The sequence below is a fragment of the Juglans microcarpa x Juglans regia genome, chromosome 4D, assembly GCF_004785595.1.
Source record: "Juglans microcarpa x Juglans regia isolate MS1-56 chromosome 4D, Jm3101_v1.0, whole genome shotgun sequence".
Taxonomy (NCBI): Eukaryota; Viridiplantae; Streptophyta; class Magnoliopsida; order Fagales; family Juglandaceae; genus Juglans; species Juglans microcarpa x Juglans regia.
Window position 1 is genome coordinate 10326873 of NC_054600.1, and position 139865 is coordinate 10466737.

Here is a 139865-nt window from a genome sequence, read left to right on the forward strand (position 1 = left end):
TGGGCGCACGCACGGAGAAAAGTAAGGAAGCAATGGAACTTGGGCTTTAGGCTCGAAAGGAATAAGCTGGAAGCACTCTATGCGTTTTATGTGTTTACTTATGCGTTTTATATTCTGTTGTTGTCAAGGTCTTGCATGACCTATTAATTTAAATAGTCTATTTTACCCTTATTTTGGACTATAGCTAGAATGCCATCTATTGGCTCATTTTCTGCAGAAATCGTTAGAAGCATTTCCTTAAAGGCGTGGGTGCCGCTGTAAGAATCATTGAAGAATATTTCTGTTGAATACAATTCCAAATCTCCTCATCTCTCTCTCTCTCACTTTCTGGAGGCTACTCCTCTCTAAGGAGCAAACTACTCTAAACCCTAATTTCTACATATTTGTTACATATTCACTAGTGTCGAAAAAGTTTCTTGAATCCGATCACCGGATTTCGACATGATAGTTACAACTGGTGCATAATATGGAGGCAACAATTATGATATGAAAAATAATTTGTACAAGTTTCAAATAGATAAGTTTTTATAAAAAATAAATACCACCTTGAAAAAATATATAATTTTTTATTTTTATTTTAGTGAGATCTATTTTTTAACAAAGGTCAGACGCGGATGGTCCGACCTCCAGACATGTTGAGCGGCTCTTCTCTTAGGCCTGCCAGCAAATGGACTTATCTAGTAGGATATTAAAATTTGTAAGTTCATATCGAAGAGGAACCGAAGGAACAGAGGTCGTCAAACTGCTGGTGTTTTCAAGAAGGAAGGTGAAGCTCAGAATCTACAGCTACGAATGAAGATTCTTTTGCGTGTAAGTTGTCGAAGAAAAGAAGGATATAGTAGGTAGATGAAGAATAATCTTTTTCTCAGTTATCAATAAAGGTTAGTTTCCAACCCTGCTAACAATAATGAAAATCAATGATGAATAAATCTTAGATGGAATTCTTGAAGATGAATTTGGGTTACTATGAAATGATAGCGTTTGACATGACAATGATGTAGGAGTGGGGGTTGGGTATTTTGTGTGTGAGACTTGCAGAGGAAACCTTAGAGGATTTTTCTTTGCTTAGTGACCACCTAAATTTAGAAAATTCATAACTTTCATTTGATGTCGTTTTTTTCTTCTTTTTTTTTTTTTTTTTTTTTTTTATTTAAATCACATAAACATGGTATTCCATTCATCACCCAAAATAGGATTTTTCTAGTAGGACATACTTATCAATTACATATGGCCCTTCTTCCATCCATATACATTCAACATCATAAGCTAAAGCTAGCTTTGCTAAGTTATGTGCTACACAATTCACTTCTTTAAATGCAAATTGAACTTTCCATAGTGGTCTCTTGACTTGCATTCTTCTGGTGTCCTAAATGAGTTGGCCATACCACAACCAGTTTTCATCAACACTGTTTGTTGCTTGGATAACAGATTTTGCATCTCCCTCAAAAGTCACATTTGAGAAACCTAAGTCATCACAAAATTCCATTGCCCTTCGTAATGCATGAGCTTCAACTACACTAGGCTAAACTACACTGTAAAAGTTCTTACATAAAGTAGTCAATATATCACCTTCTGAGTCTCTAAGGATAACTCCAAGCCCCACCTTTTTTTCTTTTGCATCTATAGCAGCATCCCAATTGGCCTTAACCTCCAGTTGCCTCAATTTTTCCCACCTTGACATACATCTCCTAGTCCCTAATGTTATGTGAGTAAGATTTAGCACATTCTGAGCTTGCTTGAATTCCTCAAATTCAGCCACTGCTGCTGTTATTAACTTATCAGGTGGCTCAAATTGGTTTTCAAATATCATAGCATTTCTTCTTATCCAAATTCTTCACATAATCATAACCACATTTTGAAGATCGTCACATGATAACTTCTCTATTAAGTTCAACCATAAATCCATAAAAATTTCCTCTATCTTTGACCATTTTTGAATAGGACTACCAATATTAGACCACATATCATTGGTAGCAGTACAACACCACAACTGATTCCTCTTCATGCAGATAAATGGGACAATTAGGTGATTCCACAAAATGGTTATCATATAACTTTCTTCTAGTAGGCAATATCTCATGAAAATCTTTCCAAATAAAGTGTTTAGCATACCCTAGTACATTTAATCCCCATATATGCTGTCACCCAATACCTCTATCAATTTGATTAGATGATTCACTTTTTATGGCTTTTTTCCTAGCCAATTTCAAGATGGTATGAACTTTTGACTGAAAACTTCCCATTTTTTGTATGCCCCTAGATCATTTTATCTTCCACACCTTGCCTACTGATTGGGATACTTAGAATAATCTCTGCCTCTTGAGGACTAAAAATTGCATCTATCACTTCCTTCTTCCAACATCCAGTATCTGATTGGACAAGCTCAACAACCTTGGAATTGTATTCTATCAACTGAATAGGTGACTGCACTTTGTGTGTAGACGTTGTTGGTATCCAAGGATCCCCCCAAATACTGATTTCCTGACTATTACCTACCCTCTACATTAAGCCAGCCTTTATTAAGTCCAGATAATGCCACATGCTTCTCCATATGAGAGATGGTCCTTGTCCAAGAGTTGCATCCAGGAGTTGACTACTTTTATAATACTTTTCCCTCATAATCTGAGTAGTCATAGAGGTGGAATCAGTCAACATCCTCCAACATTGTTTTGTAAGCAGTCATGTGTTAAAACATTCAATATCCCTAAATCCCAAACGTCCACTCTTTTTAGGTTCTCCCATCTTTGTCTAGCTTCTTCATTGAATTCTCTTCTCATTTTGCTTGTGGCCCCACTAGAATTTTGACATCCTAGCACTAATCTCCTTACAAAACTTCCTTGACAGTTTGAAAACACTCATATGAAAAGTAGGTATTGCTTGAACTACTACCTTAATCAGTATTTCATTTCCTACTTGGGACAAAAAATTATTTTTCCAACTATTTAACTTATGCCACACCTTATCCTTTATAGTTCTGAAAGTATAATACTTTGATCTCCCCACCATAGCTGGCAAACCCAAATATCTTTCATAATTACTGATAGGAGAGACACCTGTTGCTTGAATAATCTGATTTTTTGTCCTCTCATCTATATTAGAGCTGAAAGAAATACTAATTTGTTTTGAGGAATGAAGAAAAGGAGAGAAATTTTAGTCACTATACAAAATATTAACTTTTATATAGTGACCAAAAGAGATAGTCATAAGAACTAAGATCGATTTTGATCTAAGTTTCAGGTAGCTAAAATTTGGTAAGAAATCATGAAAGAAATAATGTCTTGAGATGTCTACGTGGGTATGACCTTGCTTTAAAACACAAGTTGTAGCATGAGGTTTTTATAAGCAAAAAGGTTAAACTTTTGACCATGATGAGGATAAATAGTCTCGGTCTGTATGATTTCAAAACGTTTTAAGAGTATGTCTTGTGTTAAATAGCCATAGGTTTCGATTCCTTGAAGTTTGGCTTGAGATCTTTGCAAGAAAATATGTTTGGAATTTTTGTATGATTCGCCTTGCTTGAACTGAAAGGTATATTGATGGATTTGTAAACAAAACTTGATTTGTTTCAAATGGTGGTTTCAGTTCTTCATAAGTGATATGGAGTGTAAATGTTGATATATGTATGATGATTTAGCCAATTGGAGTTTCAAAACGTTTGGAGTGCTAAGTAGAATCGATCTCTTCAAGTGCATGAGTGCATTGATCTTGTTGAAGAGTCAAGAGCCTAGCTTTGGGACTTCAGTGTTTCGGGTCCTGTATTGTTTATGCACGTGTAGTATGAGTGAGATCATGTGAGCATATATGGGCCTTGTATGAAAATATAAGGTAGGCGAGCAATCAGTAGACATTTACTCTCAATAGCTTTAGAAATATAATCTAAGGATGGTGGTTTTAAATGAGTCAAATGAGATTTTAAGAGATGCTCAAAAGAGGTCTTGGGTTGTCAAGGAATGGAGGTAGTCCATATTGAATGGTACTCTGTGTAACGACTTGAAAGGAATTTAGTAGGTGAATTCTATTGAATTTCTTTTTCACCTATTAAATTTCTTTTGACCTTAGAAAACGTTATGAAATTTTCAAAAGATTTCACGAATCAAGCAATTGATTAGAATTTAGTTAGTTAGTGTAGTTAGATCTCGAACCACTATAGTGACGAAGTTGTCTTTTTATTTAATTAAGGTAGTCTTTCTTGGACAGGACAATAGGGGTGACTACCAACGCTTAGTAGTATAAGTTTACGAAACAAATTACACCATTATATTCGTTTGAATATTTAGAATTTTATGGTGTAATAATATGTTTCCGATTTTCTAGATGAATAGTAGTCGGGATACATTTTTATTTAATTAAGGCACTTACGAGTAGAATTTCGTGAAACAAATTATACCATTAGGCTCATAAGAATATTTATGATTTTATGGTACAATAAAAAGTTTTGAGATTTTTTGGGTGAATAGTAACACTCAAGAGAGCGCTACGTGGCTATCGATTCAAACAGTTGTCAAATCACTATGTAGGATGTCCAAATCTACTTAGAATCACTAGGATTACTTTTTGGTTGGGCACATGGCACAATCCTAGTCGTTCATATGAATAGTGTTAGGACACTTGTTAGATGAAGATTGAGGTGTGATTAGGGGTGTAATCGGTCTGGTTTGGTCCGCTTTTATAAATTTTTATAATCGAAGCATTATACACTGATTTTGCAAAATTTAAGAATTGATACCGGACTGATTCATTATTGAAACTGAAACTTCCGATTTTCCGATTTCGGTCCGGTTCGATTGTTCTTGTTTTACGAATTATCTATGTTAGTAATAATATGATATTTAATACTAAACTATTATTATATTCATATTATGGTATAAGTACAATATTTTATAACAATTAACACATACTAGTATAGTATTGAATTTAACCATAGTCTATATAAGTTCTAGACTTTTTATATAAGTATATATGGTCAATTGTATAAAAATGTATTTACAAAAAAGATATATATTATAATTTATTATGTTAAAAATGTATTTATCATTGATATATATGTCAAAAGTAAGTTTATATTAATAACTTAATATTAATGTATATGTTTAATATTAATTTTATATTATAAACTTCAAATTAATATGATATATCAAATGTTATATTAAAAATTATAAAGTTATTTTATGTTGTATCATATATTATATTAATTAACAATTTAGCATATAATATATATAATATAATATAAAAAATTATAAATATATCTATCGGCCCCGTTCGGTTTAAACTAGTTTCCAAAATATGAAACCGGTATCACACCGATTTAGGATCAATTTCGAATCTTAAGAATTGGTACCGCACCAGACTACTTACAAACCAGACCGAACTGGTCCGGTTCGACTAGTTGTTTTGTTTTTTTACACCCCTAGGTGTTTCATTCGAAATGGAGAAGGGTAAATTAAGTCATGTGAGCATTTCACCTATGCCAAACACTATTCCGACTAACCAAAACATTATTTGGTCAACAAAATGAGGGTTTCGACTCTAATGAAAGCCCAAATCTTTGAGAGTCAATCGAAACCCCATATGTGTTGGCCGAATCCTTAAACTTGGTTTTTAAACCCTAAACCATTCGATTTTGATTAAGTTTTTTCTCATTTAGATGAATCACTTCCACATGCTATTAACCACTAAAACACACACTATTACACCCTCATCTACTCTCTTACATCTTGGTAATTACATTTGACTAAGAAAGTCAAATTTAAATCAAACCCTAGCCGAAACCCCATCTAAACCCTATCTATACCCCCAATTTGAGCCCACTTGGTTAGACCCATCTTTGGCCCACGAAAACCACCACCAATTCGAAGCTTCTTCCTCCATTCAAGGCCACCCTATGGCTAACATGCCACCTTAGGGTAGCCTCCAATAGTGGCTTGATGGTAAGGGTCACTCAACAACGCACCATGTCAGCCCTCCCTTATACCCCCACACCCCTCACTTAAACATTTTTCAGCCACTTTCCTAGAGAGAAATCGAGAGAGAGCTTGGTAGAGTTTTCTGGTAGATTTTGCTTTAGCATTCCAGCCCTTTGTAAGTTGATTTCTAAGGCTCAATATTCTTGAATTTTGTTCTATTTTTAGTTTAATTTATGCTGATATGTGTTGGGGAACTTTTCTTGGAGTTTTGATTGGTGTAAGTTAAGTATGATGATGCAAAGGTCTCGGCGGTGACAATTTTGATGTATGTGTTAAACTTTGAAAGTTTTGTAAAGTTTTTGGTGAAATAATGGGTAGCTTTTGCCATTGTGAAATGTTAACATTTTTATATGCAAGTTAGAATTGGATTCAAAGAATGTTGTCTTTTATTTATAAAAGAGTTTGGCATGCTTTCAACGTGATAGAACTGTATGGCTAAAAACAGTTTCTGTTTTGGCTTAGGATGTGACATTGGTTCTAGAAACTAGATCCTATGGTTTTATTTTCATACATGATGTTCTTGAGGCGTTGATCTATGTGTTAAGAGTTTAAATTTGAAGAGTTATGGTTTATATCTTTGATAGTGTTGATAAACATGCAAGAGTTTGGTTTAGCGGATGCTTGGAGAAAGAGATTATATGAGAATTTTGTGAGATTTTGTGAATAATGGTGGGATAGTTTGTGAATAGTAGTGGGATAGTTTGAATTAAGTATTTATTTGGTTTTGGAAAAAAAGATAGAAAAAGTTCAATAAAAAATATTATAAAGTTAAAATATTTTTAGAATACAACTTTTTTAATATAATTTTTGTTTTAAGATTTGAAAAAGTTATTTTAATTTTTGTTTTGGGATTTGCAAAAGTTATTTTTTTTTTTGTTTGAAAGTTTGGAAAAATTATAATGACTAGTTTGAAAAAGTTACAATGATTAGTTTGAAAGTGTTTGTCTTTGAATAATTTTTGGGAAGGCAATGAGATGAGATGGGATTGGATGAGATGAAAATTGTTTCCAAACATCCCCTTAAACTCAATCTAGAAACTCTCGAGTTTGCCAATGTGTTTTGATGAAACTTTTACTATGACATGCTAGTTTTAGGCTATGTTTGGGTGGATTACTATTCAATATTATATCATTACTTTTCACTATTTTTTACTACTATTCAATATTTTATCATTATTTTTTTTTACCATTTTTTCACTACTATTCACAGATAATTTGAAATCACCTCACCACCCAAATGTAACCTTAATGCTTGGATCTACTAGAACTTGAATATAAGGTATATGGTTTTGTTATTTGAAAATTTATTGTATAAAAATCAAGGATCTAGTGACTTTGTTTCAAGTCCAAAGCATGTTATACACGGTTTTAAAGTTTTCATGCAAATCGATTGTGTAGGTTGTATTTTTGTATTTTGTCGTTTAATCAAGCATGCTATCACTTAGATTTGAATGATAAACATGTTTGGAGAGTGTTTATAGAATTTTGGAGTCCGTGGAATTGATTTGAAAAGTGTTAAACCAAGAACATCAAGAGTTGATTCATTTTGACCTAATCCTGATGTTTTGGCATTTTCCTTAATTTGATGAGTTTAAATTTTTATGAAATGTGTGTTTTTATATCTTAGCATGATTTTATAACTAAGGATGTAATTTTTTAGAGTTGATAAAATCGGTTTATGCATGTTAGTTTGTTAGGAGGTCAAATGACAACAAAAATCAAGTTTTTGGCCTATGAGTGTTCCAGCCTAAGCATGTTTGGGATAATTTTGTTTTGTTTTAAATTTTTATGAGTTGATATTTGGAATTTGGACAAAATTTACACGAGAAAATTTTGGTAATTTTTGGAGTTCATATGAAAAATCTTTATTTTATGGGCAAAATTATAATTTCCAACAAATAGATGGGTAACTTTGCAATTTTAGCCCTAAGTTAGCAACTTCTAGTTTTATAAGTATTTAGTGAGATATTCTGACTTAAAAAAATATCTCATTTTAGTTCATTCTTTTTTTATGCTTGCTTAACGTTACGTAACATTTTTGCTTTATGCAAAAAATTTGTAAGTTAACTTCTATCTTACTCTCGATATATTTATGTATGTATGGTGGTAAGGCTATTGTGATTTATATTCATGTCATTTATGCTAATTGTAATTTTTATAATATACCATGTCATGCCATCAATTATCTATTACGTGTTTACCTATTACACGAATGACATGCGATCTGTTACACGAATGCCATATCATCTGTTACATATTTATCTGTACATGAATGCCATGTCACTGTCACATGCCACAAATACCATGTCATCTGTCACATGTTTATCTATTGCATGCCACGAACGCCATGTCAAATGTCACACGATTATCTGTTACTTGCCATGTCATTAGCATTTAGTATGTCATGAAATATTTCTAAGTCATGTATGAGTCTTTTTTTTTTAAGAAATTTATGTGAGCCTTTCTCTGCTAGGGTTAGAGCCTTTCTCCCCGCCTAGGGTTTGCTTTCTGCTACGTGCATGGCTACCGTCGAGGGCACCCAACCCCCTCCAACGCTGCAGGCCAGGCTAAGGACGTTTGCTGATTCGTTGCTTCATACCCCTCAGGCTATTCCTGAGGTATCTATTCTGTTCCAGCAGCCCAAGTGTGTTGATAGAGAGTTTTTCGTGCACTTTACGAAGGAGGAACTAGATTGCTCTGCTGTCCCGTTTCGTGTCTCTATGGTTTTGATGTTTTTGAGGCAAGACCATCTTTGGATCATATTAGAGGCTTCATTCATAGCAGATGGACCTTTCTACGCAACCAGTTGTTTTTGCGATGCGCAAGCCACATAACGTATTTGTGAGATTCTCAAATGAAGAAGATTTTGTGAAGTCTCTTTCCCAGGAGAGTTGTGACATTGAAGGGGTTGCATACCCGCCCTTTCAATGGTCGACAAACTTTAAAGAAGATGAGGAACCGGCGCTGGTGTCGGTGTGGATCATGCTACTTGGCCTCCCTCCTAATCTCTATCAAGAATCATATTTACGTAATATTGTGGCGCCAATTGGTGTTTTTTTTGCGAAGGGATAATGCGACACGTTTTGCGATCAGAACAGATGGTGCGAGGGTCTGTGTTCTTATGAATATTGAACAAGATCCAATTTATTCTATTTGGATTGGGACGTCGAGGCACCCTACAAGTATATTCCAGAAGGTGATTTACAAAACTTTACCTGCATTTTGTTCCTGTTGCAAAGTGCAATGGCATAATTTGAAGACTTGTAAGGCTAAATTGAAGGAAGGAAAAGAGACCAAGAATTTGAAGGCTATTAAATCGAATAGAATTTGGGTCCCTAAGGAGAAAGAAGTTGAGGTGAAGGCAAATAACGAGCAATCTATAAATAATTTAGAACCTCCTCTAGTCTTGGTTCTGGAAAACTTAGAGGCCAATGATCCTATTTTAAATGACGGGAATGATGCAGGGATTTTTTCATTGGAGACTGAGGTTGGTATGGAGGATGTAGAGCCCCTAACGCATAAGAAAGATCTGCCGACGTGTGGAGAACCAAATGGGACCAAATCTGATGGCGAGTTTGTTTCGTTACTGGTTTTTGAGAAGACATCAAATGCTGAGATTATTCCTCCAATGGATGTTTTGAGAGATAATGTTGTGGTGCAACCTAGAGTTATACAGCCTGATGTATCGGAGGAACTGATTATGGTGATTTTTAACCAAGAATATGTTATTATGGAGTCAAAATCTGATGATGATGGCAGTATACCTCATCCTACGAAGGACAAGGATGGCTCCTCTGACTCTGATTTAATGATAAAAACTACACCAACCAAAAGAATTTTACAAAGTTCTTCAAGGGCTCCGACCAGGCCTTCCCACCAAAATCAATGATTAGTAAACTTATGTTTTGGAATATTCAAGGTCTTGGCATCTCAAAAAAAATGATTGCGGTCGTTGTTACCTATACATAAACCTTCTATTATTTTCCTAGCGGAACCTTTCAGGGATGATCATCAATTGAGTTGTTGGAAGAATTTTCTATCTTTTGACGAGTGTTTGTCAAATGGAGACCAAGCAGGCAAAATTTGGTGTTTTTGGAATGCTGGTTTACAGGTGGATGTCATGGGCGCTTCCAATCAGCATATTTCTTTACTTATTAATTCCAATTTTTTTATTTCAGCTATCTATGCAAAATGCCGGTACTTAGACAGGAGGTCTTTATGGGCCAATATGCTTGTTATCAACAATTTGAGGCCTTCTCCAAATGCATTTAGTATTTTAACCAAGTTACCTAACCCACCAAGGTGACAAGCCTCCAATATGCCACTTGTCATTCTTCCATTGGCCTTTTGGCACAATTTTCGTAAAATGACAATAGCACTAGAATTCTCTAAAATGCCAACTAAATCAATAGTGTAAGTGACGCAAGACCTCACAATACCATAAATAAATTAGAACTTGTACACTTCTGGCATCTCACAATATTTCTCCCATCTCAGGATGCAATATGCAAATTTTATTGAATAATCAAAAGTGTCTACAATTGTATATCTTAGATCCTTAAATAGACCAAACAATTGACTCAAACAATAACAGTAAATATACTAGGACTCCCAATGATAAGTACCACTAGACTATGAAAGCAAATAGACTCCTGAAGCAAAACATCAACTAGTAATAACACGGCATGGGTATTCATCCCCTTATTGATAACTACTAACATGGGAATTTACTCCCTTATTGACAACTATGACTCCTACATTATCCTCATAAGGTAGGAGACTCCTCTTTGCACTTGGACTCTGTCAATTCTCCCTTCCCCCAAAGGAGTCTGACTCCAATGGATGTTGTGCCTGGTAAAACTCACACAAGTCTAGATCCAAACATTGGACTTCTTCAGTCTTTAGCCAACAACAGTCCAACATTGGCCTATCTTTACACTTGACAAGAAACTTCTGGTATCCTCCTGTCGGGTGGACACTATTTGGTCATTGAGTATAGTTTCGATTGTTTCCCACGGTTTCCAACTTCTAGGCATCATGGCGGCTTGGTTGTCCTCTACTAGGGAAGCATCATCTCCTGGGTAAGCTGTCAAGTCTTTTATGTTGAAAATGGGGCTAAACTGAACATCTAAAGGCAACTCGAGTAGATAGGCATTCTAACCCAATCTACGTAGCACTTTGAAAGGCCCAGCCTTCTGTGAGTGGATTTTGGTCAATGCACCACCAGGAAACCTCTCAGGTCTGATATGTGTGAGTACTAAGTCCCCAGGTTGGAACTCTACGTGTCGACGGTGTGCATCGGCATATTGCTTGTATGCCACATTGCAGCGAGTTATGCCGTTTCGTACCTCTTTGTGGACTTCTTGTAAATGTCTATAGAAGTCATCACCTCCTTCACTAACTCTCGGTGGTAAGGGCAAAAGCATAAGGTCAAGTGGTGCTCTTGGTTTAGTCCCTGAAACTATTTCGAAAGGGGAGCGTCCTGTGCTACGATTAACTGAATTGTTGTAAGCAAACTCAGCATGAGGGAGGAGGAGATCCCAGGTTGTAGCATGCTCAACTACGAGATAGCACAATAAATTTTCCAAATTTCTATTGATTGATTCCATTTGTCTATCCGTTTGGGGATTGATTGCGCTTGAATATTGGAGCTTCGTTCCTGTCTTCAACCCTTTGCTTGAATATTGGAGCTTCATTCCAGTCTTCGCCCAAATGGTCTTCTAGAAATAGCTAACAAATTTAACGCCACAATTGAGAATGATGGTTTTAGGAATGCCATGCAATCGTACGACTTTGGCAAAAAATATTGTAGCAATTCAGGACGTATCATATGTTAGGTTGCATGGAAGGAAATGAGCCATTTTGGAGAATCGGTCTACCACCACGAAAATAGAATCATGTCCCCTTACAGTTTGAGGCAGACCAAGTACAAAGTCCATGCTAATGTCTTCCCATGGCTGAACCGGTATGGATAAGGGCATGTACAAGCCCCTGTTCTGATTCCATCCTTTGAAGACCTGGCACACTTGACAGCGCTGGACTACCTATTAGACATCTCGTTTATGGCTCGGCCACCAAAATTTATCTTCCACTAGCTGAATGTTTTATCGCATCCAAAGTGACCAGCAATGCTCCCAAATGTAGCTCTCGGATGACGAACGCTCGCATGCTTGTGTTGGAAAAACAGAGCCTATTATGGAAAAAGAGAAATCCATCTGCGAGGGTGAAATCCACACACTATGAAAAGGGTCCTCACTGCAACATTGTATACATAGGGCCAAGTTTGGCATCGACAGCGTATTCTACCTTAATGGATTCAAACCCTGTTGTCGACACCACCATAGTGGTAAGTAGTATCGCTTCGCAGCTGAGGGCATCAGCCACTCGGTTCTTAGAATTGGCTTTGTGATTGAGCACCAAGGAGAACTGTTGGAGAAAATCTACCCAGCGAGCATGTTTGGCATTGAAGTGCTTTTACAATTGAAGGTGGCGAAGGGCATCGTCCTCTGTGTATACGATCAATTCTCGATGGATGAGATAGTGCCGCCAGTGGCATAGAGACTGAATAAGAGCATAAAAGTCAAGGTTGTATGTGGAGTAACGTTGCCGAGTTTCGTTTAGTTTCTCACTAAAGTATGCAATGGGGTGGCCCTGCTAGCTAAGTACTCCTCCTATGCCCCTGTGAGATGCGTCGTAAGCTATTTCGAAGGGTTGTACGAAGTTGGGATGTAACACCCCGTATTTTAGTGTATTTTTATTGAATGATTATTTTTATTAATTCAAAAATTTATTCTCTTGTTTTAAAATTATCGGATATTTTTAAATGGTTTATTTTATGATCTTTAAATTGTGAAAATTAATTTGTTATATTTTCTTAATATTTATTATTGTGACACATTTAAATTGTTCTTTATTTTAAATTAATTGATTGTTGGATTTAATTATTTTATCTTCATTTTATCATTATATTTAAATTATTTTATTTAACTTACTGTTTTGAAATTATTTTCGTTGGATCATTTTTGTGACCCAAGATGTGAGGATTGGACCTCATTTCTTTCCCTGACTTTTTCTTTCCCTTTTTCTTTTTTCTTTTTTTCTTTTTCTTTCCTCTTTCTTTCATTTCTCCCCCTGCTTCCCGCGCGCACACGTCCCTCTCTCCACTTCCTCGTGCGTTCGCGTCTCCTCTCCCAGCCCACCGCTGTCGTGCTGCCGTGCACGACACCGCCCCTCCCTTCAACTCCCCCAGCGGCCGACGAAACAACCGCACCAGTCTCAGCCCCTAACTCGCCGCCGGTCTCCCCCACGCACCACACCAAGCCGCGGCTCTGTCTTCACTCCAGCGTCGCCGTCGCGCCACCTCCGGCCACCATTTCTTCACCACTTCATCCTTGACCTCAAAGCAACCCAACGCACCCATCCTTGGCTCCGATCTACCTCCGGTGAAGCACATCCATCCACAATTTCATTTTCGGCATTTTTTGCCTAAAACCGCCCTCTATGCCGCCACCCACTGCAAACCACCACCACCACTAGTTTCACCGACATCCCTAAGCCCTATCCTAACAATTTCGGGTCTTGGTTTGTCTCCGTTCAAAAGTGAGTTTTTGAGACCCACGGCTACAGTGTATTTTACCCTGTTACGTTGCTGAGCCACGACTTCTTGCACCTCCGGGATCCTTCAGAAATTATATTATAACACTTTAAGTATTTCTCTAAAGAACTATCGTTATTTAAATATATTTTTGCACTAACTCATATTATTGTCATCTAGTTGGACATTCCGGAATGAGTCTGAGGAGTTCGGGGGTCGGATGGATTGTGGACGAAGTTGTGTGTTTGGTTGGTATTTTCAAATGTTGGTTGTTGGTTTGGTGTTGTTCATGTACATGGCATATTGCACGCATGATCATGTTTGTAAAGGAAACTGGGTTTTCGTGTACATGCATTCATGTTCATGTGTTTCATGAAAACTGGGTTTTCATGTGTTAAAGGATTTTGGGTGCGTGTGTATCACGACCCCAAGCCGAGATGGGGCATTATCTCGGTGGAGCTCCTCTAGTCACTTGGGAGCGGAATATACTGAGTGACGTCTCCTAGGTTGTCATCGGGTGACAACGGGATCAGACGAGATGGTCTCGTGCCGACTCTGTGGCCCCTCTGCTGGCGAGGGCTAGAGGATGCATGGCCACGAACGCGCTGGGCGTAGAATTGGGAATTGCTCGTTGGGTAGTGGATGCTTGGCCATGAACGCACTGGGCGCAGAACTGGGCATCGCTACGAAGCTAGGACGTGCAGATGATCCCTAGGGGAGATCATGGTGCATTGGTTAATGGATTAATGGGCTGTTTTCTGGGAAAATAGCGTCTGTTGAATAAAAAGATTTTATGTGATTCATTTTCTGGGAAAACGAGGTTTTATTGATTTGGGTCATTTTCTGGAAAAATGACGAATTACTATTTTTGGGCCAAAATGGGATTTTGGCGTGTGTTGAAAAAATATCCATTTTCGGGAAAAAAATGATATTTTGGATTTGATGCATATTGCATCATATGCATGCATGCTGGTGGCATCAATATGTTTTTATCTCGTGGTTGTTTGGTTTAGACTTACCTGTGGTACCGTTCTTTGGTAACGCAAATTTTGATACAGATGAGGATGAGGGTGAGCCTGAGGATTTGGCTCCGCCCGAGGAGTGATCCGGGATCACTCGTTTTGGTTTGAGATTTGTATATATTTTATTTGGGATGACTGTATAACTTTTTAAAGATGCTTTGTTTTGAATATTTGTATTAAAATTCTGGGACTTAGTTGACTTGTTAAATTACCCGCTGCGTTGTTTATTGTACACTGTTGCATGTACACACACTTGGCACTATCGTTGGGATGCGTGGCCGTGTTTTCATCATCCTGATGTCACGATTCTCATGTTTTTTGTACGTAGGAGTCGAGGCGTCACAGGTGGTATCAGAGCAGTTTAACTCTGAGTAAACCCACATGTCCCTTAGGTGATGTACTAGAAATTTTATTTTAAAGTTGTAAGTTAAATTATTTAATTTAAAGTATATTATTTTATTTGCTTTATTTATTTTATTTTATTGTGTTACTTTGTTTGTTTATTTATTTTATTTTATGTTACTTTATTTTGTTTAACTATGTTATTTTATGGTAGGCTATTTTATTTGTCTCTATTATTTTATTGTGTATTGCTTCATTGTTTTCTTCATTTTGTCTTATGATATTTTATTGTTGGTTTTATTCTATTTTATTTTTGTTGTATTGTCGTATTTTAATTTATTTTGCTACAGTTGTATTTTAATTTGCTTGAGTTGAAAGTGAGGTTAAGGTTACGCTATGTCAGGAAGATGATGCTATCGAGAATGTTATTGTTAGGCTTGAACATTTAGTGTAGTTGGCCTGAACTCTTGGCGATTGGTTTGTTTTTAATATTGAGACTTGAAGGGAACGACATGGTCTGGATGATCTCTGGACAATAGGATAATTGAGGTTTTAGATTTTGTGGAAATGACAGGAGGCTTTAGAATAGGAGGTTGTAAGTTCAACAAACTTCAAGGTTAGATTTATGAGAAGTTCATCTGAGGTTTGTGACTATATAGTTTTCAGGAAATAAGTTTATTGTATTTAAGGTGGTAGGTTCAACAAGCATTTGAAGGATTACTTAGATTAGAAGTTTTCGATCTTATCGACTTTGATAAGTAGTTTGATAACATTTGGGACTTGAGGATTTTCAAGCTTTATAAGGTGAATGTTTTAGATTTAAGGTCATCGATCTTGAGGATTTCGGGGAATGATTCTTATCTGGTTTATGGTTTTAGAATTGCAGAGTTGAAGGGTTGAATTATAATAGGATTTGAGTTCTTAGTTTTGTAGACTTGGTACGCTAGCTTGGTCTATTCTAGCAATTGATTAGTTGGTAACCATTAAAATGGGATTGATCAGAGTTGAGTTACTGATATGAGAATTTTTCAGGAGATAACTTTTTTGGAGATGGAAGGTAATGATCTAGTTTGCATATTTTCTGAGGATTGAAGATGTTGATCTAGTTAAGAAAATGATTGTTTTTAGCTAGAGGTTAGTGAAAGGTTGAGGATTTAATCCATATCAATTTTAAGGATAATAAATGGTGCGAATTTAGGAAATGATTCTTGTTGATTTCGAGGATATAGGTCCAAATGATGGAAATGGTAATGATGGATCACTTGCACGTTTGGAGGATTATTGATTTTGGTTAAGGGTGCATGAGATCGATGCGTAATAGTAGTGAGTGTGTATGCATTTCGGAGAGTACAGGTCCTAGTCTCATTTTTTTTGGTTTGGAATAAGTGGTTTTGGTAGGTGTTGAAGAGGAGTAAATACAATAGTATTAGATTCAAGAGATTTTGACTTGGAATTTTTGTTGAGTCGATTGGAGTTTACAGTCAAAGTGGGTTACTTAATGGAATGATGGTTGGCAATAATTGTTGTGTTTATCTACAGGAATTAATTGTGACTTGAGGTTACCTAGGAATTTAAATTTTGAGGTTGTACTTTCCTTTGGAGATTGAGCGTCCAGTTGGTTGAATTAAGGACATTGTTATTTAACTTAAAGAGAGATTGATGGGTCGTCATGTAAGGTGTATGATAGGGTCTGGGAAGTTGAAGCTTATGCATCAACAGTGGATAACGTGGTTAAGTATGTGAGTTATTATATCATTAGGATCCATGGGTGCTTTGCAATGGCTTTTGGTGGATTGAAGATTTGAGCAGTATAGCTTGCCTTGAGGTTTAGTAGTAATGTGCTATTGAAAGAACTAATCGTACTAATACTAGCTTATAGGAGTAGAAGTAGGTGGGCGAGTTACCAAGAAGGTTTTGATAATGTTTTGGTGAAGTCAATGATGGTTTGTAGTGAGTTTAGTCACCGCTAGATTAGATGTTATTCAGAATGTAGGTGGCGAGCTTTTGGGTTTAGGTTGTCGGGTAGGAGTTTATAGGCGCTTTTATTGGTTGACCGAGTTAGAATCGAACTTTTTAGGGTATGTTCCTTATCGTAGATGAGACGGATGTATTTTGGGTTGAGGTTACCTATTTTCAATTTGAGATGTTGAGGTTGATTGATATTGATTTCCTGTCAATGATCATGGATGTATTTTGCGGAATATTGATTTTGATCAAGGCAACGGGAGTTAATTGAGGAATATGAGTGATAACTCCTGGTTTTGGGAAAGAGAATATTTTCTACTAAATTATGATAAGAGTTTTTCGTTAATAGGTATAGAGTCATCTTGTACTCGATGATGTTAGTTTTATGAGGACATAAATTTTGTGCATGTGGCGAACTATCAGAGTGCGCAGTAGAAGCGTGATATTTGTGGTTGTAGTTAGAAGTTCAGATTTTGTGCTGATGTTGAGGAATTAGTGGTGAGTTGAATTTTTTTTTTTTATGATGCTTGTAATTGGAGATTAATCATTTGGTTGTGCAAAATTGTTCTTGATGGTTAACTTTGAAAGTGTCCATTAGGTTACCAAATGTCGAATACAATGAAGGTTTAAAAGTTATAACATAGGAGTCTATTGAGGTTAGCACAGATTATTATATGAAGTTACTAATCATTGGAATTTACTGCACTTTGTATTAAGGTTCTTGTGGAAAATGAGATTTGGATAACATAGTCACCCTAGGAATATTGGGTGTGATGTGCCTTGGAAGTCTAATGTGAGTATGATGGAATTGCCCATGGGAGTAGACTTGAGAGAGCATTACTTGCGTTTTTGGGCGTTGGTGATGGTATGTTGTCTCAAGCGTGTTCTGATTGTATCCAGTATCCTGTTTTAGCGTGATGTATGGTCTTAAAAATTTTGAGGACGAAATTTTTTTTAAGGGGGGAGAATGTAACACCCCGTATTTTAGTGTATTTTTATTGAAGGATTATTTTTATTAATTCAAAAATTTATTCTCTTGTTTTAAAATTATGGATATTTTTAAATGGTTTATTTTATGATCTTTAAATTGTGAAAATTAATTTGTTATATTTTCTTAATATTTATTATTGTGATGCATTTAAATTGTTCTTTATTTTAAATTAACTGATTGTTGGATTTAATTATTTTATCTTTATTTTATCATTACGTTTAAATTATTTTATTTAACTACTGTTTTGAAATTATTTTCGTTGGATCATTTTTGTGACCCAAGATGTGAGGATTGGACCTCATTTCTTTCCCTCACTTTTTCTTTCCTTTTTTCTTTTTTCTTTTTCTTTCCCTTTTTCTTTTTTCTTTTTCTCTTTTTCTTTCCTCTTTCTTTCCTTTCTCCCCCTGCTTCCCGCGCAAACACGTCCCTCTCTCCCCTTCCCCATGCGTCCGCGTCGCCTCTCCCGCCGTGTGCTACACCGCCCCTCCCTTCAGCTCCCCCACCGGCCGGTAGCCCCCACGCACCACACCAAGCCGCGGCGTTCTCTTCACTCCAGCGCCGCCGTCGCGCCACCTCCGGCCACCATTTCTTCACCACTTCATCCTCGACCTCATAGCAACCCAACGCACCCATCCTTGGCTCCGATCTACCACTGGTGAAGCACATCCATCCACAATTTCATTTTCGGCATTTTTGGACTAAAACCGCCCACTACGCCGCCACCCACGGCAAACCACCACCACCACTAGCTTCACCGACATCCCTAAGCCCTATCCTAACAATTTCAAGTCTTGGTTTGTCTCCGTTCAAAAGTGGGTTTTTGAGACCCACGGCCACAGTGTATTTTACACTGTTATGCTGCAGAGCCACCACTTCTTGCACCTCTGGGATCCTTCGAAAATTATATTATAGCACTGTAAGTATTTTTCCAAAGAACTATCGTGATTTAAATATATTTTTGCACTAACTCATATTATTGTGATCTGGTTGGACATGCCGGACTGAGTCTAAGGAGTTCGGGGGTCGAAAGGATTGTGGATGGAGTTGTGTGTTTGGTTGGTATTGTGAAATGTTGGTTGTTGGTTTTAGTGTTGTTCATGTACATGGCATATTGCACGCATGATCATGTTTGTAAAGGAAACTGGGTTTTCGTGTACATGCATTCATGATCTTGTGTTTCATGAAAACTAGGTTTTCATGTGTTAAAGGATTTTGGGTGCGTGTGTATCATGACCCCAAGCTGAGATGGGGCATTATCTCGGTAGAACTCTTCGGGTCACTTGGGAGCGGAATATACTGAGTGACGTCCCCTAGGTTGTCGCGGGGCGACAACGGGATCGGACGAGATGGTCTCGTGCCGACTCCGTGGCCCTTCTGCTGGCGGGGGCTAGAGGATGCTTGGCCACGAACGCGCTGGGTGCAGAACTGGGCATCGCTCGTTGGGTAGTGGATGCTTGGCCACTAACACGCTAGGCGCGGAATTGAGCATTGCTACGAAGCCAGGATGTGCTGATGATCCCTAGGGGAGATCATGGTGCATTGGTTAATGGATTAATGGGCTGTTTTCTTGGAAAATAGCGTGTATTGAATAAACGGATTTTATGTGATTTATTTTCTGGAAAAATAAGGTTTTATTGATTTGGGTCATTTTCTGGGAAAATGACGGATTACTATTTTTGGGCCAAAATGGGATTTTGGCGTGTGTTGGAAAAATATCCATTTTCGGGAAAAATCATATTTTGGATTTGATGCATATTTCATCATATGCATACATGTTGGTGGCATCAATATGTTTTTATCTCGTGGTTGTTTGGTTTATACTTACCTGTGGTACCGTTCTTTGGTAACGCAGATTTTGATGCAAAGGAGGATGAGGGTGAGCCTGAGGATTCGGCTTCGCCTGATGAGTGATCCGGGATCACTCGTTTTGGTTTCAAACTTGTATATATTTTATTTGGGATGACTGTATAACTTTTTAAAGATGCTTTGTTTTGAATATTTGTATTAAAATTCTGGTACTTAGTTGACTTGTTAAATTATCCGCTGCGTTGTTTATTGTACATTGTTGCATGTACACACACTTGGCACTATCGTTGGGATGCGTGACCATGTTTTCATCATCCTAACGTCACGATTCCAGTGTTTTTTGTACGTGGGAGTCGAGGCGTCACATGGGAGGCTGAAGCACAGGGTCTTCTGTAAGGAGTTGCTTGATGTCCCATAATGCTCATTCAGCCGCTGGGGTCCACACGAAGGACCCACCTTTTATGCATTCGGTAATCGGGGTCATGATGCTGCTAAAACCCATGATGAAACGCTGGTAGAATGATGCTAGGCTGTGAAAGCTATGTGCCTCATGCAAGTTACTTAGGGTGGGCTAGTCCCGAATGGCTTGCACCTTGGCAGGGTTGGTGGAAATGCCCTGATCAGATATGATGAACCTGAGGAAGATCACTAAGTTCTGGCCAAAGGTGCACTTCTTCAAATGTATGGAGAAACTCTTAAAACGGAGGACTTGCAACACTTAGCGTAAATGGTATAGGTGGGAAGGGTAGTCCCGGCTGAACACCCGAATGTCATCAAAATACACACCGACAAACTTATTAATGAAGGGCCGTATGACTTGGGTCATTACCCTCATGAATGTGCTGGCAGCGTTCATATGCCCGAATGGCATCATGAGCCTTTTGAAAATGCCCTCCTTCATTTTAAAGGCAGTTTTCCATTCGTCTCCAAGATGTAGTCGAATCTGGTGGTAGCCACTCTGAAGGTCGATCTTCGAGAATATATGCGCACCATGTAACATGTCTAGCATGTCGTCTAACCAAGGAATGGGGAACTGATATTTACCATGATTTTATTGATGGTGCGGTTGTCCATCCACATTCTCCAGTTGCCATCCTTCTTGGGCATGAGTGGCTAGAGTATGGCACAGGAACTGAGGCTCTCAAGAATAGAACCCTTGTCAAGCAAGTCTTGCACTTGTCGTTGTAACTCCTTGTGCTCGGCAGGACTCATTGGATACACGAGCAAGTTGGGCAACGTTGCGCTGGGTACTAAGTCTATGGCATGCTAGATGTCCCTCATGGGAGGAAGGGATTGAGGCAACTCTTCTGGTGTGATATCAACGAATTCCTCCAAGAGTTCCTTTATTTTTGGCAGTGGCTCATTTGTTATGGGGGTTGTGGTGGAGGTCTTTGTGATTAGAGCAAAAATAACTCCACGGTCATGACTAGCCTGAGAGAACCGCTTCAATGTCAATGTTCGATCCTCACCCATTGGATGGTCGAAATCATGAATCTTCATGGGTTGTATGACCACTTTCGATTACCAAACAAAAATTAGTACGTATTCTTATGGCCATCATACCTAATTCGTCTCTCATATAGCCACAGGTGGCCCAATAATAGATGGCAAGCTTTCATAGGGATCACGTCACAATGTATGGTGTCAACATAGTGTTGCCCGAGGGAAAACATGATCAGGCACTGATGCTTCACAGGGACGTAGGTATCATCTACCCAACTCAGTCTATACGATTGAGTGTCTTTCCATTGGGAGTTTGCACAACTTCTTGGGATATCACGTTAATGCCACTTCCGTTATCAATGATCAAGTTCAGGGACCTCCCCTGGTGTTCCACTCTAGTATGGAAGATGTTGGTACGTAACCAGTCATCTTCGGCTGGCTCTTCTTTCTTTTGACCTATTAGTACTCGGTGGATCACACAAAGAGGTAGCTGGGACCCTTCTAATATTTCCACTGGAGTTGTGATTTCCCCGTCGTCTTCAATACCTGACATTATTTCCTCTTCTGTAGCTTTAGGTGTACTGTCGAATGCTAAGGTTATCCTCTGCTAGTTTGCAGGGCATACTACTGCAAAGTGGCCATGGCCACCACATTTGTAGTATTCCTTGGGTTTGCTTTTGTTGGTATCACGCTCTAGGGTTTTTTGTCCTATAGTCTTTGGTGTTTTTTGCCCAGTGCGCTTCGATGGAGAGGCTTGGATTTTCTGGTTTAGATTGCCATTCGGCACGGGGCTGTTCCAGTTATTGCTGACTCTTCGTGTTGTAAGATCCCCATGTTGCTACTTCCAGATGAAGTGCTAGCTAGAACGCCTCTTCGATGCTTATCAAACGAACAATGATCAACTCTTTACAGATGTCTTCGTGTAGGCCCACTTTGTAGTGAGCAATGGACTGGCGTTCTATTTCATATACGCGACTACGAATGTTAAGTTAGTGGAATTTGTTGGTGTAGTTATGTACGGACTTTTCCCCTTGCGTTAATAATAAGAGTTCCTCAAATAACATATCTTCAGCAAATACTTTTCTTGTAGCTTTAGTTTCATCTCTTCCCAGTTACTAATCAGTGGTTGATGGAGCCTATGTGATTGTTCTTCAACGCTTTGCCACCAGACCCTCGCATGCCCCTTCAATTTCATCCTCACAAATCGGACCTTACGATCAGCTATCATCCCAAACCAATCGATGTAATCTTCAAGGGTTGTAATCTTGGAAAGCATAAGGATCTAGCTTTCCATAAAAATCGGGTACTTCCACTTGGATTCGACATGTGGTCTCATCGAGATGATTCTCGGAAGACTCCACTTGGTTTATAAGCGAATCAATGTGGTGTGCAAAATCGCTTTTGCCGCTATGACCTTGTGGCATCCATCAGGATCCTTGGAACGAGGTGAAAGGTGGTAGGTGCAAGTGATCTTCTACACTGCCTCTTCCTTCCAGGTGTAGTTTGGACTCCCCACCTTTTGGCGTATCCTCCTACTTGTTAATGCCTGAGCCTTCCGGTTTATCGAACACGTGGTTCTAGACTACGTCTACTTTCTTATTGAGGGAACCCAATTGGTTAATCACTTCCAACAAGAGATCGTCAAGTTGTTGTGGTGTTAGGTGGTTGGTGGCAGCGTGTTTGCTGCTTCGTAGTACCTCACAATACCATAAACAAATTAGAACTTGGTAGGAACTTTGGCTCTTGATACCAAATTGATGTAGGACCTCACAATACCATAAACAAATTAGAACTTGTACACTTCTGGCGTCTCACCAGATTTCTCCCATCTCAGGATCTAATATGCGAATTTCATTGAATGATCAAAAGTGTATGCAATTGTACATCTTAGATCCTTAAATAGGCCAAACAATTGACTCAAACAATAACTGTAAATATACTAGAACTCCAAATGATAACTACCACTAAACTCTGAAAGCAAATAGACTCCCGAAGCGAAACATCAACTACTACTAGACTCCAAAAGCAAATAGACTCCTGAAGCAACTAGTAATAACACGACATGGGTATTCATCCCCTTATTGATAACTACGAACATGGGAATTTACTCCCTTATTGACAACTACAACTCCTACATTATCCTCATCCTCGTATGCTAGGAGACTCCTCTTTTCACTTGGACTCTGTCAGTAAGCTTCTTTGCCAACTCAAACACCAAAATTTTCTTTTTTCTCAAGGATTACAACTTTTATTTAGCTAGGGTCATAGTTACTAGGGCCAAGGCCTAAGGTGCATGAGTGTTTATGAAATATCACTTAGTTATTTTTTAGATTTTGTTTTGTTCTACATTCTGTAATTGGATCATATTTATATGCTAGTATAGATTCGTTGCTTATTGAGTCGGTGGACTCACCCCTTCATGTTCAGTATTGTTTTTTCGTATGGCTTTGATGGCTGTGACAACGGGAATAGATGACACCTGACAGGATTATAAGTAAAATGTGAGATAAGTGTTAAGTGGCATAGGTGGATTTGGCTAATTTGAAAAAATTTGTCAATGTTTAGTTTAGTTTATTTGAAAGAAATTTTTAGACATTTACATTATTATAGATTTCAGATTAAAGGGTTCACCCCCGACTACGAGGCATATATATATATTATATATATATATATATGATACAATATTGCATCAAAATGTTGCCCCAGTTCAAGTGACAATATATATTATAACAGTTATTCTACTTAGCAGCCCTACACCACACACCTGTTGAGGAAAAAAATAAAGAATAAAAGCAGGTGTATGGCGTAGAACTACTGAATATAATTTTATTTTGAAAGTGGGTGAGTACATGAAAAGAAGCTACGTAATTGGAAACTTGTCTTGCAATCTGGGAAATGAACCTTTACAATCTTCTTCCACAAGGTATAAGTTGCAGCTGGTTGGATGCAGCTAAAGAATTACTTTATCTCGAGTCCCTCTTCATGAATTGAATAGGGAAAGGAAAAGTGATAGAGTTACTATCCTATTACTATCCATCTACTATTCAAGTACATTTCAAATTTTTTTATTTTTTTATCATTTTCTCTTAAGTATTTTTTAACATCTTTAATCACTAAGAAAAAATTAAATAATATATATATAATTTTACTAATGCTCACTTCTTTAATCATAAAGTAAAATTAAAAATTAAAAAAAATTAAATACAAAAGAATAGTAGATGAATAATAATAAGGTAGCAACTCTATCATTACTAGTTTTTTGTAAAGTCATAATATACATGAAGTACGTACAATAATTAATAGAAAATGAAAATCTTTTAAAGCTGACTAGAAAATGATTCTCACACCACTTTTTTCAAACTTTTTCTGGTGAAAGCCGATCAATCCGAGCTAGCTCGTCTTTCAGGACGTACTAGAAGCTCTGTGGTATGCCAACTGCTTGCCTGAAACTGGAATGCACTTGATTAGCCAACCAATCGGCCATGACAAAGCTGCGAGTCCAATGCAAGCACCCCACTGCCCCCAATCCAGTCTCCAAGTACTGGCAAACCTCCTCAGAAACTCCACCATCACAAGTTGAAGAACTATTGTAATTCCAATGATTGCCAAGAACAATTTGTTTTTGAACAGACCCTGGAATATATTCTTCTTCTCTAGTTTCCTTGCATTGAATTTGTTGAAGACTTGGCAGAAGACAAAAGTTTTGAAAATGATTGTGCTCTTAACCTTTTCATCTACACCAAAAATGTGTTGAATCCATGCCCTGAGCAGTCATTTGACTGCTCAGCGCTCAACCCTCAACCTCCAACAAGTAACTGCAAATGCAGTTACGTATTGAATGCAATTAAATGTATTCATACTAATATTTGCCTATAAATTGAGGCTCCCAGCGAGAGCCTCCGATACACCCAAGAAGAAGAGAAAAGAAAGAGAGCCTGGAGAGCTCTAAGAGAAAAGAAGAGAGTTGAGTGGAGTGTGATCCTCCTTCTCTGTAATATTTTGTGTTTCACTATTTATTAGTGAAGCTCTTTTCAGTGAATGTAGGCAGTTACCGAACCACGTTAAATTCTTGATGTCACTGAGTGCGTAAAGTGTACTCTTTTATTACCGCTTTTATCTATTCCGCTGTGTTGATTTTCCCAACAAGATGGATCTTCCTTTGAATTGTAAAACCAGTAAGATGATTACCTGATACAAAGCTTGAGCAATGAGATTCCTCCACAAGATTAGGGTTATAAGTGATTCTGATCGGCCAACAGGTGGCTTTGCCATGAGATCGTTGGTAGGTTTATCAGTAGCCAAGGCTAAAGCTCCCAAGGTATCCATTATCAAGTTCACCCATAGTAGCTGCACTGCAGTCAATGGAACCTTCCCGGATGAAATAGCTGCAACAAAGTTGATGACAAGGGTGGTAGCGTTCACAGTGAGTTGAAACTGAAGGAACTTTTGAATGTTGTTGTATACACACCTTCCCCACCTCAACACTGTCACCACAGAGGTGAAGTTATCGTCCAGGATTACTATATCTAAGCTTTCTTTTGCAACCTCAGTTCCTTGGATTCCCATGGAAAGTCCAATGTCTGCTTCCTTTAAAGCTGGCGCATCATTTGTTCCATCACCAGTAACTGCAACCACATGGCCTTTTCGCTTTGAGCATTGTACCATCGAAAGCTTGTCGAAAGGGGATGACTTGGCCATTACATGGATCCTATTGATCTTTTCCATTTTCTCCTCGGGTGAGTAATTTTTAAATTGTAGTCCTTCAATTACAGCTTCATTGTCAAGATTCCCATCAGGATTAAGAATCCCACATTCAAGAGCTATAGCCCTTGCTGTGTGCACATTGTCACTGGTGATCATTTTGATATGAACTCCAGCGGCTTTGCAAGATTCCACAGCTGTTTTGACTCCTGGCCGACATGGATCCTTCAAGCCAACCAACCCTAAAAATGTGAGTCCATTTTCTTCAAGATTCTTAGGAACCTGTCCGCCTTCATCTACCCTTTCTTTGTGAGCAAAGGCAATGCATCGGAGGCTTTTGGCCGCCATGTTTTTAATAATAATCTCAAATTGTAGTCTTTCTTCCTCATCCAGGGCGTTCAGCATCCCGGCACTATAATAGAAGGTTGAACACAAGGCCAGTATCATCTCAGCAGCTCCCTTCCAGTGAGTATGAATAGTCTTATCGCTCTTCCTGTTCACCAAAACCCAGCTTCACTTTTTATCTGACTTAAATGCCTCAACACGGATTGTCTCATAGTTCTACTTAACTTCTTCCATATTCATTCCCAAATCTATCACTACCCATGAAAGTATTGCTTTCTCAGTTGGGCTACCAGAAATTTCAGGAACTAATGCAGAATGTGCTTTGTAAATTGCTCCAGTTGTGTTTAAAGCAACTGCTTGTTGGAGTAGTTTGTGAATGTTACTTGCCGTATCCAAAGATTTATCATCATTCACTTCTTTTCCAAGCCAAACCTCGGTTACTTTCATTTCGTTTAAAGTAAGGGTTCCCGTTTTGTCAGTGCAAATGATTGTGGCCGACCCCATTGCCTCACAAGCAGATAGTTTTTGGACCATGGCATGATCAGCCATCATGCGCTTCATTGAATAAGCCATCGTTAGAGTGACAGCCAAAGGCAAGCCTTCGGGAATAGCCACCACGATGATAGTGACAGTAGCAGCAACAATTCCCGCAACTAAATTCATAATGTCACCAGAGTCTATATGGCTGCCATTGAATTCCCTTTTTCCCATGTCATCTTTCGTATTTCCTGTAAAGTATTGAATTAATAGAACTAAAAAAAACAAGTACTGTAATGCCCTGCACTCGGAATGGTCGGAGAATTACTACCTGTCACTTACAAACTTGTCTCTCCAAGCATTTAAAACTCCAAGGACTTCATGATTAGCACACAAACTCTTATTTTCCGAATAACCATAATAAAAACTCCATAAGTCAACATTACAAAACCATAAACCAAAGGGAGTCCACAATCTCCCAATAACCTCAATAAAATTAAACAATACATCTTTAGGTCTCAGTAGGTCCAAACAACATAAAGTACTTCAAATACTCAAGTTAAATCCATCTACTAACAATGGTACTCTTAGGTACCCAACCTTCCATCCATATCTAGCCAGCTTCAATTCTATTCCTGACCCCCAGCTGGGTAATCAATGTCATCTGAAAATATATGAAGATAAGGGGGTGAGTTATCCACAACTCAGTAAGCAGAGAACATATACTAGTATGTAAACATGAGCCAATTTTAGAAAGTTTAGTATGCAAAAATAAATCATTTCATTTTCCTATACACATCTCAAAACGTATTATCAGGAAAAACCAGAGCGACTTTTAAAATCTTTTCATACTCATAAACCAAATTCATATTCAAAAACTGCTTTGGCATAACGTAACTACACATCTTCATCTTATTATATCATATCATGTCATACACCATGTATAACCTCCGTGGCAGGGTTGTGCTATCCCCGATGGTCAAACCAGGCAGTATCATGTTGTGAAACTTCCCCTTTTTCAATCTCAAAGTCCCGAGTGTGCACACAGGAAAGAACACGTAAAAGACCACTTTGTTTCCAAAGTGGGTGCACTCATATCATATCATATCATGTTGGTACCAACCATATCACCTGAACCCGTATCATCATATCAAAACCATATTCAGAATCATATTCAGAACAGATAAGTATGCCAAAGTTTTATCATATCCATATCATATCAAAACACATGCGAAACATATTCATATCATTTCCATTTGATCAAAAACAGGTCCAAATCATTTCATACCACATGTATAAAAATCTCAATGGTATCATATTTGCTCTTTTGCATATTTCAGAAGCATGTCAAGTATTGCTCATGTCTACACATTCCATGTCAAAAATATTTATTTTCTCTTTCATCTGTATCTTATGATTGAATGCAAAACATACACTGAGGTTGTTTTTCACTTTTTCATTTTAAAATAATATGCACATTTTTACAAACCAACCTCAGTTCATCTCTTTTTATGCAAATCTAGCATAGGGACCCCGCTTACCTGGACGTCTTTGCTTTTCAAAAAAATTTCTTCAACAATACCGAATAAAATTAATCGTCACCTATAAAATAATCACATAAATTTCCAATTTATCTCTCATTTCGATATTCAGGCCTAAACATCTAAAATAACCTATTTTAATTTCCTCAAAACCCAAAATTTTCATTCTTCTTAGAATACCAACATCATTGTTTAAATAATGATAAGACAAAACATTTATTTTTAATATTACTAATCAGTATCTACTTAGTAACCATTCTAATAAAAATATTAATCCTTTAAAAATACACATTTAACACAGTAAATCCACACATCAATGCCCAAATAAAAACATGCTTTGTAGCCCATGTAAAATACTCATGATTTCAAACCCAAATTACATAACATAAACTTTATTAAGCTAACACTCGAAATAATAATTTTGGAGGTGTACTATAAGAGAAAAAGGCAAGAATACTTTCTACTATTAAGTTAACGTAATTTACGTGTACACCCCATATATATATATATATATATATATATATATATATATATAACTCTTAAGTCAACAACATGAAGGTGCGACGGCTGGTTGGAGGAGCTACGGTGGCGCGATGGACTGCAACAGAGGCGTATGGTGGCGAGGTTACTTGCGCTGGGCAGTGAGAGCACGAGGGACACACGGTGAGAGGATGAGGGAGAAACCGAGAGAGAAGAGAAACCAACAGAAATGGCGTGCTCTTACCGGGGAACTCGAGGCGGCACGCGACGGACTAAGGTGATGGGATGTCCTCCCCGGCAGTTTCTGTGGGGACAAAACGCAAAGGAGCTCATGATGGAAGGCGGTTGCAGCAGCTTGAAGGTGGTTGAAATGCTTTGCTTTTGGGTAACAAAACAGAGGAAGACGATGCCTGAAAACAGATGCTTCAAGGGCGCTGGTGGCAGCTTCAAGCGGCGGGGCACGGTAGGGGTGATGAACTCAAAGTGGCTAAGATGTGAAAGAGAAGGTAGCGGCAATGAATTTAGGGTTGAGAAAAGCATAGTATATAAATAGGCTATAAATGGTAAACAGATAAAAACCTCAAAAGGATGAATGGATGGACGTGCATGAAAGAGGAAATATGGCGTGAACCCAAGCTACGTGAAATCTGGAGGCGTTTCCCACGGGCCTAGGCCTAGTAGCGGGCTGGGTCTCACAAGTGCAGCCACCGATAATCCAACCTTCCCAACATACGAAGACAGCTTGTTGAGGCGAGCTTGCAATGGCGTCTCCTCATTCAAGTCGCGGTTTATCGAACTCATCATCTGGCCCCATGCAGTATTCATGCCGACAGAAGTGACAAGCATGAAACCAAAGCAAAATCGCTTAAATTTTAGGACTCAAATTGGCAGCCACGTATGCACTTCAGGAGTTCAAATTTGGAAATCCTTATTAGAGACAACTTTGTATCCCTTTAAGATATATTTCCAAAGCATTAAGAATCGTTTCAATCCTATATTTGAGCTGAAAATTATGATTAAAATACTAAAGTGTGTCCATTCTATAAACTTGACTTTTTTCATGCTTTTCATTTCTTGACCTTTAGGCACTTTGACTTTTCTCAAACTTTTCATTTCTTAACCTATAAAAACAATAGAAATTAGAAATAAAATAAAAAAAAAAAAGAGAATAATAGAATCTCAAAAATATATTGTGCATGTGAATGAACATTATCCAATTAAATCACAAGTTATAAAATTAAGCATAAATCATGCTATTAACCAATTTAAATCACAACTTGGATTTATTCATCTTAACCATTTTTCCATCTAAAATCAATAATAATGCAATGAAATAAATAAAATATATTGGTTCTAAATGTATAAAATATGCAATAACTCAGCTCAATCATAACGCCCAGTTCCCGGAGATCCGGAGAGTTATCTCTTCTAACCTAAATCCAACTTCCGTAACATATTTAAAATACTCCAATATTCTCAAAAAGTACAAATCCATTTATTCAAACCAAAATATATGTTCCTCTACAAGGACACCAAAAAAATACCTCAATCAGATAATTTAAAAAAACTCCATAAATATTTAGAAATATCTAGGACTCCAAATATCAAATAACATAAAATCATAAACCTATTAAGTAAGACTCTCCAAAAAACTTATACCCTCTGGCACTTATTCATGTATGATCATCAAACCTTACTCTTGACTTCCAGCCGATGCATCAAAAATATCTTAAAAATATTGTGAAGATAAGGGGTGAGTTATCAACAACTCAGTAAGTAGAGAACATATACTAGTGTGTAAACATGAGCATTTACAGAGATCAGGATACAGAACAAAACATTTCCATTTTCAGAGTGCAGAAGCAGAACATGTTATCAAAATATCTGAGCGAAGATTCAAAAATAATTTCATTCAAAAATATCCTTTGGCATAGCATAAATGATCATCATCATCATCAGAACATCATATCAGAATAGAGACCATGTATAACCCCCTTGGTAGGGTTGTGCATCCGCGGATAGTTAAGCAAAACATAAATCACTCTGTCACCAAGGTGTGCACTCAAAATAGAGACCACTACTATAACTCGTAGCAGGGTCGTTTCCACTATTATAACCCGTGGTTGGGCCGTATCTACTATTATTACTCGTGGTTGGGCCGTATCCACTATTATAACCCGTGGTTGGGCCGTAACTGAACAAAGCGGAAACAGAATCAAATTTAGAATCAGAGGTCATTCCAAAGGTTTTCAGAAATCACATCTTATCCAAATAGAGTACTGAACAAAATCATATCATCTTCGTAATCAAAGCAGATCCAAAGCATATTTACATAATTATGCACAAATTTTCATATTCGCTCTTTTTGCTTAGGTTAGAAATAGAATGCCAAAAATAAGCTCATATCTACACTAGTCATGACGAAAAGGTTTTCTCTTTCATCAGAGTTCAATGAGTAATGAAGAATAAATAACTGAGGTTATTTTCCATTTTTCTTTTCAAAACATATGATGCACATTTTCGTAAATCAACCTCAGTTCATTTTTATTTTATGCAAAATCTAGCATTGGAACCCCGCTTACCTGAATTTTTTAGCTTTTCAGAATTTCTCCACTAGAATACTGAATGAAAATCAATCGTCGCCTATAAAATAGTCACATAATTCTCGTAAATTTCTAGGCAATCACGTATTTTAATATTTGAGCCTAAGCTTCAAAAATAACCTATTTTAATACCTCAAAAACCTAAAATTTCACTTAACCTAATTCCCACTTATTCACAAGTTTATTTAACAAAAATCAAAACCCAACCTATTTAAAAATTAAAAGTCGTTGAAATAAAAGATATTATCCGACTCAATAATTTAGAACCCAAACTCGCTAATTCTTACCAGACGGGTACGATGGGAATTTTTTCTTGAATAGCCCTACCCTTCTTAGAGGCCGAGCACTGTTAGCTTTTGCGGGCACGCTGCTTCTGGCAGCATCTCCTTATGATGGGCCCATCTTTTCATCACATCTTTTCAAACTTATTAATGAAGAGGTGTCAGTGGCTCTTCGTGTTGATGACGCTTCGTGAACTGCATTTTCAAAAACTGAAGCGGTACGTATCCTGGTCATGACAACTTATGGAAGCCTACTCCTTACCTTCTTTTATAAAATGTGGGAGTGGGCCTCGGCTTGCTTTCATTACTTTGCGATTGTCCAGCCATTCTTATCCTTTTGATTCTCCTTTTCTCCAGCTAGTTTCTCTGCTACTTCGTACTCAGACAGTGATGTCTTCCGAAATATCAGTTCAACCCTACGTTTCTGCCGACGTTGGTCCAGAGTTTTTGGGCAGTGGGTGGCGCTCGACTACCGGGTCCTAACAAGGGTGCCATTGACTCAAAGGGCCACTCCAACAAGGTAGTCCTATACCCTTCCATGTTTTTGTGTGGCTTGAGACTTCCATTTTCTCGCCCCATTAGCCACCTTCTGGACCACCTGCAACTGGCTCCTTCACAACTACATCCGAACACCTAGAGGTTATTGATCTGCTACAGCATTATTTGGTGGCGGGCTTTGTTGCAATCCTACCTAGAATATGCTTACCTTACTGGCCGCGAGTTTCTTCTTGCGCACAGGGTGCTTTGCTTAAAAGGAAAAGTGTGCAGCTTCAAGGCATCCCACACCTTAGTTACCTTGGAGCAGCGATATCTCAAGGTAAAAGATCGATCCCCTAAATTTTTCTTTGTCTCGGGCTGCGGTTGGGAGTTTCCGGTGGGCCACCGAGAGTTCCCCATATGGATAGATTGGGGAATGGTTCCAGAGGATAAGGTCGTGCATCCGATAGCCACCCCTTATGAATCAATGCGCCTTGCGATCGTGCGAGAGTGGGTGTAGAAACACCCTGACGGCATTCTTTCTGAGATTCTCCTTTCAGAAGAAAGTCTAGGAAGTTCTGTGCCTCCCTTGGGGCACCTTTCTTCTGGTGACAGGTCGCTTCTCTCTGGAAGCGTTCCTCAGACATTCTTATTCTAGATAAAGGGAAGAAATCTCATAGAGAAGAGGTTCCTGCCGAGGACATAACTCTTCCCGGGGTTCAGGACCCCTAGGTGAGGGAAGTGGCTACTTTGGAAGCTAGTCATCTAATTACCAAGGCGACCCCTACACTAGTCACAGCGAGTGGATAGACGGGTAGTCTCCCCACAGTGCCCCTTCCCGCGATGATTGGCGAGGTGCCCGGGGTCAAGGTTGACATGGGCAATCTCCTCGAGAGTATTTTTATGTCTTCTCCTCCCCTTAGGAGGCCGGAGGGGGGCAGCATTCTTCTTCTTGGATCTCTCCCCCTTGCTCATCTCATTTGGCTGCTAGGAGCCACTCTCATGAGGAGGCCAGAGAGGGAGGGGGAGCTTTCTCCGACCATCATGTGCATGCAGATGGTTGCATAGGAGGTCAGTCCTCCCCCATTGTTGAGATTCTCAAGAGCCTGACGTGTTCCGTTGTGATTTCTTCAGTTCAAGCTGACGATGGTCCGAGGATCCTGGTGTCGACCCGCTTACTCATACGGTGCCTCTCACAGGCGGTGATTCTTTTCCGGATGCTACCCTTGGCCCCCTCATAGGGTGCTTAAGTGAGGACCCAATAGCTCCTTCCGACTTTCTCGGGGAGCTCTCTGAATTTGTTGATATTATGGAGGCCCTTCCTTCCTTATCTCAACTGGCCATGGAAGGGGGCCGAGAGGATGTTGTTGGGTGGATTGTCGAGTGTCTATTGTCTTTCTTCTGTGAGGTTTGACTGCTCCTTTCCCGCCTTTCTTTTGTCTTCGTTCTTCCTCCTTTCTTAATATTGATTTTGCATCATCAAGGCACTTCTCAGCTTGCGAACTTTATTGTGGACGATCAAGAGGCGGCCGCTCTGGAGAGTTTGGACCGTGCTCCCAGCGACATGGAAGAGAACGAATGGTTGAAATCTGAACTTGAGGAGATGAGGCAAGACCTATCAAGTGCGCACAAGAAGCTGAAAAAGTCAAAGCGTCATCTTCAGAAGCACAAGCAAAAGTAGGAGGAGAGGAAGACCCGATCGGAGCAACTCAATCAGAGTCTCCAAGCTTACCTCTCCCTAGAACAGGGGGAGAAAAGGTAGTTGCAGAGAGAGGTTGGCTGGTTAGAGCAGCTGCGCACGAGTCTCCAAGGTGCCAACCTTTCCTTACACAAGCAACTAAGGTGGTTTCTGACTCTTTGTGATAAGGCTTAGGGACAAGGGATTAATGAGGGCCGCAAATCGATGCAGTCATTTCTTCTTCAAAGCTCGGAGTTGCATTCAAGATCTTTTGCCAAGTATCTTCAACAACTTACACTTGCCGATATCCCCACCAGCAAGGTATCCTTTAAATCCAACCGCGATCTAGGGAGAAATGAGATGCCGACGACTTTTGTATCCTTGCCAGTGTTAGAGGATCCAACCGACCTCGTTCTTGTGGCCGTTGAGTTAGGCTACCTCGCTTTCGCTGCTGTTAAGGTCAGGGCCTCTGGCGCTGAAACATAGGATTTTTATGCGCCTTGTTGTACCCCCCTTTTTTTTGTTTTTTGTTTTTTTTTCTTTTGTTTTTGAACATGTATCTGCATTTTGTTGTTTAGCAGCATGTACATATAGACATACTAGTTAATACACATATTTTTTCTTATTATGCCTTCGCCTTTGTTTCTTTTGCCTTCCATCCTTGTCATTGTGTGGTTAGCCTGGGGAACATAGATAAGGGGTCTGCAGTGCCCTCGACTACTCCGCTAGTCGGTCACGCTGAGCTTGTTTTTCCTTTGCGGATAGTGGCTCCTGGAACACGGCTATTTTTGTGGTTGTTATTCTGGTGGCCGTGCTGGCTGTGCCTTCGATTTCCTCCTGGCCTACCCCACTGACAACTTTTACTTTGCTAGGGTAGATTCTACTGGGGGAGGTTTCATTTTTCATGTGGCCAAGGGCCAGTCTACATCCTTCCGCAAGCGACACAAGGCAGCCTTCTAGGCTTGCCTTCCTTTTAGTTTTACAGGGCCCCCGCCGGGGGGGGGGGGGAAGTTGTTGATTGGGTTCCCACTCCACTGCTGACTTTATTGATTAGCACCAATTCATTTTCACACCAAAGAAAATAGTTGTGTTAATGAAATAGAATTCATACAAGTTTCAAGGGAACAAAATAGAGTATTTAACTGCTGCGGCTGGCATGAGTTGTTAGGTCGACTTCTGGATGGTCTGCCTTGTTGGTTATTCATCATTCCCAAGCCGGGTAGCACTTAGATAGGAGTAAGTCCTTTATATTGTAGTTAGCCCGCTAGTTTTATTTATTTTTTAATGTACATGGTGATACAGCGCCAGTTACGTTTCCTCATCCCTTCGATTTCTACATTATGGCTCAGTTCTTTATTGGCATTAACTCAACCTATCATATCAATAGATACTTGATGTGGCGGTTGTGATAATCGAGGGATTTTGGTTCTCTACGAAGGGGACATGTGGCGCCCGATGGTGACTTGCGGAGTTATGACGTTTAAGCAGGTCAAGCGTCTGCCCTGCTTATATAAGGACCTTTTCTCCAGTTAGAATTTTCACCCTACTTACGTCTGTGTTTATTCTCTTTTGAAGTTCTTTACATTGTTTTTCTATCCCCCATTGCCCTGATGTATTCTTCACATCCTAGTGGGCAGCATATTCCCCGGTGGCACTCAAGTTGTTGCCCATTGTGGTGGTCCTTGTGTCAGAAGGTGGTGCCACCTATCTTTTGTTGGTGGGGTCCCGAATCCTTTGTTCACGTTCCAGCCCTTTTACTTATTGCGCTTCCTCATTCTCGCCCTTTTGCTTACGAGGCTCCACTTCAAAAGCTTCTCTACAACCGAACTTTGTGCCTGGTTGTTTACAATGGAAAAGTGCTTTTTCAGCTCTCGACATCCATCTCCCTCTTTAATTTTGCTTTTGTGAATATCAAAATCCCTTCGATTCGGTCGAAGCCCTTTGTCGAAGCCAGCCCCGAGATGTTCCAGTTCTTGGCACTGTCTTCGCCGCCGTTCACAACACAGATAACTACAGTTTACTGTCTGGTTTCCTTGCTCCCGAGAGCGCCTTTCCACTAAAACACTTCTCCTCTTTGAAGCTTGTGCGACCATACGGCGTAATTTTCCTTTTGTGGTCCGCTAAGTTTCTTTGGTGTTATCGAGACATCGTAATGGTAGCAATCCTCGATCTATGTTGCACCCGTAAGGTCGACTCTATAGGTTATGCGGTTATGTAGTCGTAGCTCATGGCCGCTGAGTCGGTCTTGGTAGGGTCTGCAATCTCGAATCATTCCAAGGAATTTTCTCTTATACGTGTGTGCATGAAGTAAATGGCACTGCAGGAGGTTCATTGGAATGTACGAGCTTCCTAGTGTGAATTATTCTTTGTAGTTTAGCGGTTTCATGTGGCCTTATGATATAACCTTTACCTTGTAATTTGACTTCATGATGTAATTTGCCTTTTGTATTGAGATAAAGTTAATAAAATGCATTTGTGTACCCAACTGTGTACTTCCCGCATATTGTTTCCAGCTTTCCCTGCAGTGTTGCTTCTACGCCTTGCTTACTGTACCATTTCCATCTTTTCCTTTTTGTGTTGTATTTCTTCTCACATTTCTCGCCACTCTCTTCTTTTTTTTTTTTTTTTTTGTAACCCTGCATTAAGTAATAAAGTAAGTTTGCGTATTTGGCTATACAGTCTCTGTATTTTCCTTGCTTGTTAACGCTTTGTGCGACTTCTTTTCTCAACACTTTGCTTCTTTTCCGTAGAGCTTTCTTTCTACGAGTAGTCGTAAAACTCAAACCCGCACTCCATTGGGGAGGGGTTGGGTTACGTCAAGCTAGCCTGCCCCTTTTTTATTCCCCAAGGATGTAACTTCTTCGGGCTACCAGTGGAGCAGTTCGCTCCTTCACTGTGATAGAAGTCGGGGTAAGTTTTTCGGTCATCTTGTGGGTGGAGCCGCTCTCATTTGTGGGACTGATAAGGCCATCCTTGGGGTGGCCTTCCCCTTCTTGGTCTTGTAGGGAGGTAGGTTGTTTGGACAATTTGTTACTAGATCTGCTCTCGCTCGTTGACATCATAGGGAAAAGTAATACTTTGAGCCAGGCTGGCCCTAGACTCACTCTTCACTCGCAGTGGAGCTCAGGGTAAGTATTCGGGAGGGTCATGTGCCAGTCCCGCTCTTCTCCACGGGAGGGATAAAGCCACCTTTGGGCCAACCTTTCCCTATAGTGTCTCACTGGGAGGTAAGTTTTCAAGCAGTCTGTTTCTGAACCCGCTCCCACTCGTTGATATCACAAGGAAGGTAGGTATTGGGTCAGGATGGTGTTGATCCCACTGTCTTTTGCGATGAAGGTCGGGGTAATGTATTCGGGAGGGTTGTATGCCGATCTTGCTCTCCTCTTTGGGAGGGATAAGGCCACCCTTAGGCCAACCTTTCCCTATAGTATCCTGCGAAGAGGTAAGTTTTCGGGCAGTTTGTTACTAAACCCGCACCCGCCTGTTGACATTTGCAAAGAAGGTAAATTTTATTTTCAAGCTGTCATTGGCTGACCCACTCTCCCTCTCGAGAGGGATAAGGCAGCACTCAGGCCTACCTTTCCTTATGGTGACTCGTGGTGAGGTAAACTGTTGATGACCTCGTCGCCATGTGTCTTGTTGGCCGCGTTTTGTTTTTATTTGTTGATACCGTACTTGTAAGGCGAGAGCATAGAGCTGATGTTCCGAATTGCTTTGAAAAGTTGTATTATTAAGTAAAAAGAAATATACAAGTTCAATGCAGAGTCATTACAAAATTTAAAAGGCTCGGGTTCTCGCTCTAGAGAAGCAGTTGTCCGCCTTTTTCTTCACAGCCTCGCCCCATCCCTTCCCCCCTAGAAACTAGGAAAGACGGATCACACATAAGAGTCTATCATTGTTTTTCCAATGGTGCCTAGCCTATTTTGTCCCCTTGGTGTAGTCCAAGGTGGGCTCCTCATCTTTCTGCTTCAGCTCCTACACGTAGCACTCCCTTGCCGACACTTGCTCCCCCTAGATTTCTCCCACCCCCTAAGAGTTAGGAATTGAGGTGGTAAGTCGACATGACAGGCCTTAGGCAGTTGAGGGTGGGTCTTCCTATGATGGCATTGTAGGCGGACAGAGTTTTTACCACCAGGAACTCAACCATGATAGGAGCCATGCACGGGCTACATCCTAACAGGACAGACAAGGTGAAGGTCCCCACTAGTCGGATGATGCCCCACGGAGAAGCCTTTCATGGGTATGGGGGCCACTAGCAGCCGGGAGGTTTCAATACTCATTTTGAAGAAAGCTTCCTAGAACTGTATGTTCATGGAGCTTCCACTGTCAATGAGGATTCTACGGGTGGTGAAGTTGGCGATAAGCATGGTGACCACCTGGGCGTCATCATGGGGGGGGGGGGGGGTCCTTCTTCTTCAGCCTCAGTGAACGAGATCACAGGAGTGGTGTTACCACTTCGTTGCTTGGCAGGGTGATACTCAGTCGAGTACAAGTCATGGTATCGGGATAACCTGACATGTGCATTCCATCCCGATGAGTTGACTCCTCCACTCGCGAACCCTCATGTTATGGTTTGAATCTCTCCAAGAGGGGGTTGCTACCTTGGTGGCGATCAGGGGGATCTGGAGGTGCTCCCCCTATTGCCAGCCTTTGAGGGTTGTTTTCTTGTTGGCGCCGTCATCCCGATCTTAGCTCCTTTCCCTCGATCTTCTTATCGGCTCTTGCACTCGTCTCTTGTCAGGAGAATGGTGGCACCTTAGTTGCTCCAAATATTTCTTCCTTCCTCCTGGGGAGCAGCAGTACTTGGTGTTGTGTGAGGTGGACCGATGGTACATGTAGTATTGGTGCATTGCTCCCCGATTGTCCTCCCATGAATGATGAATGTGGGTTGGTTGTATCTCGGCCCAGGTCCCTTCATCATTATTTTCCATCGTTGCTTCTCCTAGGAGTCCCTTTCCCATTTCTCAAGGGGCTTGGCCTGGGCTACGGCTTTTCCCTTTCTTTCCGCGCCCTCTATTTCCTTCCTTCGTTGTTTGGTTAACGCTCGGAAAGTGTCTTCTACATTAATGAAGCTATCTTCCTAGTCCATGAATTCCTACAGCGTCGCAGGGGTCCGTTTGGCCAATTCCACCATAAACTGGGAGCGCGACCAGACACCTCCTAAGAATGCCGCCAAGGTGATCTTCTCGTCTTGGTCGTCGACGGTCATGCACTCCTTATTGCACCTAGACAGGTAAGATTTTAGGCTCTCGTCCTCTGTTTGTTTAATAGTGAGGAGGTATGCGGCCGAGCGTCGCCTGCTCCGACTGGACAGGAATTGGGTTAGGAACAACCTAGCTAGCTCGCTGAAACTATCCACCGACTTAGGTGCCAGTGACCCAAACCATGCACGCGTGGTCCCCTTCAGGGTTAGTTGGAATGCCCTACAAGCGATTTCCCCAGGGAAGCCATGCAGCGTCATGTGAGTCCTAAAGGTTTCCAAGTGCTAGAGAGGGTCCCTGTTCCCATCATACGTCTCCATGAAGAGGATTCTAAACTTCGGTGGCAAATGGAATGCCAAGTGCTTGTGAGCAGTGTTGGTCCACCGTTGACGACATACCCACCTTCCGTGCTATCTCCTCATACTTCCCCTTGTGGCTTCAGAGCTCATCCTGCATGTATTTCTACTCCTCTTCCTTCTTGGGCCCCGCTTGCATATTTCAGGACCCCACTTGCTCAGTGTCAATGTTCTTCCTACCTTCTTGATCATTTCGGGGATTCTTAAGTTCCGCATTCTCCTTGCTGAGTGTTTCCACCTGACCAATCAGTTTTGTCACCCACTCTTCCATGGCTTTTAGCCTTGCTTCCATGGCATCCCCCACATTTCTTCTGAGTTGTTCAAAACGGGTTGTTGCAGGCATGAGAAGGACACGCAAAATCTATTACAATCCCACAGATGATGCCACTGTTGATGTCATGTTTTGCACACCCTTGGGCTAGACTCCAATAACTCAGGTCTTCACAATAGGCCCTGCAAAGAGAAGAATGTATGAGGCTTTAAGAGGGGGACCTAAGGGCCGAGAGAACCTTCGATGCCAAAGTCAGAGAGAGCTTCCTCGTAACTAGGATCAACTATTTATACTAGAACTTTGGTGAGCAGATCAAGTCTGTCGCTGTGAGATCTAGAGTCCTCGTACTGTTCATTTTGTCAGAATCTTTAAATACGGTGTGGTCCTGCGACAATTCCATTAATGTGGCGTACCGCCTAGGCGGCAGGACCATTAAATGCTGCGTGGGTCTCCAGCCTTCCCCCCTTGGTCTGCTTTTCCCTTTGTCAGTTCATGCTTTCTTTGTCAGCAGATCGACGATCCTCCGCACGTCGCGCCTGCTATGTGGGCAAGCACTTGATGACTAGACATTATCCGAGGAACCTTAGACCTACAAGCCCCGACGAGTCCCATCCTCTGTTGCACCATTCGTTCCACATGTTATGTACAGGGGATCCTTTTGGTGGGCCGGATCTGTGTCCATTCGTCCTAGGCTGGGCTTCCTGGGTCTCGGGTAGGGGGAAAATCCCCCCACAGTGAGGAAATTCATAGATGTTAACATTTTCAAGTAAGCGATGATCCTATGTTAGATTTTGCCAAAAACTGACTGAGGTTGGTTTTGTGAAAAACATGCATTTTTTTGTTATGAAAACTACCTCGGTCATTTTCTGCACTATTCATTGTATCTGAACAAGAGAATGAGATATTTTTCTATCATGACTGTTGTAGATATGAACATTTTTGGTACTCTGTTCTCAGCTATATTAAAAGAGCAAATATGAAATATGAAATTTATATATGATTGATTAAATGATATTTATCTACTTAGTATTGTATTCTTATATGATATTGCATCTTATAACCCTCTGCCATGAGATTATGTTTCTACTTCTAATTTGACCCTACTACGGGTGTAAAACTATGGCATCAGTTATTATGTTGGTACCAATATCTATGTTTATGAGTGCACCCATTTTGTAGACAACTTGGTTTTCTATGTGATATTTCTTTTTATATATATATATATAGGAAAACATCAACAACATTGAAATAAAAAGTATTACAAACTGTTTTTATCAAGCCATATAGCCTGAGATACATACATGGGACATAGTCCCATCACATCTCAATATTCTCCACATTCCATGCATATCTAGCCAATCGATGTGCAGCCTCATTACACATTCTGTGAACATGTACCACTTTGCAGTCTTGAAAGTTTTTCATCAATCTCTGTATTTCTTTTAGTAAATTTCCAAGAGTAGATAAATTCTCTCCAGAGACTTGTAGTTTGTTAACAAGTAATAAGCAATCACTTTCCAATATTACTTTCAGGATACCCCATTGAATACAAAACTACAATCCTCTCAACACAGCTAGTGCCTCAATAGATTCTAGATTTGTCACCTCATGTTCAACTTTACTACACCCCTTTCATTTCTAAGTACAACACCCACTCCCGCTTTCCTTTGATAAAAAAAAAAAAAAAAAAAAAAAAAAAAACATAGCACCATCCATATTCAACTTCAAATATCCAGGTGGATGGGATTTCCAGTAGCACAACAACTTTGAGTCTTTATTCATAGAGGGTTGCACCTCCTTGGGAGCTTTATGCAAAGATATAGCAAACTCAATTACATGTATTGGTTCATGATACACATTTTCATAAATAAGTTTGTTCCTTATGAACCAAAATCCCCATGCAATTGCAAAGAAAGATGATAGATCCTCATGATTGCCTTCTTCCTTAACTAAATATGCCAAGTCCCAAAAAGACATCAACTGATCAACTTTTTGTACATCTGGAATATAACGATTCCAATACTATCATATTTCTTTATAGAAAGATATTGCATGTGAAAAGTCCTCCAATTGTTGTTGACAGAAAGTACTTTGTCTTCCATAGCTACATGTCTCTTGTTCAGATTGTGAAAGGTTGGTAATCCATCATGATAGGCCTTCCAAGAAAAAATCTTTATTTTGTTTGGGATTTTCATCTACCATAATCTCTTCCAAAAAGAACCTTTTTCTGGATTCCAATGAACTTTCTCCCATATACTGTTGTGATCTGTTATAAAACAACTTATAAGCACTTCTTACAGAATAAATCCCATTCTTTTCTTGATTCCAAAACCACTTGTCTTCATTGGCACTGGGATAGATGATGATCTTTAAGATTTCTACTGCAATATTTAGATTGGAAAGAGCTCTAGTTTTTTCAACTTTCCACCACTAAGTATTTTCATCAATGAGAGAATCAATAGTTGATTCTCACCTCTTGTATTTACAATTTGTGCCTCCATAACTCATTCCACCTTCTTTCTCTTCCATTTTCGGCCTTTTGCAGTTGGGCTGGTGATGAACACCGATAGTTGGCTCTCATCCAAGGGTAATTTTACTTGTTTTGAGTGTGTCTCTGAATGGCCTAGGCCCATAGACTCCTTCTAACATTTATGGGCATAATCTAATCTTCCAGATTCTACATTTGAGTCTTCCCCTATTTATAGGATTCCACTTGTAGTTCGGTTACTCTTGATTTCAACCTTCCATGAACAACGACTATCTTTTCAATAGTGGATATCTCGATAGCATTTGTAATTGAAGGATTACAAGTTTTAAGCACAATCCCAAGATCACCTCCTTCCAAAATCTCCTCCGTATTTGAACAATATGAAATTTTTGCCCCTCCTATTTCATGACATTTACTGCTCGTCGGAGTAGTCATCGGAGTGTAGTCTGATCCATTTTCTTGTGATGTTGTCGTTTCTCCCATCTCTAATCACTATAACTTCCAGCTCGTAGCCATTGCCCATAAGGAAAACCTTCCGTATCAAAAGCTTCACTTTTTACCTTCCACTTCACACACTCCCGATGGTTGTGCCCTAGTTTCCATCAATAGTGGCAGAAATCTGGTAATCTCTCATATGTGAATCGGACCCAACAAAGATTGTTTGTTCCAATATTTATTTTCTTTCACCGCTGGAGAAGTTTCATTATGTCTAAGCAGATTTTAACTCGCATAAATTCACCCCATTCCAACTCCCCTTTCTCCAAATCTACTTCCATAACTTTGCCCAAAAGAACTCCCAATGAGATGGCCAATATGCTCATTGCGTGCCATTAGGGGCAGATCATGAATATGAACCCAGAATAATGACTCTATTATTCGAATTTGGTGCACCTGCTAAGTGCCATCAAATTCCTTAATCAGAACTAGATTTTTATCAAACGTCCATGGCCCCTCACATTGCACCCTTTCCTTGTCTCTAACATCCTCAAATTCAACCAGTAAAAACACCGACCCTAGGTCTCGAAACCTGATAAGCTTCAGAAGTCTCCATATCTTCCTCATTGTTTGCTTAGAAGCCTCTCTATTGTAATGTTTCATTGTGAGAAGTTTAATGATCAAACAATTTTTGCCTCTTGTTATTGCATCTTCCAAAAGACTTGTCACTACTTGAATCTCTTCCTGCTCTTGTTCCGTAAAGGACATCTTTGCATACAATTGTTGCAAGTCATCCTACATATCAAACACTATCGAAAAAGTTAGAAGACCTATACACGGACAGGATGAAGACCTCTACTCAGGAAAGAGCCATAGAGGATTGGTGATTCATAACACCTCAACCATTGAATGAGTCTCTGTATGATATTTCTTGTGTGCACACTTGACGTGTAAAACCCAGCTCATTGCCAAACCCACGTACGTGGATAACGTCTCTAGGTTCCGTCACACGAGTTCACGCCATCTTTCCCTTCCCATGCACGTTTCCCTTCCCTTTGTTTTAGGTTTGTTCTGTTTTCTATTTATAGCCTATATATATTTTTTCTCAACCCTAATTTCATTTCCTCTGTTATCTTCACGCCTCAGCCACCCCAAGCCGTTCGGTCATCACTCTCCACCGTGAAACTCCGTCCAAACCTCACCACCGTGCTCAGCCATACGAAGTCGCCGCCCAACTTCCCTGTGGCCAAGCTTTGCCTTCCTCTGTTTTGGTAGCCGAAAACAGAGCAGTTCAGCCCCTTAAGCCGCTACTATCATCCTCCATCGAGAGCTCATCCTTGCGGTGACCCCACAGAAACTGTCAGCGAGGACTCCCCATCACCCCGGTCCGCCGCACGCCGCCTCAGTCCCTGGTAAGCTCACACCATTTCTAGTTGGTTGATTCTCTCTCGGTCTCTCCCTTATTCTCTAACTGTGTGCCTCTCTTGCTCGTCACTCTCTCTTTCTCTCGCAGCTAGTGACCAAGCGCACCCCCATCCGCCGTAGCCAACCTCCAGCTCCACACCGTCGTGCCCCCATCTCCGTAAGTGCTACCATTGCCTTGGTTTTCCATGGGTTAGTCCCTGCTGTCGCTCACATATTGGCCTCCATTGGTTTTTATTTTTGTTGTGTTGGTAGTTGCTTAAAAGGGGAAACTATGTGTCTTGGGTGTTTTGGTGGATGAAGGGTGTTATTACTCTTTTGCCCTCTTTTTGTTTGAATACATCAACTGATGGTGTATTTTGTGTTTGAATTGAAGGCCGCATGTGATTTTTGTTTATTTAGACTTAGGCACATGTGGGTTTATTTTGTTAAGTTGGTATTTTTAAGATATTGATATTTTTCTAGGAATGGTTGTTAAGTAAATACTGATAAATTTTTGGAATGCTCAGTAAGTGCAAAATATTATTTTTGAATCCTTTTAAAAGAATTTTTTTTTTATTATTTAAACAAAAGTATGAGTTTCTACTTCTAATGATTTTGATATAGTTATATTATTTAGTATTATAAATTATAGTAAGATCTCAATTGTAAGTAAGTTAGAATTAAATGTTTTAGTCGAAGTTATTAAGTTGGATATTGATGAGTTTAGAAAGTGATGTTGGTATTTTAGGAATAATGAGAATTTTGGATTTGAGAGAAATAAAAATGGATTATTTTGGAAGTTTTAGGCTTGAATATCGAAATACGAGATTGATTGGAAATTTATAAAAATTTATGTGATTATCTTATAGGTGACGATTAATTTTTGTTCGGCATTGTTAAGGAAATTTTAGAAAAGCTAAGAAGTCCAGGTATGCAGGGTTCCTATGTTAGATTTGTATAAAAAGAAATTAACTGAAGTTGGTTTGTAAAATTGTGCATGTTATTTTAAAAAGAGAATGTGAAAAACAACCTCAATATATGTTTTGCATTCAATCATGAAATATATATGAAAGATTTAAGAAATGTTTTTGACATGAAAAGTATAGACATGAGCAATATTTGGCTGTTTCTGAAATGTGCAAAAGAGCGAATATGAAAAATTGAGATTTGTATACATGTGATATGAAATATTTTGGAACTGTTACGAATGTGTTCAGCACGTGGTCTGATATGATATGGATATGAAAACCTTTGGCATACTTATCTGTTTTGATTCTGATTCTAAATATGGTTTTGATATGATGATATTGGTTCACGTGATATGATTGGTACCAACATGATATAATATGATATGAGTGCACCCACTTTGGAAACAAAGTGGTCTTTTATGTGTTCTTTCCTGTGTGCACACTCGGGGCTCCGATATTGAAACAGGGGAAGTTTCACCATATGATACTACCTGGTTTGGCCACCGAGGATAGCACAACCCTACCAGGGAGTTAAACATGATATATGACATGATACGATATGATATAATAAGATAAAGATGTGTAGTTATGGTATGCCAAAGTGGTTTTTTTTTTTTTTTAATTTGAAAATGGCTTATGAGTACGAAAAGATTTAATAGTCGCTCTGATTTTTCTGATAACACATTTTGAGACATACATATGAAAAATGAGATGTTTTATTTCCTCATACCAAACTTTCTAAAAATGGCTCATGTTTACATACTCGTATATGTTCTCTATTTACTAAGTTGTGGATAACTCACCCCCTTATTTTCTTATATTTTCAGATGACATTGATTGGGTCAGGATTAGAAATTGAAGCTCGTCTAGATATGGATAGAAGGTCGATTTCCGTTGTTAGTAGAAGGGTATAACTTGAGTAATTGAAGTACTTAGAGTTATTTGGACCTATTGAGATTTAAAGATATATCGTTCTATTTCGTTGAGATTATTGGAGAATTGCGGACCCTTTGGTTTATGTTATTTTGTAATGATGACTTATGGAGTTTGTATTTTGATTATTTGGATAATATGATATTGTGTGCTATTTATGAAATCCTTGGGGTTTTAGGTGCTTGGAGAGACAGGTTGGTAAGTGACAGGTAGTAATTCTCCTATCCTTCTGGGTACGGCGCGTTACATGACGTGTAAGAGTGTTCATCTGGGTTCCAGACCAGGTATCCAGGCATACTCAGCCCATGTATACCCGAGTTATAACCCGAGCTCGGTTTCAAGATGAATTTGGGTTTTTACAACTTGAAAATCCGGGTTCCAGTCTTCAACCCGGGTTTTTTTTTTCAATAAAAGCCTATAGTATTAAATTTTTTTCAAGAAAAAAAATAGTACTGAAATTATTTTTTTTAATCTAAAAACCTATATTCTATTACAATTTTTGTAAGAAAAAATGTTGAAAAGCATATTTTTATATTTAAAACAATTATTGCCTTTTTAACTAAATGCATCTTAAAAATAATTCAATATTTATCATGTAAAATGCATGCAATAGTGCAATTCACTACATATTAAATTACATTACATTACATTACAAAACACAAAATTATAATATATGAAAATTACAAAATGCTTCAATTGAAAGTTTGAAACTGCCATCTATTCAGCTGCCGTTGTGCCCTTTAAGTGTTTAATAATTGCAATTGCACATCATGAGAAATTGGGGAACCTGAAAGAATAAAATGATTTCTAAGAAATGTCGTACTCTTAAAACCAACAAAATAAGCTCATTAGTTTCTACATTCAATCTCTTCAAATCTCTTGGTTTTCCACTACCTTGTTCCCTTCATGAATAATGGTGACCTCACAAAACTCTGGTGCATTCTTATTTACAAATTCTCCTTTTCCCATTTTTTTCACCAATCTCCTAAAAAGAATGAAATTTAATTAACTAGTCAAATGCCAAAGCTATTGATATGTAGTTCCTCCTAATTAGGTTCATCTAAAAGCTCCAGAGACATGCAAGAGAACAGTTATGCACCTTGGCATCATTACACTAAATTAAGAAATTCCTACTCTAGATCCCGTCCTCATCCAAATCAGAATAATGTACCTAAAAGCTAGGGGTGTACAAATAAACTGGGAAACCAAAAAACTAGTCCGAATAGGCCCAGACTGGTTCCCTTTTTTTCAAAACCAGCTGGTACCGGTCTGGTTCAAGTTCTACACTTTTTAGAACCGGACCGGACCGGTTCAATATATTATATATTTTAAATTAATTTTTTTAATATTATATATAATAATATAAATTATAATTATATATTATAGAATTTATAACATAAAATTTTACTCTTAAATATGAACATTTATTTGATTATATGCTTTAAATATAATATATATATATATATTAATAACATTTGACGAACTAATAAATTCTCAATATATTCCTTTTGATAAGTACATTAGTAAATTAATAATACTAATATACATTAGTATATAATGTATATTAATTACAATTTACATTTTATGGCCTAATACTAATAGTCTAATACTATGTTACTATTAGTAATATACTTTAAGTCTATATATAAATTAATATATAAAATACTAAATAATAATATATGAAATAATGATATACTAAATCTAATACTATTATAAATATTAGTATTAGTATACTAATACTATCACTATCAATGATATGGTATACTATTAGTATTTTTTTTATAGCAGATTTTTCTTTTCAGTTTTTATAGCATTTATAGTAGATTTCTTTTTATTTCATTTTCTATAAAGTAGATTTTTTCTATTTCATTTTCAAAGCAGATTTTTTATAGCATTTACATAACAGAGTTTTCTATAAGGCAGATTTTTATAAACAATTTTTTTATAGCAAATTTTTAGTAAAGTAGATTTTTTTTTTTTTTCTAGAAACAGATTTTTTATGACAAATTGCCTCTTTATTAAAATTGAAAAATTAGACCGGAACTGGTAAAATCAAAAGTACCAGTTTAAGAGGGTAAGCGGTGCATAATTGGTTTTCAAAAATACAAAACCGGTGCATATCGGTTTGGTCCTAAATTTTATCCAAAACCGGACCAAACTAGACTGGTTACGCCCCTACTATAAGCAAAGAGAAATAACAAGAAAAAATTGTTAGCTACACAATACATGTTACTAAGTTTTTCATCAGCCCATAAAAGAATGCTAACTATTCATCAATTGCACATATTATCATTCAAGTTTGTTATGCTTGCCATTATTTCATGGTTAACTTCAAACATACACAATAAAAGAATTATCAACAAGCAGCAATGCAAAGTAGAAATACTATCAAGTATTTTTTACAGTTCACACTTTTATAATGCAGCGATTTTTGTAAGTCTGTCAAAACAAATTAGTTACCCAAAATGAACATACCCAATTCCATATTTCATATTATTCATACCTTCTTAAACAATGATGAACTAGGTATATACAAGATTTGTATGACCTGAACAAAAAAATAAACATTAAAATAGATAGCAACCCACTATATATCTTTTAATGCACACACATATATGTTGATCATACAAATAAAAGAGCTGGCTAATTATGTAAGAAGAAAGTACTTACTCTAGATTTTTTTCAGCATGAATGGGAAGAGAGACTCACAACAGCCTCTGTTGAAGATGAAGCTAGATGATCAGCTAAAAAAGATATTAAAAATTGAGTTAAATAAATAATAAACTGAGTTATATATATATTAAAAAAATATTTCAAGTTTCAAACTGACCTTCAAGGTCCATTGAATGTACGTATTCTTCCAACTCCCGGATGTCGACAGGTTTAGTCCTTAACCAATTTTGGGTGCAAATGAGGGTTTCGACAGTTTCTAGAGACAATAAACTCCTAAAAGGATCCAATATGCGTCATCCAGTACTGAATGCAGACTCTGAGGAAACAATGAAAATTGGGGTGGCTAACGTATCACGTGCTACCTCAGCAAAGACGGAATAATTGGCGGCATTAACTTTCCACCAATCTAAGATATCAAAACCGAGCGAATTATTTACACATGCCTCAGACAAATATCTCTCTAGCTCCAATCTAAACTCCATAACACCCCACTCCTCAAAGTATTTTTTGAACATGATCCAAAATTTAGTTGGAGGCCGTGTCGGCTCATTAGAACTCTCCCCAATAGTAGTGTTTGGCCTCCCTTGAGCCACATTAGAACTCCCTCCACTAGCCACACGAAATGTGTTATACTGCTCGATCAAGGTGGGATGAAACTAGTAGGTTATTGTGTATATGTGAATGAAAGGGTTGGAAGACTCCCATGCTCCTCCATATCCACTGGAATAGACAAGGAGTGATAAAGACCAACCCCCTGGGTTGTACAAACATTATAACTTATAGAATCTTCTTCTATCTGTTATTAAGTAATAAACACCACCAAACATAATATAATAAATAATCAAATACTAATAATCAAATATAACAAAATAAATAATCAACCTAAATTTAATTGAAATACATTTAGCAAGAGCTATCTATATCATTCAGAAATTCAAATTCTTAGCAACTTTTGATGAACAATAATTTTTGCCAGGCAATAATGACCACTGAGAAATATGTTTTTATAGGGCTAATAATTAAGACTCTTATAAGTTAATAAAAAAAGGAAATGAGCAAACCCCCAATGTGATTTTACATGTTTTCAGGAATCACCACATGAAGAGTTTTGCTCGAACTAAGTTAGATTCCAAGTACTCATGCTGTGGGAGAGGCATGTCAGCTCAAGTGCTTCGTTATCCACAAGAGAAATGACCGTAATTGGCCATATAATATGAAATTGCTAAATGAAGCCCATTTTCAAACAGTTCAACAACACAAAATGGAGAAGAGAAAGTGGAAAATAATTGGATGCTCGACCCAAATGATTAGATCCAGCCAAATAATAATTAGATTATCAAAGCTTAATGCAAAACTACTCTCTTCTCTTATGCTATAGTTTGGACAGAGATGTAACCTAACACTGTGTAATAACCTAACAATCTGGGCCATGCAACCATCTCTCCATATAATAAAATAAATCAGATATCTTCCAAACCATGCCACCATCATGATACCAAATCTTAACTTTAAAGAAAGGTCACAACAAGAGTTATCAATAAAGAAAAAACAAAGAAAAAGGTCACGACCCGAAGTGGAGAGGAAATTACACAGCATCTTTAGAAGGTGCAATATATTTTGCTTCCCATGAAATGCAGAGGAAATTTTTTAATTTTGAGTCTTGAAATTTTTGAGTCTTGGCAAGTGTTTAAAAAGTTCTTTCACTGGAGAACCACTGCCAACAAGATGTAATGCGGTACTTGGGCTATGCCTACCTCTCTCATCAATAAAATTCTTCTTTATTGTTGGAGTATGGATTTTGGAGACTCCCACCATAAATAAATGAAACTGAAGATCTAATCATTTAATGCTATAGGAAGACTGCTGTGGGGGATAATACCAAAATAATATTGAATAGAAACAAAAATTAAAGCTAGGTACGGTGCTGTATTTTAAATTGCCAAAGATTGTACGTGTTGTTGATTTCCCAAATCCCCTTATATTCAACTGTTTTGCTAGTAAGTGGATTAATGAGACGAAGACATCATGAGGTGATAGTGAATTAACATATATTGACACTCAAGATATCATTAATTGTAAATTGGACAGCGAAAGCAAAAGGTTCTTTGAATGGGGGAGAAAGGTCCTGCAAATGGAAGTTTCATCTGCAATAATTTAAACTTGTGACAACTACCAGTAATTTAATTATACAGATATATCATGTATTCTTTTGGAGCCAGTCCCTGCACGGGTATTGTTTTTAAGCAGTCTTAACATTGGATACCTTTATCTTGTGTTGTATCAGTTTTATATCAAAACATAATACAATTAACCTTCTCTGTTTTTTGCTTCTTTTCCTAAGCATTGAGCCCATCAAGGAATGACATTGTGGCAAAAATTATAGTTCATTTATAAATCTAAAGTCGTCTAAGAATGTAGACTATGTTTTCTATTGGAAAATCCATTTGGTCACTTGCCTATTGCATGCATCAAAGGCCACCTTTTTTATTTATAGCAATCGAAATGGACAAGCATTATAAGCAGCAGCAGAATCCAATTGAGACTGACACAAAACTAACCCAACACAGAACTAAAACCTATGCAAACTAAGAAACTAACCCTGCGAGCCACTTTGGAATGAGAGAGATGATGGGGTCACGAGAAAATGCCACAAGCATTTACAAACTCAATCATGAAATTTGAGCATAAAACAGACCCAAATCGGAATAAAATGAAGAGAACAAACTTTGGGGTCACGAGGATGACAACGATGAAGATGATGGGGTCACAAGGATGACGGGATTTCTTCAATCGACAGTTCGGCACTGAGGGAGGGAGGCTAGGGTTTCTTCAGAACAAAAGAGAGAGAGAGGGGGGGGGGGATACGCAAATGGGCAGGGTTTTTAACCCTTGTGTCAAAACATTGTGGTTTTGGTTCTTAGGTTTGGTTTAAAAAACAACCTGTGTACCAGGTTTAAAATCCGGGTCTTTGCCCAGGTTCGGTCCAGGCCGAAACCCAGAACTAGAATCTGGTTTCCCGAGTTCCGGATCAGGCCAGGAAAAAATCCAGCCTAGAAGAACAACGCTATTGACGTGCCGAATTTAAAAGGGGAGGATTTCACTTCTGTTTCTGCTCGGATTAACCATCGGAAATAGCATAACCCTTCCATGAGGGTTAAATATAGTTTCTATTATGTTATGATGTTGTTTCATTTATGCTTATTCCAAAAGTCTTTTGCCTATATTATTATTGTAAATAAGTGTTTATGAAATATCACTATGTCATATTTTTAGATTCTGTTTTGTTTTGGATTCTGTAACTAGCTCATGCTTATACACTAGTATTGGTTTGTTACTTGCTAAGTCATTGGATTCACCCTTTCATTTCCACTACTTTTTTTTTTTTTTTTTTCAGATGGCTTTGATGGCAGTGACAATTGGAATAGATGGCAAGTGACAGAATTATAAGCAAAATGTGAGATAAGTCCCAGGATACGAGGCATACAATATAGAAAAATTTTATTCATCATCCTCACACACCGCATTTTTTTTTAAGTTTATTTATTTATTTATTTTAAATTAATTGAATTTTTATATTCATCATCCATATTTGGTAAGAGAAAAAATAAAAATTATGTTTGTTGTGTAGTGTGAGGATGATGAATAGAATTTTTCATATTATATATGTATATATATGATACAATATTGCATCAAAATTAGGCCTGCAACCTGAGCTCAAACTATCGGATTTGTGCCCGATCCGACTCGAATATCACTATTTAAGGCGCCAACCTGATCCGAACCAGTCCTTCAAAATTGGATCGGGTCGAATCCGTATGACCAGCCCGACTGATCTTAAGAAAAATACATAAATTTAAAAAAAAAAAGGCCTTTTTGCCGGAAAACATCCACTTTTAGTGGAGCAGGAAGGAAGATGACTCCAATTAAATAATGCGAATACAGAACATGGACGGCGAAGCATGGCGTAAATGGCTGAACAAACTGGGCAAGAACACCAGAAAAAGCAGCACCAAAAGCCCAGCTAGTGCTCCTCCTCCTCCTTTACGAGGCCGGTTTGAAACCTCACCATCCCCAATCGATTTATAAGATCAGATCAGAAACTGAATTTTCTTTGCTTCACTATTAAAACCCTAAAGCCCGCTCCACAAAAATGAATGGAGGAAGTGAACGGATAAGAGCTGTTTAATGAGTTACGTACAACGATTAATGCCAATAATACAACTCAAGTCACAGTTAGTACTCGACTGACACAGGTAGAGACACAATTAGCTGCAGTCGAGGATGTGTGTAGAGACCTCGCATCATAATAGTTTTTATCTTTTATTTATATTTTCTTTTGTTGTAATTATGAACAATATATATGGCATTTTGATAATTTGCTTTATTTGGTTGATTAATATATATGTGGTTGATAATATTTATTTAACTAAAAATCTTATTTAACGTAAAAGAAATTATTAAAATATTTTAAAATTAATTACATGAAATTAATTAATGAATTTGTATATATGATATATATTTTTTATATTTTGAGTTTCGTACCGAGATTAATATTATACCTTCGAATGTATAAATGTGGTGCTTGAATATGTTCTAACTAAATATATTCCGTTCGAATGGTTTAGAAACCTTCCCGCCAGGATTTGCCACCAAATATTTTCCGTTCGAACACAACAAATTCTTGTTCGAACATTTTTGAACTTTCCCCGCCATAATAAAGTAATTATCCGCCAAATTTTACTGTTCGAACGTATTTTTTCACTTTCGAACGGGAAAAATTTTTTGAGACGATTTAATTCGTCACAGAACATACTGTTCGAACGGTTATTTTGACGTTCAAACGATTTTCTAAATTCATCGATTTTTTGGGACAAAATTTAAATTTCGTCTCAAAAAATGACTTTTATGGATGAAAAAAATTTCGTCCCTAAATAATTTCATCCCAAAATCTCAAATTTGTTGTAGTGACTGAGAAATATGTTTTTATAGGGCTAATAATTAAGACTCTTATAAGTTAATAAAAAAAGGAAATGAGCAAACCCCCAATGTGATTTTACATGTTTTCAGGAATCACCACATGAAGAGTTTTGCTCGAACTAAGTTAGATTCCAAGTACTCATGCTGTGGGAGAGGCATGTCAGCTCAAGTGCTTCGTTATCCACAAGAGAAATGACCGTAATTGGCCATATAATATGAAATTGCTAAATGAAGCCCATTTTCAAACATTTACAAACTAACCCAACACAGAACTAAAACCTATGCAAACTAAGAACCTAACCCTGCGAGCCACTTTGGAACGAGAGAGATGATGGGGTCACGAGAAAATGCCACAAGCATTTACAAACTCAATCATGAAATTTGAGAATAAAACAGACCCAAATCGGAATAAAATGAAGAGAAAAAACTTTGGGGTCACGAGGATGACAACGATGACGATGATGGGGTCACAAGAATGACGGGGTTTCTTCAATCCGTAGTTCGGCACTGAGGGAGGGAGGCTGGGGTTCCTTCAGAACAAGAGAGAGGGGGGGGGGGATACGCAAATGGGCAGGGTTTTTAAACCTTGTGTCAAAACAATGCCGTTTTGGTTCTTAGGTTTGGTTTAAAAAACAACCTGGGTGCCAGGTTTAAAATCTGGGTCTTAGCCCGGGTTTGGTCCAGGCCGGAACCCAGAACTAGAATCTGGTTTCCCGGGTTCCAGATCGGGCCAGGAAAAAATCCGGCCTAGATGAACAACGCTATTGACGTGAAGAATTTAAAAGGAGAAGATTTCACTTCTGTTTCTGCTCGGATTGGCCATCAGAAATAGCATAACCCTTCCATGAGGGTTAAATATAGTTTTAGTTATGTTATGATATTGTTTCAGTTATGCTTATTCCAAAAGTCTTTTGCCTATATTATTATTGTAAATAAGTGTTTATGAAATATCACTATGTTATTTTTTAGATTCTGTTTTGTTTTGGATTTTGTAACTAGCTCATGCTTATACACTAGTATTGGTTTGTTACTTGCTAAGTCATTGGACTCACCCTTTCATCTCCACTACTTTTTTTTTTTTTTTCAAATGGCTTTGATGGCAGTGACAATTGGAATAGATGGCAAGTGATAGAATTATAAGCAAAATGTGAGATAAGTACCAGGATATGAGGCATACAATATAGAAAAATTTTATTCATCATCCTCACACACCGCACTTTTTTTTAAGTTTATTTATTTATTTTTTTTAAATTAATTGAATTTTTATATTCATCATCCATACACCCCACATTTGATAAGAGAAAAAATAAAAATTATGTTTTTTGTATAGTGTGAGGATGATGAATAGAATTTTTCATATTATATATGTATATATATGATACAATATTGCATCAAAATTAGGCCTGCAACCTGAGCTCAAACTATCGGATTTGTGCACCCGAATATCACTATTTAAGGCGCCAACCTGATCCGAACCAGTCCTTCAAAATTGGATCGGGTCGAATCCGTATGACCAGCCCGACTGATCTTAAGAAAAATAAATAAATTTTAAAAAAAAAAGGCCTTTTTGCCGAGAAACATCCACTTTTAGTGGAGCAGTGGAGCAGGAAGGAAGATGACTCCAATTAAATAATGCGAATAGAGAACATGGACGGCGAAGCATGGCGTAAATGGCTGAACAAATTGGGCAAGAACACCAGAAAAAGCAGCACCAAAAGCCCAGCCAGTGCTCCTCCTCCTCCTTTACAAGGCCTGTTTGGAGCCTCACCATCCCCAATCGATTTATAAGATCAGATCAGTGTTGAGTATTTGGAGTCTGGTTCACGCCGCTCGAGCGAAGCGTCTAGCCGCTCGAGCGAATACAAGTCAGAGAGCTTCGCTCGAAGAGAGCTCGACAGACTGCTCGAGCAAAAGCAAGTCCGAGAGGTTCACTCGATGACCGCTCGACTCACAGCTCGAGCGAAGGGAAGTCAGAGAGCTTCGCTTAAGGAGCCGCTCGACTCACGGCTCGAGCGATTGCGGGAAACAGGTTCGCTCAACGTGGGCTCGACACGCCGCTCGAGCGAACATCATTAATTCTGCTGAATTTAGGGTTTCCGCCGTACAACATATATATTGAGTTGTTGTTTGACTTGTACTGTATTACAGTGAACAGTAGCCGTTCTACACTATTGTATTGTTATTTCTCAAGAAATAAAAATTCTCTGCAACTCCTGTGGACGTAGGCAATTTGCCGAACCACGTAAATACTGTGTCGTGTGTGATTGCTTGTTTTTCTTGCGTCTATATTCACTTTATTGTCATCGCATTACACAACAATTGGTATCAAGAGCTAAGGTTCGGGTCTGAGAAATACGATGGCTGGAGAAGAAGTGAAAGTATCGGGGATCGAGAAGTTTGATGGCACGGATTATGGGTATTGGAGGATGCAGATAGAGGATTACCTCTATGGGAAGAAACTCCATCTTCCATTGTTGGGGAAGAAGCCGGACAGCATGTCAGTTGCTGATTGGACTCTGTTGGATCGACAGGTCCTGGGGGTTATTCGTCTAACCCTGTCGAGATCCGTTGCACACAACGTCATCAAGGAGAAGACGACTGCGGATCTCATAGAGGCTTTATCAGGTATGTATGAAAAGCCGTCAACAAATAATAAGGTACATCTGATGAAGAAGTTATTTAACTTAAAGATGTCGGATGGTACGTCTATTGCACAACATCTGAATGATTTCAATACTATCACAAATCAATTGTCGTCCGTTGAAATTGAATTTCATGATGAGATACGTGCACTGATACTATTGGCATCACTGCCAAACAATTGGGAAGCCATGAGGATGGCTGTTAGCAATTCTGCTGGTAAGTCAAAATTGAAATATGATGACATCCGTGATTTGATTTTGGTTGAGGAGGTGCGTAGGAGAGATTCAGGCGAGACCTCAGGTTCGAGTTCAGCTCTGAATGTCGACTCTCGGGGGAGAGCACAAGACAGGAACTCAAATAGAGGCAAATCAAAATCAAAGAATAGGGGCAAGAGCAAGTCAAGAACTGGTCAGCAGGCAATTTGTTAGAATTGTGGCAAAGCTGACCACATAAAGAAGAATTGCAGAAATTCCAAGAAGACAGAGAATGATAGTGCTAATGTGGTAACTGAAGAATTACAGGATGCACTATTGCTTGCAGTTCATAGTCCAGTTGATGACTGGATACTTGATTCAGGGACATCCTTCCATACATCTTCCCATCGGGAGATAATGCAAAACTATGTTGCAGGTGACTTTGGAAAGGTGTATTTGGCTGATGGAGAAGCTTTGAACGTAATTGGAATGGGAGACATCGACATTGTACTCCCTAACAAGAACAAATGGACCTTGCAAAAGGTCAGACACATTCCTGAGTTAAAGAAGAACCTCATCTCTGTTGGGCAACTTGATGATTATGGTCACTCAGTGGTGTTCTCAGATAGCACCTGGAAGGTCACCAAAGGGGCATTGGTACTGGCTCGGGGTAAGAAAACTAGTACACTCTATATGACTACTAGTTTAAATAACACTATTGCCACTACCGTTGCAGAGAGCACAGCAGACTTATGGCATTGCAGGCTTGGCCATATGAGTCAGAAGGGCATGAAAGAACTTCTGTCTAGAGGCAAGGTACCAGAACTGAAGTCAGTTGATCTCAGTATGTGTGAGAGCTGTATTATGGGGAAACAGAAGAAGGTCAGTTTTTTGAGGAGTGGTAGAACACTGAAGTCAGAGAGACTGGATCTTGTGCACACTGATGTGTGGGGACCTTCCCCAGTGGCATCCCTTGGAGGTTCTCGCTACTATATTACATTTGTTGATGATCACAGCAGGAAGGTATGGGTCTATTTTTTGAAACATAAATCTGATGTATTTAATGTGTTCAAAAATTGGAAAGCCATGGTTGAGACTGAAACAGATTTGAAGTTGAAATGCTTGAGGTCTGATAATGGTGGTGAGTATATTGATGGTGGGTTCAAGGAGTACTGTGCAACTCAGGGTATCAGAATGGAGAAGATCATTCCTGGGACACCACAGCAAAATGGAGTTGCTGAACGTATGAAGAGAACCATAAATGAGCGTGCTAGAAGCATGAGGCTGCACGCTGGGCTACCACCTACTTTCTGGGCAGATGCAGTTAGCACTGCAGTATACTTGATAAACAGAGGGCCATCAGTTCCTTTGGATTGTGGATTGCCTGAGGAGACTTGGAGCGGGAAAGAGGTCAAATTTTCTCATCTTAAAATATTTGGCTGTCTTTCTTATGTTCTTATTGATTCTGATGCTCGTAATAAGCTTGAGGCCAAGTCAAGGAAATGTTATTTCATTGGCTATGGAGACGAGGCATTTGGCTATCGTTTCTGGGATGATCAGGGTCGGAAGATTATAAGAAGCAGAAATGTGATCTTCAATGAGAAGATTGTGTACAAAGACAAGTCTAGTACAGTTGCTGAAGCAGCTCCTCAGGAGTTTGAGTTTGTGAGTTTGGATGATCTACCAGAGGTCACAGTGCAGTGCAGAGATGTGAGTGACGGGGAGAGTGGGTCCAGCACACCCATTCCCATTATTCCGCAGTCAGATTCAGAGCCGTCCACTCCAATAGCTGCAGTTCGCAAGTCAGGTAGGACTATTCGTCCTCCACAGCGTTTTTCACCTTATTTGAATTACATTTTGTTGACAGATGGTGGAGAACCATAGAGTTATCAAGAAACCTTGCAAGATGAAAATTCTAGCAAGTGGGAGTTGGCCATGAAGGATGAGATGGATTCCTTGTTAGGGAATCAGACATGGGAGTTGACAAAACTTCCATCAGGGAAGAAGGCATTATACAACAAGTGGGTGTACCGGGTGAAAACTGAGCATGATGGCAGTAAGAGGTACAAGGCTAGACTTGTTGTAAAAGGCTTTCAACAGAAACAGGGCATTGACTATTCTGAGATCTTTTCTCCTGTGGTAAAAATCACAACCATCAGACTAGTTTTGGCTATGGTTGCTGCTGAAGATCTATTTCTTGAGCAGTTAGATGTGAAGACAGCTTTTCTTCATGGAGATCTTGAAGAAGACATCTACATGCACCAACCTGAGGGGTTTGTGGTACAGGGAAAGGAAGGTTCAGTTTGCAGATTAAAGAAAAGCTTGTATGGCCTGAAACAAGCTCCCAGACAGTGGTACAAGAAATTTGATGGTTTCATGTGTAGTGTAGGGTACAGCAGATGTCAGGCAGATCATTGTTGCTATGTCAGACAGTTTGACAATTCTTACATTATTTTGCTGCTATATGTGGATGACATGCTCATTGCAGGGGCTAGTATTGATGAGATCAACAGTCTGAAGAAGCAGATGTCAGAGCATTTTGCAATGAAAGATTTGGGAGCTGCAAAGCAAATCCTTGGCATGAGAATTGTTAGAGACAGAGTCAGAGGCACTTTGAGACTCTCACAGGCTGAGTATGTGAAAAAGGTACTCAACCGGTTCAGTATGGACAAGGCCAAGTCAGTTGGCACACCCTTAGGAAGTCATTTCAGACTCAGCAAGGATCAGGCACCAAAGTCAGAAGAGGAACAAGACTATATGAGTAAGGTTCCTTATGCCTCAGCTATTGGGTCACTTATGTATGCTATGGTTTGCACTAGACCAGATATTGCCCATGCAGTGGGAGTTGTGAGTAGATACATGAGTAATCCTGGAAAACAACATTGGGAAGCAATGAAGTGGATTTTAAGGTACTTAAAAGGCTCCTCAGAAACGTGCTTGTGTTTCTCCGGAGAAGGCTTAGAGGTGCAAGGCTATGTTGATGCTGATTTAGCTGGAGACATTGATAGCAGAAAAAGTACCACAGGGTTTGTTTATACTCTGGGTGGTACTGCAGTTTCATGGGGTTCTAATCTACAGAAGACAGTTTCTTTGTCTACTACAGAAGCTGAATATATTGCAGTTTCAGAAGCTGCAAAAGAGATGGTTTGGATACAGGGCTTCTTGGAGGAATTGGGTAAAAAGAATCAGAATAGCACTCTCTACAGTGACAGTCAGAGTGCCATATTCCTTGCCAAGAACCAGCATTTCATTCCAGGACTAAACACATTCAGATCAGGTATCACTTTATACGATCATTGTTGGATGATGGACAGTTGCTACTTGAGAAAATTTGTGAAAGTAAGAACCCTGCTGATATGTTGACAAAGGGTGTTACACTTGAGAAACTGAAGTTGTGCGCAACTTCAGTTGGTCTTCTAGCATGAAGACAGGAGCTGTGAGTTGCAGAGGTGGAGGATATCATGTTTGAGGCAGGGGGCGAAAATGTGAGTGTACCAGTCTCCAAGTGGGAGAATTGTTGAGTATTTGGAGTCTGGTTCACGCCGCTCGAGCAAAGCGTCTAGCCGCTCGAGCGAATACAAGTCAGAGAGCTTCGCTCGAAGAGAGCTCGACAGACTGCTCGAGCAAAAGCAAGTCCGAGAGGTTCGCTCGATGATCGCTCGACTCACGGCTCGAGGGAGGGAAGTCAGAGAGCTTCGCTTAAGGAGCCGCTCGATTCACGGCTCAAGCGATTGCGGGAAACAGGTTCGCTCGACGCGGGCTCGACACGCCGCTCGAGCGAACATCATTAATTCTGCTGAATTCAGGGTTTCCGCCGTACAACATATATATTGAGTTGTTGTTTGACTTGTACTGTATTACAGTGAACAGTAGCCGTTCTACACTATTGTATTGTGATTCCTCAAGAAATAAAAATCCTCTGCAGCTCCCGTAGACGTAGGCAATTTGCCGAACCACGTAAATACTGTGTCGTGTGTGATTGCTTGTTTTTCTTGCGTCTATATTCACTTTATTGTCATCGCATTACACAACAATCAGAAACTGAATTTTCTTTGCTTCACTATTAAAACCCTAAAGGCCGCTCCACAAAAATGAATGGAGGAAGTGAACGGATAAGAGCTGTTTACAACGTATTTGGTAAGAGGAGGGGAGAGAGATAAGAGAGAGTAAAGCTTCACAGACACGCGGCCTCTTCCACCAAATGCATTATGGAATAAAGGAAGTGATTGATGGAGGGAGAATTTATGCTGCTTTTTTAGTAAATAAAAAAAAAAAAAATAGTAGCGAATCTTGGGTTTCTTCGGTTTCCACCTACAAAATATTATAAGAGTTCTATTCAGTAACTTTACACTACATACTTACTTATTGAGGGATAATAAATAAAAGCAAATGTAAGGTATAGGGTTCTGAATAAATTTTTCATATTATAATTCTGGAACTGGGTACATGGAAAGAATTAGCTAGGTAATTGAAAACTTTTCTTGCAATCTTCTTCCGTAAGGTATAAGTTGCAGCTGGTTGGATGCCTCATCATGAATTGAGAATAGGAAAAGGAAAATGATTGTGAAACATAATTAATAGAAAATGAAAATCCTTTAAAGCTGACTAGATCATGACTCTTACACCACTTTTTTCAACTTTTTCCCTGGTGAAAGCCGGTCAATCCGAGCTAGCTAGCCTTTCAGGAAGTAGAATCCCTGTGGTAAGCCAACAGCTTGCCTGAAACTGGAATGCACTTGATTAGCCAACCAATCGGCCATGACAAAGCTGCGAGTCCAATGCAAGCACCCCACTGCCCCCAATCCAGTCTCTCAGTACTGGCAAACCTCCTCAGAAACTCCACCATCACAAGTTGAAGAACTATTGTAATTCCAATGATTGCCAAGAACAATTTGTTATTGAATAGACCCATGAATATATTCTTCTTCTCTAGTTTCCTTGCATTGAACTCGTTGAAGACTTGGCAGAGGACAAAAGTATTGAAAATGATGGTGCTCTTAACCTTTTCATCTACACCAAAGATGGATCTCCCTTTGAATTGTAAAACCAGTAAGATAATTACCTGATACAAAGCTTGAGCAATGAGATTCCTCCACATGATTAGGGTTATAAGTGGTTCTGATCGGCCAACAGGTGGCTTTGCCATGAGATCGTTGGTGGGTTTATCAGTAGCCAAGGCTAAAGCTCCCAATGTATCCATTATCAGGTTCACCCATAGTAGCTGCACTGCAGTCAATGGAACCTTCCCGGATGAAACAGCTGCAACAAAGTTGATGACAAGGGCGGCAGCGTTCACCGTGAGTTGAAACTGAAGGAACTTTTGAATGTTGTTGTATACACACCTTCCCCACCTCAACACTGTCACCACAGAGGTGAAGTTATCGTCCAGGATTACTATATCTGAGCTTTCTTTTGCAACCTCAGTTCCTTGGATTCCCATGGAAAGTCCAATGTCTGCTTCCTTTAAAGCTGGCGCATCATTTGTTCCATCACCTGTAACTGCAACCACATGGCCTTTTCGCTTTAAGCATTGTACCATCAAAAGCTTGTCGAAAGGGGATGACCTGGCCATTACATGGATTCTATTGATCATTTCCATTCTCTCCTCGGGTGAGTAATTTCTAAATTGTACTCCTTCAATTACAGCTTCATTGTCTAGATTCCCATCAGGATTAAGAATCCCACATTCAAGAGCTATAGCCCTTGCTGTGTGCACATTGTCACCGGTGATCATTTTGATATGAACTCCAGCGGCTTTGCAAGATTCCACAGCTGTTTTGACTCCTGGCCGACATGGATCCTTCAAGCCAACCAACCCTAAAAATGTGAGTCCATTTTCTTCAAGATTCTTAGGAACCTGTCCACCTTCATCTACACTTTCTTTGTGAGCAAAGGCAATGCATCGGAGGCTTTTGGCTGCCATGTTTTTAATAATAATCTCAAATTGTAGTCTTTCTTCCTCATCCAGGGCTTTCAGCATCCCGGCACTGTCATAGAAAGTTGAACACAAGGCCAGTATCATCTCAGCAGCTCCCTTCCAGTGAGTATGAATAGTCTTATCGCTCTTCCTCTTCACCAAAACCCCGCTTCTCTTTTTCTCTGAATTAAATGCCTCAACACGGATTGTCTCATAGCTCTGCTTAACTTCTTCCATATTCATTCCCAAGTCTATCACTGCCCATGAAAGAATTGCTTTCTCAGTTGGGCTACCACAAATTTCAGGAACTGACGCAGAATGTGCTTTGTAAATTGCTCCAGTTGTGTTTAAAGCAACTGCTTGTTGGAGTAGTTTGTGAATGTTGCTTGCCATATCCAAAGATGTATCATCATTCACTTCTTTTCCAAGCCATACCTCGGTTACTTTCATTTCGTTTAAAGTAAGGGTTCCCGTTTTGTCGGTGCAAATGATTGTGGCCGACCCCATTGTCTCACAAGCAGATAGTTTCCGGACCATGGCATGATCAGCCATCATGCGCTTCATTGAATAAGCCAGCGTTAGAGTGACAGCCAAAGGCAAGCCTTCGGGAATAGCCACCACGATGATAGTGACAGCAGCAGCAACAATTCCCACAACTGAATTCATAATGTCACCAGAGTCTGTATGGCTGCCATTGAATTCCCTTTTTCCCATGTCATCTTTCGTGTTTCCTGTAAAGTATCGAATTAGTAGAACCAAAAGAACAAGCGCAGCCACCGATAATCCAACCTTCCCAATATACGAAGACAGCTTGTTGAGGCGAGCCTGCAATGGCGTCTCCTCATTTAAGTCGCGGTTTATCGAACTCATCATCTGGCCCCATGCAGTATTCATGCCGACAGAAGTGACCAGCATGAAACCAAAGCCATCAGTGACCTTCGTGCCTGACAACATAAAAGGAGTCCTTTCATTGATCTCAATGTGGTCGCTTTCACCTGTCATGCTTGACTCGTCCACCTTCAAGGAATGCCCTTCCAAGAACAACCCATCCGCGGAAATCTGATCACCAATCTTCAAATACACAATATCACCCACAACAACTTCAAAGATCGATATTGGTCGGCGCCTCCCATCTCGCACAACTTCCACTCTTATATCGCTACTCTTTTCTGAAAGCTTCTCAAATTGCCTTGATTGTCGAAAATTGCTCACCGCTGACACAATGACAACCAAAAAGACAGCAACAATAATACTTCCACCATCGTACCACCCATCTTTCCAGCCATGTTGTTTGATACCAAAAGCAAGCGAGAGTACAGCACACCCGACAAGTATAAGAATTATTTTATCTTTCAATGCCTCTAACAAGAAGCTAAGAAATCTTTTTGCTGGTGGCTTTAGGAATTTATTAACACCAAAAACATTCTTTCTTTGATTAAGATCAGCCTCGCAACCATTAACACCATCTTTTATATCAGTTCGAAGAATTAAGGCAATTTCTTTAACCCCTCCAAACTGACTCAAAGATTCATAGTTTTTGTCCCTTACCATCTCAGCAAACGTATTTGGATCAACGTCGAGAAATTTAGCGGTCTGGTCGGCCGAGGAAATATCCTCGTCGATGGGCGGTTGCACCTCGATAGCAACGTAAGAGGGGGAGCGCAAAACAGGGCACTTCTTGTCAAGAACCAATTTCTTGGGAATAGAAGTAAGAGCCCTTGTAAAGTAGATGACCGTGAAAGCCAACCGCCACCTTCGTTTGTGGGTCTTGGAGACAGACCGATAGGCTTCTTGATCACAGATAGCTATCTCCGCTGGTTTTCGCAACCTCATGGCTGGAATGAAAATGGAGGATCGATAAGAGTGAAAGAGAGAGGGTTTTGGGGAAATTGGAAACTAGCAATATTAGTAATAGCCAGTAGAGAAGTTATATACTACCTATCACAATTTCTTCAGAATATATAGCGCCCGATATCGGTTACAAAGCGCAAACTCAAGATCACAAAGTTTCATCAGAAGTTTCAAGGCAGTTTCATTTTTTTTTTTTTTTTTTTTTAAAAAAAAAAAAGAAGAATTATTCTTTACAATCAATAAATTATTTTCTCAAAAAATTCATAGGTTATCTCGGAATATTAATGGCGTGATTATATTCTTATCGATCCTAACGTAACATGTAATATGAGTGTGTCTATATAAATATATATATATATATATATATATATATATATTTCTCGGAATTAGCATCTCAGTATATATAACCCTTTATTGGGAAGTTAAAGACGTTGCTGGAAGAATCGACTAATTAAGTTATGAAAATTATATAATTTTCTATCGATCTTGATTCTAGACCAACGAGTAAATCATATAAAAAGGCATGAGGTTGAACAATGTGAACAACCAACTCGCATACCAGTAGAACATATATATAAGGTATATAAATAAATAGAAGAGATTTAGGTGTCGTTTAGATAGTGAACTGAGATAAAATGAGTTGAGATGAAAGATTAAAATTGAATAAAATATTATTAGAATATTATTTTTTGATATTATTATTATTTTAGAATTTTGAAAAAGTTGAATTGTTTATTATATATTTTGTGTATAAATTTAGAAAAGTTGTAATGATCAGATGATATGAAATATAACACTTTCACTCTCCATACGGGGCCTTAGGTTGCGTTTGGATAATGAGGTGATCTCAGATATTCTGTAAATAGTAGTGAAAAAGTAATAAAAAAAAGTAATGATAGAATATTGAATATATAGTAGTGAAAAGTATGTGAAAATTAATAATAAAATAACGAATTGAAGACCACCCAAACTAGTCTGTAGACTTTATTTCGCAGCACAAGCTATCTCATCTCAACCCAAAATTTCTTTATCAAATATTATTCAAATGCAAACATTTTTCTATGTCAAATATTTAACTTTTTCATCTAATTATTATAACTTCATCATTATAACTTTTTCAAACTTCTAGAAAGAAAACAAAAAATAATTCAACTGTTTCAAACACTAAAACAAAAGTTAGATTAAAAAATTATATTCCAATAATATTTTAACTCTATAATATTTTATTCAATTTTTTCTTCTTATTTTCCAAAATTCAATAAAATAATATTTCGTTATTATTTATATATTTATCGTCTCATCTCATCTCATTTCTAAATGACTTCGCAATTTCTCCAAGTTCGTTGAAGGAAGCCTATGAAAGCAAAGATTGCATGTCTGCTAACACGCGTAAGGCATTTGTTCTTACGTGTTCTTTTCAGCTTTCGAGTCACAGTTCACACCCTTCTACGCGTCCGCCTTCTCCATTATTTTGCTTCATCATAAAGAGATCGTGGAAATCCACCTCATTTCAGCAGAAACCCACCGGATCATTTCAGCTTTCGAGTCACAATTTCTACCCCACCCAGCTACATTTGATGAAAGGCATGCCAATCTAAAAATTATGAAGAAAATATTACCCTTTCTAATAACAGAAACACAATGTAATGACTCTGCTTCTTGTTTGTAAATGGCTGGGCGAGATTGTAAATGGATGTAAGTCTGTAATGAATTGCAAGATGCGCACAAATTGTTTGTGAAAATGGCAGAGCCAATTTGATTGAAATAAAAGATAAAAGGGTTCTTTCGAGGGATCCCTTGAGCTCCAACATTCCAGTACAATTTCAGTGTCTATGTTCAGATGATTTCCTTTCCTTCCATTCCACTACATATCCATGCAGGGATGAAAACTAATGAAAAAAAAAGGATGACACGTGTTCCTTAAAATAACAGACTCAGACATAAAATAACAAACTCAGAAATGAAATATTCTAGAATAAAGTAGTTGCTCGAAACGGTGTGTTGCGGTTAACTCCAATTGATGAAATGATGTGCTTCATCCTCAGCAAAACGGTGTGTCTTCAATCAGTCTTCCATCCTCTTCAAACGGTGCGTTCCTTCATGACTCCACACTAAACGGTGCGTTCCCAGTTGAGATAAACACTTAAGTTGCTTCTGTTGGCTTCGACTTCATCACTTCATCTCTCAGCCACAAACCCTAGCCTCCATGTCGTGCTTATCTCCTTTTCCTACAGTGAGGCCATGACACAACTCCCACAGAATTTTTCTACCGAATTATGGTTTTTTTATTTTTCACTTAATGGTTAATGAAATATTTTTTTTAATAAGTTTATAAATTTTATTTTTTAAAAAAAATATTTGAAGAAAAAAGAAAAAATTACACTATTCAATACTTATTCGGTACTGAATTTTCGGTAAGAGTAGCACTGCTCTTTTAAATATGACAATCTTCTATTACATATATATATATATATATACATATATATGTATATTAAAGCCGCATATGGATATTTTAAAGTAGATTATCAAATTTTGATAAAAGATCTAACCATCAAAATATAGTTTCGATTACTCTATTTCTCATTGATCTATAGTTAGATCTTAACCAAAGTTTCTGTCAAATTTTGGAAATTAGGATCATGTTAATAGTCTAATAATCTTAGTAATTGGTTTTACGCATAAAAAAAATCATATTTTGAGGTGGAAAATTTAATTTCCTGGAAAAGCATTTTCTATTTTGATTTTCGAGCACCATATTATATAATAATTAACGAAGTTGGTCTTGGTCCACTTGACCTGCAAGGAAGTTTTTTTATTTATGGGAAATTTTAATGAAATTTCTGAGAAATTAATAATCTATTTTAGAAAAACGTCATCCTGAAGAATATTGTTTTTGCTCTTTTAATTCAAACTCAGGGCCGTGGACGTAATCTTTTAAGAATTATAAAAGATTTCGGTTTAGATCGATATAAGTGGAGGAAGTATATATGGATATATATCCTCAATTAATGGAATATTCCTTTTAAAAGAAAATAGTCACAAATATCTTTTCTAATTTTTTTAATTATATATATAATTTTATTTATATAATTTATTTTTATTATAAAGACGAATTCAATAAAATCACGTCAATTTATAAATTTACATTTATATAATCTATTTATATCTATAACAGTTGTCAATAGCGTGTTGAATTCTAAAAGTATAACTGGAGCAAAGAATAGAACTGATTCGATTGTAACGAAAGCAATAAAGGGGCATGCAGTACATGCACAAGAATAAAATCAAAGCCATTGATTCCTTAGTACTGTTGTTGTATCTTTGAGAGAAAAACTCTTCAATTGCTTCCAAGAATAATAACCATTATGTTTTTTTTTTTTTTTTTCGGTTCTCAAGACTTCTCAGAAATGGAATTAATTAAGTCATGACTTGCGCCAATCAAGGGGGCAAAGACTATATATGGTAAGTCTAGGAGCCTACACTACTCCTCTAGCATTCTTGCAATGGAATTTCCGTTTTATCTTTCCGAGGGCTGTTTAAATAATATTTTTTAAGAATCATGCTTTTATCACCGTATTGTACGAAAAATTATTTATTATTTTCAGTTAATATCACATCAAAGAATGATCTTGCATGGTTAAAAGACTTTCAAATATTATTTTCTAATTTCTTTTTTCTCTTCCTCGTGAGAAGTATCTGTTGATTTAGCTACCAACCCAGAAAAGCTGCAATGCTCCATACAAAATCAATTAATTAAGCCTTGTTTGGCAACGAGAACTAGTAACTTGTTTTATCATTATAATCTAATGCAATCAACTTTTGTCAAGTCTATATATGAGTGCCCTTCACTCTTGGAATGGAATCTTTTTCCTTTTGTTAAGTTGGAATGAAATTTCAGAAGTGCATTTTTTTCATTATTTTTTTTGTCCTTTGGAAAGGTTGTATAGGATGCAACAAATTTATGGTCAAGTCTATGAGTGTATATCTAATCTGTTAGAATGGGTTTTTCTTTTCAAAAAGTTATAACAAAGTTTCACTAATGCATCTTGAATTTGAACCTGTTAGAATTCTTATCCGAACTCTAGAACCTAGAGTGAGAGAGGCAGACAAATAAAATGCGAGTCTCACAAAATTTATAGTTGTCCAAGTGAATTTCTTTGACAATATTAAATACTCAATAAATGGTGTGGAACTAATTTTCTGTGTCTATCTCTGTTTCACTCTAAGTTCTAGAGTTTGAATACGAATTCTAGAGGATCAAAATCTATGCATCTTCCTAATCCACAATGAAACCACCCACTTCTTTTCCCAAAACCAATTTGCACCTAGATCTTTGAATGCGATAGTATTTCTCAATAATGAAAAGCTACGTACATACCTAATCTTTAGATGCACCTTTTTTTGTTGCAAGTATATGTATTAATCAAAGCCCTATTCTACAAATCATCATCTGAATCCGGTTTTGTTCAATTCTCACCTTTGAAAAATCTTTTATGATAAAGAATATTAATTTGAGGTTTCACATTGAAAAGGCATAACTTCCTTCTTTTTATATAGCATACCTTTCAAAAAGAAGATACGCATGCTACTTTAATATATATGAATACTGTGTTACGCATGTATGTATATATGTGTGTGCACGCGGGTGCGCACATATACTAAATTTTCTTCTGTTTCAATAAATTATAAGAAGTTTTAAATGTACGCGCGATCGATACCCTCTTCACTAATGTCTTTATCGCTCCTCAATTCTTGTTTAGAATCTACGACTTATAATTTGATAAAAAAAAAAAAAAATTAACAAGAATTGAACCCTAGAAACACTAAATTTAGTAACATGAAAGATGATTAATCATTGACGGCCTTGCATTATTGGAGAACTAGCGCTAGTATATACTACTGGATTTTAGGGTTTGTTCCTAGTGCATGGCAAAAGGCATTAATATTGCTCCACCGTGTTGCCAACTTTATCAACTCGAAGAAATGCCCAAATAATTCATGCGAAACCCCATTCTTCCCTTTATCCTGAAGTAATTTCTTTTTTTAATTTTCACTTTTTCGCTTTTAACCAAAAAGCAGATTAAAGAGAATGAAAACACTTTCTACAATACCAAACCCTTAAGTCATCCAATTGTTCCGGAAACGTTGATGGAAAATCTCTCATGTAATAAATTGATTCAATACTTAGAATTTTTAATTTAAGAAAAAAGATATTTGTGTAGTCATAGAATGCGTAAGTATCGTACATTCTTTTTGAAAAATATGGGTAAACATGTATGAGACTCATATGAAAAAAATTAATTTATTAATGAACCACTCTTTTTCAAATAGAGTACTATATGACCCTTATACAACTCATGACTGAATTTAACACTTATTTTTCAAATACCGAGAAAATAAATAAATGTTTTCAAAAAATGTTTTCTCAAAACTATAATATCAGTTGTCATTTTTTAATCTTAAGTCTATCTTTAATTTTTTGTTGTCCTGTAAGTTTCCATCCTATCTTAAATTTTGTCCATCCTATTGCCTCCAACCAATCTTCAATTTTATGACATAATGTATTTTTCCGTCCTACATCTAATGGTCAATGGAATTTTTTTTTGCACCCTACTTCTTTCCTTATGTTTTCTCGCCCCATCCTATTGCATATTTTTAGCCTACTTTTTTCCGTCCTCGAGTTGCCCACTCAGGTTCGAGCACTTTGCTTCTATTGTACTTTTGCTAATCCCTGAGTGATGAGCATTTGAATTTTCTAATGCTCACCTACCACTTGAGCTTCGTCCCCTTGTATTCCTCATCGAGATAACGAGCACTATCTTTCCTTAAGGCCTCGTTTGTTTCGGAGAAGAGATGGGATAAGATGAGTTAAGATTAAAGTTAAAAGGTTGAATAAAATATTATTAGAATATATTTTTTAATATTAATTTTATTTTGAGATTTGAAAAAGTTAAATTGTTGATTTTATTTTGTGAGGAAATTTTGGAGAGTTGTAATGATGAGATAGGATTAGATTAGAGGTTTTTAAAGTTTTAGATTTTGTTCCTGAAAGCAAACGTGGCCTACTTGCCGAGATGGTAAGTATTATTGTTCTTTGCATTGCGTTGCTCACCAAGGGGCGAGCAACTAACCTTGTAATGCTTTGAGACGGGCGCATTACCTAGGGTAAAGCTCGCCTACCATGCACTCCCTATAACTAGCTGAGATGACGAGCACTATCAATCGCTACATTGCTCGTGGTGTGTTAAGCAACTAGGTGATCTCGTAATGCTTGCCGAACATATGAGCAACATCCTTCCTTATACTACTATTCCTATATAATTCTATCTAAAAAATGATGAAAGGAATTTGTGAGTTTAACAACTCAATAAGTGAGGTCAGTGCCGGCAGTATGAACATATAAGCCAAATTTTCACGAACAAATTATAATGTCCAATTATTGAACAACAATGGACATATAGGTATAATTTAATTCAAACGAAGTATTACCTTAGATGGCAGCAATTATTCACCCAAGATGGAAAATAATTGAGCCATATTATGAAAAGGAGACATCAAATAATCTAGCATTTGTCAGCAGGCTCACTTTTTTATCTTTATTTTGTCTTGTCTCAAACTCACATATTAATGGATGTTCACTATTCAAGGTATCATGTAACATGCACTCATGGTTTTACCCCCCAAATGGGTTGTGCACCCTTTACTCCCCTTCACATAGGTTTTTCCTCTCATGAGACTCAGTGACCTCTTGCCACGAGTTCTACATCCTCCAAGGACTACATCCACACCATTGGATGTATTGCTACCCATAATCAAATCTTGTACCAATTTCAAGACTGGAACATCTCTGGTTGAGTCCTTTAACTATAATAATTTGGTCAATCTTGTGATCTTTATAACTTCATCAGCATGATATAGGGACTTGCTCATAGCAATGTCTTTTGCACTAGCATATAACTTGTTATAGAGACATGCTTGAAATAGTATTTTTTGTAGGCACAAGTTAATTTGAGATGGAAAAAAGGACAAGTTTGCCAATCTTTACCACTTTTAATTATTCAAAGATTCAGCAGGCAAATGCTATAATGAAAATTACTCAACATCACATAAGCAATTAATATCTTTCATCCATAAACCTTGAATCCAAAACAAAATCAATAGTACTTGGCTAGTCAAATTCATAAAAATAATAGATAATAAATCCAAAACAAGATCAATAGTAAATGGTTACTCATATCCATAAAAACATAGTAGATAATGAATAAATAAGTCACAAGCTTGTTCAGAGGACTAGTATAGTTCCCACTTACATCGATCAGTAGGAGTGAGTTTCTTTCTCTTTTTCTTTTCTTTTTCTTTTCCTCTCTCATGGTCTCTATTCACCAGGATCTCGCTCAATCTTGCCTACATTCACATATGCCCAACCTGGCACTCTTACTCTCTGCTTGCACGCCCGTTCCTTACCTTCCAGTCTTACTCGCTTTCTTTCCTTGTTGCTACTTTCATTTTTCGATTACTCCTTTTCACGCCAGTTCAATCTCTTAATTTTCATTGAAAGTTACTACTGGTCCCCCTCCCTCCTATTTATAGTAACGGGATCCTTAAAGCTAAAGTAAAATTAATGTCGATTAAGGGTTAAAACCCATGTTACCTCTACTCTGACACCCTTTGGTCTAGGCTAGGTGTTGCAATTTGAGTTAGACTTCATGTACTTCCTTATCAACGGCCAAAACCCTTGCTGATAACTAACTTCACTTTCCAAGCAAGTTGCTCAGCGCTTCCAAGCAAGTATGCCGAGCAATATACTCAGCCATCTCGAGCTAAGATATCGATAGAGCAAGTATGATCGGTCATTTCAAGCAAGCATACCGAGTAAGCATAACGAGCAAGCATACCGAGCAAGTGTACTGAGCAATAAGCTCAGTCATTCCAAGCAATTAATCCACATTGTATACTCGGTCATTCCGAGCAAGTGTGCTGATTAACATGCTCAGATCTTCCTTGAGTCTTAATGCTTGGTTTTTCTCTGAGCCATTGTGCTCAAAAACTTTTGAGCCTGTTCCGAGTCTATGTTTCGACTTCTGACGTTGCATGTTATACATGTAAAATAAAGATACTAATTTTCAAAAATTAAAATTTATGGAGTAATTATTATATATCTTAATTTCAAGACTAGATTTTAATTTAGTATTTAATCTACGGGGTATTATAGGTAAAGGGTTTATTTAACGTTGAAAGTAGAACAACTACTTTAATATTGTGTTAAATTACGAATTGTCCCGAACTCTTAAACTGATGACAAGTTAAACATAAACATTTGACCAAGGAATATTAAGAAACCTATAAGTCATTTTCCTTCCCTGTATATAAAAGCTTTGAAGTGTCCTCTTCCAATTCAATTACTAACAGTTCATCATTAGAGTCACTACAACACAATTTGTCTTTTATGACAGAGGAAACCGTCACAACAAATAACCAAAATGTCACTAAAGACATTAGGTGACGGTTTGAAACCGTCACCTAATGTATGTCATAGAAAACAATTGGTGACAGTTTACTGTTGAACCGTCACTAAACATATTTTTAGTGACAGTTGGAGGTGTTCCGTTTGGTATAACGTTAGAACATTCCTCTTTTTATTTACGGTTGAGATCTGTCACAGAAAGTAACGTTCGGACGTCAATTCGAATGCTCGAACGTCAACCCGACCAATTGAAATTCGAATGACAGAAGTTGACGTTCGTTGATTATAGTTCGAACGTATCATATTTACATTCAAACGTTGATACATCCGAACATTAACTGCAATAAACGTTTGAATTTTCATTCGAACGTTAACGAACCAATGTTAGAACGTAACGGGTATAATGTTCAGACGTTAGTTTTAATGTTAATGAAGAATCATTCGAACGCAAGTGGTACTTTCAAAGGTTTGTTCGAACGTTAATCGTTTAACTATTCGAATGTTTTGTTTGTTTAGGGTGAGTACATTCGAACGTTGAGTTGTATGTTCAAACGTTATATTATAATTTTGTGTAATTACGTTCAAAGGTTGGTTCGAATGTGAACTATTGTTCGAACGTTTTTTATTTACATTCGAACGTACAGATAAGAAATACTAATTTCAACAAATTAAAAAGCATACCAATTGTATCATATTACACACCATCATTTAACAACTAACAATGTCTTATAAAGTTTTAAAATTAGATATTAAAAGTTATATACACTAATAAAATTGATAAAATTCATTTGTTCTTCTTTTCTCGCCCATCGCGATTTTGTTGCAATGACATTACACACTCCATTTGCATCATCATCTCCCACTGCACTTGCTCTTGGACTTCACTATGTATTCTTTCCACCTGGTCTATCTGTTGGTCCTGCAAACGTGTCTCTAAATGAGACTGTCACTCTAAGAGAGACTCTAACTCTTGTTGTCTCGACCTCATATACTCATTCTCACACCGTGCAGCTTCTAAATCTTGGATAAGATTATTAATTTGTGAAATCGATGAGGTTGAGGAGGATGGACCAGAATGCTTGAAAAATCGTCCCAAACCTCTTGCCATACTAGACTTGAGCCCGAGCACTTGCTTGAATATGTCTATGTTATTAGCAGAGGATTTTCCAGAAGCTGACTGCATCTCCATCATTTTTTCCTACAATTTGAAAGAAAACACACAATAAATAACGTATTAAAAGAAATATAAATAAAAAATAAATTATTCACAAGTTATATAATTTATTTAATAAAATTAATACCGCTTATATAATTATCTGCAATGGCAAGATCTATCCACTCACTACGCTCATTAGTGTGAGCAGCAAGTTGAACTAGTAACTTGTTTTATCATTATAATCTACTGGAATCAACTTTTGCCAAGTCTATATATGAGTGCCCATCACTCTTGGAATGAAATCTTTTTTCTTTGGTTAACTTGGATTGAAATTTCTTAGGTGCATTTTTTTCATTATTTTTTTATGTCCTTAGGAAAGCTTGTATAGGATGGAACAAATTTATAGTCAAGTCTATAAGTGTATATCTGATCCGTTAGAATATATTTTTCTTTTCAAAAAGTTATAACGAAATTTTAGTAATGCATCTTGAATTTGAACCCGCTAGAATTCTTATCCGAACTCTAGAACCTAGAGTGAGAGAGGCAGACAAATAAGTTGTGAGTCTCACAACATTTATAGTTGCCCAAGTGAATTTCTTGGACAATATTGAATACTCAATAAATGGTGTGGGACTAACTTTCTATGTCTATCTCTGTTTCACTCTAAGTTCTAGAATTTGAATACGAATTCTAGAGGATCAAAATCCATGCATCTTCCTAAGCCACAATGAAACCACCTACTTCTTTTGTCAGCACCAATATGCCAGCTAGATCCATGAATGAGATAGTATTTCTCAATAATAAAAAGGTACGTACGTACCTAATCTTTTTATACAACTTTTTTTGTTGCAAGTATATGTATTAATCAAAGCCCTATTCTACAAATCATCATCTGAATCCGGTTTTGTTCAATCCTCACCTTTGGTAAATCTTTTATGATAAAGAATATTAATTTGAGGTTTCACATTGAAAAGGCACAACCTCCTTCCTTTTATATATCATACGTTTCAAAAAGAAGATATGCACGCTACTTTATTATGAATGTTGTGTTACATATGTATGTATATGTGTGTACTGTGCACACGGGCGCACACATATACTATATTTTCTTTTATTTCAATAAATTATAAGAAATTTTAAATATATGCGCGATCGGTACCCTCTTCCCTAATGCCTTTATTGCTCCTCAATCCCTAATTAGAATCTACGACTAATTTGATAAAAAAACATTAACAAGAATTGAACCCTAGAAAAACTAAATTTAGTATCATGGCAGATAAATCATTGACGGCCTTGCATTACTAGAGCACCAACGCTAGTATATATTACTACTGGAACTTAGGGTTTGTTCCTAGTGGGAAAAGGCATACCGTGTTGCCAACTTTATCAACTCGTTGCCAACCTTATCAACTCGAATAAATGCCCAAATAATTCTTGCGAAACCCAAAGAGGGAATCCATTCTTCCCTTTATCCTGAAGTAATTTCTATTGTAAAATTTCACTTTTTCTCTTTTAACCAAAAAGCAGATTAAAGAGAATCAAAACACTTTCTACAATACCAAACCCTTAAGTCATCCAATTGTTCCGAAAACGTTAATGATGGAAAATCTCTCGTGTAATAAATCGATTGAATACTTAGAATTTTTAAAATAAGAAAAAAAATATTTGTAGTCATAGAATGCGTAAGTGTTTTGTACTCTTTTTGAAAAATGTGAGTAAATATGAATGAAATGTGACTAACCCCGATCGAACGAAATGTTTTTTGGAGATGAAATGGTTTATTCCCAAAATACTAATGGGTATGTGTTCAGATGAATTGGTAATTTAATTCGAATGACACGAATTTGTTTACTCCTATGTGAATGCTTTCTTGTCCTTTGAACACATCGATTTGTGTTTAATATAAAAAATCCGATTGAATGTTTGTTACAAACATTCGAATGAAAATTTGTGTTCAAACGTTTTGTCCAACAAACTTTGTTTGAATGCTTTTTTTTCCATTTGAATGTTGATGGACTTGTTCAAACACAATAGTATGTCGTTTGAATATCACACATGCAGTCATGTTCATCTCAAATATTTACTATCAGGGCCGAAATTTAAATTTCTTCCCTGGAAATCTAATTTCTTGTAATAATTGATATTAATTCACTCTTATATATGAACATTAATATTAAGTTATTAACTTTCTTTTGCATATATAATATTTTAGTATATTATAACTAACAAAGTTAAATATCATCATTGCATATATGGTATTTGTCCTAGAAATAATTACACATTGAGATTACAAAACCAACGAGCCCAATATATATGAAGGTCCAAACTAAATACTCTATAAATCGAACAGAACAAAAAATAAACCAAAAAATCAATCAACTCGATTTTCTTGATAAATCAATCGATTTCGGTTTTGACTATTACAAGAGCGACAAGCTAGTACGATTTCATCCGCTCGTAAGCTTAAAACCAAACCAGCTCAACAAACTAACATGACTGGTGCAGGATAATATATATATATATATAGACCCCGTTACCTAGTAGAGAACAAAGAAGTTGCTTTGTAAATAGAAAACAAAAATAAACTTGCAAAAGAAGCAATTACATTATGGTCCCAAGGGGAAGGTGCCACCAACGCTCTTAACAGATAATAAGAGACCAATTATCTATGATATCCAAATATTGCAAAACTGCAAATATAAAATACGAAATGATCTTAAAGTTTACATCATTTTTATAATCTATGTTGATGTTAATTTTGGTATGCCTGTTATCTCCACACTATCTGCAAACAAAGTAACTTCTAGTGTCCCAAAGGAGGAAAACCTCCAATGCCTAAGTCAATTGATATCCTTCAGGGTGTAGATGTGTGTGCGCGCTTAAAGGGATAGAAGAAGGATCATACCCTTAGGCTTACTTTTTCTTCCCTATATATCACTTGGGGTATTGTTGTGGTCCTTCCTTTTAGTGGTCTGGCATTAGCACTTATACCGAGGAGGCCCAGTACCGTATTTAATTCGGGGATCTCTTATGGGTCTCTGGCCCTCATAGCCTGACACGAGCATGTCTCTTGAGAGGGCACTTCAGTGCACTTAATACGGTTACTCTTCCTGGGTAAGGGCAAGGGGTGACAGTTCCGACCTATCTTACCAATAGAGTCAACAGGGAAGCACTAGCTCATCTCATTGGTGCAGGTTCCCTTAGACCATACTCTGCTAGGGTAGGGACGGGTTGCCTCATCGGCTAGTAGGATTTTCCCTAATGGGCCACTGATACTCTTTGAATGGTCCTGTAACGCCCTAATCCCGGAGGTCCGGAAAGTTAGCTCCTAATACTCAATATTCTCTCCAATAGCACAATTATATAACAAATATCCATGAACCCTAAAGAAAATCCACAATAAAATAAATTAAAAACTCACCAAAGACTCAAAAATATCCATAACTTAACACATCTAAATAATTGAAAATAATCAATTTTCCAACTATGACTCTCAAATAAGTACTTGTACCCTTGGGCACTTATTCTTGTACAATCATCACATGCACTTTGCTAAAACTTCCTACTCTTGTTCTCCAGCTGAACCATCAAAATTATCTAAAAAATATCATAGAGATAAATAGTGAGTTATCAACAATTTCATAAGCATAAAACATATACTAGTATGCAAATATGAATATTTACAGAGTTCAAAATGCAAAAAAAAAAAAAAATACTTTTTCTTTTCAGAATGCTAAGTTAGAACATGTTATCAAAAGTATCAGAGCGAAAGTTCAAAAATATTCATAATAAAAATCTCTTTGGCATAGCATAACTAAACATCTTCATTTTATCTTATCATATCTTATCATATCAAAACGAAAACCATGTTTAACCCCTATGATAGAGTTGTGCAAACCCCGGAGGCCAACCGAGCAAAAACAGAATGTGAATCTTCAAAAGTAATTTGGCATAACATATCTAATTCTCATCATCATCATCATATCAGAACAAAGCTCATGTTTAACCCCAGTGGTAGGGTTATGCAATAGCAGATAACCAAGCAGATGCATATCATAACTGAAACAGAGTACTACTATTCTTTCCCGTGGCAAGACCATATCATATCAGAACAAAAACCATATAAAACCCCCATGGTATGGTCTCTAAATGAACAGAGCAGAAACAGAGTCAGATACAGAACCAAATAGTCATGCCAATGGTTTTTCAAATGCCATATCTTATTAAAACAGAGTACTGAACAGAATCAGAACATAACAGAATCAGATCACAAATATAAGTTATGCAAAAATTTTCATATTCTTCATATTTGCTCTTTTTGGAAAGTTAGGAAACAGAACGTCAAAAATAAGCTCATGTCTACATTAGTCATGATAGAAAATATTTTCTTCTTATACATAATTTTATGAGTAATGTAGAACAAATAACTGAGATCGTTTCAAATATTCTTTTCATAACAAAAAATACATATTTTCTAAAATTAACCTCAGTCTATTTTATTTTTATACAAAGTCTAGCATAGAGACCCCCCTTATCTGGACTTTTTAACTTTTCATAATTTTGTCACAACAGCGCCAAACTAAAATCAATCGTCACTGATAAAATAGTCACGTAACTTCCATAAATTTTCAATCAAACACGTACTTTGACATTCAAACTTGGAATACTAAATCAAACTATTGTAATTCCTTAAAATCTAAAATTCTCATAACCCTAAAATACCATCACTTCTTAAATTCATCAATATTCACTTAATTTCTTCGACTAATACATTAATTCTAAACTATTCATGCGTAATAAAATTTTATATGATAACAAGTGGGACTAGGCCCACCTAAAAATATTATACTCATTTCTACGACCCTTCTGAGGCCCATCATAATTTCACGTACAACATAAAAAATATTAGAGGTTCAAACTTTGGCTTCTAAACTCAAAGGGCATAATTGTACTTTCATCAAAGATTTTATGTTCTAACCTTACGAGCAGGCTAACCCTTCCTATATTGAAACCGAAACCGAACTTAACAAAAGGGTGGCATGGCTGCTCCAAGGAGGAAGGGAGACGTGAGGCGATGCAATGGGCTGGACGGAGGTTGACAGTGGTGAGCTCGGCGGCTAGGCACTGGGAGAGAGAGAGAGAGAGAGAGAGAGAGAGAGAGATAGATGAGAGAGTAATGAGAGGGAGTTTACGCATCATGCGGCGTGCATGGTGGCTTCGGACGGTGGTGCTGGACATCACTGGACGGTGGTGGTTTGATCTCCGGCGTCATCTGTTGCTGCTGACAGTGGCGTCGCTGCCCAACTGTGGCAAGGCATGGCTCTCGGTTGTGATGGTTGCAATGGCTTCGCAATGGATAGGTAGATGCTCTGTTTTGGGAGCAAAAACAGAGGTCCCTTTTTCGGTGAGGGCCAGCAGTGGCTCCACGCGGTGAGGTTTGGGCGATGGCTTACGTGGGGTGGACAAACTGGGCGGCAACTATGTGGAGGTGTAGTGGGTGCTGTGCGTCGTTGCTGATGGCTGAGGTTTCACGGGAAGATGGAGGTTGGGGGCTTGCGATGCTGCAGCAGGAGGAGGCCGTGGGCTGAGGAAAAACTATGAGGGTGCAACATCGGGGATGGCTGGCTACGGTTTCGCGTGGCTAGACAATGGCTATCATAAGGTGGTGCGGCAGCAGTGGGAAACCGAGAGAATAAGGAAGAACTTGAAGCGACAACCCTAGTTTTTGGTTGAGGATAATGAATGTGGGGTTGAGGAGCAAAGATGGCTTCTGCGGCGCTGGTTCAGGGGCAACTCCTTATGCAACAGTACATCTTTGCATGAGTAAATATATGGTACCCAAGGGTAGAGAAAGAAAACCACTGTGTGATCTTGTGTTTGAGAGGCAAGAAAAGTGTTGATGAACGTGTAAATATATAGAGGAAACAGATCGTTTTCTCTATAAATATATATATGGTACCCAAGTTATTCAAACTTGTGATTGGATATGTAACAAAAGAAAATCGTGAAAAAGATCGTTTTCTCTCTCGCTCCCTAAAACAAATCGCCACCTCCAGAGTTTGATCCGTTTACTAGGGGGAGGGCGGTTGAAGCTTTGGCTTCACCCACCTCCCTCCCTCGCCAACCCCAACCTTAGTCTCTATTTAGGTTTTTATTTCCCTAGCTTTTTTGTTAGTTTTTCACCGGTAGCACCGAAACTAGTCTATCTGCTACTTTCTAGCTAGCAAAGTCCAACACATGCCCCGCCATTAGCCTCCCCAAGCGTCGATATTCAAGACGGCAAAAGAAATCTTCTCATTCGAGTGGCATGTAAACCTCATGCACGGTCTATGTCGTGTGCAAGTTTCATGCACCGCCATGCCTACGGAGGCTTCCTGCCGTCACGACGGCACCGTTGGGATCAACGACGTCGGATCTTCATGTTCCGTCCTTTCAACCCTTTCCAGGTGTGGTGCATGTACTGCACCTGCCGCCACAGCCAGTGGTGGCCCCTCACCTATGATTTGTCTCAGTTTTTTGTTGCTACACTATATTCCCTCTTTTCCTAACCGAAGATCGAGTGAAAGTGGATGTGATAGGTCCTTCCAGCCAGTCTAGACTAACACGTTGCAGTACACCCCTTTGTACTGTGGCTTCTAGCTGCAATTTAAAAACTATCACCAAGCGGTCTCCCCTTGTATTTTTACTTTTGTATTGTAATGTATGTTGACTTTGAAAAAACTGTAGGGGACTCCCACCCATTGAACTTGTGTCTTGTATCCGTTAGTTTATCTATAAATGCTTACTTGCTGAGAAAAAAAAATATATATATATATAGGAAACAGATAAAACCCTAGAGAAAGCAGGACAGAGAGACGTGCACGAAGAGGGAAACGACGTGCATGACGTGGGGTCAGAAAGAAAATATCATGGACTTGGCCATTTTGGTCAGTTTCAAAATTTGGGCCCTTGACTAGTAGTGAATAAAAATAAATAAATGGGCTCTTCCCTAAGTTTTGTGCCTCAAACCAAACTCTGCAATATTTCAACTTGTCTCCAAAAAAAAATTATCGACCCAAAAAATATTCGACAAATCAACTGGCTTTCCATACGTATAAATCCAAAAAAAAATTAGAAAGCAACCTGGTGATGGTGTTGGTCCCGGGTGTTACATCCTCCCCCCTTAAAAAAATTTCATCCTCGAGATTTGCTACACCTAAAGCAAAGTCCAAATATTTATCTGCCACAACAAATCCATGCCTATGCCAATCTTCGATCATACTACCGAATCTAATATTCCAAAATCCTAACTCTCCAATATTGTAATAACCTCATACAAATAGAAAAATGAACTCTCAAACCATCATATTACTAAAAACCACGCTTTCGTTGCACACTCTTATAAGTTGTAGTCCTAAACACATTGTAACTCACTCTTGTACATCTAAAATTAACTAAACCCCACATTTAACCAATCCATACATTTTTAACTTGCCAGAGTCAAATTCACAAATTAAAACAAGATGATTGTAGCCTCTAAAACATCAATATCACAAGTCTAAGCCTCAAGTTCCTAATGAAAACTCTTTCCAAGAAATCAACCTAAAATATAAACCTTAAATCCTGTCAGAATCATTTCCTACAATTCATGGCATTACGCCTACTGGAACTAAAATCTCAAATGTCTTAAAAATCATTTTCCTAAAATATGCAAAATCTAAAATCTCAGATTTCATAGGACATATTACATAGGTTCACAAGTGCAAAAACCCTACATATCATCAAAAATCATATCTTGGAGCCCGCAGAATTCTAGGACCTTAAGTCTCATCAATAAATCACTTTTAAAAAGTACATCATCTCTAAACTTCAGATTTCCAAAAAATCAATCCATAAAATCTGTAAAATCTCAAACCTTAATTATCAACAAGAATATCTCTTAAACTCCGCCAAATAGTAAACATCAAATCTCAAAAATAATTCCTAAAGTCTCCAATAACCCAAAACCACATATACTAAAGTCTATAAAACCTCAAATCTGAAATATCCCCATGATCATCTCATAGTCCACAAATTTCTATACCTCAAGCATGAAATTACTTTCTAAACTCACAGATATCCAAAACCTCATATGTTATAGTCTGTAGAACCTCTAAACTTGACTTTTAGTCAAACTTATGTCAATTTCGAAATCTTGGAGACAAAGAGCAAAGAGGAACTGATACCAACATGGCGAAAGAAACACTAGATCATTTTTCCATGCATGTGCAACTCAAAGGCATAAGAAAAATCAGATTATGGAGATTAGGGACTCACAGTCAATGACTTGATCAGTTTAGGGGGATATTCAAAAAGCCTTCCAAGATCATTTTTATGAGATTTATAACTATAATCCCTACACAAGAAGCTATAGATAGATGTTTATTAAATCTAGAAAGTAGAGTAACAAGAGAGATGAACTAGGGTTTACAGTAGGCATTTACTAGGCTGGAGGTGGAGGAATCTCTTAAGTAGATGGCCCCTTTAAAATCTCCAAGTCTTGATGGGTTTGGGGCATGCTTTTATCAAGAATATTGGAGCTTAATAGGTGATGATGTGAGGATGCTGTTAACAGGGCTATAAGATGGCAAAAACCAGGTAATAGTATTTATAAAGCTAATTGAGATGATGCTATTGATGAGGAAAATTTGAAAATGGGGGCTGGTGCTGTAATTGGGGATGCTGATGGTGAATTAATAGCTTCATTGTGTATGCCACAACATTTTGTCAAAAATGCTATACTTGCTGAAATTCATGCTTTATGGAGGTCTTTTGTTTTTTGTTCTGAGATAGGGTTAGAAGATGTTATTTTTAAAGGTGATGCTTTGTCAGTTATCCAAAATGTGCAGAAGCATGGAGAGAATTGGTCATGGTATGGACAGATGATTGAAGACATAAAGTTAGTACTACAAGGCAGACCAAGATGGAAGATTCAGTATGTTTCCCGAGAAGGAAACCTGGCAGCGCACAGATTAGCTAAACATGCTAGCTCTTGCTTGTGATGAGGAGCTAGTGTGGTTAGAAGATGGTCCGATCGATTGGATCAAAAAATGTATTGGCCGGTTGATTATCTTTGATGAATTTAGGTTTTTAAAAAAAAAAAAAAAAAAACCAGCTAAAACCCAAAACGCAGCGGCGCCTGATCCTCGTTTTTGCTTATTTAAAATCATTACAGTACCTTCATATTTCATTCTGGTAGACAGATCAGTACATAATTCTGGGTCATACTATCACAAATATATAGAGATTTAATTAGCTAGCTAACATCATTCTCACGAATTCCTCGAAATTGATTAAACCATCGCCGTCCAAATCAGCATCTCTGATCATTTGATCCACCTCTTCATCTGTCAGCCTCTCTTCAAGATTTATCATTACATGCCTTAACTGCATGAATAATTGCATGCGGAAAATTAGGAAATTATCAATAGGAGCACAACAAGATCTACAAGATAATATTTCATCTACAATATTATAATATTATGTCCATCAAATCATAAATTAATTTATTTTAATTCCACATATTATGATTGGCTTTCTATTTTGCAAGTTAATTCGGTGCTTGACCGTGTCAAATTAATATTTTGATTGCAATACTTCAAATTATTCTTGTTGACATCATTAATATATATTTTGAATGCTGATTTGACAGAGAAAACGTCTTTAATAATCAAATGGAAATTTAACTTAGGTCTTGACTAAGCAAGTAATTCTATTTGCAAGTCGGTGGAGAGGACACATTCTCTAGAGAGCCGACACGATAAATTAATTTAATTATACCAGATATATTAGGAGTATAAAAAACTTTTGAATATATACCAACTTAAAAGTAAGATTTTTCTATTTATTAGATTCATTAATTAGTAAGTTGAAAATAGTTGAATAAGCAAGCTAGCTGGTGTATGCCAGATCTCAATTAATTAGTGACATCTTGTAAATTTGACCTTTTCTTTTGTTGACAAGAAAATTCATGGCCATGGTAATTAAAGAGATCAGAGAATTAGGGGATAAAGTATATATATTCAACCTCATTTGGTGATATGTAACCATCTTGGTCCTGGTCAAACACTTTAAAAGCTTCTTTTAATTCCCCCTCAGCTTCATTTTCCTGCATGCACAGTAAACGTGGAGACAATTAAAACAAGGAAAAGAAATTATTTTGGGAATAATTTTAAGGATATATCGTTCTTTGGTACTACTAGTACTTCACCTTCATTTTCCTTGCCATTAGATTCAAGAACTCCCCAAATTCAATGGTTCCGTTTCCATCAACGTCCACTTCGTTGATCATGGTCTGCAATTCCTCCTGAGTAGGATTTTGATCCAATGATCTGATTGCATTGGCTAATTCTTCGATGGTGATGCTGCCTGCATGCAGCAGCCATTTTGTCAATGAAGTATGAGTTATAGTATTGGGAAAACACACACACATACATACATACATATATATATATATATATATATATATATATATATTCTTAGCTCAATTATGTTGACCATTAAAATGGGAAAAGTAGCACATTAATTCCAACTATTAGACCTTAATTAATTTCCACTTTGCCCCCTAAATTTATAAAACAAAGATATTACACGTTAAACTATAAAAAAAAAAGTAGCACTTTTTACCTTCATTTCGCACCGACCTTTATGATGGAATAAAAATAAGTAATATGGCATAATCTTGATAGTTAGATCGGTCCCAATGAATAATACAAATTAGTATCAATTTTTTTTTTTTTTTAGTTTCACAAGATATTATATATATATATATATATATATATAATGTGTAGAAGTAATAATAATGCCTGTCAACATTAATAGGCAACATTAGGTCTCGTTTGTTTTCCCAGATGAGATGAGATAGATTGAGATAAAAGTTAAAAATTGAATAAAATATTATTAAAATATATTTTTTTAATATTACTATTGTTTTCAGATTTGAAAAAATTGAATTGTTAATTTTATTTTGTATGAGAGTTTGATAAAATTATAATAATTAGATAAGATGAGTCGATGAGATGAAAGATGTTGTGAAATACAAACGCGGCCTAACGTTCGTATGGGACTAATTAATATTAACTATCTTAAGGATATATAAAAGTCTACCTAACGTCCTTTTTGAACTGGTTTAATTTAGAGTTCTATCAATTATGACCATGAAATTAAGGAGTATATATATTGCCATTAACTAGTTTGATAATCAGATTAACATTTTAGTTAGCTAGAAAATAATGTTTTTGGATGACTTATCTAATGAGAAAGAACCTTTATATATACAATAAAAAAGGGCATGCATGCCAAACCATCATCGTTTGGTTACACAGATGAGATGAGATGAGATAAAAATTAAAAATTAAATAAAATATCGTTATAATATATTTTCTTAATATAATTTTTATTTTAACATTTAAAAATATTAAATTATTTATTATATTATGTGTGAGAGTTTAAAAAAATTATAATAATTATATTAGATTAGATAAAATAAGATGGTTTGATTTGTATTTAACCAAATAAAGTAGAATATATATATATATATATACACACATATTGTCTAAATGCCCGTGTATGTAACCAGACAAACAGGAAATCACTGAATAATTATTTGAAAGATCTTTTTCAAATCTAGACTTGTTCAATGGGAAAGATCATTGAGTATATCAAACAAAGGGATACCAACAATTTATTCAGGCAAGTTATTAGCCAACAAGAAGGCATCGTGCATATAGAAAACCTAGGCAGATCCAACCAATTAATGCTTCTTAAGATGTACGTAACCCAAAGGACAGAACGAGAATTGTATTTTTTTTGTGGGGCCAACCGACGTAAATAATGCTGCACAGGTGCATGTAAATTCATGTGCGCTCCTTTTTATACGAGTATACACCCATTACTAAAAATATATTCAAAAGTCTTAAGTAAAATATTATTATTAAACTCTTTACGGGATAGTGAAAAAATTGGAGAAATTAATGATATTGTGAATTTACGGGATAGTTTTTTTTCCTTGAAATTAATGTATCAACTTGCATAGGCACCAAAGAAAAAGAATTAAGAAATGAGAAATGAGTTTTACATGTTTTAAATAGATAAATTTTATATAACTTTTTGTAAAAAAAAAAAATGGACATCACCTTTAAAAAAATAGTGTAAAAAATTATTATTTATTAGTGTGATCTATTTTTTTACAAAGAACTTGTACGAGGCTTATTTATTTGAAACTTGTATCTAGTATTACTCATTTAAAATTTTATTATTAAAAAAAGAAATATGTGGAAGTATGCAAAAATTGTTGAAAAAATAAAAGAAATCTTAAAGATTTAAAAGAATAAAAGACACAAAAAAATAAAAGCGTAAGAAACTCATCAACAAATAATATTACAAGAAAATTATTTATATGTAACTAGTTATTTCTTATTAAAATGATTATTTCTTATCAAATTAAATTTATTTTCGTTATAAATAATTATTCACATCGTAAATAAATTGTCACAAATACTATTTTTTTGTAGTAGTAGAAAAATATTTTGAAATGATATTAATGTGCTAAAAGTTATAGCTTGGGGACAAATAATCTTATTTTGTGGCACCTTAAAAAAATTAGATACACGGTAAGGTTTAAAAGAAAAATAAAAAATTAGCCGGGGGCCACCCCTAAACCAAATATGTGGTTCCCACCTGCGTACCCTGCAAGTCATGATATCATCATACCCGCAAACCCAAAAGAGATGTAGATACAGACGTAGAGATCAGAGACAAAACAAAATATTAGTTTATGAATGGCAGAAACAACATACCATCTCCATCCTTGTCAAAGAGACAAAAAGCTTCTTGAAACTCTGCAATCTGTTCTTCAGACAGGACCTCTCCCATACTTGGTTTTTCGCCGATGGATGCAAATAAACTTATAATTCAGCTCTGCACTTAAGTACGCACCCAAGACAACCCGGAAAACACTCAAGAAATGCTTAGCGCTAGCTAGCACACAAACACGCAGAGAGAGAGAGAGAGAGAGAGAGAGAGTACTTGTGGATGTTAATGGTAGAACCATGCATGAACTTTATTTATAAAGCTAGGTATGAAGAGCTAGTGGTAATTGATGTTGATGATCAAGAGGGCTAGTAAAAGTTGTCCAGTCTTTACGTCAGAATATGACAAAGACATGATGAAGAGTCAAGGCTGTCTCGTTTCCCTTAATAGTCGAAGTCCTTAATTGAAAATTTGCAAGTGGAGTACTTTCTCCGTTTCTCGAAGTTGGGGTTGAAATTTTACCCGATCCAGCTACTGCTAGTGCTACGGAGAAGCATTCAAGCATGCATGTGAAGATATCGCATGTGTGTGTGTGTATATATATATATATATATATATATGTCACCCATTCATTTTTTTCTCTTTTGTGGAATTTGTCTCTCGATCGACAACTTGTTAATCTTGACTCTTGTCCGTTATTCCATCGATTTTCTGATTTGCAGACTTTATGAATACGCGGAAACAAACTGCAGTCAACAAGATCAACTGCACATTCAATATGTGTTGGGTGTCACGTACGGAAATAGATCATAGGGGACCCGTCTCACGGACGTTTTCAACCCACATGCATGGCAGTTGTCAAGTTGAGCCTTTTCAAATATCTCTTAGATGTTGCACATTCTCGGGCGTTCATGCACTCTGCTCGTACGTACCAACTCCTCCTAGCAATTTGATTTTATTTTCTCGCAAACGATGTCCGATGATAAATTAGGGATGCCCACTCTTAATTTTAAACTCATATATCATTGTTGAGGTCTGTAATGGCGGTTTTAGCGGTAGGCATAGATAGGGACCACCTAATTTCACCTTCACCGCCACCTCCCGGAAATATATATATATATATATATATAGAAAAATCTACTTCGGCACAAAATTTATCGTTCTATGAAAAAAATTAATAATAATATTTTTTTTACTTAATCATTAAAAAAGTAATTTTTAGTATATCAATGTATTTTTTATATTTTTTTAAAATAATAAAAAAATATAAATAAAAAAATTAGATAAAAAAAAAACACTAACTTTACACTAGCGGTCACTTGCAGCAGTAATTTGCAAGCGGTAGTACAGTATTTATGATCACTTCTAATGTTGCGGATTTGACTACGTGAAATGAATATTTTTTATTTGAATTAATGTTGGTTTTAAAAATATAATGTTCTGGATTCAATCAAGTCGCGAATTCAAAAAATGATTGAGAATTAGACTACATTTGGTTTGTTGAATGGGGTGTTGGAAACTCATTCTATAGAAATGGCTATTTTTTATTTGGTTGTCATTTTAGGATAAAGAATAGTCATTTCTTTAATATTAGAAATAGCTATTACTTAAAAAAAAAAATTAGAAAGAATGACTATTCCAAATACACATGTGGAAAACTTTTTAAAGTATAATTTTTTCTTTTAAATTACATTAACCGACTAGCCACCACTTTTGATGCTCATCGGACCATCAAAACGGATCATGCGATGGCCCAACTAACCACAGAATGTCATTCTGACCACCCTTAGAGCCATCAAGGCCGTAGAGGTGGACAGCAAGCCACCGCATCATCTCCTGCTTGGGGCGACCAAGGGCACCGGCCAGCACACGACCGGCACGTGGGTAGACCCCAGACAGCTTTGGGTGTCAGGGGACGGGGCTCAGGCCGGGCTTTCCTTCATTCGGCCCAACATATATATATATATATATATTTAAAAAACAATTATTTTAAGAAAAAAAAGGTATCACAAAATATATTTTGTAACGGCTTACTGTAAAGTTTTTTTTTTTTTTTTGTTTTTTGTGATAGTGGGAAGTCTGCCGTGAGTTGCAACGTTCGAATGTGAAGAGATTTTGTGATAATCGAATTCTATCGTAGAAAGTACGTCCGAACGTCAATAATAACATTCAAACATTCACCCGACCGAGTAGCATTCGAACGATAAATATCTAACGTTCGATATTTTTCATTCGCACGTTAGATTTTTAAGTTCAAAAGTAGACACGTTCGAACGTTTGTGATGTGACGTTTGAATTTTACATTTGCATGTAATTGGGCAATTGTTCAAACGTCAAAAATTAAACGTTCGAATGGTCAATAAAGACCTTCAAACGCATCTTCTTTAATCATTTGAGCATTAAGAAATATTCGTTCACTGAGCTTCAAGTCTCTTTTCCATCCCAAACGAAGTTTGGAGATATCACATTGATGAACCCAAATCACTAAGTTTGCAATCTTGTAACACCTTTCTAAATAATTCCATTTGTTTTTTATCCGTTCTAGCCCCTCCATATTTATCACTGTGAAATAAGATCTCATTAAAATATCATATGCGAAGCCATATTTTGGGATTTTAAAGCTTAAGGTGTCTCAATATGCTCCATCCTTCATGTCTTTTCTCTATTTCAAGATTACCATAAAAGCATGTTAGCATCCAAAATAAGTTTGTCTGTTCAACCCATTAATTAATGTGTCTTTGAGAATAAGTGTTGATGCTAAGCCTCACAGAATCTTTCCATAGCAAAGTCATTCCTCCACTTTTTCCTACACCTTCAACAGTAAATAGACAGTTGAATCCTATACTTTCTTTTATTATTTCTAACTCACTATTATGCTTTTTAAGTTCCATAAGAAACAAAATGCTAGGCTTTTTTACCTTAACCATAAGGCTAAGATCTCGAGCTGTTCGAGAGTTGCCAAACCCTCAGCAGTTCCAATTTAAAATCTTCATTTTTCCCAGCAGGGCTAATTATCAGCCTCCGTCGATATATTCATTTCAGACTCCAATGATGGTTTTTTCTCCTAGCACCTGGATTGTTCTCAAAAATAGAGAGATTGTTTTCTTCATTTGTCTTCCTTTTTCTGGTGGAAAAATGATTAGTTGGTAGCATCTCAACATTACTATTATGTCCCCTCGCCCTCCTCTTCCATTTAGTTACACTTGTACTAGGAGCTCTCTGAGAGATTATATTATTGTGCTAATCATCATCCAAATATGTCCTTTCCATGGTATAATCCAATGGTTTCAAGATCCACTTATGTTAGAACTCTTAGAAATTGCCTCCCAACATATATCATTATAATCAGCATCAACCTGTATAATGATTCTAATAGTGGAGCCTATCCTTGTTCCAACTTCCTTCTCCATGCATCCAAATGGTAAGTTGTGTAACTGAACCCACAAGTTATTATGAATGAATGATAATTCTTTCGGTGGAGTAAAACCATCAAACATTTTTAAACACAACAGGTTCATAGCAAACATCCAAGGTTGACCCTCCCATACCCTACTCAAATCTTCCTCAGATTGAAATTCAAAGGTATAAAGGTTCATTGCCTTTTTTTTTTTTTTTTTTTTTTTATCAGCAATAACTTTCCCTACTAGGCATGGTTTTCCTTTTTCCATGGTATATCTTGTATATCCTTCCCCGTAATCACAAGCTCATACCTTTCTTCATCTGTAAGGGAAAGTTTATTCCATAATTCTGATAAGTCTTCTTCCATAAACAAGAACAGAACGTAAGAAATTAACTGACCAAAACTTGCCCTAGGCAAATAAGCCTTACACCTAAATTGAAGGAAAGACTTGCTCCTCGCTAGAAAGAGCTAGAAACGAGAGGGAACGTTACTGGAACGATAATCGAATTATTATATTAGGGAAAAGAGTATCAAAACCCATTAGGGCCGTAAGCCCAGTTTTGGCAGTATTTGATCTCTTCGCTTCAAGTCCTGAATATAGTCATTGGCTAGGACACCTAAAAGTCGTATCATTTGTCTCATCAATGTCATGACACCACATGCACAGGACATGCACCTTTTTCGAAAATAAATTAAGTTGGTTCATGGAGGACGTACATGTTGGAAGGAAACTTCAACAGATTTGGCCATTAAATAAAAAAATGTACAAATCCTCAATTTCAGCACTATAGTATCCAAGATGGCGAGCTTTTGGCTAGCGGTGTGAAGCACATGGCAGCAAGAATTGCATTAACTTGCAAGGCTCAGCTGGAATGAGGCATATCAATTTGGCTTGGCAGCAATGCGAGTGAACTCCCAAATAACAAAGTAAATGAAGTTCCCAAAAGAAATGATTGTTATAACTTACAAGATACACTCTCCCAGTCAATCAATCACTAGTCGTCGTCACTCTCATAGTTTTGGCAGAGCGATTGTAGTCCAGCACTTGTATCAGCAATTTTATGCTCTTGGCTATTATCTCCGTGCCTGGCCGGATTGTTATCACCTGTGGTCACAGCCTGAAGTGCACTTGTATTGGTTCTAGCCCCGTGTTTGTTCCCTTCCATTTTCACTAAATTACTATCATTGGAAGCTGGTTTCCTAACCGAAATCCTCACGGCTGAAGACTTGAATATTAACTTGGAATTGCCAGCAGCCCCTGAACCACCTGGATTTTCTTCTGTCAACAATTAAACAGGAATATAAATTTGTATGTCTTTAAAGGAAAATACTGCAACTGAGCCAATATCAATGACCCCTTCTTAAATGAAAAGAAAAATGTATGGCATATTTTAAAACATAATTTAGTTTTTCTTTAAATAGAAATAATTTTCATGCAACATTTTTTTAGTTTTTTAGATGCAAAGTGTGCAGTTTCGACACGTGCCCAAATATAATTTGTCGTGACGTGACAAACAGGTGTCACATCAATATTTTCTGTCATTAATCTAATATTAAATGAATAAAGGGATCAATTTGTTATGCAAAGCATACCCAATATATTATATATTTTTCTAAATTTTTTTACAACAGCAACTAATTTGTAATTAGTGCAAACCCAGGTTCCAATAGAGCTATTTACATCAGTTAAATAGCATCACTTAAACTAAAATATTACTTGAACAAACCCAGAGGGCCAGAGAAACTGAAAATTTGTAAAAAGAATAACGGTGGTAGTGCGCTCCAATTTCTATACTAGGAAGGGGGAAAGTGTCTAATACCTTTGCTGGTGGAGCCGTCAACAGAAGTGGCTTTTGTCAAAGAATCTGTTGGGTTTCCAAGAGGCTCTTCAGAAACCTTTCTCCTCTGCATGGAAATCATGTGCAAACACAAGTTCAAATCTTTTCAGCATAATCCTATTTTCAAACAACTATTAGTTTCCAAGTTTTAGCCTTCCAAAAGATATTGGCTTACAAACCCTATAACTTTTTCTTCACCATCATATAATCTAAAATTATAGTCCACCAATTAATATTAAACAATTTAGATGTATATCAAATCTTTACAGTATCAAGTGACTCCTACTTGAAAAACTATAAGAACCCATTATAAAATTCTTTTTGAACGATATCATGAAGAATTGCACAAGAGTAAACGTTTTTTCACCCTCAAAATGATAGATTTAATCCGTACTTACAAAAAAACCTTAGGAAATACAAATCATCATTACAGCATCACCATACCTTCAGATTATCACCAGATATTTCCCCATTGCCACTTGAAAGCTGAATCATATCTCCATCATCGTCAAGATCTTCATCATGAATTCTTCGAACATAATCTATTGGCTTCTGCAAAATATTTTCAACATAGTTAAGAGGCAAACATCTCGCATATAAAAGAAAGGAGGGGGAGGGGGAAGGGGGAGGCTGACATTGGAAGCAAACTAATAGAAGTACAATTTATGTACTAACATGAAATATTGATTTTATAAGTGCTTCATCCTCTTCTTCCAGCCTTTTCTCCTGCCAGCATAAAAATCAATTAATACAGTCAGAACCTAGAAATATAAACTACAATATGACCATATATTTATGCAAAGAGACACTTCTAGAAAGAGTAATGATACACATACAACCCTTTTTACAACCCTTTATACAACGATGTTTTAAATTGAGGGTATTACTGTAAAATGATGTTACTTTTATAAGTCTGCAGAAATTTTCTTCAAGTAAAAGGACAAACTGTAGAATTAGTTTATGAGAATCAGAAGTTAAGCCATTACAGTAAAATAGTCTTATATACTGTTTGAACAAGTGGATTTGACTAATTTGCATGCCTGTTCCTTGTGGACATATAGAATGGATTGAAGGGAATGGTTATGGATGGACGTGAACAAATTTCCCCAAGAAGTTTACAGTGTCAATACAATTTTCACAGTTAACTAAAGAACCTCTCATAGACAGGAATACTGATGCAGTCCAGGCAGCTAAAAGCCAGTGACCCACAACTGAAGCAACATGGAAAAGATTGATCTGGTGGAAAAAAGATTAGTAAAGACAGCGAAATCAATCCATTTGTTTGTTATACTTGACCATGGATAAGTACTCGCCCACAAAATACATGAGAATAGTGTTGAACATGCAAGTGTTCACCCTAAAACTGAGCCCAAACAACACAATGAAAGTGTGACTGTGCAGCCCAGTGTGATTTAGTAATGAGAGTGATCTGATATACTTTTGCACTCAAGAAGCAAAACTGAACTTTCTTTTTTTTATATAAATAAACGATATTATTGATAAGAATAGGCAAAGCGCAAGTACACAAGATGTTATACAAGAGGCAAAGACCTATCTAGGTCGCAGAAGTGAGAACAAGAAAATCATGTAAATTAAGGCCATTAAAATCTATAGCTACGGCCCATAGAAATAAAGTATGGAAAAATAAAGATTGAAGCTCCTCTAGAGTCCGCTCCTTATCTTCAAATGTCCGATCGTTACGCTCTCGCCATATGCACCACATAATGCAAACAGGGACCATCTTCCACATGGCTTTGATTTGTGTAGCACCTCCTAGAAATGTCCAGCTGGCCAATAACTCAACCACTGTGGCAGGCATTACCCAATTTAATTCTACTCGGCTGAACACTTTGATCCACAAGACTCTAGCTATCTCACAATGTAGCAAGAGATGATTCACTGACTCACCAGCTTTCTTGCATATACAACACCAATCAAAGATAACAACCCGGCACTTCCTCAGATTATCGGTTGTCAGAATCTTGCCTAGAGTAGCTATTCAAGTGAAGAAAAGTGCTTTTTGTGTGTGTGTTGGGGGGGGGGGGGGGGGGGGGGGGGGGCCTTATTCCTCCATGGGAAAAGAGCATTCGGTAAATAAGTAAAGGATTTATAATAGGATCGAACCGAGAAAACTCCATTACCTGCAGGTGTCCACCACAGCTTATCTTCTCGTATTCCATTCAACTTCACAGAATACAATAGGCTGCAAAAAGCCTCAAAGCTATCTACTTCCCAATCTTGGGCTGCTCTATTGAAGTTGACGTTCCATTTGACTTGGTCCCCCAATTGATCCATGAGCCTCCTCCCCCTCAACCACCAATTTCCATAGGGCTTCTGGTTCCATACTATATCTCCATAGACACTTCCTGAGTAGGACCTTATTGAAAATTTTCATATTTTTAATCCCCAATCCACCAGAAGAAATTGGTTTGCACACCCTATCCCAACTAACTAAATGAAACTTGAAATCGTCCCCCATACCGCTCCATAAGAAATCACAATGGAGTTTTTCAATCTTTTTTGCCACACAAGCTGGAATTGGGAATAGAGAGAGAAAATAAGTTGGTAAGTTAGAAATAGTACTCTTGATTAGAGTCACTCGGTCTCCGTTCGACAAGTAACATCTCTTCCACCCTACCAATCTTCGTTCTATCTTCTCAATAACTGAATCCCAAATAGAAAGAGCCCGTGAGGCTACCCCCAACAGCAATCCCAAGTATTTCATAGGAAGAGAGGCGACCTTACACCCCAGTGTACTGGCCAAATGTCGAGTGTTGCTGACATTCCTGATCAGCACTAGCTCTGATTTATCAAAGTTTACTCTCAAGCCTAACGCTGCTTCGAAGCATAATAAGAGTCTTCAGTGCCCTAAGTTGATCTTGATCTACCTCGTAAAGAATTAACGTGTCATCTACAAATAAAAGATGAGAAATAGATAGACAACCCCTATTGGGGTCACCTACTGAAAATCTAGCCACAAAACCATTTCTAACCATGGCCAATAACATCCGACTAAGGGCCTCCATAATAACAACAAAGAGAAGTGGGGACAGCAGAACTCCTTGTCTCAGGCCACGCGAACTGCTGAAGAAATCAGCTAAGTTGCCATTAATCAAAACTGAGACCTTTGCCGTAGAGATGCACCATCTAATCAACGTACACCATCTCTCCCCAAAATCACATCTCTCCAACAAAAAGAAAATGAAGCCCCAATTTACATGATCGTATGTCTTTTCTATGTCTAGCTTACAAATAATCCCTACAATCCCAGACTTTAATCTGCTATCCAGAAATTCATTGGCTATAAGGACTGAATCAAGAATTTGACGACCCCTTACAAATGCATTTTGCGGTTTCATGATTTTCTTGCCTAAAACCTCCCCTAACCAATTTGCAAGCACCTTCGAAATAATTTTTTATACCCCATTTATGAGGCTAATGGACCTATAATCTTTCACCTCCGAAGTTCTGCTCTTCTTTGGGATCAAAGCAATTAAAGTAGTATTTAGGCTTTTCTCAAACTTCCCAACTGAAAACAATTCCGGAAACACATTCATTATAACCTCCTTCACTACTTCCCAACATGCTTGGAAGAAACCCATCAAGAAACCGTCTGGACCTGATGCTTTGTCACTAACCATTCCTCTTACTACATCAAAGACTTCCCCCTCCTCAAAAGATCTCTCCAACTAAGACATTGTCTGTGGTTCAATAGAGTCAAAAGCAAGTCCATCAGGTTTTGGCCTCCACCCCTCTCGTTCTGTAAACAACTGTTCATAGAAATCCACCACGTGATCTCGGATCACAAGAGCCTCCGTGCAGTCTATATCATTAATATTCAGCATCTCAATGGTATTATATCTCCTATGAGAATTGGCCACCCTGTGGAAAAATTTTGTACATCGGTCCCCTTCATTCAACCATAATCCTCTTGACTTCTGACACCAAGAGATCTCCTCTAGCGAAAGAACTTTCTCCAACTCTGATGCCAACTCTGTCTTTCGCAATATTTCTTCAGGGGCGAGGGTTCTATCCTGAAGTATTCTCTCAAAACCTTGTAGTTCCTCCACTAATGTTTTCTTGTGCTACCTTATGTCACCAAATGATTAGAAATTTCAAAACTTTAAATCATTCTTGAAAGCTTTTAGTTTACCTGCAAGTATATAGGAAGGAGTACCATGAAACTGATAAGATGACTACCAATTTCTTACCTTATCCACAAAGCCTTCACTCTTAACCCACATATTTTCAAACTTAAAATATCGATGTCCGCCTTGGATAACACCACCATCTAACATGATGGGAAAGTGATCCGAGCAAAGGTAAGGCAACCTCTTTTGACACACCTCTGAGTAATGGATTTCCCAATCCAGCGAGATTAGGAATTTGTGCAGCCAAAACCACGTCTGATTATTGGACCAAGTGAATGAGCCCCCCATGAGGGGAAGATCCACCAGGTTCAAGTCAAAAAATACATGCTGAAAAATCTGTCATCACTGAGCGCAACCGATTGTCTCTGGATCTTTCACTAGGGAACCTTATGACGTTAAAATCTCCTCCTATGCACCAGGGGAGGTCCCACAAACTATGTAATGCACCAACTTCTTCTCATAATAATCTTCTGATACTATCAACATTCGGCCCGTCAATACCTGCAAAAGCCTACACAAAATTATCTTCCACGACTTTAAAAGAACAGGCCACTGTGTACTCCCCAACAAAATCCTCCATTTTCTCCACCACCCTTCTATCCCACATCACTAAGATGCCACCCGAAGCCCTGTTCGAAGGCAAATAAACCCAATCTGCATAAGGACAGCTCCGAACACTTCGCACTACACTTCTAGACACCAATTTCAACTTTGTTTCTTGTAAATAAACAATGTCCGTGCGTCATTCAACCCAGGAACGTTCCAAGACACGATTTTCGGCTTCATAGAGGATATATAATTCCCTTCCCTTTGGATCTATCGCCGCTTGAGATGCCCTCATAGTTCAAGGACCATTTGAGTCTATTAAGCTCTCATTGTTTCTTAGTCTCAAACTTTATAGACTGAGAGTGACTCACCTCAATGGGCAGTGAAAAGAGCCATAAATTGTTCCTCAAACCCCACACACTCCATTCCCACATAGTGTTGAATATCCTTTACCTTTCGAAGCACCCAGTCAGACATATTGAACTCGTATGGTAACTCACAATTCAGAGGAAAAGGCTCCCCATCTCCTGATGCCCACTGTGCATTCGAAGACATCCCCTTCTCCTCCCCCCGAAACAAATTGTTGCCCTCCCATTCGACCACAATACCCTCATTGATCTCCACATCATTACCAAAGAAAGGAGTTGTTAATGGTGTATCAAGAACCATCACCACCTCATTTCCACCATGGTAAAGCATCTGAGATAGCCCCACGCCACTTTCCATAGTGAGCTCCATGCTCGACTCACCTTCTCCTTCCGATAGCATCTCTAGATGCTCCTCAGGATGAAATAAGGCCTCCGTTGGAGGAGGTAGAGGTTCCAGTGTTCCTATCGGCAGTTTCTGGCCACGCTGGATCGGAGATGTGGCTTTCGACGGCTAGATCTCCTCTGTATCCTCATTTAACAGCGACGCTGGCGTTTTCTAGGTCATCGTCGATGGTCCCACCTAAGGCCGCCGTGCTTCTGCAGGTTTCTCTAGCAAAGGTTCGATATTGCCGTTGTTGGTGGGTCAGTGGGTTCCTTCATTGCGTATCCTCCATACAGGCTGAGACTTGGGCTTGGGACCAGTTGTGTGAGGCCTAGCCTCACAGCTGTCACTGAAGCCCGCATGATGCTGGATTTAAGCGGGCTCAATCTTTGTTGATAGGGGCCTTGCGTTGCCCAAGTGGTTGGAGCCCTGATGTCATGGGCCAAAGCCCTTGTTAAGTGGGACAGCTCCAACAGACAGGCCCTTGCTAGGTCCATCTCTTGCCGGGCCCATCTCCACTCTTATAAGCCAATCCACTTTGGATTGTAGTAAAATTAGTTGGGACTTTACGTCCAGCAGAGAGGTGATAACCTCCCCTCCTGCCACAACGCCTAAAGGTCTGCCACCACCACCCTACCATTGTACTGGGTGAATCTCTCTGTCAAAACCGCATACCCTACTTTGCAGCGGTACCACTCTGCCCTACCATGTCGTCGACCCCTATACGTAGATCACGGGGTTGCTCCACCATCAGTGCCTCTCTATAGGAGCAAAGCTGCGACTGAGCCTTCAACTCCTTTGATCTCTTCAGAGTTCGTTCCTTGTGAGTGGTCTTCTTGTCGTGAACAAATTCCCACAGAGCCTCCCCCTCCTCTTCCACCCTCAGCCCTCCTCCGCAGGAACTAAAATAAAGTTCCTCCTACTACCACCACTGTATTCTCGCGATGTAGCGACCTCGAATATTCGAACACCGTTGTGCAATAAAGTTGTAGCTGCCTTCCCTGACTGTGGTGAAATATTCTTTTTTTCATCCTTCATGCAGGCTTCCATGGCCTTAGCCAACCATTGCACTGTTGAAGGACCCAAAGCCACCCTTGACACCACCTTCCAGCTTCTTTCTGTAATACCCAGCCGACCCCCCTCCTTCACAAATGAAAAAGCTTTTGATTCTATTACAATATCTTTTGAAAACACCATTCTGTAAACACACCAGCACCCAGACAAACTCAAGACGCACCGTCACAGACCACCCAAATTCAGCAGAGAAAATAAGAGGTTTTCCATTGTCACAGGAAAAGAGAAAAAACATACAGAGAGAAAAATCGTACTAGTGGAATAAAACGAAATCATTGTAGAAAAATTGTAATAAATGAATTTTTTGTAAAAAAGGAGCAAAACTGATCTAAACACAAAGAGCACATTAATCATACCTTTTCCCCGGTTGTGCGCTGCAAGGCCTCAAGCATGGCATCTACACTCACAGTAGCATGTCTGGACTGCAAGATGAAAAAAGGGGGCATTAGTATCAAACTCATATTGACCTCAGGTGTTAATTGATTGATAAAGCAATAATGTTATTCAACATGATGATGATCTAAAGGAACATGTGTACAGTGACAAAGGCTATTTGAGCCATGGATTCCATTTATCACACTGTTGAGTGGATACTTGTTAAATAAAGTCCATTTACTAAAGAAAGTACCTTCATAGACTTCATCTCATCTAGAGCAGCAAGGATATCCATCTCTCTCTTTGAATCCAAGGTTCTGTTCTCTAATGATTTCATAGCATCTCCCATCTCTTCGGCATCCCTTTTCTGTTTTTCCATCTCTGTTACCTGACAAAAAGAACAATTGATTGACAAAGTCACAAGTTATGTTGATAACAACATTAGGGATTTGGCCACATAATATATAGCTGTGCACAGGAAGTTCTAGGGCATGCTTGGTAAGTGAAAATTTCTCTAATTGTTGAAAATTCTTTGAATGAAAATTTTGATATGTATTCTTTGAAAGAAAATTACTATAGAATGAAATGTTTTTAGGATAAAAATTTCACGATATGTTTCCATTGAGTTTGGTCAAAGTGGGTAGAAAGAACAAAAAGTTGCAACGATAAAAACGTTTTGCAGTTTTTTGCAATGGATTTTGTATTGGATATTGTGAATTTATAATTTCTATGTCCCAAAACCAAGGTAAATACTTGGATGAAAAAAATGTTTGGGTGATGATTTTTTATTTTTTATTTTGGATTTCAAAGATGTTTCAAATGAAAGAGAAAAGTATTTCTGAAACCTTTCTCAAACCAAACATGCTTAAACTTTTTACCTCATCCTCTTCACGCCAAGGTTCAAAATTCCGTGTGGCACCTGACTCAACAACATAGTCTGAATTTTTTGGATCTGTCTTCATCGCTAGCTCCGCAGAACACTTTGTACATTTGAAGTAGAATCGAAAGATTTGAATTCCTAAGTATGTCTGCAACCGATTAAAGATAAGTGATCTTGTTCATTATTCATCACATATTCAAATCTCACATGAAGATACCGGCAAAACATGTACAAACCACTATAGAAAACCAAGAAGGAATATTAACCATGAGTATGGTAGTAAGGCTGACGCTCATGCATTCAAGACACTTTCTTTGCTTTAAACAAGCTATATCATGACTTGAAACGTGGTACAAAAAATTATAGATCTGTGGTTCGTGTCCTGTATCTGGAAAAGGAAAAGCAGCATTAACACATTTAAAGCCAGACAAGTTCTTCATATTTAACTTTTCACACTGTTTTGGGGTAAAAAATGTTCTAGCAACACAGCATGTTTCATTTGAGTCCGCATATCCATATAATCCTCACTTGAAGGCACTGGACAGGTCTTATATCATCACACTTAACGATATAGGGAATTGAAATTAAACAATGTACAACCACCAACGCGGAATACAGGACTAGGATAGGCTGGGTTTTATAGAAGATATGGAGTTAAGACTAACCAATAAAATAGTTACGGCTTCAAAAGAACATCAATTAAAAAAAATACAATGGGTGAATATTAAGAGCCAGTGCATTTTGTTGACTTTCAATTGAAGCATACAAATAAGAAAAACCTAAACTTCAATTTCTTTGCTCAGGAAAACAAAAATATAAGACAATCAAATTAAAGTGCTAACAAGTATAAAAACTCGAATAATATAAAACGTACAGTCCAAAAGTTACAAGTATAATCCGACATATATGTGTAATTCAAACTTTCAATTTAGATAGGAAGCTATAAAACAAAGAAAGGGGGATACGTACCTCGCCTATGACATCCTCTTTGCGGGAATTGAACTTGGTGCCCTTGTAGATGTAATTACCGCAGGTGTTGCAGCGAATGCTCATGGGAAGCATCATGCGCACCTTCATCTGCTGGTTCTTCGGCCTCCGGACCCTCGGCAGCTTCGACGGATCGAAGTCCGGCGGATAGTACTTGTTCAGCACCTTTCTTTCTCCCATCCTTCAAACAAATTCCCCAAGCAGCAGTTATGATCAGAATTCGAGAGGACGACGATCGCCGGAGGTTGAATTTTGGGTTAATTCCGAATCGTTACTCTATGTATACCGAGGAGGCAGTCGCGTGGACACACAGATGGATATTAGAGACCGCCACGTCAGCTTTTTCAAGAGGTGCTTCACGCGATGGGAGATGCCTACAACCTACCTAGGAGGAGCAACCTTTGCATCTCACGCGCCAATGTAAAGTCATTATCCGCAAAGCACCATACTTGCAATTATGAGTGTATAAATGACGTATAATTATTTTAAATAAATAAATAAATATGAGATTAATATAAAAAATAATAATTTTTAATAATAGATTTTACTCTTTTTCAAAATAACTATACGATACTTACGTATTTCACGACTACATATAACTATACTTTTATCAAGAAAATCTCCGATGCAGTTATTGGATCAAGATGATCAATAGTATCAGACGCTAAGAAAGAAAGAAATTTTTTATTTTTTAACATTTTCTACAAGAAAAATTTTATTGATGATGTCTACACATCACACATCATATTTTTCTTTTTCTTACTAAATATATGATTTATGAACGATAAGCAGAAGAATTCAATTAACTTAAGTTAAAATAAAATTAAAAAAATAATAATAAATACAGTGTACTGTGTGTGAGAATGATAAATAGTAAAACTTTTGGCATAAGTTTACCAATGATATAAATTGCTACTCATCGTGATGAATATTTTTGTATGAATAGTATTATTTAAAAATCTTTACATTACACTAACTACATGTCATACATTTTAAAATTTATAGTTTAAATCAAATTACATATAAATTGTGTAAATATCATTATTTTTCTCGTATATATCAAGGTTACGCTTTCGGGAAAAATTCATCTGGGCCAAACTATTTCATGTACTTATTAGGGCCCAACTCGAGATCTTCACCATTGGGGCTCAAACCCATCCTAGACACATTCTAATATCTTAAAAATATATATATAAATAAATAAATAAATCCTTAAAAACCCTAATGGTAACCACCAAGAAAGGAGAAGGGAGAAATTTCCTCCATCTTTTTCACCCGCATATTGCCATCAGATAATAAATTTAAAATATTATTGTCATCAATTATTATTTACTACGAAAAACACTTTCACATCTTAAAAAAAAAAATTATAAGTATAAAATGTGAGAATGAATAGTAGTTGATGTATAACATTTCTCAATAAGTTTATAACTGCTCATAAGCGGGAACCAGCAAACAAGTCATGTGTGACGGTGAATTGAATAGAAGAAGAGGTAAGAGTTAAAAATGAACCAATTTAATGGAGTTATAATTTTACTATCTAAGATTGTGGTTCTTTTGGTCTTAAGCAACCTTGGATGACAAGGGTGCTCAGAAAACATGAGTTTTGAAAGTATTTACGGTCAGTAAAGAGGATTGTGACTTGAAAACAGAGATTTATGCAGGATTTGAAACTCTATTAACCATGAGAATTAAATAAGAAACCAAACGCGAGTAAAAGTAGTGAGAATGTGAGCATTGAGCTGTCATGTACAATTTTTAAAATATATTGAAAACTGAATCCACAAAATTCTATATATGGGTTAGAAGTTCACATATATACTCATGTAATATATTATACTAAAAAAGTTCTTGATATTTGGATTTTTATACAGGTGATTATGATTAATTCAGCGAGCTCTAATTGGAATATGATTATGAAAGTTTGATGGATTGTCAACAACACTGTCACGCACTGCTGGAACTGGAACTGGAACTGGAACATGAATAAAAAAAATCTGCACTCCTCGACACAAAAATTCGGTAGGACTCTCGGTGGCCCAAGCACCACTTTATTTATTTATTTATTTTAAGAAAGCCCCTGTTGATGATTGAGTTGTGTCATTGCTTATGGTAAAAATGATGCAGACAATGTGGAACGGGTTCTATTTCCTCTTTTTGTAGATAATGCAAGTTTCCTTGTCTTGGTTTGGGTAGTTTGGGTACTGGTATACCGAGAATATTTCATTATTATTTATTATTTTATTATTATTTTTTATTTACTTTTTACTACTATTCAATATTCTAATATTACTTTTTTATTACTATTTATAGAATACCTAAAAATATCTCACTATTCAAATACAACCGTGTTTGTTATTTTGCATATTTTTTCCAATTTAATTTCTACATGCTAAGTTTTTTGTTAACCATAAAAATAGCAAGAAAAATACTGACATAACAAAACTATATGGAAAATAATAGTATTGTTATGGACCTGTTTCACTGCCGCCACCTCATGATTACTTGCAACCAAAGAGTAGAGGGCTTGGGGGTTCGAGAGAATACCTTCGATGTCTCAGTCAATGACTGAAGATGATAATAATAATAATAATAATAATAATAATAATAATAAATCTGATCATTTTTACGTACCTGAGTTCTCCTCTTATATAGAACCTCTGAATCATTCTGTTGCTTAAGTGATAATAGATATATCTATTATTCATATTCAAACTTGGGGATGAGGGTTCCTGCTCTAATGGATTGTTATAATAATTGTCCTTCCTTTACCACCGCTGGGTAGTTACTTAGTCGGCAATGAGAAGTGGGTTGGGCCTTTCTCGGCTTTAAAGAGCCCCTTTGGTATTGGGACTTAAATCATGAACAAGGTGAAGGCCTAAGCCGGTACTGTATGGGCGAGAGGAATGTTCTCTCCAAGTATAAATCACAAATATATCTACCAAATATGCCAACTCATATATTTTTATTTTTTCTTAATGGTTAAGAATATTTAAAAAATACTTAAAGAAAAATGAACAAAAAAAACACTCATTTACATTGGTGTGCTTGTTTGGAGTGCACACTTACATTGTCCAAACTATATATGCATTAAATGATTAAACTTTCAAGCGAGAGGTCCCAAGATTTGTTGGTTGTTCAGAATGGAAAATGATAGGGTTACTACCCTCTTACTACTCATTTACTACTCTTTTTGTATTTTATTTTTTTTTTAATTTTTTATTTTACTCAATGATTAAGGAAGTGACTATTAGTAACCTTATATATTTTTTTAATTTTTTCTTAATGATTAAAGATTTTAAAAAAATACTTAAAATAAAATGATAAAAAAATAAAAATAATATAAATAATAAATGGATAATAAATGGGTAGTAAGCTTATCACTACCCGTTCAGAATTATGTACTCATTAATTCATTCATATTCTGTTTTTCAAGAACTTGGTTTGAAATCAGTTGGGATTTGTGTTAAGGTATTTATATTTTTCCTTTTTTCGGTTAGCTATTTTGCAAAAGTAATTTAATATTTCTTATTTCAAGTATAAATTTTTAGTTATAATTATTAATTTTGAATTGTTATAATTATTATCATTTCACTTTCATCCCAAGAAGTAAATGTGACACATTTATCATTATTGAACGATCATTTATTAGATAGTTCTTTATCATCCAATGATAATAAATATGCCACATCTTACTTAGTAGGATAAGAGTGTAATGTATAGTATTACTCATAAAAAAATAAAAATAAATATAGTATGTGATGTTTACTGTATGGAGATGATGAATAGTAAAACTATTAAAACAATGAAGAAAGATCAACCAATTACAGCACATACGTACAAAATGAATCACTCATGAGTTATTAGCTAGTATGAATCATGATGTCTAAGAGCATCCTCATTGGATTATGCAAATGCAAATCTAATGAGAAGTTTGGCTAATAGACCTTAAAAATAGTCTATATTGAATTATGCAACTTTAAAAGGATATGACTTTTAGCTACACTAATTTAGGATTGGTGGTTATATTTGGTGATTACTGTAACTAGATCAAATTGATTAAAAAATATTTTCTCTCTCCTTTAATACTCCCTCTCCTGAACGCAGTTTCTTTCATTTCTCCATACCACCAGTCCATCGCAGCATCAGCTTCCCTTTCACTCCTTCACTCCATCTCCATCTCTCTCTCTCTCTGCGCGCTAGTTTTCTCCTCTCTGCAATTCCTTTTGGAGCCAGAACATGAACTGAAACAGGTACCTCTCTGGAAATTCAAATGAAGCTAAATCAGTTACCATTTTCTCTCTCAACCATGAACTTGAGGATATACTTCTTCAGCTTTTTGGTACTTGATATTTCCTTTACTTTTCTTCAGCACCATTTCTCAATTTCTTATTTCATTCCTTTGCTTTTCTTCGGCACCATTTATTTTGTTTCAAAGTTTTTTTACCTTTTATTGTTTGATTCAATCTTTCAGATTTTGAATTTTTTTTTACTCAACCACGAATGTCTTTCTATTCCTCCTCCTCCCCTCCTATTGGTTCAAGTGTGTCTTGGGTTTGATGCAAAAAGTAGCAAAGTCATGCATTCAATGAAAGAAAGAGATTGGGAAGTTTCATTTTGTAGATAATTAATTGGTCACTTTCTATGTTTTTGCTTCTTGTAGTTCATGTATTTGTTTCTTCCTATGCATATGTTTTCAAACACATAAATATCTTGAAGCACTTTCGGTGTTTTTTCTAATCTATGTTCATAAATCATTGTTTTTTTTTATTGCTTTATGAAAAAAAATCATTTATTTCATTTTTTCATTTTTTTTTTTTTTTTTTTTTTTTTGCTTGGAAGTTAGAAGTTGTTCTAGCTGGTAAATAAGAAAAAAAGAAGTTGAATTTGTGTCTGAAGCATAAATACTTTCAGCTTTGTGCCTTCTGTCGATTGATAGCAAAGGCCTTAAGAGGAAGCATTTTCCTCGGCCATCCATCTTTGCCGGTTTGTTTAAGCTTCGGGAGGTGACACTTAGAGCATTGATATTGGCTTCATAAAAATTATTTTTAAATTTTGATGAAAAGTACATGATTTTTAAAAATCCAAAACCTTCCTAACTATAATCTCACATTGAATTAGCCATTGAATTCATCAAAATAATAATATAATATTTTTATTTTTTTTATATTTTACAATTACACTAATCGTATATTAATTAATAATTTAATTTGATTCTTACATTATTATTACAAGACGGTTAGAGATTAAACATGAATAAAAAAGATATTTGAAGATTAAAAGTGAATAAAAAATAGATTTGATGAGTGAATAGTAACCCTTCAAATTTAAAGAAACACATCCATTTACTGTAGCTCAAAGTTTCACACTTATCTATTTGGCTAATCCAATGCAGCTTTATTTTGGTGAAATTCATCATATTTTATATTTGATTAGACTTTTGATGAAGTCAATGCCAATGCTCTTACAAGGATTGCCATTGTTTGACTTCAGTTCCTTCCCATTCCTTTCTTTCATGCCTGCCCCAATTCATTATCATTTGACAAAAGCAGCATCACTCTAGAATGTATTTGCTCTAGTGTTGTATTAAATATTTAAAATATATTTGCTGCACTCTAGAAATATTACTCTACATTTGTATTAATGTATTTCTATATAGCTCTTAATTTAAAAAAAAATTAATAGAAAAAAATATTATTAAATTTATAATATTTTATTATTACTTTTTCTAATAGATGAAAAACCCAATATAAGAATAAATTTTGAGTAGAATAGTCAAATGTAAAAATCATGTCATATTACATTTACATTTGCATAATCCAATATTAATATTCTAAGCCTGAGGAATGCGGCGGTTGGTTCAATCAACAAATTCCATACAAGAGTTTTTCTTTATTTGTTCACCTTTCTTTTCAAACCAAAAACTTTGAGCATGAGCTAGTCAAAAGTCATTTCCTGGTGGCTTTGATATATATGTTAATTTTTAAGGCTTTTATTTTGAGGAATTAGAGCGTAATTAATGTCTCTCAAAATTTGTAATATAGAATTATTATTATGTCTATAAATAAATTTTGCAAAAGACATATCAAGACATATTAATTTGTAAGTTTATTTTTATAAAAAAATTTATATATGAAATTTTTCGTAATCAGTCTTGGGGCTGATTATAGGGTAATTAGCAACTAAGGTCTGAAAAGCAAATTATAGAACTATAAAAATCTATATTTGACTAAAGCCAAGAAGTTAATTAGACTTAATTGAATTAAAAACAATATACTCAAAGTGTTGGCAAAAAACAATATAGACTTGCATCGTAAAAAATAGATTTTTAAATTAATTTAAATAAAAGTCCTTCATTTATTATTCACCTTAATTGGACTAGAATGCATGTTGATTATTGTTCATAAGCGGCCCTAATGGACCTTGCACGATTAATTTATGTATACAGTATATATACATATATAAACTTTTGAAGTGGTTGAAATTCTTCTCTCTTTTGGTCCAATGTGGTGAAGGAGGAGAAGCAAAATTCTCTATCTACTATCCTTGAGAGTAGGAGCGATTAGTCTCTTGTTTTTGGGTGGTTACATGGGCAAATGGAGGAATTAGAAGAAGTGTGGGATAACCTTAAGCTCTTAGAAGAAGAAAATACCTCAATTGAACTGGATTTTGGAATATCGGAGGAAGTTTTGCAGAAAGGAGAACAGAGCATAATGGAGAAGATCTGTGTAGATAGATTGATTGGGTAGGAAGTGCTCCGATCAACGATGACAAAAATATGGAAGCTAAGTAAACCAACATACTTCCTAAGGATAAAACCAAACTTGTTCATTGTTACATTTGCAAATCCTCAAATCAAGTAGACAAATGTAGGATATAAGGGTGAAAACCCTGGCTGTTTGATAATCATCTATTTGTTCTCAAACCATTTGTTGGTTTCTCTCAACCACACACGATGACTATCAATTTCGAAGCACTTTGAGTTCAATTTCATAATCTTCCCTTGGTATGTATGATTGAAGACAATGGTATGATTATTTAATTCTATAGGTAATGTGTTGGAAGTGGATGTTAATGAGGAGGGAATAGGTTAGGGGAAATATTTGAGTATTAAACTAGAAATTGAACTGATCAAACCTCTGGCTAGGGGTCATACAATGAACTTGCAAGGTAATAGAATATGCGCACCTTTGAAGTATTTGAAACTTCCAAGAATGTGCTTCAATTGTGGGTGCATCATGCATGGACCACATGGATGTTTTGGTGATGGAAATCAGAAACTCCATAGAAATGGCATAGGACAACAATTTGGCCCATGGTTGCGGGTTGAGACAACACGTAATAGAACCAATAACAAACAAAAATAACTAGAGGAGATACAAATTATAAATCTTCACCTCAGCAACCCAAGTCCCATGAATGTAAGTGGAAGGGGAATCAATGGGAGGTAGAAGTAAATTTTCCAGAGAAATCCAAGGGGCAATATAGGTTGAAAAGGTAGGTGTGGTTTCAAAGGAGATGTTGGTGGATATGATTGACTTTGGGCTGATGGCGAAGCTTCAGGAAGGTTAGAGGAGACCTTGTAGTGATGACTCAGGGAAGTCTTTCGTAGAAGGTAGGAAGTCAATAGTGTTTGGTGATGGCAGTGGTGAGTATATTGACCAGGGAGGAATGGGCTTGGATTGTGATCCATCAACCAAAGGTGGGCCAACTTGTAAAACTTTGCTAGAGAAGCCCAACAAAAAGGTAGAAGATGCAGAAGGTGGAATGCTAGACAAGAAGAACTCTAATAGGGGACTAAGGAAAATCAGTTGAAAGAGAAGGGCAAGAGAAAAAGATATGGATTGTCTGCTCACAAAGATTTCAATCTCAAAGAAATATAGATTGTTTGAGTCCCTGAGAAGGGCAGTACGAAAAATAAAATTGATGATGAGATGAATATTTAAAAAAACCAATTGATATTGGCGAAGGCTGTTAGTCAACCCTACCAGTTACAATGAAAATATTAAATTGGGACTGTTGAGGTCAACTTGAAAACCCTTGGACAATTCAGGACCTTTGCCATTTGGTGAAGGATAAGAAACTCAAGATTGTCTTCCTTATGGAGAAAAAGCAGAAGAAAGACAGATTTGATATGGTGGAAAGGAGACATGATTTGGAAGGGTGTTTTGTTGTTGAATCAATCAACAAGAGTGGTGGTATGGCTATGTTTCACTGCCACCACGTCATGATTACTTGCAACCAAAGAATAGAGGGCTTGGGGGTTCGAGGGAATACCTTCGATGTCTCAGTCAATGACTGAAGATGATGATGATAATAATAATAATAATAATAATAATAATAATAATAATAATAATAAATCCGATCCTTTTTACGTACCTGAGTTTTCCTCTTATATAGAACCTCTGAACCATTCTGTTCCTTAAGTGATAATAAATATATCTATTATTCATATTCAAACTTGGGGATGAGGTTCCTGCTCTAATGGATTGTTATAATAATTGTCCTTTGGGTGGTTACTTAGTTGGCAATGAGAAGTGGGTTGGGCCTTTCTCGGCTTTAACGAGCCCCTTCGATATTGAGACTTAAATTATAAACAAGGTGAAGGCCTAAGTCGGTACTGTATGGGCGAGAGGAATGTTCTCTCCAAGTATGACTCACAAATATGTCTACCAAATATGCCAACTCATATATTTTTTTTTTTCTTAATGGTTAAGAATATTTAAAAAATACTTAAAGAAAAATGAAAAAAAAAAAAAAAAAAAACTCATTTACATTGGTGTGCTTGTTTGGAGTGCACACTTACATTGTCCAAACTATATATGCATTAAATGATTAAACTTTCAAGCGAGAGGTTCCAAGATTTGTTGGTTGTTCAGAATGGAAAATGATAGGGTTACTACCTTCTTACTACTCATTTACTACTCTTTTTATATTTTATATTTTTTAATTTTTTCTTAATGATTAAAGATGTTAAAAAAATACTTAAAATAAAATGATAAAAAAATAAAAACACTATAAATAGTAAATGGATAGTAGACAGGTAATAAACCTATCACTACCCGTTCAGAATTACGTACTCATTAATTCATTCATATTCTGTTTTTCAAGAACTTGGTTTGAAATTAGTTGGGATTTGTGTTAAGGTATTTATATTTTTCCTTTTTTCGGTTAGCTGTTTTGCAAAAGTAATTTAATATTTCTTATTTCAAGTATAAATTTTTAGTTATAATTATTAATTTTGAATTGTTATAATTATTATCATTTCACTTTCATCCCAATAAGTAAATGTGACACATTTATAATTATTAAATGATCATTTATTAGATGGTTTTTTATCATCCAATGATAATAAATATGTCACATCTTACTTAGTAGGATAAGAGTGTAATGTATAGTATTACTCATAAAAAAATAAAAATAAATATAGTATGTGATGTTTACTGTATGGAGATGATGAATGGTAAGACTATTAAAACAATGAAGAAAGATCAACCAATTACAACACATACGTACAAAATGAATCACTCATGAGTTATTAGCTAGTATGAATCATGATGTCTAAGAGCATCCTCATTGGATTATGCAAATGTAAATCCAATGAGAAGTTTGGCTAATAGACCTTAAAAATAGTCTATATTGAATTATGCAACTTTAAAAGGATATGACTTTTAGCTACACTAATTTAGGATTGGTGGTTATATTTGGTGATTACTGTAATACTCCCTTAATACTCCCTCTCCTGAACGCAATTTCTTTCATTTCTCCATACCACCAGTCCATCGCAGCATCAGCTTCCCTTTCACTCCTTCACTCCATCTCCATCTCTCTCTCTCTCTCTCTCTCTGTCTGCGCGCTAGTTTTCTCCTCTCTACAATTCCTTTTGGAGCCAGAACATGAACCGAAACAGGTACCTCTCTGGAAATTCAAATGAAGCTGAATCAGTTACCATTTTCTCTCTCAATCACAAACTTGAGGATCTACTTCTTCAACTTTTTGGTACTTGCTATTTCCTTTACTTTTCTTCTGCACCATTTCTCAATTTCTTATTTCATTCCTTTGCTTTTCTTCGGCACTATTTATTTTGTTTCAGAGTTTTTTTACCTTTTATTATTTGGTTCAATCTTTCAGATTTAGGATTTTTTTTTTACTCAACCACGAATGTCTTTCTATTCCTCCTCCTCCCCTCCTATTGGTTCAAAGTCATGCATTGAATGAAAGAAAGAGATTGGGACGTTTCATTTTGTAGATAATTAATTGGTCTTTTTCTATGTTTTTGCTTCTTGTAGTTCATGTATTTGTTTCTTCCTATGCATATGTTTTCAAACACATAAATATCTTGAAGCACTTTCGGTGTTTTTTCTAATCTATGTTCATAAATCATTGTTTTTTTTTATTGCTTTATGAAAAAAAATCATTTTTTTCATTTTTTCATTTTTTTTTCTTTTTGCTTGGAAGTTAGAAGTTGTTCTGGCTGGTAAATAAGAAAAAAAGAAGTTGAATTTGTGTCTGAAGCATAAATACTTTCAGCTTTATGCCTTCTGTCGATTGATAGCAAAGGCCTTAAGAGGAAGCATTTTCCTCGGCCATCCATCTTTGCCAGTTTGTTTAAGCTTCGGGAGGTGACACTTAGAGCATTGACATTGGCTTCATAAAAATTATCTTTAAAATTTGATGAAAAGTACATGATTTCTAAAAATCCAAAACCTTCCTAGCCATAATCTTACATTGAATTAGCCATTGAATTCATCAAAATAATAATATAATATTATTTTTTTAATAAAAATATTTTTATTTTTTTCATATTTTACAATTACACTAATCGTATATTAATTAATAATTTAATTTGATTCTTACATTATTATTACAAGACGGTTAGAGATTAAACGTGAATAAAAAAGACATTTGAAGATTAAAAGTGAATAAAAAAATAGATTTGATGAGTGAATAGTAGCCATTCAAATTTGAAGAAACCCATCCATTTACTGTAGCTCAAAGTTTCACACTTATCTATTTGGCTAATCCAATGCAGCTTTATTTTGGTGAAATTCATCATATTTTATATTTGGTTAGACTTTTGATGAAGTAAATGCCAATGCTCTTACAAGGATTGCCATTGTTTGACTTCAGTTCCTTCCAATTCCTTTCTTTCATGCCTGCCCTAATTCATTATCATTTGACAAAAGCAGCAGCACTCTAGAATGTATTTGCTCTGGTGTTGTATTAAATATTTAAAATATACTTGCTGCACTCTAGAAATATTACTCTGCATTTGTATTAATGTATTTCTATATAGCTCTTAATTTAAAAAAAAATTAATAGAAAAAAATATTATTAAATTTATAATATTTTATTATTACTTTTACTAATAGATGGAGAACCCAATATAGGAATAAGTTTTGAATAGTCAAATGTAAAAATCATGTCATATTACATTTGTATTTGCATAATCCAATATTAATACTCTAAGCCTGAGGAATGTGGCGGTTGGTTCAATCGACAAATTCCATACAAGAGTTTTTCTTTATTTGTTCACCGTTCTTTTCAAACCAAAAACTTTGAGCATGAGCTAGTCAAAAGTCATTTCCTGGTGGCTTTGATATATATGTTAATTTTTAAGGCTTTTATTTTGAGGAATTAGAGCGTAATTAATGTCTCTCAAAATTTGTCATATAGAATTATTATTATGTCTATAAATAAATTTTGCAAAAGACATATCAAGACATATTAATTTGTAAGTTTATTTTTATAAAAAAATTTATATATGAAATTTTTCGTAATCAGTCTTGGGGCTGATTATAGGGTAATTAGCAACTAAGGTCTGAAAAGCAAATTATAGAACTATAAAAATCTATATTTGACTAAAGCCAAGAAGTTAATTAGACTTAATTGAATTAAAAACAATATACTCAAAGTGTTGGCAAAAAACAATATAGACTTGCATCTTAAAAAATAGATTTTTAAATTAATTTAAATAAAAGTCCTCCATTTATTATTCACCTTAATTGGACTAGAATGCATGTTGACTATTGTTCATAAGCGGCCCTAATGGACCTTGCACGATTAATTTATGTATACAATATATATACATATATAAACTTCTGAAGTGGTTGAAATTCTTCTCTCTTTTGGTCCAATGTGGTGAAGGAGGAGAAGCAAAAGTCTCTATCTACTATCCTTGAGAGTAGGAGCGATTAGTCTCTTGTTTTTGGGTGGTTACCTGGGCAAATGGAGGAATTAGAAGAAGTGTGGGATAACCTTAAGCTCTTAGAAGAAGAAAATACCTCAATTGAACTGGATGTTGGAATATCAGAGGAAGTTTTGCATAAAGGAGAACGGAGCATAATGGAGAAGATCTGTGTAGATAGATTGATTGGGCAGGAAGTGCTCCGATCAACGATGACAAAAATATGGAAGCTAAGTAAACCAACATACTTCCTAAGGATAAAACCAAACTTGTTCATTGTTACATTTGCAAATCAAGTAGACAAATGTAGGATATAAGGGCGAAAACCCTGGCTGTTTGATAATCATCTATTTGTTCTCAAACCATTTGTTGGTTTCTCTCAACCACACATGATGACTATCAATTTCGAAGCACTTTGGGTTCAATTTCATAATCTTCCCTTGGTATGTATGAATGAAGACAATGGTATGATTATTTAATTCTATAGGTAATGTGTTGGAAGTGGATGTTAATGAGGAGGGAATAGGTTAGGGGAAATATTTGAGTATTAAACTAGAAATTGAACTGATCAAACCTCTGGCCAGGGGTCATACAATGAACTTGCAAGGTAATAGAATATGCGCGCCTTTGAAGTATTTGAAACTTCCCAGAATGTGCTTCAATTGTGGGTGCATCATGCATGGACCACATGGATGTTTTGGTGATGGTAATCAGAAACTCCATAGAAATGGCATAGGACAACAATTTGGCCCATGGTTGCGGGTTGAGACAACACGTAACAGAACCAATAACAAACAAAAATTAACTAGAGGAGATACAAATTGTAAATGTTCACCTCAGCAACCCAAGTCCCATGAATGTAAGTGGAAGGGGAATCAATGGGAGGTAGAAGTAAATTTTCCAGAGAAATCCAAGGGGCAATATAGGTTGAAAAGGTAGGTGTGGTTTCAAAGGAGATGTTGGTGGATATGATTGACTTTGGGGCTGATGGCGAAGCTTCAGGAAGGTTAGAGGAGACCTTGTAGTGATGACTCAGGGAAGTCTTTCATAGAAGGTAGGAAGTCAATAGTGTTTGGTGATGGCAGTGGTGAGTATATGGGCCAGGGAGGAATGGGCTTGGATTGTGATCCATCAACCAAAGGTGGGCCAACTTGTAAAACTTTGCTAGAGAAGCCCAACAAAAAGGTAGAAGAACCAGAAGGTGGAATGCTAGACAAGAAGAACTCTAATAGGGGACTAGGGAAAATCAGTTGAAAGGGAAGGGCAAGAGAAAAAGATATGGATTGTCTGCTCACAAAGATTTCAATCTCAAAGAAATATAGATTGTCTGAGTCCCTGAGAAGGGCAGTACGAAAAATAAAATTGATGACGAGATGAATATTTAAAAGAACCAATTGATATTGGCAAGGCTGTCAGTCAACCCTACCAGTTACAATGAAAATATTAAATTGGGACTGTTGAGGCCAGCTTGAAAACCCTTGGACAATTCAGGACCTTTGCCATTTGGTGAAGGATAAGAAACCCAAGATTGTCTTCCTTACAGAGAAAAAGCAGAAGAAAGACAGATTTGATATGGTGGAAAGGAGACATGATTTGGAAGGGTGTTTTGTTGTTGAATCAATCAACTAGAGTGGTGGTATGGCTATGTTATGGAGTATGGAAGTGCATCTAGAGATAGCAATATTTTCATCTCGCCATATAAATGCATGGATCAATGATAATGATCACAAAGTTAGATGGTTGCGATCAGGCTTTTATGGTCAACCAAATACTAGGCAAAGGAGAGAATCTTGGGATCTAATGGCAGCTATGAAATCTCTTAAGCAACAAGCATGGTGTATTATAGGAGACTTTAATGAGGTTACATCTCAAAGTGAGAAACTAGGGGGTAGTGAAAGGTCTGAGGCTCAGATGAGGGCCTTTGGGAATGCCCTAGAGTACGATTCACTATTTAACTTCAGGTGGAGTAATAAACATGAGGATGAATTGTTTATTAAAGAAAGACTGCACATGGTTGTTACAAACTTAGTGTGGTCTGATCTCTTTAAAGAAGTGTGGGTTGACTGCTTACCTAGTAGAACTTCAAATCACAAACCTATATTGTTGACGATCACTGATAGTTTGTCAGGTTTTATGAAGAGGAGAAAGCTGTTTAGATATGAAGCAAAGTGGGCACTTGATGAAGATTATGGAAGAGTTATAGAATCACATTGGTTGGAAGGTGTAGCAGACCAGGACCCCATGGAAAGAGTTCAAAAATTACTGCATAATTGTAGTGGAATGCTAACCAGATGGAGTAGGTAGAAATTCAATGACAATGACAGAACAATTGTTGAGAAAGTAGAAAGGCTCAAAAAATTGCAAAAAGAAGAGGGTCCGCATAATGTTGCAGAAATTAAGAGAGTTCAAGCTAAACTGGGATTCTATTAATTTCTGCAAAGCTATTTTAAACTTATTTCATGAAGGAAAAATGAATACTCCCTAAATTTCACTCATATTGCTTTGATTCAAAAAATTAGGGATCCCAAGAAGGCTAGTGATTTTATACCAATAAGCTTTTGTAATGTATTGTACAAAATCATATAAAAAATATTAGCAAACATGCTTAAGAAAGAGCTACCAACAATCATCTCAAGCAACCAGAGTGCATTCATCCTAGGAAGTTTGATAACTGACAACATCATGGTGGCTTATGAGACTCTACATACCATGAAGACCAGACTTAAAAGAAGGAAAGAGATCATAGCCATGAAGCTTGACATGTCTAAGGCTTATGATAGAGTGGACTGGCCATATCTTGAAATTGTGATGAGGAAGTTGGGATTTGGTGAAAGGTGGATAAGTTTGACTATGAAGTGTGAAAGGTCAGTCCCTTACCCAGTATTGTAAATGAGAAGCCTAGAGAGAGGATTATCCCAACCAAAGGATTGAGACAAGGGGATCCTATATTCCCTTATTTATTTATTTTGTGTGCTAAAGGTTTGAATTTTCTTATAAATTCGTCTAAAAGAAGGATTGAGATTAGTGGCATTCCAGTATACAGATGAGGCACAATGATAAATCATTTGTTGTTTGTTGATGTTTCCTTGATTTTCTATAGATCAAAGCTGCCAGAATGGAATAGAATTCAACATCCTGATCGAGGTCTATGAGAAAGCATCAGGTCAATTCCATAATAAGCAGAAAACCTCCCTATTTTCAACAAATACATTGGGACCCTTGATAAAGTACAAATTACTCAATCGTCCATCTCAATAGGAGAAGGCACTTATGAGATACTTAGGACTACTAGCCATTGTGGGGAGATCGAAATATAATACATTCAGACACATAGAGGAGGGGTTTGGAAAAAGTTAAATAGTTGGAAGAATCACTTATTGTCTCAAGAATGGAAATCAATGTTAATTAAGGAAGTGATACAAGTCATCCCAACATACTTGATGAGTGTCTTCAAACTCTCTAGAAACCTGTGCAAGGAAATCTCAACCATGGTGCAAAGATTCTGGTGGGGACATAAGTAGATGGACAAGAAAGTTCAATGGAGGAGTTGTAGCAGAATGGGGGAGTCAAAAGTGAAAGGGGATTTGGATTTTAGAGATATGAGTGTTTTAACATGTCAATCCTGGCTAAACAATCTTGGACATTGCTTCACTATCTAAAATCTTTGGTAGCAAGAATTTTGAAGGAAAAATACTATAGAAATGAGGACCTACTTGAATCAAGATTAGGACATAGGCCATCATTGATATGGAGAAGTTTGCATAGTTCTTTGGATCTACTTAAAGAAGAATTGAGATGGAGTGTGGGAAATGGGGAGAAGATTAATATATGGAGGGATAAGTGGTTGCTAAACCCAACTTCCTTATGTGTCCAATCACCTGTATAGATGTTGTCTAGAGATTTGAGAGTAAAAGATCTGATTAATGAGGAGCATTACTGCTAGAAGTAAGATACCATTGCCAATATTTTTTCAATAGAAGATGCTGCACAAATTTACAGTATTCCTATATGTAAATTAGGGGCAGAAGACAATGGGATATGGGGTTACTCCAAAGAGAGTGTTTCACTGTCAAAAGTATTATCACTTGGAATATTTTCGGAGGAAATTTATGAATGGAGAAGCTTCCTCCAGCAACAAGGAAGATCAACGATGGAAAAGATTATGGGCCTTGCAAATTTCGGGTGTGGTAAAGAATTTCCTATGGAAAGTAGAAAATAATCTTTTGCCTACTAGGAAAAATCTTTTCTTGAAAAGAATGATTGATGATCTCCTATGTCAAATCTGTCAAAGAGATGAGGAATCTGTTATGCATTTTTTATGGGGCTGTCCAACCACAAATGATGTATGGGCAATTAACAGTAGTCCTTTACAAAAGTGGTCGACAAGGGAAGTGGCTTTTCTATAGTTGTGGGCAAAAATGATCACTAACTTGCATCAAGATGAATTAGAATGGATTGCAGTGACAATGAGAAGGTTGTGGCTCAGAAGAAATTTGTTTTTTTTAAAAAAAACAAGTTTGCAAGTCCTCAAGAGGTGGTGCATGCATTAAAAGAAGGGTTGGAAGAGTATCAAACAACACAATTAATAACAAAGAATGTACAGAACCCTAGTACAATTGATAGAAGATCAATAAGATGGAGAAAAACTTAGGAAAATTATGTTAAATTAAATTGGGATGCAGCTTTTGATCAGGTTACAAATATGATTGGTATTGGAGTGATAATTAGAGATTCAAAAGGTGGAATTATGTTTTCACTTTGCGCAAGTAGGAGACATGTTATTCATCCAACCATAGTTGAATGTATTACTTTGTGAAAAGCTATGGAAGTAGGAGACATGTTACTCATCCAACCATAGCTTATTATCTCACAACAGCCGAGTGCTTTTATTCCAGCCAGATTAATTTTTGACAATATATTAGTGGCCTGTGAAGTGCTGCACTCGATGAGGAATAAACAAAAAGGGAAGATAGGGAGTATGGCTCTAAAGTTAGACATGTCAAAGGCCTATGACCGTGTGGAATGTAAGTATTTGAAAGATGAGGAAGATGGGCTTTTGTGAGAAATGGATTAAGTTTATTATAAGTTGTCTCTACTATATCATATTCATTGTTGGTGAATGGTAGACCACGTGAGAAAATTGTTCCTTCAAGAGGTTTGAGGCAGGGAGATCCTTTGTACCCATACTTATTTCTATTGTGTGCTGAGGGTCTGAGTAGCCTTATCAACTTGGCTGAAAAGAGGGGTGATATAAGAGGAGATACAATTGCTAGAGGTGAAATAAGAGTAAATCATCTGATGTTTGCAGATACATTTTGGAGTTGTACGAGGAAGCCTCAGGTCAGTGCCTTAACAATCAAAAAATTTAAATTTTCTTCAGTGGTAATACAAAGCAACAAGTTAAAATGAAAATATTGAAGGCTATTGGAGCAAGACTTAATGGAAATTGTGAGAGATAATTGGGCATGCCCTCTGTGGTGGGGAGGTCTAAGTCTAATGCATTTAAAGGTATAAAGGCGCAGAGATTAAACAATTGGAAGAATCAGTTTTTGTCCTAAGTAGGAAAGAAAGTGTTATTGAAGGTTGTAATCCAAGCAATCCCCACATGAGTGTTTTCTGGTTGCCAAAGAAGTTGTGTAACGAGATCTCGACATTGATGACCAGATTTTGGTAAGGGCAAAAGCAAAATGGGAAGAAAATACAATGGAAAAGTTGGGAAAATATGGTAGCATCAAAAGATATGGGAGGGATGGGGTTCAGAGATGTAGATAGTTTCAATAGAGCCATGCTTGCTAAGCAGTGTCGGAGGGCTTTGACAAATCCTAACTCTTTATTTGTAAGGCTTTTAAAGAAAAATATGTTAAGAAGTAGGATTTGCTATCTACTAAGCTAGGCTAGTGCCCTTCTATAATGTGGAGAAATTTATGGAGTTCTTTGAGGTTGTTAAAAAAGGGGTTAGTGTAAAGAGTAGGAAATGACCAAGAGATTAAAATATGGGATGACAGATGGGTGTCTTCACTATCTTCTTGGCGATATGTACAAGCTCCTGTAAAGAGATTCAACAAAAGTTCAAGGGTGGTGGAATTTATAAATGCAGATAAAGGAGAGTGGAAGGCAGATCTCATAGAGGAAGTGTTGGGAAAAGAGTAAGCAGATATAATTTGTAAAATCCCTCTCAATAAGTTGTGACAAAGTGATAAACAAATATGAGGTTACACAAAAACATGTAATTTTTCAGTAAAGTGTGCGTGTCACCTGGATATGAGTCTAAAGTGGAGGGAAAAAAGGGAACCTTCGAGTATATCTAGTGAAGGCCCAGTGTGGAGGGAGATAGATATAGAAGCTGAATGTCCCTGCATTGGTTAGGAACTTCATGTGAAAAGCAGTAAACAACTGCCTTCCCACAAAGAAAATCTGGCTAAAAGGAAGATAGTGGAAAACCCATCGTGCCCCATCTGTAATAAAGAAATAGAATCAGTAAGTTACTCACTTTGGAGCTGTGGTGCTGCAACAGATGTATGGGCATAACTTTCCAGTCCAGTCCAAAAATGGAACAATAGTGAGGTGGACTTCTTCTCAATCTGGAAACTATTAGTGCGGAAACTAAAACAGGAGGATCTAGAGAAAGTAGCAGTTATAATTAGAAACACGTGGCTAAGGAGAAACAAGAGAATTTTTTAAGAGAATTTTTTTTAAGTTCAAAAGGGGTCATTAGAAAAGTCTTGGAAGATCTGAATGAGTATCAAATGGTACAGAAGGAGAAACTGGTGCTTCATAGAGTTGCTAAGTCTTCTTGAGTTGGTGCTAGATGGAAGAGGCCAAGAGAAAATGAAGTGAAGGTGAACTGAGATGCAGTCTATGATTCAAAGAATATGAAGATGGGAGTTGTAATTGTCATAAGGGATGGGGAGGGAGAAGTGCTGGCTTCTCTATGTATGAGTAAGATGAAAATCAGTCACCCAATCTTAGCTGATATTTATGCATTGTGGCGTGTAGTGGGATTTTGCACATAACTGAATTTCTCCAGGGTGGTTTTTGAAGGGGATGCCTTGGTAGTAATAGAGACTGTTAATTGCAAAGATGAGATATGGGTATGGTATGGCCAGTTAATAGAGGATTTGAGGGAAGTGGTTACTAGCAGAACAAGATGGAAGTTACAGCATACTTACAGGGAGGGTAATAAAGTGGCCCACGAATTGGCTAAAGTAGCCATAGTACATAATGAGGAGTGTGTTTGCATAAAGGATGGTCCATTAAAGGTTTTTACATTTGTATTACAAGAAAAACTTTGTAATGATTGATTATAGTTGAAATGAAAGTATACATGTTTACTTCAAAAACAAAGAAAAACCAAAAAACAAACTCGTAATGATTGTTTTACCTTCTAGATATGTGCAACTCTAGCTACTTTCCCATTGTCAACTTTAACTTAAAATCAATTTTACAAATTATAATTTACCCGTTCTATATGGATAAAAGAGACTCCAGCTAGTTCTTTCATTGATATCAAGATTTCCTATCCAAGTAATGATCATAAAAGAAAGAAAAATAGACAAGGAATGGATCTTGTAATATTTATAGAACATTTAATGCTATTTAAAAATTTTATACGAATGTTAATATATATTATTAGAAAAATACTTTAATAACAAAAAAAATTCATAAAATTAAACCTTCAAACTAATATATTTTGATATGGATGTTAAATTATATAATTATTTTTTATTATAAAATAGATGTAACGCATTATTAGACGTTATGTTAATTTGTAAATCTACTTGATGTGATATCTGTCACCGTAACATTTCTCATATTTTAATATTCACGTTATATATCTCTATTCATCATAGAGAGGGGACTCAAATTCGGACAAAAACTTCAAAATCTTAAATCGTTTCTTTCAGAAGAGGGACGGCATTTAGATTCTTTCTTTTTTTACATTCACAAATGGCATTTTATGACTGTTCCGATCCTTTCCAAGTTGGATGTTCCTCCTTGCAACCAACTGCTAATAAAGAAATATCAAAGCCAAGCCAAGTTACCAACACTGCCGACCTTGTAAACCGATTCATTCACACACAAACAATAGGTCCTGCCAAAACCGTACGAATAATAAGCCATCAATATATTCAAAGATTAAATGCTTAGAACTTCGAAACTGAGCTATGCACCAATTATTTTACCAGTACCATATTTTCTTATGCCATTAGTTCTTTCTCTTCTTCTTCTGTGCGCAATCACCTAGTGATGGAGCTTCCCAAGAACCTTTTACCCGACGAAGCAAGCCCGGAGTGGTTGAACAAGGGAGACAATGCATGGCAGCTCACCGCAGCCACCCTTGTCGGCCTCCAAAGCATCCCGGGCCTCGTGATCCTCTACGGCAGCCTAGTGAAGAGGAAATGGGCTGTGAACTCTGCGTTCATGGCATTCTACGCATTTGCAGCAGTGCTTGTGTGCTGGGTTGGCTGGGCTTACCGCATGTCATTCGGGGACGAGCTAGTTCTTTTCTCGTTTGAGAACTCCAGTTTCTTGGGCAAACCAGGCGTAGCGTTGGACGAGAAGTATCTTCTGGGGCAGGCGTTTTTGGGGATGTTTCCGACGGCCACGATGGTGTTCTTTCAAGGAGTGTTTGCGGGGATTACTTTGATTCTGGTTGCGGGTGCACTTTTGGGGAGGATGAACTTTCGTGCATGGATGTTGTTTGTGCCATTGTGGCTTACGCTTTCATACACAGTGGCTGCGTTTAGCATATGGTGCCCAGATGGATGGCTGGCGAAGCTTGGGATAATAGACTTTTCTGGAGGATATGTTATTCATCTCTCTGCTGGTGTTGCTGGATTCACTGCTGCTTGCTGGGTATTTAACAACATTCATGTTCGTATAAATATTTTGAAGATAAGTAATCGAATACTAAATAAGAAAATAAATCATGAGTGGGTCAGGCCGACTCGATCTGAACAAAACCCTACAAATTTTACCAAGTACTCAAGCCTAATATTAAAATAAGAAACTAAAATGATACATTTAAAAATAATTTTATAATTTCTTTTACATTCCACAAATATGATAGTGATACCTATCAAAAATGCTAAAATTTCCTTAATTTGATTATTTTAATTTTACATAATTCCTCTTAAAGTTATAGATCAAGAGTTGCATGCATGTGTATCATAAAATAAGTAGAGGCAAATTAACTACTAAAAAACTAAATGCAATCATAAATAAAATATCAGCACTAGATTATATACAGAAGCATACTAAATTAGATTCGGTGCTTGATTAAATTTTGGTTAAGGTTCCGTTTGGATAGTGAGATGAGATAAGATGGTTTTAGATGAAAGTTGAAAGTTGAATAAAATATTGTTAAAATATTATTTTTTTAATATTATTATTGTTTTGAGATTTGAAAAAGTTAAATTATTTATTATATTTTGTATGAAAATTTAAGAAAGTTATAATACTGAAATGAGATAAGATGAGATGAGATCATTTCTATATCCAAATGGGACCTAAGACTTGAACATCAAAGTCTTTTCCCGTTTATATTTTAATACCACTCAAGATCTGAAAAGGGAAAAATCAAAACCCTATTTCAAAACGATCTTAATTGAAATATGCACATTTTCTACTTTTTTGTACTGTTTATTGTAACTAAAAACTATATCAAAATCCTCCAATCCCTATATAAAATATATATATATTTTTGGAATTAATTGAGAAATTATACTCAAATAAATATACACCTATACACATGATCAAAACAAATATAGGTCAGCATGCCACAAGAAAATTTTTTATTTATGACTAGTTATTTTTAAAGAAATGATTATTTCTTGTTAAAATAAGTCTGTTTTCGTAATAAATAATTCTTTTTATTATAAATAATTAATAAAAAATATTTATTTTTCTTGTAGGAATGACACGTATACTCAAGACTGTAATATAGAATTTGCAGTGTTTATAATATATGTGTCGGAATTTATTTTTTATTTTTAAATTGCAGGTGGGTCCGAGAAGTGAGATAGATAGGAAAAGGTTTCCTCCAAACAATATTATTCTGATGCTTGCAGGCGCAGGCCTGCTTTGGATGGGGTGGACAGGATTCAATGGTGGAGGTCCCTTCGTGGCCAGCATAGATGCATCTCTGGCCGTCCTCAACACACACGTGTGCACTGCCACCAGCTTGCTGACGTGGCTTTTCCTAGACACGTTCATCGTTGGCAAGCCCTCCGTGATTGGTGCCGTTCAGGGTATGATCACCGGCTTGGTTTGCATCACACCTGCGGCAGGTACCTATATATATTATATTGAGTCATGATCCAAGCAAAGGATGGTTATGGGTTGGTTCTAATATTTCTTATTTCTTAATGCTATTTTGGGAAAAATACAAATGATTTCCTCAAAGTACCACAAAATTTACAATCCCTTGAATTATCCCTAAGTAACCATAGAAATACGATTCCTTTTTTTATGTTCGGTATAATTCACTTTTAATTAATGGATGACATTTTTGTAAAATAATAATAATCTTACAAATTTATTTTACAAAAATATCCTTCATCTATAGGTGTGCACAAAGACCGGATTTTATCGGGCCCGACCCAAAAATCTTTTTTATTTATTTATTTTTCTAAATTTTTTACATATGATTATATATAGAGAATGCCTTAGGACCGGTCGGGTTGGTTTTAGTCAAATAACAGCCTCCCAATCACATAGCAACACCTAAGACCTCCACCACACTTATCTTGAACTAGCACCACATCAGAAATTCTCTATCCCTCTTCACGATTTCCCTCTCTCCATTCTCTCCCCCAAGGACTCAGATGATTTGGCTTCCATTTTCTCCCACGGAATCCTCTCTACCACGATGACAGCCCTCACCACCACAACAACGGCACCTCTCTTTGTCGTCACACGAGGAACTCGAGCCTCCCTCTCTACCACAATCCCCTCCCTTTTAATTTATTCTCACACCGAAGCCACCTTCTCTGCCACTCTCTTCACTACCAGCCCCTAATTGTGACCTCTTAGTGCCGCCGACAAGATTCTCTATCCAGTGCCACCACCAACGTCTTTCTAGCATCAACCTAGTGCCACCGAGATTGCGGGTTTGCGATGTGTTTCACTGTGATTTTGAACTTATTTTCTATACTTGATGATCTGAGATTGAGGGTTTGAGATGAGTTTCACAATTATTTTGCATGGATTATGGTTTTATTTTGGTTTGATTGTAGATTCTGGTTTGATTGGGTTTTGATGGAGAGGAGATGGAGATGATCGATAGAGATGGGGGAGATCAGCGATATAGATGCGTTAGACTGAGATGATTGAGTCGGTGTCGGATTGAGATGCTTTCATCGACGTCGGCGTTGGACTGAGGGCAGTGTAAAGAGAGGAGCGACGAAGAGAAGGGCAGAGGACGGTGCAAATGAGAAACAGGCTAGCACATTTGAATTGATTCTTTGTGGTGGAGTGTATTTCTCTTAGAGTGTTTTTTCCTACATGGTTTGAGATGAATGGAGGCCTATTTTTGTGGGATTTGCAGCCCGACTGTTGTGAAGCGCTTCTCTTATATATATTGAACCATCTTTTTTACATAGGATTATATTGTAAGTTTTTGATAGTTTGAGTGGTGCTAGACAAAATTGATAGCTTTAAGGACTTGTTTGCATAGTCAAATAAGATGAGATGTCGTGTGAATAATAGTAAAATAGTTTGTGAACAGTAGTGAAATTGTTTGTGAATAGTAGTGAAATGGTTTGAGTTAAGGTGTTTTTATAGGTTTTTGGAAAATGATAGAGAAAACGTTGAATAAAAATATTGTTAACATATTATTTTTTTAATATTATTTTATTTTGAGATTTAAAAAAGTTGAATAAATTTTTATGTTTTGTTTGAAAATTTGTGAAAGCTTTAATAATTAGGTAATGATTAGATGAAAAAGTTAAAGATTTAAAAGTGAAAAATATTTGTATTCTGGTGTTTGGATGTTGAGATGAGATGAGATAATCTTACAATCCAAACGGGATCGAGAAGAGTTACAAGTATGGTACTAGTTTAGAAGAGTTACAAGTATGGTACTAGTTTAGAAGAGTTACAAGCATGGTACTAGTTTGGAAGTGATAGAAGAGTGATTGCAAGGGTATGGTACTAGTTTGAAGGTTTACGTGTATTCTCCCTGATATTTCAATGCATTGATCGTAATAAAAGAGGGCTAAAAACCAAATTTTGTATTATCAATTTCTAGTTTTCTATTACAGAATTAATATTAGGTTTAAAAGATCGGTAATACCAGAGTCGACGCCATAAATTTTATTGAAGTTTTACAAACCAATTTGTTAAACGTTTAAATCAAAATGAAGCCAAAACTATATTTATTGCATTAGAGATGTAACTCTAATCATAAGAACCGTCAATTCAGTTTGTAAGATTTTGTAGCAAAACGTATAATCTCTCTTGCATTTTCCTATTTAAAATGGTTAGGATGACGTAGTTTGAATAGTGAAACTATCTCAACCAATCTCATCTAATCATTACAACTTTTCTAAGCTTCTAAACAAAATACAATAAACAATTCAACTTTTTCAAATTTCAAAGTCAAAATAATATTAAAAAATAATATTTTAATAATATTTTATTCAACTCTTAACTTTCATCTCATCTCATTAATTTACTATCCAAACTAGGCCTTAATCTGTTTTACTGCTATCTTTGTTGGGGTTTTCTTCTCATTGAGTTTCCATGCAAATCATGCTAAATCACCTGGTACTTAGCAGGAGTTGTGCAAGGTTGGGCAGCCATTCTGATGGGTTTGATCTCAGGTAGTGTTCCATGGTACACAATGACAGTGCTCCATAACAAGGTTAGGTTTTTAAGACAAGTTGATGACCCCATGGCCGTTTTCCACACCCATGCCATTGCCGGAAGCCTTGGTGGCATTCTCACCGGCATCTTCGCCGTGCCTAAACTCTGCCGCCTATTTTACATGGTGCCTAATTGGGACAAGTACATAGGGCTAGCATATGGCCTTCAAAATGGTCGAACTTCTGCAGGTTTTCGACAGATGGGGATTCAGCTTGTGGGCATTCTTTTTGTGGTTTGCTTGAATATTGTCATCACTAGCTTGATTTGCTTGTTCATTAGGTTGATAGTTCCACTAAGGTTGGATAATGATGAGCTACAAATTGGTGACGATGCAGTACATGGAGAGGAAGCTTTTGCCTTGTGCGCTGAAAGAGATCAGAGATTTGTGAACTCCTCGAATAATACAGTTTATGATGCACAAGAGTTCTCGTCCATTTATGTTACAAGGACTTTTGGTGAAGTTCAGATGGTTTAGAAAATTCTCTGAGCTAAAACTTGTTTACGCTTAGCCAGAAAACTAGGTTGGTTTATTTATTGACTTTTTGGTATTTTATGTAATGATGATATGATTTTGTCTAGCTACATCCCCCAAGCTGCAAAAATCAAAGGCAAGAGAAAATCTTTCATGAATACTTTCCCTCGCTAAAAGAAAAGCTTCAACATGTCTCCTAAATATGAAAGTTAATCTGGCCACGTGTAACATAAAATGTTTTAATGTATAATATAATGTTATGATCGATAGATTAGGATAACTATTCTGAAAAGTTGTATATATCCATTGGTGATACTTACCAAGCATTGCATCCCTTGCTGGAAGATGAGATGAGATGAGATCATTTTTCTATTCAAATGGGCCTAAGATGTGAACATCAAAGTCTTTTCCCATTTATATTTTAATACCACTCAAGATCTGAAAAGGAAAAGATCAAAACGATATTTCAAAACGATCTTAATTGAAATATGCACATTTTCTACTTTTTTGTACTGTTTATTGTAACTAAAAACTATATCAAACCCCCCCCCCCGCGCCAAAAAAAATTCCTATATAAATAAATATATATTTTTTTTAAATTAATTGAGAAATTATACTCAAATAAATATACACGTATGCACATGATTAAAACAAATATAGGCAAGTGTGTCATAAGAAAATTATTTATTTGTAATTATTTATTTTAAATGAAATGATTATTTCTTGTTTAAATAAATTTATTTTCTTCATAAATAGTCATTTCCATTATAAATAATTAAACAAAAATACTTATTTTTCTGATAGTAAAAACACGTATACTCAAGACTGTAATATATAAATTGCAGTGTTTATAATATATGTGTCGGAATTTATTTTTTATTTTTAAATTGTAGGTGGGTCCGAGAAGTGAGATAGATAGGAAAAGGTTTCCTCCAAACAATATTATTCTGATGCTTGCAGGCGCAGGCCTGCTTTGGATGGGGTGGACAGGATTCAATGGTGGAGGTCCCTTCGTGGCCAGAATAGATGCATCTCTAGCCGTCCTCAACACACACGTGTGCACTGCCACCAGCTTGCTGACGTGGCTCTTCCTAGACACGTTCATCGTTGGCTAGCCTCCGTGATTGGTGCCGTTCAGGGTATGACTCAATGTTTTGAATACCGTACCGGACGTCGTATCGGTCAAGGCACTGGAACGAAATATTTCGATACTAGTACCGTTTCGGAATAGCGTTTCGGGATAACGTTTCGGAATAGTCGATATATGAATAAATTATATATATATATATAAAAAGTATATTTTAAAATAATAGTCTATATATAAATAAATTATATATAAATACATATATATATAAATTATAAATAGTCTAGTCTGAATTGGGGGTTAAAAAATAAGCTTGTAGTTTGAAAAAATGAAAAAAAAAAAAAAAAACACAGGCCGAAATATAGGCCGGTACAGGTCGAAATTTAGCCCGGTACGACCGGTACCGGCCAGTACGGTTGGTATTTTGGCCGGTACGGAACAGGTATAGTACCTGTACCGGCCGGACGGCCGAAATGAAAAATTTCGACCGTATCGACCGGTACGGTACGAAATTTAAAACACTGATATGACCACCGGCTTGGTTTGCATCACACCTGCCGCAGGTACCTATATATATATATATATTAGTAAAAATGTTACGTGCAAGGCACGTATGCTCAATTGAAAGAATATAAAAGTTCTATCAAAATATAAAATTCTTACATATAAAATAAAATATTTAGCAGCTCTATCATCCACTTAAAATCCTAAAAAATTAAATAAAGTGTATACAATTGCTTGGCCTCGAGAAATCTAAAGTTTTGAATCTTGACATGCACCTGGTTAAAATGAAAATATTTTTCTGCAAAATTTCATGTTATCAAAAGTTTAATTCATACTTCCATGTTCGACAAACCATATTTTCTAGTTCAGCTCCTCTCTAAATTAATCATCCTGAAATAACATAGCAATTTTGAAATGTTTTTGTCCACATCAGGTTTGTCTATAGTCAAAGTTCAAACAAGTTGGATTAACATGCAATTTGGAACTTGTTTTTGTATTATATTTAGCATGTCTGGAATATACGCACATGTCTATATGTATATATGTGAGGAATATGGAAGACAAATTAACCAGCATAATTAGTATCTAATTCACGAAGAAACTACAAATAATATAAACATATATTTTGAAGAGCCAAAACTCTATGAATTTGAGGATCAGTGTGGATTGCCATAATCAACCCGCCATGTTCCATTTACATATGAACTTCTCATTTGTCAAGAAGCTTCTAATGAACACAATAGTCTGCCTATTTTCTAGTAGTCAATGACTTTTGAATCAATACAAAGTTGTGTTCAACTTCTAAAGTTCTTATCTCCTATGAAATTGTCAATTAAAAATGTAAATTGCTACAAATCAATACCAGAAAGATGTGCATTAATGACTATCTTGCATATACAAGTTGTAATCTTTCTCCACTCAGAAACAAAAAAATGATCACAAAAAAAAAAAAAAAAAAAAAAGGATGAAAGGTCCAAGCCGAAAAAAGAAACTCAAATTATTTGAAATCTCCAAGAATTATGAGTCCTTATTTTCAAGACACCAAAGAAATGGAGTTTATGAATTCTATGCACCTCCATTTGCATCTGGTACCCCTCAAACACAAATTTAAATAAACAAATCAGCATCAAATATAAGAATATGATGACATGCAAGTCCCGCTTTTACAAGCCAATTACCTTGATAGTTCCTTCATCATCCCTGTAATGTGTCATAGCTAAGATCTGATAGATGGTTGTGAGGTCCATTCTTGAACAGGCCTCACCCATTGCTGAAAGAGGGCATTGCAGGGTTGATGGAGCTTCCTCATGCTTTGGAAGCATGACATGAGATGGAACCTGTAATCCAGAACAGAGGTAAGGATAGTCAGGTTCTTCACAAAAATCACTGCTCATTCGATCTTCTTGAGACCACAGCCACTAAATGGTACTTGATGTGGTAGTCTTTAGCCATGTTATGACAGACTGAAACATTAGAAAAATCTCTAGATGCACTTCAGGCAATCTCCTTAAGCAGATTGAAGGCAGCAACCAAGGCAAAGGAAAAGAAAGCCAAAAGCAAATGCTTTAATGCAAACTAAAGATTGTTTGCACATTATTTTGCAATTTTACTTGGTTAACTTCAAAGGAAGATTTCTAAAGGTCTTTTTAAAGGAAAAAATACACTTATCATCAGGCATGTTGACTAATATTGATGTTATACGTTTGAAGTTCTAATATCTCAAGATTTATGCTCAAATTGGTCTTTATGTTTGCAAACATCTCCATCATAGATGCATATAATATAAAAAAATTCTTATTTGCATCTAGCCACGTTGAACATTCAAAGAAATTGTAGAAATCACACAAGGTTGTCCAATTTTAAACAATGGTTGTATATAATGTCACAGGTCCAAAAATCAATTTGAAAAAAGGCATATATGCTTAAGTTCACAAATTGCTTGACTAACCAATAACAATTAGAACTGATGATTAAATAAATTAGTTAAAGCAACGTTCCTAACATCTGGTTTGGTTTGTAGTTGAGTTAGGCTTCGTTTGGAACATGAACTACTCTCAACTCATCTCAACTCATCATTATAACTTTTTCAAATCCCAACACAAAATATAATAAATAATTCAACTTTTTCAAATTTCAAAATAATAATAATATTAAAAAATAATATTCTAACAATATTTTATCATCTCAACTCAACTCACTTCAACATCCAAACTCATCCTTAGAGTTGAAACAAGATCCTTTATATTAGGCTGCTCTCTAGGTTCATATTGCAACCACTGAGAGGCAAGATTAACCACACCTGTTGCTTCTTCTGTAGAAAATTTTCCCTCCAAATGCGAATACATTAAGCTGATGATATTTTTTTCCCCATATAATGTCAAGAGCCTGCACATATTAGTGTAGATAACATAAAAGCACATAAAATATAATCAAACTCCTAAACACATAGACAGTCCTTATAGGCAACTTTAGAGTCAAGTTATGATAACACACTTGATAACGATCATAACTTTGTAGACTGTATATTAAACATGTATCCTGACAAAGAAAGAATGCATAAACATTACTAAATTTTCATACCATCTATTACAACATAGGTAACTTACATGCCTAAGGGGGACATGTTTTCCACTTAGCAAAGGACTGCCCCTCCGAGTCCAGAGTAAAACCAACCCCACAAAAGTATTCTGTACATGTCAAAAGTATTCAAACTAAACCCACCACCCCACGACTTTTCAACCTCCACTACATCCATATTTACCAAGTCGAACACTACCCAATGGCCAAAAGCCCCCTAATCATTCCTCAAATTTGCACACACTTGCCCCTTAAGCCTGGCTTTCCATTTCCAGGCTACCATGACCATTACTGATAACCACAATAATCTTTCATTTCCAACAACAACAAAAAAGTGAAAATAGAAGCACTAAATAAAAATAAAAATAAATAAGATCATTAGAGATTGAAGGAGAACATGATCAATCGAAGAGAATTTGATCTTCCACAACAATCTCTCTGTCTCTCTATTGCCCAATCCTAACATACTAAGACCAGATTATTTGCCCAAATCCCTCTGATCTTCCAACCCATAAGCAATACCCAAATTATTTGCCTAATCCTAACATACCGATTCTTAAAAAAAAAAAAACAACTCCAATTTTTTGTAATTTCTACTAAACAAATGACCACCACAAAATTAACGACACCACCACTAACAACAACAGAAATAGAGGAACACAACATAAATAATCTATTTTACACTAAAATCTAAAACTTACCAGGAAGAGATGCTAGAAATATGCGAGACCCAATCCAACCCAGTCATAAAAACACTCCGAGCCAAAGAAATGTTTTCTTCGTATACGCTGGTGTTGGTCCTCGGCGACAAGAAGTTCTCTTCGTGAAATACACTGTGCGAGAGGAAGTTTTCCAACCAGATGTAAATAACCAAACTAAGAAAAACCAAACTCAATGCTTTAAAAACCAAAGAAACAAAAGGCTCATCAAGAAGAAAAGAAAGAAATAGAACTCTGACTTCGTTAGGGGAGGGGACGAGATCACACTGTAGTGACCAAACATAGAACAACACTCAGGGACACAATCGTGAGAGATATCGTAATGAATCACGGTGGTTTGAGAACCCCGCGCATTTCCTTTAAATCGTGCGTCGGCGCAACGCGCCGCTCCGATTGGTTCCCAATTCGGTCGACCGCAAGATCGGCGGGTGATGCTTCTCCGGTGGTGCGCGTGTCGGACAATGGTCACCGGAGGAGCTCGGAACGGCTACCCCCTTTATTCGTTAAAAAAACCTAAAAAAACAAAAAAAACCAAACCAAAACAACCAGAGACGAAGGGCCGGCGAGGAGAGGAAGAAGGAGTCGAAACTCCCCTTCCCCCCAACTGGATTCAGATGAGCGAGTTTCTAGAGAGAGGGGGTCTTGTTTCTAGAGAAAGGGATCTGGTTTCAATCGAGAGAGAGAGAGAGGGGCTATGGATCCAGAGAGAGGCTATCAAACGGAAACTTAACGGAAATTACTGTAGTTCCGTTAAGACAAGAATTTCATTTTATTCCGTTAGATGGCCACTTATATAATAGAGATAGATATATATTGAGTCATGATCCAAGCAAAGGATGGTTATGGGTTGGTTCTAATATTTCTTATTTCTTAATGCTATTTAGGGAAAAATACAAATGATTTCCTAAAATTACCACAAAATTTACAATCCTTTGAATTATCCCTAAGTAACCATAGGGATACAACTCCTTTTTTATGTTCGATATAATTCACTTTTAATTAATGGATGACATTTTTGTAAAATAATAATAATCTTACAAATTTATTTTACAAAAATATCCTTCATCTATGGGCGTGGACAAAGACCGGATTTTATCGGGCCTAACCCAAAAATCTTTTTTATTTATTTATTTTTCTAAATTTTTTACAGAGGATTATATATATTGTGTCATCTTTTTTACATAGGATTATATTGTAAGTTTTTGATAGTTTGAGTAGTGATAGACAAAATTGATAGCTTTAAGGACTCGCGCGTTTGTATAGTTAGATGATATGAGATGTTGTGTGAATAATAGTAAAATAGTTTGTGAATAGTAGTGAAATTGTCTGTAAATAGTAGTAAAATGGTTTAAGTTAATGTATTTTTAAGATGTTTTTATAGGTTTTTGGGAAATGATAGAAAAAACGTTGAATAAAAATATTATAGAGTTAAAAATATTAGAGAAAACGTTAAATAAAAATATTATAGAGTTAAAAATATTATTTTTTAATATTATTTTATTTTGAGATTTAAAAAAGTTGAATTAATTTTTATGTTTTGTTTGGAAGTTTGTGAAAATTTCAATAACTAGGTAATGATTAGATGAAAAAGTTGAAGATTTGAAAATGAAAAATATTTTTATTTGTGGTGTTTAGATGTTGAGATGAGATAAAATGAGTTGAGCTGAGATGATCTTGCAATCCAAACGGGACTTAGGCCTAGTTTGGATAATGAAACTATTTCAATCCATCTCATCTAATCATTACAACTTTTCCAAACTTATAAACAAAATACAATAAACAATTCAACTTTATCAAATTTCAAAATGAAAATAATATTAAAAATAATATTCTAACAATGTTTTATTCAACTCTTAACTTTTATATCATCTCAATTCACTATCCAAACCAGGCCTTAGTCTATTTTTCTATTATCATTGTTGGTTTGTTCTTCTTATTAAGTTTCCATGCAAATCATGCTAAATCACCTGATACTTAACAGGAGTCGTGCAAGGTTGGGCAACCATTCTGATGGGTTTGATCTCAGGTAGTGTTCCATGGTACACAATGACAGTGCTCCATAATAAGGTTAGGTTTTTAAGACAAGTTGATGACCCCATGGCTGTTTTCCACACCCATGCCATTGCCGGAAGCCTTGGCGGCATTCTCACCGGCATCTTTGCCGTGCCTAAACTTTGCCGCCTATTTTACATGGTGCCTAATTGGGACAAGTACATAGGGCTAGCATATGGCCTTCAAAATGGTCGAACTTCTGCAGGTTTTCGACAGCTGGGGATTCAGCGTTTGGGCATTCTTTTTGTGGTCTGCTTGAACATTGTCATCACTAGCTTGATTTGCTTGTTCATTAGGTTGATAGTTCCACTGAGGTTGGATAGTGATGAGCTACAAATTGGTGACAACGCAATACATGGAGAGGAAGCTTTTGCCTTATGCGATGAAAGAGATCAGAGATTTGTGAACTCCTCAAATAATACACTTTATGATGCACAAGAGTTCTCGTCCATTTATGTTACAAGGACTTTTGGTGAAGTTTAGATGGTTTAGAAAATTCTCTGAGTTAAAACTTGTTTAGACTTAGCCAGAAAACTAGGTTGGTTTATATATTATCTTTTTGGTATTTTATGTAATGATGATATGATTTTGTCTAGCTACATCCCCCAAGCTGCAAAAATCAAAGGCAAGAGAAAATCTTTCATGAATACTTTCCCTCGCTAAAAGAAAAGCTTCAACTTGTCTCCTAAATATGAAAGTTAATCTTGCCACGTATAACATAAAATGTTTTAATGTATAATATAATGTTATAATTGATAGATTAGGATAACTATTCTAAAAAGTTGTATGTATCCATTGGTGATACTAACCAAGCATTGCATCCCTTCCTTGAAGGATGTCGACATTGTTAGTGCTGAAATAGTCCCTAGCTTATGAAGATAGATAGGTTAAGAGAGTTCCTTCAAAATTTGTATGTATAATTCTTTACTCTATTGTAAAATGAGGGGTGCTCAATAGTGGAAGTGTCCCCTTACACTTATCCAAGGTAAGCAAGATCACTTAGCATTGCGCATTGTTAAATGGAACAATGGGGACCCCTTCCTCCTTTTTATTGCACATTGTTTAAAGACACGTAACAACCAATAACTGAATAAATGATAGTATCAATGAATGGATAGATTGCAACGCTGGATCGATTGTACTACTAATAGTACAACCAATGCCACCGTCCTGACTAAATGGATTCCTACCTTGTGGCCTCAAGTAGAGTTTGGGTTGGTATGTTAGAGTATGTACCGATCAATAAAAAGTGATAACAATTAATTTACATTGTAGAATCGTTTAATTCTCTCCTAAAAATACATAAGGTGAATAAATGTTTCTATAAAGAAAGACGTATCACCTTGTAATGTTTTCCAAGAAGGAAATATTTTGTTTAGGATAGTATAAGAATGAAGGAAATTTGACTGAAAACCTAGTTTAATATATATTTACATATGAAGTAATGTTTACTGGCTATTCAACTCATTTTATTTTTAATGCATACCCAACCTTGAAACAAAGTGAGGACAAACATGGCCAAAAGAAAAGCGACAAAAGCATAGTCACTTTTGTAAGTGGTGAAATGGTGATATTTTTTACTTTTATTTTAATGAATACTGTTGCAAACTCTATTTTAAAATTTTGAAAGCATGCTTAATTTTAATTATTGAATTTTTGTATCCTGGCAAAGGATAGAAAATAAAAATAAAGTTTAAGAAAGTTAGTAATTATGTTTCATTTTCTAAAACATTTTTCAAGTCTTACCCTAAGGACGAGCGTTATATGTGTGGCCTATCAAGTATGGTTTATTTACAATCCAATCTATAACACCCCAAGGGAGGCTCAAGTGACACTTGAGCTCATTCTCCGAAAAGCTTAGTTAATGGCACAATTGTAATCCCATTGGAATTTTATAAAAAGTAAGAACTTTTTTCTTCAAGCAATGTGAGATCTCATACACCACCTACACTCGTATTCAATATGAGGGTGTCATAACCTCCTCCTTTAAATTCTCAATGTCCTCGTGTGACCATTCCATCATTTGTGACATGACTTAAAATCCAATTTACAAAAGACTAGTCAATAATATAATTGAAGTTCTATTAGAATTATTACAAATACAAATAACTTCTCCCTTGCAAGGTATAACAATCTCTTGCGCTTCTAATTAGGATAGACTTTGATTCTATTTGTAATGCTACAAGGGTGGTCCAAGCTATATCTAGGCCCATACTCCAAAAAGATTAGCTAATTATATAGTTGGAGCCCCATTGAAATCATTGTAAAGAGTAAGAACGTCTCCCTCCTAAGTGTGGAGTAACACAATCTCCCCCCTTAAAATATAACATTTTTGCTAGGTTATTCCATCATAGGTGACACAGGTAAAGTATCACATTTCTAGTTAGGATAGGTTTGTTATCATTTATAACACCCTAAGGGAGGTTCAAGCCACATTTGGGCCTATACTCAAATATGATTAGTCAATGGTACAATTAAAGATCCATTGGAATCATTATAAAAAGCAAAGAATTCTCTATCCCTATCCCAAGCAATCCATTGTGATACTCCATATTGAGTTATAAGTGCAGATATGAGACTCACATTACTTTGAATGGAGAAATTATTACTTTTTATAATGATTCTAATGGGAAGCAAATTGTACCAATGACTAGTCGTTTTGAGTAATGAGCCTAGATATGGCAGCTTTGGTCTTTCTTAGGGCCGTTACACTACCTATTCGTAATTTTTGGATTAATTCTTTTTTCTTTTAAATAAAAAAGAAAAGTTGATGAATAGTATTATATAATATAGTAGGATCATAATGTAGTATACATTTTCCTTTTTATTTGTAGAAAGAAGGGACTTGGTTGAGTTCATTGTCACATATTTGAGTATGTTCCAATGAAACTTAATATACTTATAATTATCTGCAAACAAGTCATGTGTGTGTATAGACTATAATATATGAAGATTTGGTGAAAATAGTTATTACTTGCCCTATTCTAAATATAAAACTCCAATACAAGCTAGGATTGATGTTGATTATTGTAAATACTTGCCTACTAACATGCGTATGATGAGATGGAAAAATGTATAATTTGATGAAGTTGATATAGGATATTACAACCAAAAAACCATACATCGGAAGTATTCTAGAATTTCACCTTAAACTGATGTTCAAATCACTAGAAATATTTGGTTTTAGCAATTACATTAGTGAAAAATGAACAAACTGACCCCATGCACACAATTATCCTTTCGAGATAGACGATTCTTGAAAAAAATTATCTCAATAGCATATGCCTTTGTCTAAGGTGGCTAGAGGCCTCATATGCCAATGATCTCATTGCTGGTGGACTTCTCTAAGATACTAGGGAAGAAGAGTTATGCAAAGCATTTGAAAAAGAATTTGTGCGAAAAGTGGGATAACTTGGCAAAACTAGAAGCACTAGGAGAATATTGTTTTTGCAATAGTTGGAATTAATGAATTACTACAAAATGTGTGAGGTGAAATAGAAATGGATAGAGTTGGACCTTGATACCTTCGTTGTAGGTGAAATTTCTTTTTGTATAAGAATAGGGTTTTGATAATAGTATTTTTGCACCTTGGTTTTGGAAGTTGGTGATTTGACCTAAGGTGAATGATTGAAACCATGGTATTTCTTTGTTACAAGCGATGACTATTAATTAAAATTAAGAGGTACCATTCTCTTTAAAAAAAAGGAAAATGGTTCTGTCAAAAATTTAAAGAGTATTATATTGCAAAAGAGTAAAGATAATGTATATTTTTAGAAATTATTTTTTAATAAATTATCAAAAATTTAGAATCTAGTGGAATTTAAAAAAAGAAGAAGATCATAGTATAAATATATACCTCAAGCATGTCAATTAATTGTCCTTGTTGCTAACCTTAATTTTGTAGCATTGCTCTTCCTCCTTATGAGTATGTCACTATAAGGAATTAGAGCAAATAAGTAATAACCATAGAATCCATGACATGAGAAGTCCTAGCATTTCTCATAGTATTTCTTTTTGTCTACCTTGCCACAAGGGGAGGAGGGCGACTTGTAAAAACCCAAAAGAATTTCTTTAGCTCTTAGAGATATCGTGAAATCCTAAAAGATCTTCACAAATCGAGCGATCGATTAGGTTTTAGTCTATCAGCGTAGTCGAATCCCGATCTACTATGGTGAAAAAGTTGCCTTTCTATTTAATAAAGGCACTTAGGAGTATAAGTTGGCCAAACGAAATGTACTATTAGTCTCAGATGAATATTTAGGATTTTACAGTATAATAAAAAGTTTCAAACTTTCATGAAGAATGGTAAACATGAGTTCCTTTATATTTAATTAAGGCACTTAGGAGTTGAATTTCATGAAACAAATTGCACCAATAGACTCGTATAATTATTTAGAACTTTATGGTGTAATAAAAAGCTTTCTAGATTTTTTGGATGAATAGTAAGACCAGGGAGGCAACCGGTTTAAACAATTGTCAAATCGCCATGTAGAATGTCTAAACCCACTTAGAATCACTAGGATTATATTTTAGTTGGGCATATGGTGCAATCCTAGCCACTCATATGAATAGTGTTAGGACACTAATCACATGGAGGACAAAAGTAAAGGAGATAAAGGGTAAATCAAGCCATATGATCGTGCCACCTATGCAAAATACTATTTCATTTAACCAAAATACTATTTGGTCAACCAAAATACTATTTGGCCTACCAAAAAGGAGGGTTTCAACCCTCATGAAACCTCAAATCTTTGAGAGACAACCGAAACCCTAAATCCTTGGAGGAAACCGAAACTCCAAACTTGGTTTCGAAATCCTAAGCCACCCGATTTTGTTTAAGTGTTTAATCACTTTATTAAATCATTTTCAGATGTTATTAACCACTCAAATTGTACTATTATACCCTTAAACACTCTTTGACATCTTGGTAAGTACTTTTGACTAAGAAAAATTTGATTTGAACTTAACCTTAACCGAAACCCTAAGTGAAACCCCAAATTGAGGCTACTTGTAATGTCTCGTACTTGGAAGGGTCAGAGAATTACTACCTGTCACTTCTCCAAGCATCTAAAACTCCAATGAATTCATAAATAGTACACAATCTCATATTTTCCAAATAACCATAATACAAACTCCATAAGTCATCATTATAAAATAACGTAAACTAAATGTGGGTCCACAATCTCCCAATAATCTCAACGAAATAAAACGATACATCTTTAGATCTCAATATGTCCAAACAACACGAAGTACTTCAAATACCCAAGTTAAATCCTCCTACTAACAATGGTACTCTTAGGTACTCGACCTTCTATCCATATCTAAGCCAAGCTCCAATTTCTAATCCTGACCCCCAGCTGGGTAATCAATGTCATATGAAAAATAATGAAGATAAAGGGTGAGTTATCTACAACTCAGTAAATAGAGAATATATACCAGTATGTAAACATGAGCCATTTTAGAAATTTTAGTATGCAGGAGCAAAACATTTCATTTTCATGTACACATCTCAAAACGTATAATCAGAAAGAAATTTGAGTGACTTTTCAATATTTACATATTCATAAACTATTTTCATACTCAAATACCATTTTCATATTCAAAATTGCTTTGGCGTAACATAACTGCACATCTTCGTCTTATTATAACATATCATATACCATGTTTAACCCCCGTAGTAGGATTGTGCTATCCCCAGTGGTCAAATCAAGCAGTATCATATTGTGAAACTTCTCATTTTTCAATTTTGGAGCTTCGAGTGTGCACATAGGAAACAACATATGAAAGACCATTTTGTTTTCAAAATAGGTGCACTCATATCATATCATATCAGGTTGGTACCAACCATATCACGTGAACCAGTATCATCATATCAGAACCATATTCAGAATCAGAATCAAAGCAGATAAGTATACCAAATGTTTTTCATATCCATATCATATCAAACCACGTACTGAACATATTCATATCATTTCCATTTGGTAAAAAACAGATCCAAATAATTTTCATATCACATGTAGAAAAAGTCACAGATATAATATCCGCTCTTTTGCACATTTCAGAAATATGTCTACACTATTCATGTCAAAAGCATTTCTTTTCTCTTTCATACATATCTCATGAGTGAATGCAAACATATATTGAGGTTTTTTTTCACCTATTCTTTTTTAAAAAAATGCACATTTTTACAAACCAACTTCATTTCATTTCTTTCTATGCAAATTTAGCATAGGAACCCCACTTACCTGGACTTCTTAGCTTTTTGAAAGCTTTCTCAACAATGCCGAACAAAAACTAATCGTCACCTATAAGATAATCACGTATGTTTCCATAAATTTCCAATCAACCTCGTATTTCGATATTCAAGCCTAAACTTCTAAAATAACTTATTTTTAATTCCTCAAAACCCAAAATTTTCTTTTTTCTTAAAATACCAACATCACTGTCTAAACTCATCAATATCCAACTTAGTAACTCCGACTAAAACATTAAATTCTAACCTATTTACGATTGAGATCTTACTATAATTTATAATACTAAATAACATAACTATATCGAAATCATTATAAGTAGAAAATCATACTTTTTTTTAAATAAAATATTCTTTTAAATGGATTCAAAATAAGATTTTGCACTTACTGATCATTCCAAAAATTCATCAGTATTTACTTAATAACCATTCTGATAAAAATATCAGTCTCTTAAAAATACCAACTTAACAAAATAAACCCATGTGCCTAAGTCTAAAAAAATAAAAATCACATGTAACCCACGTTTCAATTGCAAAAATACAAAATTAGTTGATGTTCTAAACAAAAGGACAAAAGGGTAATAACACCCTTCATCTACAAGTTACCCGAGACACACACAGTTCCCTTTTTAAGTAACTATTATCAACAACAACAATAAAAACCAATAGAGGCAAAACGTGAGTGACGGTAGGGACATACCCACGAAAAAAAAATCGAGCCAGCGACATCGTGGGAGCGCGACAG

At 36.6% G+C, this 139865-nt stretch overlaps 4 protein-coding genes, 1 long non-coding RNA gene and 2 pseudogenes across 7 annotated transcripts; 2 read left to right on the top strand and 5 right to left on the bottom strand.

The window, feature by feature from the left end:
* Nucleotides 1-24423: 24423 nt before the first annotated feature.
* On the bottom strand, nt 24424-29520 carry LOC121259148 (annotated as a pseudogene).
* A 31305-nt stretch (nt 29521-60825) lies between these two features.
* On the bottom strand, nt 60826-64320 carry LOC121260561 (putative calcium-transporting ATPase 13, plasma membrane-type). Its single transcript, XM_041162492.1, has 2 exons — nt 64107-64320; nt 60826-64003 (listed from the first exon to the last, which is right to left on the bottom strand). Exon 2 carries the CDS (start codon nt 63999-64001, stop codon nt 60933-60935), a length of 3069 nt encoding a protein of 1022 aa, XP_041018426.1. The 5' UTR covers nt 64002-64003; nt 64107-64320; the 3' UTR covers nt 60826-60932.
* Nucleotides 64321-65837: 1517 nt separating this feature from the next.
* LOC121260777 lies at nt 65838-73027 on the bottom strand. Its single transcript, XR_005939779.1, has 3 exons — nt 73017-73027; nt 68316-68318; nt 65838-66115 (listed from the first exon to the last, which is right to left on the bottom strand). It is a non-coding gene; the product is annotated as an uncharacterized LOC121260777 (long non-coding RNA).
* A 9746-nt stretch (nt 73028-82773) lies between these two features.
* On the bottom strand, nt 82774-86680 carry LOC121259160 (calmodulin-like protein 11). Its single transcript, XM_041160657.1, has 4 exons — nt 86455-86680; nt 83868-84025; nt 83685-83765; nt 82774-83044 (listed from the first exon to the last, which is right to left on the bottom strand). The coding sequence occupies exons 1-4, from the start codon at nt 86528-86530 to the stop codon at nt 82910-82912; spliced, it is 450 nt and encodes a 149-aa protein (XP_041016591.1). The 5' UTR covers nt 86531-86680; the 3' UTR covers nt 82774-82909.
* Nucleotides 86681-90531: 3851 nt separating this feature from the next.
* Nucleotides 90532-100835, bottom strand: LOC121260576 (splicing factor YJU2-like). 3 transcript variants are annotated; one of them, XM_041162516.1, is made up of 9 exons: nt 100391-100525; nt 99688-99809; nt 99420-99569; nt 98795-98929; nt 98523-98588; nt 92321-92371; nt 92090-92197; nt 91628-91712; nt 90532-91086 (listed from the first exon to the last, which is right to left on the bottom strand). In XM_041162516.1, exons 2-9 carry the CDS (start codon nt 99715-99717, stop codon nt 90803-90805), a joined length of 909 nt encoding a protein of 302 aa, XP_041018450.1. In that variant the 5' UTR covers nt 99718-99809; nt 100391-100525; the 3' UTR covers nt 90532-90802. The 3 variants fall into 3 exon arrangements, with proteins under 3 accessions (XP_041018450.1, XP_041018449.1, XP_041018448.1); XM_041162515.1 differs by lacking the exon at nt 99688-99809 and having other exon boundaries at nt 90532-91083; nt 100391-100835; XM_041162514.1 differs by lacking the exon at nt 99688-99809 and having other exon boundaries at nt 100391-100834.
* Nucleotides 100836-120778: 19943 nt separating this feature from the next.
* On the top strand, nt 120779-125937 carry LOC121260853 (ammonium transporter 2 member 4-like). Its single transcript, XM_041162902.1, has 3 exons — nt 120779-121451; nt 122599-122884; nt 125375-125937. The coding sequence occupies exons 1-3, from the start codon at nt 120843-120845 to the stop codon at nt 125935-125937; spliced, it is 1458 nt and encodes a 485-aa protein (XP_041018836.1). The 5' UTR covers nt 120779-120842.
* Nucleotides 125938-126422: 485 nt separating this feature from the next.
* On the top strand, nt 126423-133362 carry LOC121260124 (annotated as a pseudogene).
* The last annotated feature ends 6503 nt before the right edge of the window (nt 133363-139865 follow it).

Coding starts and splice junctions, on each gene's coding strand:
- LOC121260576 (XM_041162514.1), bottom strand. CDS start 100,588: ATGGGAGAAAGAAAGGTGCTGAACAAGTACTATCCGCCGGACTTCGAT. Junction 91,713..92,089: donor TATCTGGTGATAATCTGAAG/GTATGGTGATGC, acceptor ATTTCCATGCAG/AGGAGAAAGGTTTCTGAAGA. Junction 91,087..91,627: donor TGACGGCTCCACCAGCAAAG/GTATTAGACACT, acceptor AATTGTTGACAG/AAGAAAATCCAGGTGGTTCA.
- LOC121259160 (XM_041160657.1), bottom strand. CDS start 86,530: ATGGGAGAGGTCCTGTCTGAAGAACAGATTGCAGAGTTTCAAGAAGCT. Junction 83,766..83,867: donor TAATGGCAAGGAAAATGAAG/GTGAAGTACTAG, acceptor CTGTGCATGCAG/GAAAATGAAGCTGAGGGGGA. Junction 83,045..83,684: donor GTTACATATCACCAAATGAG/GTTGAATATATA, acceptor TTATTCATGCAG/TTAAGGCATGTAATGATAAA.
- LOC121260853 (XM_041162902.1), top strand. CDS start 120,843: ATGGAGCTTCCCAAGAACCTTTTACCCGACGAAGCAAGCCCGGAGTGG. Junction 121,452..122,598: donor GATTCACTGCTGCTTGCTGG/GTATTTAACAAC, acceptor TTTAAATTGCAG/GTGGGTCCGAGAAGTGAGAT. Junction 122,885..125,374: donor TTGCATCACACCTGCGGCAG/GTACCTATATAT, acceptor GGTACTTAGCAG/GAGTTGTGCAAGGTTGGGCA.
- LOC121260561 (XM_041162492.1), bottom strand. CDS start 64,001: ATGAGGTTGCGAAAACCAGCGGAGATAGCTATCTGTGATCAAGAAGCC.